This window comes from Lepidochelys kempii, chromosome 23 (assembly GCF_965140285.1).
Source record: "Lepidochelys kempii isolate rLepKem1 chromosome 23, rLepKem1.hap1, whole genome shotgun sequence".
In the NCBI taxonomy this organism is placed as follows: Eukaryota; Metazoa; Chordata; order Testudines; family Cheloniidae; genus Lepidochelys; species Lepidochelys kempii.
Window position 1 is genome coordinate 10,336,229 of NC_136402.1, and position 141,623 is coordinate 10,477,851.

The window sequence follows — 141,623 nt, forward strand, 5'->3', positions numbered from 1 at the left end:
AGAACCTGATTAGTTTTTAGTATCCTAAAAACCCAAGGGTCTGGTCTGTGCTCACCTTGTTTACCTATTTGGTTGGTATGTTATTCTTAAGCCTCCCCAGGAAAGGGGGTGAAGGGTTTGGGGGGATATTTTGGGGGGGATAGGGCTCCAAGTGGCCCCTCCCTGAATGTTTGTTTAAATCACTTGGTGGTGGCAGCAATACCATCCAAGGACAAGGAATTTGTGCCTTGAGGAAGTTTTTAACCTAAACTGGTGGAGTATAAGCTTAGGGGGTCTTTCATGCGGGTCCCCACATCTGTACCCCAGAGTTCAGAGTGGGGAGGAAACCCTGACAGGTCCCATTTTACAATACCCCACCCCTAATGACATTACAATAATCTCAGTTTTGCCTTTTTATCCGATTTGGCAAATCTCTTCATGTCTGGCCCCTTTGGAGATTGGTCCAACTTTGGAAAAGAGCCTGTTCTGAGTTGTTTTCCCATCAGGAGTTGTGCAGGACTATATCCAGCAGCTGCTATCAGCGTTGATCTGTAACTCGGAAGAACAAAGAATGGGACTTCCTGCTGTAGGATTTTCTTGGCTGTCTGTACAGCTCTTTCAGCTTCTCTGTTCACTTGGGGTAATGTGGGAGGCTCACAATAAGATCAAAATCATATTTAGTTTGGAATGACAAATTCTGCTGCTCTGAATTGTGGTCTGTTGTCTCTCACTAGTTGCTCTGGATTACCAAAGTGAGCAAAAGTGCACTTCGGTTTCTCCATAACACTATGATATGTCTTTCAAGTACATTATCTCTATATACCTGGGAAAATAGTACATGATGACTGGGTAATGACAGCCTCCGAATTTCCATAAATCTGCAGCTAGTCTCTTCAAGAGTAGAAATGTTTGTACACTGTACAGTTCAGCACTGTCTCTTAAATTGATCTGTACTGGATCTCCTTTCAAAACCTCAGTATCATAAGAATATAAGAATGGCCATACTAGATCACAGCAGTGGTCCATCTAGCCCAGTATCTTGTCTTCCAACAGTGGCCAATGCCAGGTGCCCCAGAGGGAATGAACAGAACAGGTAATCATCAAGTGATCCATCCCCTGTCACCCATTCCCAGCTTCTGACAAAAAGAGGCTATGGATACCATGCCTGCCCCTCCTGGCTAATAGTCTTTGGTGGACCTATCCTCCATGAGCTTCACTAACTTTTGAACCATGTTATAGTTTGGGCCTTCACAACATCTGCCCACAAAGCGTTCCACAGGTTGATTTTGTGTTATATCATCAAATCCTCCAGTGAGTTCTTCCACCTTTCTCACTAGGCCCATGGTGGTTGATAGGCTGCTGCTGAGAAGGTTGATGTTCTGTGGTTCTTTGATCACATGCACTCTGAATGCAAAGCTTTTGTCTTAGTAAGCCATTTCTGTGGTGAACTGGCCCATGCATTTAAGAGTACCTCCAGGGCTAGTCACAGCCCTCAGGTGACTTCAGCTATGGGAGGATGTGACAGGGTGCACTTACCCCAAACTGGATGGGGAAGGGTTAATTCCTCACTGTGGGTAGAAGAGGCCACACCCCCATGTCCCTACCAGGCATGCACCAAGGGTAGTGCTTCTATAAAAGGGAGCAGCACAGCTCAGTGAGTGCAGACTGCTGGAGACGAAGGACTCACGCCCCAGGCTCCAGCCCGGGAGCTGTCGAAGCCCCAGACTGTGCAAGCCAGAGGTGCCAAGACTCAGGCACATGCCCAGGTACCTGAGGACACCACTCAGAGGTTGGAGCCACCGGGAGCAGCACAGCCTAGGGAGACTGGAGACCCAGAAGATGTCTAGACCAAGACTACAGGAGTCACAGTAGGAAGTAGCCCAGGGAAGGACTAGCCATTGTCCCTACAGCAGTCAGCATGTATCAAGCAGATCCCCACTGATGAACATCATCCGTGTTTGTGGGGAGGAAGCTGTCCAGTCCCAGCTTCACTCCAGCTGTAGGAATTATGATACCTTTGGGCAGATATCAAGGGACATGATGGAAAGGGGCCATGACCAGGACGCTCTGCAGTGTAGGGTTAAAGTGAAGGAGCTGCGGAATGCCTACCACAAAGCCCGCAAGGCAAACAGCCGCTCCGGTGCTGGTCCTGCAACCTGCCATGTCTACAAAGAGCTGCACATGATACTTGGGGGCGACCCCACCTCCACTCCGAGTACCACCATGGACACCTCAGAGCACAGTCCAACAAGGCAGGAGGAGGAGGAGGAGGAGCAAAGCAGGAGCGAGGGTGCACAGGAGGAGGAAGACACCCCGGCATCCCTAGATGCTTGCAGCCAGGAGCTGTTCTGAAGCCAGGAGGAAGGTAGCCAGGAGCGGCAGACGGTGCTTGGGGAAGGACAAACACCAGAGGAGGTTCCCGGTAAGCGGCTTTTATTTTGGGAAGGAAGTTATTCAGTGCGGGCTCTTGGGGCAAGGAGGGTTAGGACTGCATGCATGCCTAGATACGGAATACGGCATTGATGTGCTCTCTCACATCGTGGTAATCGGCTTCAGTGATCTCTTCAAAGGTCTCATCCAGAACTTGGGCAATGCACTTAAGCAGGTTTCATGGGAGAGTCACTGTGGTCCTTGTCCCAGTCAGGCTAACATGTCTGCGTCACTGTGCCATGAGGGGCGGGAGGGCCATTGCTGCACACAGGCAAGCTGCTTATGGGCCAGGGCAGAAGCTGGATTGCAGTAGAAGACCCTCCCTTGCTTCCCAAGTCACCCTCAGCAACGAGATATCTTTTAGGACGAACTCCTGTGGAAAATGTGAGGACAGTGTTCAGCATAGGTGCCCCCTGCAGCTGTTGGCTCTCCCCAAGACACAGAAACGCAGAGGACAGAACAGCCATGAAAGAATCAGTCTCCCTTGAGTAGAAGCGAAGAGGACATGCTGCATGAAGTCATGCAGCACTCCCTTAATGAAAATCAAAAAGTGCAGGAGCAGCGGGAGAGTGAAAGGAGGGTTCTCCAGCAGAATGCGGCTCACCGGCACCAAAGCGCAGAGCAGCTGAGAAGCATCATGGAGCACCAAGAAGACTCAATCCAGGTGCTTGTAGCCATGCAGGTGGAGCACTTCTGCGCCCCCCCCACGGCAGCCCTTGTCCCAAAACTCTTTCCCCTGTGCCCCCATGTCACCTCCAACCCACTTTCCCCAACATCCGAGTTCATATTTGCAATCAGCTGCCTCCAACACCTGTAGCTTCACCACCCAGCCCTGAAAACTAGGACCCTGACCCACTGCACTCAACCCCCAGCACCATGCAGTCGAGCCATCCTGAAGTGCAGCACTCATTGCACAGCACTCCAGACAGGAAGGCTGAGTATGAGAACAGGACATACGCAAACCTGTGACTGAACCATTCACCACCCCACCCCTTTGCCCTTTGTGTTTCCCAAGCAGTTGTGTTTCTTTTCAATAAATACATTTTCTTTTCATTAAATGGATTTTTTTGCTTTGAAAACATTCTTTATTATTGCATAACATAAAAGATACCTTAGCCCAGGAAAGCAACAGGCACTGCAAGTCAGTGTATCATACGTAGCAAACACAGATTCCTACTAACACTGGAACCACTGCACTTCACTCCCGTGCAGGGCACCAGACATTACTGGTGGCATTCAGCCTCAAATTGCTTCCTCGAGGCATCCCTAATCCTTCCAGCCCCACGCTGGGCCCCTTTAATAGCCCTGCTCTCTGGCTGTTCAAATTCAGCCTCCAGGTGTTGAACCTCCGAGTTCCATGCCTGAGTGAATCTTTCACCCTTCCCTTCACAAATGTTATGGAGGGTACAGCACTGTTCCGTGGTGGTGAGCATGTCCATGAATACCACAAGCAATCTCGTGTTGTATGCATTACTCACATCAATATCATTGTCGGAGTCCTCACTGTCACTTGGATCTTAAGGAGTAACTTGACTACCAAACGTGATGTGCTGGCGAGACTCGTCAGCATATTCCTCAGCAGTTCGGGCTCCATTCCCACAGACCAAAAGGGAAGGCAGAGCGTGCAGTACAAAAACCATTGAAAGATGGCGTCAATTGTGGATGGAAGCAGAGGGATTGCTGGGATGTGAACCAATGCATCACGGGGCATTGGGACAGGACCCAGAATGCCCTGCACCCCCCGCCTCCTTCCCACAAGCCACAGCACCAGAATGGGAAGAGGTGCTCTGTGGGATAGCTGCCCACAATGCACTGCTCCCAATGCCACTGCAAGTGCCACAAAAGTGGACACGCCAGTGCGCTTGCAGCTGTCAGTGTGGACAGACTGCAGCACTTTCCCTACTGCACTCTACGAAGGCTGGTTTAACTCAAAGTGCTCTACATTTGCAAGTGTAGCCATGGCCTAAGGGCTTGGCTACACTTGCAAGTTGGAGTGCATTAAAGCAGCCCCAGGCGCCCTAACTCCCGACCCGTCCACACTGGCAAGGCACTTAGAGCGCCTGGACTCTGCAGCTGGAGCGCTCCTGGTAATCCACCTCCACGAGAAGTATAACGCTGGTTGTGCCTCCGCTGAAACACCCCAGCATCATTGTGAACGAGGTGTTGCTTTACTGCGCTGCGATCGGCCTCCCGAAACATCCCATAATCCCCTTAAGTCAAGTGGCCACTCTTGCCATTGTTTTGGAATTGGCTGTAGGAATGCGGATATGCCCTTTCAAAGCTCCGTTTCTGACAGCCGGCTGCTTATCTGTTCCGGGACAAAGCAACAGTTAGTGTGGAATGTTGCTTGCTGTGAATGTGTGAGAGAGAGGTGGTGGGGAGGGGCGTCTGAACTAACAAGACAGCACGCTGACACACTCTCAGCACCCCAAAAACCCACTCTCTCTCCCCCCACATACACACAGCACACTCTCTGTCACACTCCACTCCACCCCCCCGCATTTGAAAAGCATGTTGCAGCCACTTGAACGCTGGGATATCTACCGCAATGCACTGCTCTTTGTGGCGTTGCAAGAGATGTTAATGTGGCCACGCCAGTGCGCTTCCAGCTGAGAGTGTAAACACTCGGCAGCGTTTTCCCTGCTGCGGTTCCCGACGGCTGGTTTGACTCTCAGCCCTCTACATCTGCAAGTGTAGCCATGCCCTAAGCTGACAGAAGAGCTCTCCAGTTGGCTTCACTACTCCAGCTCCATGAGTGGCAGTAGCTATGTTGGTAGGACAGCTTCTTCTGCCCACATAGCGCTGTCCATATTGGTGCTTAGGTCGGTGTAACTTACATTGCTCAGGGGGTGGCTTTTTCACATTTCTGAGTGACATAAGTTATACCACAGCAAGTGCTAGTGTAGACATAGCCTAAGCTAAACCATAGCTAGTTTCAGGTTTCTCAATTTGCTCCTGCCTTTTGTTCTGTTGTTTGACTAATTCAGACTGGTTTGCTATTTGAATAGCTGTGGCTAGAGTTAAATCTCTCCTCAGTTGTAGCTGCTGTGAATTTTTTTTATCTGTTAGCACACAGAGGCTGATTATTGGGTTATTTTCAACCTTTGCATTCCCAAAATCACAGTTTTCTCCCAATATATGTGGAGCTCTTATAAAACATTCCAAACTTTCCCCTGGTTCTTGAGTTCTCTGGTGGAAAGAAGCTTTTTCATAAGCTACATTTCTCTGAGATATAATGTATGCATCAAACAGAGCCAGATCCCTTTCATTGTCACCTTTGTGACTGTCTTCAGTAAAGTCAAAGGATTTAAAGATATGCTCTGCCTCCTTCCCATAGCCTACATTAAAGACGATACCTGCATATCTCCAGTTTCCTTGCAACTTGGCAGCAATGTGAAATCTTGTTTCCAGTCTATCCATGGTGAAGTTTGTGAAAGCTAAAGTTCTCTAGGGCACTAAAGAGTGGCATGGTGTTGAGATCCTGCAACCTGTGTAGCTTTGTTCCTTCTGTTTATGTTCTTATGTTACTCCACACACTATGTCATGTTCTTCTGTACCAGACATGGACTGATCACAGAGCTTGCTTTTACATACCATGATCCTTTAATGCTCTGCCAGGAATGGCTGAGATCAGCTTAAAATAAGGTATTTTACACACATCACCATCTAGTGGCTGAACAGTATAATACACTTTTGCATTCCATTACAAGGTGTGTGGAGTTTCACTCCAGGGTCAGGGGATACTAGCCCCAGTAAGGCCTAGGGGGAGCAGGGTGTGTGGGACCTTCAGTGATGCAGGCAGTTTGAAAGCAGGTGGCTCGGTTTGGAAGGGCGGGTGCAGTGTCACTGGTTCTGATTTCAGAGTAACAGCCTTGTTAGTCTGTATTCGCAAAAAGAAAAGGAGTACTTGTGGCACCTTAGAGACTAACCAATTTATTTGAGCATGAGCTTTCGCTGTAGCTCACGAAAGCTCATGCTCAAATAAATTGGTTAGTCTCTAAGGTGCCACAAGTACTCCTTTTCTTTTTGGTTCTGATGTCGCTCACCACATCTTGTATTTTGTCTGCTACTTAGGGCTCCTCTGCACTGGAAACATTACAGCGTAGATGCTACCAACGCTGACAGAAGAGGTTCTCCCATCAGTGTAGGCAATCCACCTCCCTGAGAGTCAGTAGCTAGGGTCACTGAAATATAACATGCAGCTGAGACCTTTTCTCTCAGTGCATCAACAGATGGCAGGGAAGAGCTTACTCGGGCCACTACTTATATCAGCCAGTGTTTGGAGATCCCTGAAATGTCCAATCATGGAGACAGAGACTTACCTCATCCCTTTGCTTTCTTTCAGCTTCCATGACAGGATTCCCCTTGGCAGGTAAATACGAACATAGGCAGAGGGTGCGGGGTGTATGTGGGGTGCATGCTGCAAGGTGCAGCTCTTTGTGCAGCTGGCTTATAAATCGGGGTGGGGAAGGGCAGAGTTAAGATGATTTAATCTAGTGGTTCAAATGTAGAACTGGAGACCTGGGTTCAAATCCTGCCTCTGCCAGACTCACCCTGTGGACTCAGCCTATCACTGCCTCGCTACGTGCCTCAGTTTCCCCACCAGTGAATTGTTAACAAGGTGGACTGTGTGGCAGAGTGAAGGGCATCCTGGCTATTGGGTCCCTGTGGAAATACTCAGGCCACCCAGCATCTCGAGAACTCAGCCTTGCCTAGCAAGTCCAAGTTACATTTGGGCTGTGGCAGCGCCTGGCTGAGCCGCTTAAGTCTGGGGTGGCCCAGATTTCCCCTGGAATAGGATCTGCCCCAAGAGATATTTTTGCCTTTAGTTATTGTTAGAGCCATTTTAGCTCAGCTCTGGCTGTAGCTGGTGCATGGCCCCAATCCCTGCACTGGGGGAGTGGAGGTGCCGTGAGTGACACCAGCTGGGGCCTGCAGGAGGCGGCGGTGGTGTGCCAGGAGCTGGGCTGCTGTGACACCCTCAGCACCAGGACAGTGCTCAGTTCAGCACGGGGCTGGCCCTGTCTATGTGGATACCGTGGAATATAGAGGAGCTGAGTCAACCCCAGTGGAGGCTTTCGGGGAGCAGAACTACAGCCCCGTGAGGCTGCTGCTGTTGGCTCTGGTAGACGGGGGCGTCGGGGCGCAGACGGGGAGGGGGCTCGGGCAGGTGCAAAGGGCAGTTCAGTCTCCTGACCAGTTACGCCCTTTGCCCCTCGGCTGGGAGTCGCTCGGACTGAGGGCTGGGCTGGGCTGCACACACCTGTCCTGTCATGGAGGGGAATTAACCCCAGCAGCTCATTTCACATTTTGGGCATCAGAGAGCTGCAATGGCTGCAACTTCCACTCACTACCAGCTTGGACCCAGGGCCCCAAGACGTGAAAGTGCAGTGCCTGTTCCCCCCAAGCCAGCCACAGCCCCTGCCTGAGCTGGGGCCAAACGGGAACCAGTGCCCTCCAGGGGAAAAGCTTCAGGTCTCCTTCCCCCAATGTACTGTGTCACCTCATCCTCCTCGCACAGACTGTACTGGAGCCAGAGTCCCCTGGGGGAAAGACCCTGTGTCCCATCCCCCATCCCACGAGTCAGCCATTCCACCGTGCCTGGGGCTGGATCAGAGCTGGTGACCTCCAGAGAGGAACCCCCCAGTGTCCCATTCTCAGCCCTCCGGAGCAAGCCAGTCTGCCACACTGAGACTGAATGGGAGCCAGAGCAAATGATAGGGAACAAGCCCCATATTCCTTTCCTTTAGCCCATCCCTGAGTGTTTATCCCCTTGGGGTGTTTGCAGACTCTGGCATTTCAGAAGTGGCTCAGCTCCGACTGGTGAATGGCCCGAGTCGCTGTGCTGGGAGAGTCGAGGTGCTTCACGACGAGCAGTGGGGAACCGTGTGTGATGACGGCTGGGATTTAACTGAGGCCAGAGTCGTGTGCAGGCAGCTGGGCTGTGGGATAGCATTATCAGCCCCATGCATGTCTCGGTTTGGACAGGGACCTGACCGTATCTGGCTGGATGAGGTTAACTGCACAGGGACAGAAGCTGCCCTCTCCGAATGCAAGGCTAGGCCTTGGGGAGAGCATAACTGTAACCACGTGGAAGATGCCAGTGTTGTGTGCTCAGGTAAGCCTCATCTCTTCTGTCACGGTGGGTGCTGCAGGGAGTGGATTAGGAAGCTTTCAGCCCAGCCCCTGGTTCCCCATCTGAGTTCCCGTGCCCCAGCGCAGCGCGATGGGCCTGTACTGAAGGGAGCAGACTGGGAACACAGGAGGGGGTGCTCTCCCCTAGCAGTCTGGGATGACCCCAGTCCTCCCGCTGGCTAACAAAAGGTCTGTGCTGCAGGGTATGGGGCTCTCGCCTCACAGTCAGCGACGCTCACGGTTCCCCAGAGCGGCGCTAGGTGCGTGAGCTGCAGAGGGTGGAGTGTGGGGCACAGTGAGAGGCCCTCTCCCTGCTCTGATTGCTCTGATCCCCCGCCCTCCCTGGCACAATGGGGCGCTGGGTAAGCATGGATCCCAGCTGTGGGACTTGGTGTCAAACAGAGCTTGCAGTCGCTCCTGGGGACTAGAAACCCAGGGTCACTTTGACAAGAGTTGGGCTCCTAACTCAGCCATGCTGGACAATTTGCACCACAAACAATTAGCCCTGAACCTGTAACGTCCCCCGCAGCTCTGATTGGACAAACATTTCCCCCAACTTCCTGTCTGCACAGTCACCATATTTCTGTGCCCTGACTCTCAGCTGCCCTGTCCCACCCCGAAGTGGCAGCATGTCAGCAGTGGGGACTGAGCCCCTGGCATGGAGTGGCTGTGTGAGGAGGCCAGTCACACCCATCCGTGGTAGGCGATACAGTCATCAGCATCACTTGTGATCAGATGCACAGGAATCTCCTTGAGTATTTATTGCATTTGCAGACTCGGTCATTCCAGACCCAGGTCCTCTCCAACTGGTGAATGGCCCCAATCGCTGCGCTGGGAGAGTCGAGGTGCTTCACAACCATCAGTGGGGAACCGTGTGTGATGACGGCTGGGACTTAACTGATGCTGGAGTCGTGTGCAGGCAGCTGGGCTGTGGGAAAGCGTTATCAGCCCCAGGGCGGGCTCACTTTGAGAGAGGATATGACCGTATCTGGCTGGGTGAGGTTAACTGCACAGGGACAGAAGCTGCCCTCACCGAATGCAGGGCTAGTTCTTGGGGAAAGAGTAACTGTCACCACGGAGAAGATGCCAGTGTTGTGTGCTCAGGTAACCCTCCTCTGTCACGTCACTGGGGGTGCTGCCTGGAACAGGCTGGGAAGCTTTCAGCACAGTCCCTGCTTTCCTGTCTGAGCCAGTGCTGACCCCAGTGTCTCAGAGAGGTGCTGGGGGGCTGTGCTGCAGGGAGGTGTGTATGTGTCCCTCTGAGAAACCTTCCCCCGTCTCTGCTTGCTCCAGTTCCATTCCAAGCTATGGCACAATCTGGCACTCCGTCGCCATTGTTCCTTCCAGTCAGATTCAGTGTCAGCTGGAGCCTATAGCTGTTCACTGGGACTGGGAACCCTACATCACTTTGCTGAGCATCATGCTCCTGACTCCATTGTCCCGGGAAATTGGCAACTTAACTAATGTTATCCTTGGGCAGACGGGATTGGACACTGTCAGGTCCAGTAACAAGGTGGTGTTGCCTAGTGGCCAGAGCCAGGATGGCATCAGGATCACGGCTGGACGTCACACAAAAGGTAAAAGCCAGAAACAGAGTCCGAAGCCTTGCCCAAGGTCAAGCTGCAGTCAGAATTGGTCCCTGGAGTTAGGGTGAGGAAGCAGGAAAAAGGGGCAGTAATGGGAGCAAGGAGCAGGCACAGGGCCAGGCAGCAGGAGCCAGGAACAAGGGGTGGTAACAGGAACAAGGAGGAGGAACTGGCCCGGGCCAGGCAGCAGGAGCCAGGAACTAGGAGTGGTAACGGGAACAAGGAGGAGGAACTGGCCTGGGCCAGGCAGCAGGAGCCAGGAACTAGGGGTGGTAACGGAAGCAAGGAGCAGAAATCGTGTGAGGTGGCAGGAATCTGGTCCCTGGGGTCTGGCCAGCAGCAGCCTTAGCAAGGAGTTGCTCAGACAAAGGGTAGGATGGGAACAGGGAGCTTTACAGCTGGAGGTGTCCAATCAGCAGTCTGCTTCTCTTCACCTGCTCGTGGTGGGTGGGCCTCTGCTGGTGACCCATTAGCTACAATTCCCTCATCTCCCGGTGATGTGACAGGTAAGGCTGTAGTTCAGCAAGCTCGTGGATCTGGGCTTGAGCCCTGTCGTGCATGGGAGGTGCCTAATTCTTTCCCATTTCCTGCATAAACAGCTCAGCCAACTTTGCCGAGCTTGTCTCTCAGCTGCCCTGATTCACCCCAGAAGTGGGAGCATGTCAGTGGTGGGGAGTGAGCCTGTGATGGGTATTCGCTGTGTGGACCCGTACGTGGGAAGCACTACATTCTCCAGTGTCACTAGTGATCCGATGCACAGGAAACTCCCTGTTTATCCTCTTGGGGTGTTTGCAGACTCTGGCATTCCAGAAGTGGCTCAGCTCCGACTGGTGAATGGCCCGAGTCGCTGTGCTGGGAGAGTCGAGGTGCTTCATGACGAGCAGTGGGGAACCGTGTGTGATGACGGCTGGGATTTAACTGAGGCCAGAGTCGTGTGCAGGCAGCTGGGCTGTGGGATAGCGTTATCAGCCCCACGCGGGTCTCGGTTTGGACAGGGAACTGACCGTATCTGGCTGGATGAGGTTAACTGCACAGGGACAGAAGCTGCCCTCTCCGAATGCAAGGCTAGGCCTTGGGGAGAGCATAACTGTAACCACGTGGAAGATGCCAGTGTTGTGTGCTCAGGTAAGCCTCATCTCTTCTGTCACGGTGGGTGCTGCAGGGAGTGGATTAGGAAGCTTTCAGCCCAGCCCCTGGTTCCCCATCTGAGTTCCCGTGCCCCAGCGCAGCGCTATGGGCCTGTACTGAAGGGAGCAGACTGGGAACACAGGAGGGGGTGCTCTCCCCTAGCAGTCTGGGATGACCCCAGTCCTCCCGCTGGCTAACAAAAGGTCTGTGCTGCAGGGTATGGGGCTCTCACCTCACAGTCAGCGACGCTCACAGTTCCCCAGAGCGGCGCTAGGTGCGTGAGCTGCAGAGGGTGGAGTGTGGGGCACAGTGAGAGGCCCTCTCCCTGCTCTGATTGCTCTGATCCCCCGCCCTCCCTGGCACAATGGGGCGCTGGGTAAGCATGGATCCCAGCTGTGGGACTTGGTGTCAAACAGAGCTTGCAGTTGCTCCTGGGGACTAGAAACCCAGGGTCACTTTGACAAGAGTTGGGCTCCTAACTCAGCCATGCTGGACAATTTGCACCACAAACAATTAGCCCTGAACCTGTAATGTCCCCCGCAGCTCTGACTGGACAAACATTTCCCCCAACTTCCTGTCTGCACAGTCACCATATTTCTGTGCCCTGACTCTCAGCTGCCCTGTCCCACCCCGAAGTGGCAGCATGTCAGCAGTGGGGACTGAGCCCCTGGCATGGAGTGGCTGTGTGAGGAGGCCAGTCACACCCATCCGTGGTAGGCGATACAGTCATCAGCATCACTTGTGATCAGATGCACAGGAATCTCCTTGAGTATTTATTGCATTTGCAGACTCGGTCATTCCAGACCTAGGTCCTCTCCAACTGGTGAATGGCCCCAATCGCTGTGCTGGGAGAGTCGAGGTGCTTCACAACCATCAGTGGGGAACCGTGTGTGATGACGGCTGGGACTTAACTGATGCTGGAGTCGTGTGCAGGCAGCTGGGCTGTGGGACGGCGTTATCAGCCCCAGGGCGGGCTCACTTTGAGAGAGGATATGACCGTATCTGGCTGGATGAGGTTAACTGCACAGGGACAGAAGCTGCCCTCACCGAATGCAGGGCTAGTTCTTGGGGAAAGAGTAACTGTCACCACGGAGAAGATGCCAGTGTTGTGTGCTCAGGTAACCCTCCTCTGTCACGTCACTGGGGGTGCTGCCTGGAACAGGCTGGGAAGCTTTCAGCACAGTCCCTGCTTTCCTGTCTGAGCCAGTGCTGACCCCAGTGTCTCAGAGAGGTGCTGGGGGGCTGTGCTGCAGGGTGTGCTGTTTCCCTGTGAGACATACACCGCTCCCTGGGCCAGGAAACAGGCGCCAGAAGCAAGGGACGGTAACAGGAGCAAGGAACAGGAACGGGGTGAGGAAGCATGAGTCAGGAACAAGGATAAGGAACTGGGGCAGGTCCCAGGGATCTGGTCAGCAGCTGCCTAGCAATGGGTTGTTCAGATAAGGGGAAAGATGGGAACAGGAATCTTTATACCTGGAGATGTCTAATCAACAGTCTGCAGCTAGTTACCTGACCATGGTAAGTCAGCAGTTGTGGCCTCTGCTGGAGGGCCATTGGCTGCAGTGATGCATTATGCTCTAGTTGGGCAATCTCATAGGCCTAATTTTCAAACCTGCAGTAACTAAGAAAGACATAATTCTTCCCCACTTCCTGCCTAAACTACTGGGCCAGCTTTCCGTAAACTCTCTCATCTGCCCTGTTCCACCCCAGAGGTGGTAGCATGTCTGTGGTGGGGAGTGAGCCCTTGATGGTCAGTCGCTGTGTGCTTATGCTGTTTAGACCCATCAGTGGGAGGCGCTGCGTTCCCTGGCATTGCTAATGTTAAGATGCACAGGAATCTTTCTGACTACACCCTTGGGATGTTTGCAGACTCAGCCCTTCCACACCTGGCTGACGTGCGACTGCTGGACAGCCCAAGTCGCTGTGCTGGGAGAGTCGAGGTGTTTCACAACCAGCAGTGGGGAACCGTGTGTGATGACAGCTGGAACATAACTGATGCCGGCGTCGTGTGCAGGCAGCTGGGCTGTGGGACGGCGTTATCAGCCCCAGGGAGGGCTCAATTTGGACAAGGATCTGGGCCAATTTGGCTGGCTGAGGTTAACTGCGCAGGATCAGAAGCTGCCCTCTCCGAATGCAGGACTAAGTCTTGGGGAGACCATAACTGTCACCACAGAGAAGATGCCAGTGTTGTGTGCTCAGGTAACCCTCCTTTGTCATGCCCCTGTAAGTGCTGCGAGAAGCAGTTCGGGGACTCACTGGGGCGCTCTCCCCTCACAGTGAGTTCTGACCCTGATGCAAAATGCTGGGCTGGGGCTCAGCGGAGGCTGCTCTCCCTGCAGGCTCCTGCGTTACCACAAAGCCCAGGTCGTGTCTAAGGGCCTTGCTGCAGGGGGCAGTTTGGGGATGACAGGAGGGGGCTGCTCTCTCTCTGAGTCAGTGCTGACCCCAATGCCCCAGCATGGTGCTAGGGCACCGTGCTGCAGGCTGAGGTGTATACATCGCTGTGAGTGTCCCTCTGCCATGTCTGCTCACTCTGATCCCCCCCACCCAACTCTAGCCCTATAGGCGCTCTGTGACCAGTGAGTTCTCGTCAGACTCACTTGCTGTCTTATTCTGATGAGACGAGAGATTTGGTTGCCTAAAGGAAGAGCCCTGATGTGCCCTGCTTAGACATCTGCCATTTTTGTATGCAGTGTAGTTGCAGCCATGTTGGTCCCAGGATACAAGAGAGACAAGGTGGGTGAGGAAATGTCTTTTGCTGGCTCAACTTCTCTTGGTGAGAGAGACAAGCTTTCGAGCCACACAGAGCCCAGACCTGAAGAGTAAGCTCCAAAGCTTGTCTCTCTCACCAACAGAAGCTGGTCCAATAAAAGACATTACCTCACTCACCTCATCTCTCTAGATCGGGGTGGGCAAACTTTTTGGCCCAAGGGCCACAGCTGGGTGGGGAAATTGCATGCATGGCCATGAATGTAGGGCTGGGGTGCGGGAGGGAGTGCAGGGTGTGGGAGGGGTGCGGTGTGCAGGAAGGGGCTCAGGGCAAGGGGTTGGGGTGGATGAGGGGTGTAAGAGGGGGCTCAGGGCAGGGGGTTGGGGTGAGGGGAGTGGTGCAGAGTATGGGAGGGGGCTCAGGGCAGGGGGTGGGGGGTTGGGGTGCAGGAGCGGTGTGGGGTGCGGCAGCAGGCTCAGGGTAGGGGGTTGGGGTGTGGGATGCAGGAGGGTTTGGGGTGTGGGCTCTGGCCCAGTGCCGCTTACCTGGAGCAGCTCCAGGGTGGCAGTGGTGCGGCACCACTAAGGCAGGCTCCCTGCCTGCCCTAGCCCTGCACCACTCTCGGGAATGGGGAACTGCAGCCAATGGGAGCTTGGGGTTTGGAACCCACAGGTGAGGGCTGTGCACGGAGTCCTCTGCCACCTTTCCCCCGACCCAGGGGCTGCAGGGACGTGGTGCTGGCTGCTTCCGGGAGCAGCGCGGCGCCCACAGCGCCACAGGGGTGGCAATCCCGCAGGCTGGATCCAAAGCCCTGAGGGGCCAGATCCGGCCCACGGGCCGTAGTTTGCCCACCCCTGCTCTAGATTCCTGTAAGGCTTTTGTCTTGGCACTGCACGAGAACGATGCAAAATCGACATTGTACATGATAAATCAATTAAAAACTGGCCAACTTCCTGGTCTCAAAATGTAATTGTGAATGGGGAATCATCATCGAGCAAATGTGTTTGACTGGGGTCCTGAGGGATCACTTCTTGGCTCTACACTATTTAACAATTTTATCAAGGGACTAGAGAAAAACATAAAAACATCACTAAGAAAGTTTGCAGATGACACAAAATTTGGGAGACTGGTAAATAGTGAAGAGGACAGGTCCCTGACACAGAGTGATCTAAATCACTAGGTAAGCTGGGTGCAAGCAAACAAGATGCCTTTTAGCATGACCGAATGTAAAATTATACATCTAGAAACACAGAATGCAGGCTGTACTTACAGGAGGGGGGACTCTCCCCTGGGAAGCCCTAACTCTGAGAAAGACTTGGGAGTGGGTGGTGGATAATCAGCTGAACAGGAGCTCCCAGTATGACTCTGTGACCAAAATGGCTAGTGCAATCCTGGGATGCACTTACAGGGGAATCTCGAGTAGCTGTATAGAGGTTATTTTACCTCTGTAGTTGGTGCTGGTGCAACCAATGCGGGAATCTTGTGTCCAGTTCTCTTGCCCACAATTCAAGAAGGATGCTGATAAATTTAAGAAGGTTCAGAGAAGAACCATGAGAATGATCAAAGGATTAGAAAACCTGTTTTGTGGTGACAGACGCAAGGAGCTCAATCTGTTTAGTTTAACAAAGAGAAGGTGAAGGGACCACTTGATCACAGTCTATAATTACCATCATGGGGAACAGAAATGTGATAATAAAGGACTCTTCAATCTTACAGGCAAGTGATTAATAAGATCCGATGGCTGGAAGTTGAAGAGAGAAATTTAGATTACAAATAAAGTATAAATTTGTAACGATGAGGATTATTAATTGTTGGAACATCTTACCAAGGGCTGTGGGGGATCCTCCCTCCCTGGTAATTTTTAAATCAAGATTGGCTGTTTCTCAAAGATCTGCCTGAGGAATTACTCCAGGGCAGGTCTCTGGCCTGTGCTACACAGGAGGTCAGACTAAGTGGTCACAGTGGGCACTTTGGGTCTTGGGATGTATGAATCCCGCTGATCAGATGGAGCCTGCAGCCATTCACAAGGAGTAGGGACCCTGGGATACTTTGTCAAGCATCAGGCTCTTAATCCCATTGCCCTGGCCAATTAGCATCTTAGCTGATGAGCCATGAACTTTTAACTTTTGGCACTATGGTGACTGGATGCAGAATTCTTCCCCATGTCCTCTCTAAATGACGGCCAGATTTCTCTCGCCTGTTTCTCAGCTGCACCCTGGTGGTGGCTGCATATCTGTGGTGAGGAGTGAGACCCTGATAGGTGGTAGCTGTGTGTGGAGGCTGTTCAGAACTGTCAGTGGGAGGCTCTACGTTCCCCAGCATCACTACTGATCAGATGCACAGGAACCTCCCTGAGTGTTTATTCCATTGGGGTGTCTGCAGACTCCGATATCTCAGAAGTGGCTCAGCTCCGACTGGTGAACGGCCCGAGTCGCTGCGCTGGGAGAGTCGAGGTGCTTCACAACCAGCAGTGGGGAACCGTGTGTGATGACAGCTGGGATTTAACTGAGGCCAGAGTCGTGTGCAGGCAGCTGGGCTGTGGGACGGCGTTATCAGCCCCAGGAAGGGCTCAATTTGGGCGAGGATCTGACCGTATATGGCTGGACGATGTTCAGTGCAAAGGGACAGAAATTGGCCTTTCCGAATGCAGAGCTCGGCCTTGGGGAGACAATAACTGTCACCACGGAGAAGATGCTGGTGTTGTTTGCACAGGTAATCCTCATTTCACAGTGCGTGTTGCAGGGAGCAGGGTGGGAAGCTCATTACAGGGCATTGTCCCCTCACAGCCATTACTAACCCCAGCATGGTGCTTGAGGCCTGTGCTTCAGGGAGTTGTATGGTGGTTCCAGTAGGGGACACTCTCCTCTCACATGCTGTGGTGACCCTAATTCCCCTCTACGGATCTATAGGCCTGTGCTGCAGGGAGCGACATGGGGCTCAGTAGGGGGTGCTCTCCCCGTGAAGTCAGTGCTGGCCCCTGTGCCCCAGTGCAGTGACAAGGGGCCTGTGCTGCAGGGAGGAGGCCTGGGTGTCAGTAGGGAGCGCTCTCCCCTTGCAGTTGTGCTTGCCCTAATGCCCCAGTGCAGTGCCATGGGCCCCTAGCATGAGGAAGCCTTGTCTGTGCCCGCTGGGGGGCAGCTCTCCAACTCACTCAGCCATAGGCCACACAAGCTGTGCCCTCTAGGCGTTGAGGCATGGCCTCTCTCCAGGTTGGCAATAGGCACACTCCAGCCTCCAGCCCTCCGAGTGTCCCCCTAAAGCTCCCAGCTCCTGTCCCACTGGGCATTCACAGCAGTCACAGATCCGCTGCTCCCAAAGGAACAGGGCCCCCAGCTGACCAGCTCCACCTCCACCTCCCATCTCTTCCCCAATCAATGCACAGCCCTAGTTCACTTCATAGTGACAAGGCCAAGTGATTTCACAGAGTGTAGAGATTCGAGGAGTAGCAAGGAGAAGGGTTGGAAAGAAATGGTTCCATGGCCAATAAAATCAAACCACCTTGACTAGTGCCTAGACTCACTGAACGAGATACTTTTCTGTCTGGTAGAGCAACGCTCACCCCACAGTCCTTCCGGGGTTTTACTCCAGGCTTGGCTGTGATCTCCTGTTCCTGAGACAAACACTGTCAGCTGCCCCCTGAGTGAAAGGGAGCTCTTGTCCCCTCTCCTCTTTCTTTGTAGGTACAGACCATTGTCTCTTCCCAGAGGAGGTCTCTCTTCGGAGACATATCCTGGGGCTCTTTGTCTTTGTAAATTCTCAGGCCCCCACTGGGTCCAGACAGTGAATATAGCCTGTCTCCATGGCTGTGCTTTGTTCTGTGTGCTGATTGGCTCAGCCGAAGGGATTGCCATGGCGCAGGTGACAAGCTTCACTTCAGCACTTCTGCAGCCTCATATTCCACATTTTACATCTCTCTTCAGCTATGTCCCATACAAACATCTTGCCCCCATTAGGGTGACGAGTGGGCTGCTGGCTCTTGGTAGAGACCTCACATGCCACCTTTGATGATCTATTGTACATATATCTCACCCAGGGGATCCCCGTATAACTCTAGGCATCCCTATGCCCTCTGCCAGTTGGCATCTAGTTATCCCTGGGCCAGACCCCCTTGCAGCACAATGGGGGGCTGGGTAACTATAGCTTCCACTGGTTGGATTTGGTGTCAATGGAGCCTGCAGCCGCTCACTCAAACTAAAAATCCAGGGCCAATTTCTCAAGAACCAATATCTATAATCACTGTGTTCCGAAGGATTTGCATCTCAGGAAATTAGCCCAGAACCTGTAACTTCCCCAACAGCTGGATATAGGACACTTCCTGTCCTACACAGCCTAAATATTTCCCTGTCCTGTTTCTCAGCTGCCTTGTCCTACCCCAGAACTGGCTGCATGTCAGTGGGGGGAGTCTTCTTCTATTGCATATTTCACAAGTCAATATCTATGTAACCCTTCTGCGAGGTGGAGTCAGCAGCGATCAGGGCTGAATTCAATATCTAGGGGTTCCTTTTCAGCAATACCACAGAACTGGCTTGAGTTCCCATCCAGTAACCTGGGACAATTACACACCACCCCCTGGGTGCTTCTATGAGGCAAAGCTTCCCCGCTCACAAGCACAGAGTCTCAGTGCAGAAAAGAAACTTTTTAATAAAAGGAGGGAAGTAACCCAGCGTTAACTTGACAAAACGCCGGAAATAGGTTTAATCATGACCAAACCACCTATCCCAGAGTACATTGGACAGTGTCTTGCCTCAGGTTCTTTAGTCCAGCAACCAAAAGTTCCTTTAACATGCCCTTCCCTTCTCTCTCCACCACACCCCACTCACAGTGGTTGTCCTTAGTTAGTGAAGATGCAGAGGTGCACCTGTGTGAGTTCAGCTCCCACCATGGGGGTGGGGAGGAGAGCGCCTGGCTCGCTCTGCTGTCTGGGTGCTTGTTCTGGTGACAGCTGCCCTGCCAGCCACTCACTACTGTGCTCGCCCTCACCTCCTGCTGCCCCCGGCCTCTCTACTGTGACCTCTGCAGGTCTAGCTCTTGAGTCTCTACCCAGCTCTCAGTGACTGTCAGCTCTTAGTGGAGAGACCTTGGTGCTGAAGCAGGCTGAGCAGAAACACTGTCTCGCAGCAGGTGATTTCAGCTCTAGTGATCATTTAAACCAAAAAGACTCCTAATAGAGCCTTAATTAGCTCTACCTTTGAAGGGGGTGGGGTAGCAGATTGAACCATGCCTAGACCTTTTAGACAGAGCCCTCAGAAGAAAAACCCATCTTCACTCCCTCTCACTCTTGATAGGGGTCTGGTGTCTGAGCCCCCTAGTTAGTGAGTTCAGTTCAGTTGTGGGTGACCCCCAGTCAGGGCAAGCCTCAGTCAGGGCAAGCTAAGCACAGTTGTGCTGCCCTTTACTCACACAATCAGGGTAACATTTCATTGCGCCTGTATTCAGTACTACAGTGATTTGTAACCCAACACCAGGCAACACAGCTCTTTCTGCTGGATACCTAGGCAGAGTGGGTGTGTCCATGTAAATACAGTCTGGTCCTGAAGCCTTTTCCTCTCCCCAGCTCATCACTAGCTGTCAGGGGATAGCTCATTCCAACCTTGCTTACCTCTAGCTAAGGGATCGGCAACCTTTGCTACGCGGCCCACCAGGGAAAGCCGCTGGCGGGCCGGGCTGGTTTGTTTACCTGCAGCGTCTGCAGGTTTGGCAGATCGCAGCTCCCACTGGCCGCGGTTTGCCGTTCCAGGCCAATGGGGGCTGCGGGAAGAGGCTGTCAGCACATCCCTCGGCCCGTGCCACTTCCTGCAGCCCCCATTGGCCTGGAACGGCGAACCGCGGCCAGTGGGAGCTGCGATCGGCCGAATCTGCAGATGCTGCAGGTAAACACACCATCCTGGCCTGCCAGCAGATTTCTCTGACGGGCCGCATGCCAAAGGTTGCCGATCCCTGCTCTAGCTTGTTCAGCCATCTGACTGTGCATCCTCAAGGTCCAGTCTTCTAACGGGGCTCTCCTCCATCACGTGTGACCATCTGTATTGCTGCCCCACCTCTTAGAATCATAGAATCATAGAATATCAGGGTTGGAAGGGACCCCAGAAGGTCATCTAGTCCAACCCCCTGCTCAAAGCAGGACCAATTCCCAGTTAAATCATCCCAGCCAGGGCTTTGTCAAGCCTGACCTTAAAAACCTCTAAGGAAGGAGATTCTACCACCTCCCTAGGTAACGCATTCCAGTGTTTCACCACCCTCTTAGTGAAAAAGTTTTTCCTAATATCCAATCTAAACCTCCCCCACTGCAACTTGAGTTTCTTTGTTTCTTTGTTCTTGTTTCATTAACCTTTGCTCTCTCTCGTCCTCCCACTCTGTTCCCTGGTCACTCCTTACCGTTCTTTTTACAGCTTCTGCCACTATTAAAAAAAGCTGCCTATCACTTACCAGAACAATTTACCTTTCCCCTGCTCTATGCAAACCTTAATTTTAAAACAACACCTTTATGAAATGGTGGGTAGCTATTATCCATGCTTAACAGAAGAAGGAACCCAAACACAGAGGATTGCCCCAGATCACTTTGTGAGCCCATGGAACAGCCTGGGCTAGAACCCAGGCACTTCTACTTGTTGTATTATTATTTCTAATTTGAATTCCAGTCGCTCTTTGAAGATGTAACGGCTGCTTGAGAAGATCAGGCTAAGCCAAAACTCTGCATTGCAGCAGTCCCTCTGGCCAGTCCTGTCAGGGGCCCGTGAAGCCTAGTCCAGGATATGTGTCCCAGGTTGCAAATAGGAAGATAGAAGTTAGGGCTTCTGAAATTCATCAGCAAGCCAGTCTCTGTATCCCAGAGTTGCCGCCCCTCTGTGAGGACACAGCTTCTCAGCCCAGCTCTGCCGTCATTCATCTGAGACTGGTCCTGGGCTGGCAGCACTAGACATGAGTGCAGCAATAGCTGCCACAAAACGATGTTGCCAAGTCAGTCGTGGCAAGTCAGGAGGAATCACGGGGCAGGTGTTTCCTTCAGGAGGGGGCCGATCTGCTTGGAGGAAGTGTGCATTGCCTCTGCACTGGGTGCAACCCTTGTCAGCCTGGAGCGCAGCAGGTTGCTGCCAGCCGTCACTGCGCTCCAGTCAGTTCTCACGGGGGATCATAGAATCATAGAATATCAGGGTTGGAAGGGACCTCAGGAGGTATCTAGTCCAACCCCCTGCTCAAAGCAGGACCAATCCTCAACCAAATCATCCCAGCCAGGGCTTTGTCAAGCCTGACCTTAAAAACTTCTAAGGAAGGAGATTCCACCACCTCCCTAGGTAACGCATTCCAGTGTTTCACCACCCTCCTAGTGAAAAAGTTTTTCCTAATATCTAACCTAGACCTCCCCCACTGCAACTTGAGACCATTCTTTCTCATTCTGTCATCTGCTACCACTGAGAACAGTCTAGATCCATCCTCTTTGGAACCCCAAATGGCTCTGCAATCACATCCGCAAACTCCTTTAGCATTCTTGGATGCAGCACATCTGGCCCCATGGACTTGTGCTTGTCCAGCTTTTCTAAATAGTCCTGAACCACTTCTTTCTCCACAGAGGGCTGGTCACCTCCTCCCCATGCTGTGCTGCCCAGTGCAGTAATCTGGGAGCTGACCTTGTTCGTGAAGACAGAGGGAAAAAAAGCATTGAGTACATTAGCTTTTTCCACATTCTCTGCCTCCCCCGTTCAGTAAGGGACCCACACTTTCCCAGATCTTCTTGTTGCTAACATACCTATGGAAACCCTTCTTGTTACTCTTAACATCTCTTACTAGCTGCAACTCCAATTGTGATTTGGCCTTCCTGATTTCACTCCTGCATGCCTGAGCAATATTTTTGTACTCCTCCCTGGTCATTTGTCCAATCTTCCCCTTCTTGTAAGCTTCTTTTTTGTGTTTAAGATCAGCAAGGATTTCACTGTTAAGCCAAGCAGGTCGCCTGCCATATTTAATGTTCTTTCTACACATTGGGATGGTTTGTTCCTGGACTCTGGGTGACGTTTTCAGGGAGCTATGGAGCCAACACATGTAAATTCGATGCTGATGTCAGGCTAAGGCAGCCACTAATGACACGGGTGACTGTGTTCATCTCCCAATCACCAAGGTGCTTATGACAGCATCTGCCCTGCAGCACTGCACAGTATCCCACTGGAGGGAATATCAGCACCAGGAGTGAGGGTGTAAATCTGCTCCCCGGGAGGTTCCTGCCACTAGTGTGGGAGGTGATCTTTTTCATTAAGTGCTCTAGTGGGAGCAGTAGGTCAGACTGCAGTCCAGTCTGCCTAACTAGGTGACAGCTGGCTGGGAGGGGAGTGGACAAACTTCAACATTGCCCAAGTGATTAGCCTGGTCAGTGGTGGGGAGCCCTTGACAGGCAGTGGTTGTGTGCAGAGACCGGTCAGATCCATTGGCAGGAGGCACTACGTTCCCCAGCGACACGAGAGATCAGATGCCCAGGAACCTCCCTGAGTGTTTATTCCCTTGGGTGTTTGCAGACTCTGGCATCTCAGAAGTGGCTCAGCTGCGATTGGTGAATGGTTCGAGTCGCTGCGCTGGGAGAGTCGAGGTGTTTCATAACAAGAAGTGGGGAACCGTGTGTAATGACAGCTGGGACCTACAGGATGCTGGAGTTGTGTGCAGGCAGCTGGGCTGTGGGACGGCGTTATCAGCCCCCACCGGGGCTCACTTTGGGCAAGGATCTAATCATATCTGGCTGGGTAATGTCAGCTGCACAGGGACAGAAGCTGCCCTCTCCCAATGCAGGACTACGCCTTGGGGAGACAGTAACTGTACCCACGAAGAAGATGCCAGTGTTGTGTGCTCAGGTAACCCTCCTCCATCACTTCACTGTGGGTGGTGCAGGGATTGGGTTGGGAAGCTTTCAGCACAGACCCAGCTCTCCTGTCTGAGTCAGCGCTGACCCCAGTGCCCCAGCATGGTGCTAAGGGCCTGTATTGCAGGGAGCCTGTTGAGGGTCACAGTAAATGTCGTTCTTCCAATGTTGTCAGCACTGACCCCATTTTCCCCACACAGTTCTACATGCCTGCGCTCCAGGGAGCGGGATGGCGGCTCAGTAGGGGGCGCTCTGCCCTCGCAGTCAGTGCTGAGCCCAGTGTCCCAGCACAGCACTTAGGGCCTTCACTGCAGGGAGCAGTACGTGCGCCTCAGAGAGAGACCCTCCCCGTCGCTGATCGCTCTGATCCACCTGCCCCATTACAGCACAATGGGGCGCTCGGTAACTGTGGATCCCATTTGCAGGATTTGGTGTCCAATGGCGCCTGCAGCCACGCAGGGTCCCCTTTTTAAAGTGTAGGGTTCCTACCACCATCACTCCGGGTGATTTCCGTCTCAACTAATTTGCCTGAACCTGCAACGCCCCACACAGCTGTGACTGGAGACTGGGTTCTTCCTCACTTCCTCTCCTACACAGCCCAGGAGTTTCTGTGCTCTGTCTCTCAGCAGCCTTGTTGCACCCCAGCGGTGGCTGCATATCAGAGGTGGGGAGTGAGTCCTTGAAAGGCAGGTGCTCTGTTTAGAGGCTGTTCAGACCTGTCAGTGGGAGGCCCTAAGTTCCACAGCATTACTAGCAATAAGATGCACAGGAACCTACCTGAGTGTTTATTCCTTTGGGGCATTTGCAGACTCAGACATTTCAGAGCAGACTTCGCTCCGACTGGTGAACGGCCCAAATCGCTGCACTGGGAGAGTCGAGGTGCTTCACAACCAGCAGTGGGGAACTGTGTGTGATGATGACTGGAACCTACAGAATGCCAGAGTCGTGTGCAGGCAGCTGGGCTGTGGGACGGCGTTATCAGCCCCAGGCAGTGCTCACTATGGGCGAGGCTCTGACCCCATCTGGCTGGATGACGTTCACTGCACAGGGACAGAAGCTGCCCTCACCGAATGCAGGGCTCGGCCTTGGGGAGACAATAACTGTCACCACAGAGAAGATGCCGGTGTTGTGTGCTCAGGTAACGCTGCAGGGAGTGGGGTAAGAGCTCAATACGGGGCAGTCAGTTCAGATCCCAATGTAACAGCACTGTGCCAGGGGCCCGTGCTGTAGGGAAAGCGTGCGGGTTCCTGAGAGACTGCTTTGCCCTCGCAGTCAGTGTTGGCCCCCATGTGGGTGAAGGTACTGTGCTGTAGGGAGCTGTTTGGGGACCACACAAGGGGGCCTTTCCCTCTGGAGTTTGTGCTGACCCCAGTGTCCCAGGGTGCTGACGGCTGTTGTGCTGTAGGAGGCAGGGTGGCGATTTCAAGAATAACGTCCTCCCATTGCAGGCAGTGCTGACCCAGTGCCCCAGCACAGCTCTTAGGGCCTGTACTGCAGGGAGCGGGGTGGGGGCTCAGTAGGGGGCGCTCTCCCCTCGCAGTCAGTGCTGAGCCCAGTGCCGCAGCACAGCACTTAGGGCTTGCGCTGCAGGGAGCAGTACGTGTGCCTCAGTGAGAGACCCTCCCCGTCACTGATCGCTCTGATCCCCCTGGCCCATGACAGCACAATGGGGCGCTGGGTAACCATAGATCCCATTTGTGGGATTTGGGGGTGAATGGAGCCTGCAGCTGCTCAGAGGCAGTAGAAACCTGGGATCCCTTTATGAAGAGTGGGGCTCCTTCCCCTGTCACTCCGGGTGGTTTCCATCTCAGCTAATTACCCTTGAACCTGTTATATCCCCCACTGCTGTGACTGGAGACAGGGTTCTTCCTCACTCCCTCTCCTACATAGCCCATGAGTTTCTGTGCCTGGTCTCTCAGCAGTCCTGTCCCACTCCAGAGGTGGCTGAATGTCAGTGGTGGGGAATGAAGCCCTGACAGGCAGTTGCAGAGGTGGTTCACAGCTGTCAGTGGGAGGTGCTACTTTCCCCAGGGTCACTAGTGATCAGATGCACAGCAACTTACTTGAGTGTTTATTCCCTTGGGGTGTTTGCAGACTCAGACATTTCAGAGCAGACTCAGCTCCGACTCGTGAATGGCCCGAGTCGCTGCGCTGGGAGAGTCGAGGTGTTTCACAACCAACAGTGGGGAACCGTGTGTGATGACAGCTGGGATTTAACTGAGGCCAGAGTCGTGTGCTGGCAGCTGGGCTGTGGGACGGCGTTATCAGCCCCAGGCAGGTCTCAATTTGGGCGAGGCTCTGATCCCATCTGGCTGGATAACGTTCACTGCACAGGGACAGAAGCTGCCCTCTCCGAATGCAGGGCTCGGCCTTGGGGAATCCATAACTGTCACCACGGAGAAGATGCCAGTGTTGTGTGCTCAGGTAACTCTCATCCATCACGGTGGGTGTTGTGGGGAGCGGGATGGGGGCTCAGTAGGGGGCGCTCTTCCCTCACAGTCAGTGCTGAGCCCCGTGTCCCAGCACAGCACTTAGGGCCTGCACTGCAGGGAGCAGTACGTGCGCCTCAGTGAGAGACCCTCCCCGTCGCTGATCACTCTGATCCCCTGCCCCATGACAGCACAATGGGGCGCTGGGTAACCATAGATCCCATTTGTGGGATTTGGGGTCGAATGGAGCCTCCAGGCACTCAGGGGCAGTAGAAACCCTGGGTCCCTTTATAAAGTGTGGGGCTCCTACCCCCATCATAGTGATTTCAATCTCAGCTAATTACCCCTCAATCTGTAACATCTCCCACTGGTGTGACTGGAGACAGGGTTCTTCCTCACTCCCTCTCCTATATAGCCCATGAGTTTTCATGGCCTGTCTCTCAGCTGCCTGTTCCTACCCCAGAGGTGGCTGTGTATTAGTAGGGCAGAATGAGCCCCTGCCAGGTAATTGGTATGTGTAGAGACTGATCAGATCCGAGGCGCTACGTTCCCCAATGTCACTAGTGATCAGAGGCAAAGGAATCTCCCTGAGTGTTTATTCCCTTGGCGCATTTGCAGATTCAGCCATTCCAGAGCAGGCTCCAATCCGACTGGTTGATGGTTCTAGTCGCTGTGCTGGGAGAGTCGAGGTGTTTCACAACCAGCAGTGGGGAACCGTGTGTGATGACAACTGGGACATAACAGATGCCGGAGTCGTGTGCAGGCAGCTGGGCTGTGGGACGGCGTTATCAGCCCCTGGAAGAGCTCAGTTTGGACGAGGATCTGACCGTATCTGGCTGGATGACGTTCACTGCACAGGAACAGAAGCTGCCCTCTCCGAATGCAGGGCTCGGCCTTGGGGAGACAATAACTGTCACCATGGAGAAGATGCTGGTGTCAAGTGCTCAGGTAACCCTCATCCATCACGTCACTGTCTGTGCTGCAGGGATCAGGCTGGGAAGCTTTCAGCACAGACCCAGCTCTCCTGTCTGAGTCAGCACTGACCCCAGTGCCCCAGCATGGTGCTAAGGGCCTGTACTGCAGGGACCCGGTTCGGGGTCACAGTAAGTGTCGCTTTTCCCATGGTGTCAGTGCTGACCCCATTTCCCCCGCACAAGTCTATGTGCCTGCACTGCAGGGAGCGGGGTGGGGGCTCAGTAGGGGGCGCTCTCCCCTCACAGTCAGTGCTGAGCCAGTGCCCCAGCACAGCATTTAGGGCCTGCGCTGCAGGGAGCGGTACGTATGCTTCAGTGAGAGACCCTGTCCCGGCACTGATCACTCTGATCCCCCTGCCCCATGACAGTACAATGGGGCGCTGGGTAACCGTAGATCCCATTTGTGTGATGTGGGGTTGAATGGAGCCTGCAGCCGCTCAGGGGCAGTAGAAACCTGGGATCCCTTTATGAAGTGTGGGGTTCCTCCCCTCATCACTCGGGGTGATTTCCATCTCAGCTAATTACTCCTGGACCTGTAACATCCCCTAAAGCTGTGACTGGAGACACGGTTCTTCCTCACTTCCTCTCCTACACAGCCCATGAGTTTCTGTGCCTGGTCTCTCAGCTGCCCTGTTTCATCCTAGCGGTGGCTGCATGTCAGATTTGGGGAGTGAGTCCTTGATAGGCAGGCGCTGTGTATAGAGGCTGTTCAGACCGGTCAGCGGAAGGCGCTAAGTTCCCGAGCATCACTAGAGATCAGATGCACAGGAATCTCTCTGAGTCATTATACCCTTGGGGTTTTTACAGGTTCAGTCAGTCTAGGCTTTGCTCCATTCCAACTGGTGAATGGCCCAAATCCCTGTGCTGGGAGAGTTGAGGTGCCTCACAATCAGCAGTGGGGACCGTGTGTGACGACAACTCGCAGTTATGTGAAGCTGCCATCATGTGGAGGCAGCTGGGCTGTGGGACGGCGCTATCAGCCCCAGGCAGGGCTTGATTTGGGCTAGGGTCTGATCCCATCTGGCTGGATGATTTTCACTGCACAGGATCAGAAGCTTCCCTCAGTGAATGCATGGCTAAGCCTTGGGGAAATCATAACTTTCACCACAGAAAAGATGCCAGTGTTATGTGCTCAGGTAACCCACGTCAATCACCATGATGCAGGGAGGGGGATGGGAACTCAGTAGGGGCACTCTGCCCTCACAGTCAGTGCTGACCCCAATACTCCAGTGTGGTGCTGAGCTCCTGTGCTGCAGAGAGCAGCTCAGGGACCACCATGCGAGCTGGATGTCAGTGGTGGTGATTCAGCCCGGGACAGGCAGTCACTGTGTGCGGAGGCCATTCAGACCCCTCAGCGCTACGTTCCCCAGCATCTCTAGCAATCAGAGGGACAGGAATCTCTCAGTGTTTATTCCCTTGGGTGTTTGAAGGCTCAGGCATCTCAGAAATGTCTGCTCCAGCTAGCGAATGGCCACAGTCGCTGGGCTGGGAGAGTCAAGATGTTTCATAACCAGCAGTGGGAAACTGGGTGTGATGGCAACTGGGACTTACATGATGCTTGAGTTGTGTGCTGGGCTGTGGGACAGCGTTATCAGTGCCACATGGGGCTCGGTTTGGACATGGATCTGACTGTCCCTGGCTGAATGATGTTAACTGCACGGGGTCAGAAGCTGCCATCTCCGAATGCAGGGCTAGGCCTTGGGGAGATCATAACTTCAATTATGCAGAAGATGCCAGTGTTGTGTGCTCAGGTAACTCTCACCTTCCTTTGCCCTGTTGATGCTGCAGAGAGCCTGTTGGGAAGCTCAATAGAGCATGCTTTCCTGTCTGAGTTAGTGCTGACCCCAGCACCCCACCACTGTGCGGTGAGCCTCTACCGCAGAGAGGGGTGTGTGTGCTGTGTGGAGAGGCCTTCATCCCCATTTGATTGTTCTAGTTAGTAGAAAATTGATAAGGGAAGCAAAGGGGCAGAATAAGACATCTGTGGCCAGCAGAGTTAATGGCAATAAGAAAATATATTAAGAACCAAAAGAATAAATATATTTTTAAATATATTTTTAAAATAAATATATATTTAAATATATTTTTAAAATATATTAAGAACCAAAAGAATCCTGACAATGATATCGGTCCATGCTTAGATGGAAATGAGAGAAATATCAATAACAATGCAGAAAGAGCAGAAGTGTTCAATAAATATTTTCATTCTGTATTTGGGAAAAAGAGATCGTATAGTCTCACCATATGGTGATGATAATACTCTGTCCATTCCACTGATCTGTCAGGAGGATGTTAAACAGAAGCCACAAAAGGTAGATAGTTTAAAATCAGCAGGTCCAGATCATTTGCATCCAAGGGTTTTAAAACAGCCAAGTAAGGAGCTGGACTGTTGTTATTGATTTTCAATAAGTCTTGGAGCACTAGGAAAGCTCCAGCAGCCAGGAAGAAAGCTAATGTTGTGCCAATTTTTAAAAAGAGTAAAAGGGATAACTCGGCTAATTAAAGGCCTGTCAGCCTAACGTCAATCCCAGGGAAGATAATGAAGTGGCTGATATGGGAGTCAAACAATAAAGAATTAAAGGAGGGTAATGTAATTGATGGAAATGAACATGGGTTTATGGAAAATAGATCTTGTCAGACTAACTTGATTTTTTTTTTTTTTTTGGATGAGATTACCAGTTTGGTTGACAAAGGTAATAGTGTGGATGAAATAGACTTAGACTTCTGTAAGGTACCGCAAAATATTTTGATTAAAAAACTTAGAACAGTATAAAATTAACATGGCAGGGAGTGGTTCTTGGACCTATGATATTTAACATTTTTATCAATGACTGAGAAGAAAATATAAAATCATAGGCATTAAAATTTGCAGACGATACAAATTGGGGGAGTGGTAAATAATGAAGTGCATAGGTTACTGATTCAGCCTGATCTGGATTGCTTGGTAAACTAGGTGCAAGCAAACAATATACATTTAAATGTAAATTTCTATATCTACGAACAAAGAATGCAGATCATGTTTACACGATGGGGGATTATATCCTGGGAAACAGTGACTCAGAAAAAGATTTCCAGGTCGAGGTGGACAATCAGCTGGGCATGAGCTCCCACTGAAACTCTGTGGTCAAAAGGGCTAATGCAATCCTGGGATGTATTAAGAGAGGAATCATGAGCAGGAGTAGAGAGGATATTTTACCTGTATATTTGGCACTGCTGTGGCCATTGCAGGAATACTGTATTCAGTTCTGGTGCCCACAATCCAGGAAGGATGTTGATAAATTGGAGAGAGTCATAGAAGAGCCACAAGAATGATTAAAGGATAAGAGCCTTACAGTGATAGGCACAAGGAGCTCAATCTATTAACAAAGAGAAGGGTAAGAGGTGACTTGATCACAGTCTACAAGAATCTACCTGGGGAATAAATATTTAATAAAGAAAAGGAGTACTTGTGGCACCTTAGAGACTAACAAATTTATTTGAGCATGAGCTTTCATGAGCTACAGCTCACTTCATCAGATGCATTCGATGAAGTGAGCTGTAGCTCACGAAAGCTTATGCTCAAATAAATTGGTTAGTCTCTAAGGTGCCACAAGTACTCCTTTTCTTTTTGCGAATACAGACTAACACGGCTGCTACTCTGAAACCTATTTAATAAAGGGCTCTTCCATCTAGCAGAGAAAGGTAGAACAGGATCCAATGGCTGGAAGTTGAAGCTAGACAAATTCAGAGTGGAAATGAGGTATACATTTAGAATGGTGAGGGTAATTAACCACTGGCACAAATTACCACAGGTTGTGGTGGATTCTTCATTGCTGACAATTGTTAAGGCAAGAATGGATGTTTCTGTAAAAGCTCTGCTCTAGGATCAGACTAGATGCTCAAAAAGGTACATTTGTAGCCTTGGAGTCGATGAATCTATGACCCCCTGCCCTGCTATGGCACAATGGGGCACTGTGTAATCACAGACCCCACTGGTTGGGTATGGTGTCAAATTGAGCCCGTAGCCAATTACATGGACTAGAAATGAGAGTCACTTTGTCAAGAGTAGGTCTTGGATCCCCATTCTTGTGGCCAATTTGCATCTTAGTTAATTAATCCTGAACCTGTAATGTTCTTCGGGAGCTATGATTGGACTCAGGCTGCTTCCCCACTTCCTGTTCTAAACAGCTGGGCCATATTTCCCTGTCCTGTTTCTCAGCTGCCTGGCCCTACCCAAGAGGTGGCTTCATTTCAGTGGCGAGGAGAGATCCTGTTCTCCCATTCTCATGCAGTCTCGGTGGGTGGAGCCTGTTCAGACTAACAGAGTTTAAGGCTGGAGGGGAGCGTTTTGAGCATTGAGTCAGGCCATCAGCAAAACAAGGCTAGAGAGAATCTCTCTTGAGCCAAGGCCACAACTTCTGTTTGAGTTGTAACAGATTTTTAAGAAAGACGCCCAGTCTTCTTCTTCCTGTATAGACTTAAAGTGCCAGAGGATCTCACATGTCCCTAGATACATTGTTTCAGGAATTAATTAACCTCACTGGTATCAATGCCCTGATATTTCTGAATATATCTAGCTTCAGTCACTGGATCTCATTCTGTTTTTGCCTGCTGGATTCAAGAGCCCTCTGTGTCCTTCAATAGGTACTGATAGAGTGTAATCAAGTCATCTGTTAACTTTCTCTTAATTAAACTAAATAGGATGAATGAACTGTAAGGTGGATAGAAAGATCGTCGGGCTCAACGAGTAGCGATCAACAGCTCAACGTCTAGTTGGCCGCTGGTATGAAGAGGACAACAAGGCGTCCAGTGGCAACTTAAAGACTAACAGATTTATTTAGGCATAAACTTTTGTGGGTAAAAAAACCCACTTCTTCAGATCCATGGAGTGAAAATTAGAGATGCAGGGATTATATACTGACACATGAAGAGAAGGGAGTTACCTCACAAGTGGAGAACCAGTGTTGACAGGGCCAATTCGATCAGGGTGGATGTAGTCCACTCCCAATAATTGATAAGGAGGTGTCAATTCCAGGAGAGGGAAAGCTGCTTTTGTAGTGAGCCAGCCACTCCCAGTTCCTATTCAAGCCCTAATTAATGGTGTTAAATTTGCAAATGAAGAAGAAGACATCAGGACATCAGGAATGGTAACATACAAAAGCCAGTAGGAGAACACTTCAGTCTTCCTGGACATTCTATAACAGATTTAAAAGTAGCCATACTTGAACAAAAAAACTTCAGAAACAGACTTCAAAAAGAAACTGCAGAACTAAAATTCATTTGCAAATTTAACACTATTTCACTAGAAGGGTGGTGAAACACTGGAATGCGTTACCTAGGCAGGTGGTGGAATCTCCATCCTTAGAGGTTTTTAAGGCCTGGCTTGACAAAGCCATGGCTGGGATTATTTAGTTGGGGTTGGTCCTTCTTTGAGCAGGGGATTGGACTAGATGACCTCCTGAGGTCTCTTCCAACCCTGATATTCTGTGATTCTATGACAGAGCTTCCTACGTTTTTTTCATTGTGATGCAGGTTTTCTAGAACTCAGACCCTACTTGGCGCTCTTTTCTAAACCCTTTCCAATTGGTCATCATCCCGTTTGAAGAGTGGACACCAGAGCTGGATACAATATCTAGTAATGGTCTCGCTAATGCCGTTTATGGAGGTGATACCACTTCCCTGATCCCACTCAACATCATTCTCCAATTTATACATCCTGGGATTGCAGTGGCCCTCCTAGCTACAGCACCGAGCAGAGAGCTCATGTTCAGTTGGTTTCTACTACAACCACTACATTCTTTGTGGAGTCATTCCTTTCCACATTACAGTCCCCTGTACTGTACACGTGACCTATGTTATTTGGCCTATATCCCAAAAGGGACTCAGGCAGCCACATCCCAGTGCAGTCAATGGGACTTAGGCACCTAAATACCCTTGAAGACGTGGGCCTTTGTTCCTAGGTGTGTGACCTCACACTTGTCTGTGTTTAAATACATGTTGTCCAAATGAGTCCATCTTACAAAGTGACCCAGTTCGCTGTGTAGAAAGGACCTGGCCTCATCATTATTTACTGCTCCACTAGTCTTTGTGTCTCCTGCAGACTTTACCAACAAGGAATTGATATACTCTTCTAGAGTAGATAAAGATATTGAATAGCACTGGATCAAGACCAGATCCCTGTGAGACCCCACCAGAAACAATCCCACCCACCCCCCACGCCCCACGTATTATGTTGGTTCTGTATAGTGTTAATGTTTCTTATCAGAATATCTAACTCCTTACAGAGTCTAAGTATGGGCAACCTTCTGGCAGGTGGAGCTGGCAGCAAGGGTCAGGGTCCATACAAAACAGAAGAAACACAATACAAAACAAAGCAAAACAGAACCGACTCAAGCCCCCACCCACTGATCTGGGAAAATTAAACACCACCTCGGGCGCCTTGCAAAGGCAATACTTGCCAACTTGCAAGCACTGACTCTGCGTATAGCAAAGATAATATCTAATGAAAAGGCAAAAGGAACCCGCATTAGTTTGGGAAAACACCACAACCACCATTCAAAAGCATATGACCATGAGCAAATACCCACCCCAGAGTATGTTGGGCAAGTGTCCTTTCCCTCATTCAGATCGTGCTTACATATAGTACATAAATACTGTTATATTTATCAACCGAACCTGTAATCCTGCTTCTTCCCAAAGGCAAAACAGAAATACTGATCTCCCATGTCTGCCTTTTCTGCATCCTTATTGACAGTTTTACCATCCCTGCCATGCATCGGATCTAGGCCATTCCTAGGATTTCTGTTTGTTCCTGATACATTGCAAACACTACTTTTTACTGTAGTTACTCCTTTTTGATCGGAGCAGTTAGCTAATTTTCAGGATCAAGTGGGTTGTTTCTGATAGAAGGGGAGATTGAAGATGCTGTAGCTAAGCGGGCAAACATGATCCTGCGATGTGTAAGTGGAGGAATATCAAGTAAGAGGAGGGAGACAGTTATTAACATTGCTGGATTTCTGCAACGCAGTCCTGGTTATGTACAAAGCATGTACAAAGTCCCGTCTCGCTGAACACAGCAGAAATCAAACTAAGGGGGAGAATTTCGTTGCTCACAGTTCAAAGTCTCTCTCAGCTCACCCTGACCCCAAGGCTCTTAGCAGGTTTCAGAAGGTCACATGATCAGCGATTCTCTGGCTGTGTCTGGGCTTCTTTGCTCCTTCTCTGCGTCATTCTCTGTAACTTAAGACTCAGATAAAGATCCAGCATCAGCCCCATCTGTTGGTATTGGTGCTGTCTGCACTGATCACTAGAGCTTTCCCCTCCCCACTGCCAGTTAAATGAGAATTTAAAACAATAACTCCTAGGAACCCAGGTACTCTGCCATCCACACAGGTTTCCTTGTCACCCTGCCTGCTCGAGTCCTGTATTCGCTCATGGAGATATCAGTCATAGCTGGACGTAGATTATCAGTGAGTTCAGGGCTCATGCCCTCTCGGTGAGTGAGGCCTATCTGTGGTGGACAGGCTGTCTGTAGAAGATGGCAGTGTGCTGAGGTAAGTTGCATCATTTCGGTATCAGCAAGGATAAATTGTTCAGCTTTTAATGACCATGTAAAATCCCCTCCAAAAAGGAGTACGTTTGGGATTGTTTTCCAGGAGGCTTTTTCCAGGCGTGTAGCCGCTGCTGCACCTTCTGTCCTTCCTGCACAGGCATTCCATTCTCCTCTCTCCTGGCATCTCGTGTCTGCCACGCTCCCTTCCGGCTCCTCTTTTCCTCCACCTACTGGAATGCTGTCCACAGGCCACTGAGACAAGGCCAGGGTTACACTACACAATTACTTCGGTATAACTACGTTGCTCAGGGCTGTGAAAAATCCGCACCCCTGAGTGACGTAGGTACACAGACCTCAGCTCCCCATGTTGAAAGTGCTATGTTGGCAGGAGAGCATCTCCCGTGGACATACCTACTGCCTCTCACGGAGATGGAGTTAGTAAGCCAACTGGAGAGCTCTCCCCTCGACTGAGAGCAGTGGCTTTCAATCTGTGGTGACAAAAGGTTGTCGTTACCATAGAACCGTGGTTTTCAGCCTGTGGTCCATGAACCCTTGGGGGACCACAGACTATTTCTGAGATTTCCAAAGGGGTCCCCTCCTCCATTCGAAATATTTCAAGGTTCGCAAATGAAAAAAGGTTGAAACCCCCTGACTTAGAGCACCTTCATCAGAAGCGCTACAGCTGTGCAGCTACAATGAGTTGGTAGTGTCGACCTGCCCTAAGACTCCACCGTATCTCTGACCTGTGTAGGTGCAGGGGGCCTAGCCAGTTCTTGCTGCTGAACATCAAGTCCCTGAGAAGCCCGGGTTTTCAGGGTCCACAAATTATCTCAGAAGCAGAGTAAGGCATAGTTGATTGATGGCTGTGCTAAGATAACAAATGATATCTTCATTTCCCAATCTTGTTGGTCTTCATCAACTCAGGCTGTAAGAATGGAACCAGTGGTGTGGTTTACTCTCTCCACTGCCCCTTTACTCACAGGATAGGCAACACGGGTACTCACCTTGGTTATCTGGAGTTCTCAGCAAATCTCGTGCAGTAACCGTGATACAAATTCCTTCTCCTCATAACTGCAGATGCAGCCTGGTGGGATGAACTGCAACCCTATCTGTTTCATCAGTGCAGTCATAGCTGTTTCAGTCCTTTCACCCTTCAGTCACTGCAGCACCACATGCTTTGGGAAAGTGTCGTACATGGTCAGTGACTATTTCCAATTTCCAAGCAGTGTTTCTGGCAGTGGGCTTTTCAAGTCCATCTGTGTGACCATTAGTAGGTTGGGGCAGGGCATGACTCCCAAAGGACTTTTGCCTCTCCCTGCTGACAGATAAGACAGGAAAGTATCAGATCCTTAATATCTGCAGAGAGGAGCAGCAAGAACATGTGTTGGATACATAACTCAGGTTATTGGGTCTGACGAAAAAGGGAGACAAGCTTCTTGCAGCATACATGGGAACTGGGGAATACTGCAGTGTGTCAATTTGCCAAGGATGTTGAGCTCTGTGATAGGGTGAACCCAGGGGGATGGAAGGATGACTTAGCCAATTGGAGGGGAGATGAGAGGAGGACACCTCTGCCAAAGGGAGGGTGAGCGATCTCCTGCCTCGCCTTGCTTAGGGAGTGTGAGTAATCTCCTGCCTCACTGTGTCCGAGGCAGTGTGAGAGATCTCCTGCCTCACCCTGCCCAAGGGAGTTTGAGCGATCTATTGCCTTGCTGTGCCTGAGGTAGTGTGAATGATCTCCTGCCTTACTGTGCCAGAGGAGGAATCTCCTGCCTGGCCTGCTGAGGGAGCGTGAGCGATTTCCCTCCTCTCCCTGCCTAGCAAGTGTGAGTGATCTCCTGCCTCACCCTGCTCCGGGTGTGTGACACTATGGGCAATAGATCTATTGTGATCCTGGGATGCATAAATAGGGGAATCTCAAATGGGAGCAGAGAGGTAATTTTATCTCTGTACTTGGCACTGGTGTGACTGCTTCTGGAATCCTGTGTCCAGTTCTGGTGTCCAGAATTAAAGAAGGATGTTGATCAATTGGAGAGGGTCCAGCGAAGAGCCACGAGAATGATTAAAGCATTAAAAAACATGCTTTGTAATGGTAGGCTCAAGGAGCTCAATCTGTTTAACAAAGAGAAGGTTAAAGGGTGATGTGGGGAGGTGCACTCACCCCATACTGGAAGGGGAAGTGTTAACTCCCTGCTGTGAGCTGAGGAAGTCATATCCCCACGTCCCTACTGGGCATGCTCCAGGTGCAGCCCTAGTATAAAAGGGAGCAGCTAGGCTCAGTTTGGGCTGACTACTGAGCAGGAAAGATGTTCCTTGCTGGCTCCTGCCCAGGAACAGCTGGAACCCCTGACTGTGGATGCCGGAGGCACCGAGACCAGAGATATGCCCAAGTGCATGCTGACACCCGAGAGGGATCAGAGTCACTGAGAACCGCATGCACGAGAAGCCTGGTGATCTCGACGGCAGCTCCAAGAGACATGGTAGGAAGTGGCCCGGGGGGGACTAGCTATAGTCCTGTGGGAAGTTGGTGTATTTTGGTTGGAGCTCCGCTGACTCAGTGGCGGAGCGCTTCGACACTGGTAGGGCCCTGGGCTGGGACCCAGTGGAGCAGGGTGGGCCTGGGTCCTCTTACCCTGGCTGCCACACACACCCCCCAGCTGGTGGCCCATTGGCACTGACTGCAAGACCTTATCGCCCTGCAGATTAGGGCGACTCTACTGATTCTGGCCACAAGGCCTTACTGCCCTGCGAGTGAGGGCAACTCTGCTGACTCTGGCCATTGGGCCACACAGCCCTGAGACACGGGCAGTCCTATTGGCTCTGGCCTTTGGGCCATCCAGCCCTGAGGGAGAGGGCATCTGTATCAACCTTTACCATTAGGTTTTCTACCCCTGAGGACAAGGGGAGAAGAATTGACTCTGACCACTCAGCCATACCATCCCAGAGGCAATTATATCGACCGTAGCCATTGGACTCATGGCGCTGAGGCAGAGGGCAGCTCAGAGTAGGGGGTGCACTCGCCCGCATTCATTGTGGTTCTCTCACCCCGTCACACATGGTGCAGAACGTGGGCACCGATCGAAGCCTCCTGATAGGCTTACGCTAGGAAACCTGACAGAGGGACGGGTTTTCCATGTGTGTGTTGTAGTGCATTAGCACTGGCAGAATATTAGGGTTAGAAGTGGAGTCTGATAAAGTCTTGCAGTGGTTACCTGAGAGCCAGCGACCACAAGCAACAGCAGCACCAGGCGCAGCTGTTGCAACCGATTGTTAACTAGCAACAGCTACTGATGGGTGAACAGCCTGTGCAGCCACAGGGCCAGCAGCAAAGGCTAGTTCAGCAGATGGCAATGTTACTCTGGCCTAGGGGGACTTTGACTGTCACCCCGACAGAGTCCAATCCAGGGTCCATGCTGCCTGGCCTCCCACTGCAACTTGCCAAGATGGGGCCTGGGGATGACCCCAAGGCTTTCCCAGTGACTTTTAAAGGGTGACCATGGCCGCTCAGTGACCTCCAGAACACTGGGCTACCCTTCTAGCCCCATACCTGGGGCCAGCCCAGCTGTCTTTCCAAAACTTGGATCACCAGGATGCCTTGGATTATGTCAAGGTGAAGGTGGCCATCCTTGACCAGACTGGTACCAGCAGTGATCCCATCGTGAGCGGTTCCCCACCGGGGCTAGACCGAGGTGCAGGAGCCCAATGCCTCAGAGATTATGCCTGGAGGTGGCTGGAGTCCAACAAGAGGTCTGGAGCCCAGGAGGCAGAGGCTGTAAACCTTGAGTAGTTCACCCAAATGCTCCTGGCAGGAGGGAAGAAAAGGGTATAGTGACACCAGCCTGTGACACTTGTGGATGCCATTGTACTGCTGGAAGCTTACTTAGCAGCCGAAAGTGTAGAGCAATCTCACACGACTGGTGAGTCGGGGGGAAGAGGTAAGCCATTGGGGAAAGTACACACCAGACTAAACCTGGAGGGCCATGACATTCATCTGGGTGCCTGGGCATTACCTCAGACCTGATCCGGAGATTGATGGCCACCCGAGTCTCAACTCGGCAAGAAGAAGACCCCTGAGCAGAGACTGGCTTGGTAAAAGCATACCCATCAGCTGAGGAAGCCCGGGACTGTTCTTGTGTGTGTGGCCAACAGGGATATTTCCTCTGGGATTGTCACTATATGGATAGTAACTGTTTGGGTATCCCCAGCCCACGCACTTGAAAGAGGACCCCGAGGATGCTCGGAGTCCCTGTGCTTGTAAATGGGACACCCGTGGTGGCGCTGATTGTCTCTGGATGTAGCCAGACCCTTTTCCAGGGTGAACTGATCCCAGATCCTGAGCCGAACAAGACCCAAATACCATTACAATGCATCCACAGAGATGTGCGCTCTTATCCAACTACCTGGGCAATGCTAGACATCTCCCACCGTAGTGCAGCCCTTCAAGTTGGTGTGGCCCCTAAACTGCACTATCCAGTGATCTTGGGGTGGGACTCGCTGTGGTTTTGGAAACTCTTGCAAGGATGCACCCATTACTCGCTAATAGCGGATAATGATGGGACAACACTGAGGGAGCTCCTCAGTCACAGCCTAGAAGACCCTCTCAGCTTGTGAGGATCCCTGATCTTGTCTCTCACTCAGGCAGACACACCCATAGAAGATTCACATGCAGAACTTGAAAGTGATGGTGATTTCGTCCGCAAACAACAAGAGGACCTGACTCTTAGTCGAGCCTGGGAACAGGACACACTTAGGGACCAGGAGGAAGACGGTATGCCCCAGACCTCTTGGGGCCCTACTTCAAGATGGGACTGCCTCTATAGGGTAGTGGAGGAACCCCAGACGTAAGAAATGCTCTGACAGCTGTTGGTTATTTGAAAATTGTACCGGGGCCTCTTACATGTGGCCCACTCAGAGAAAAAACCCTCCAGAGGGTATCACGGAGGTTCTTCTGGCCTGGCATCCATCGAGAGGGTGAAGGGAGTGGCTCATCATGTGTTGCAGTTGCAGGAACGATTCCTGATGCTGGGGACCTTTGCAAGAGAAAATTTAACACAGGCCCAGAGGACCCAGGCTCAGCAATATAACAGAGGGGCCCACTTACCGAGTTTCAAACCGGGTTCTACTCCTGTTACCTTCGATGGAATCCAAACTCCTGGCTAAGTGGCAAGGTCCCTTCAAGGTCACTCGGCGGGTCAGACCAGTAGATTATGAGATCTAGCTACCAGTGTGATGTCATGCAATGCGCATGTATCATGTTAATCTGCTGAAGGCATGGAAAGCTAGGGAGGCCCTCCTTATCAACCCCTATTCCTCCAAACCAGAGCTTGGTCCGCTAGTTGACGGCCCTCTTGAGGATGGACCGCACAGCTCTGAGGTGCAGGGGAAGTCCTATTGACTCTGGCCATTGGGCCACACAGCCCTGAGGGATAAAGGATATCAACCCTTACCATCAGGTTTTCTAACCCCTGAGGACAAGGGCAGCCGAATTGACTCTGATCACTAGGCTATACAGTACTGGAGGCAGAGGCAATTGTATTGACTCTAGCCATTTGGCCTCACCGACCTGAGGCAGCTCAGAGGATGGGGTGCACTCACCCCACACTGGACAGGGTTCCCCCACCCCGTCACAGGTGATTTGATCACAGTCTATAAGTCCCTACATAGGGAACAAACAGTCTAGCCGAGAAGGGTATAGTACAATCCAGTGGCTGGAAGATGAAGCTGGACAAATTCTGGAAATAAAGCATACATTTGTACCAGTGACAGTAATTAAGCATTGGAACAATTTTCCAAGGGTTGTGGTGGATTCTCCATTGCTGGTAATTTTTTAATCAAGATTGGACGTTTTTCTAAACCATCTGCTCTAGGAATTGTTTCTGGACAGTTCTCTGGCCTGTGTTATACCGGAGGTGAGAATAGATGATCACGGTGGTCCCTTCTGGCTTTAGAACCTACAAAACTGTGACACCAGTTCCAACAGATGATTCCCTAACGAAGTAGGATCAAGGGGTCCCAGCACATCCCAGTGCTGCTCCCTTTTCTCGAGAATCTTCCACCCCAATGTGATCACTGGGATTTGGTGTTCCCAAGGATTTGACTCTGTGGCCCCTGTCAAAGTCCCTCTTCTGCTAAGTTTTCTATTCATCTTCCTTCTCCTGAACTCTCTGGAACTCAGACCAGCAACGGTCTAGTTGGGTACATTTTGGGGTCATTCTGATAGTTGGCTGACCCTCAGCCCTACCATGAGCCTGTCTCTGATACATTCTTCACTCACCTCCCAATAGCCACAGTGTTCGACTAGGTGCTCCTGGGCTCTTATAACTCATTCACTGGCTCCCCCTTCTCTGGCTTACATAAGTGAAATTGTTCCTGCTCAGACACCACCGTGCAGCGTGGCATGAAATGCTCATCCAGTTCTTCTTTCACTGTCTTGAACGGTTTCATCTGAGCAGCTGTGAGGCTTCTGGGAGGGACAATGACTCTGCTGTAGGCCCATTGTACAGTGCACGGCACTCCCTTGTTTCTCCTCTGATTGCTGAGCTCAGAAAGACTTACACCTGAGGCAACTTCTGCAATCTGCCTACCCAGAGTGGCCAACCCGCAGGGTGCTGTCAATCACATTCTGCAGGGGTGGAGTTTGGAAACAGCTGGGTCAGATGGAGCTGTTTCTGCTGTTTTTACCAGACTGTAGACCCTTCCCCTTTTTCTGTGCTGCCTTTGTGTAGCCTAGGGTGATGTGGTCCAGTAAGGAAGCATTTGTTGACAGATATTGCTCTGGGTCTCATCTAGGGTTGCCAACAGTCCCATATTACAAGGGATGTCGCTTATTTAAACAGAAAATTGCCTGTCCCGTACTGAGTCAGCATGGGACACCTTTTATCCTGTATTCCAACAGCAGGGGCCAGTACTCACAGGTGCATCTTTCTACTCCCCTCCCGACCCTGAGCGCAGCCATATCTGCTTTCTCTGGCTGCGCTCAGGGTCGGGAGGGGAGTAGAAAGATGCGCCTGTGAATACTGGACCCCTGCTGGACAGGGCCCCTGCTGACTCCAGCCCTTGAGCACGGCCCCGGTGCAGGCTCCGTCTAAGAGGGCGAGTGAACGGGGCTGGGTCCCTGGAGCTGTGCTGAAGGGCCATGGTCAGGAAGGGGCTCTGTCTGGCAGGGGGGATCAGTACTCCAGGGTGTAGCCCCCTGCTCGCAGAGTCTTGCCAACGTCCCCCGTAGGGTTCACAGCCCTGCAGCAGGCAAAGACCAGCAACTGCAGCCTCCAACTCGGCACCTGGCGCCCACGCAGAACCTGAAGAGGAGTTGCAGCAGCTGCTGACCCAGCACCTGAGGCCCTGGGATCTCTCCAGCTCCAGATGCTGCAGAGAGACAAGCCCTAGGAAGTCGGGGGTGGGGGGAAGGGACTTGCCACTAGGGGTTCAAGTCAAGACTGGGGACATCTGAGGTCTGGCCTGTATTTTTAAATACAATGTTGGCAACCCTCATCTTAGCTTCTGCATCCCTTACTCACCCACCCTCATTCCCTGCTGCAGCCTGGACTCACCACAGCCCGTCTCTTTGGGCCCTCTGTGCATTTAGGCCTCTTCTCCATCTGCTCGGTTGTTAGCTCTGCAACTTTTGGCTGTTCTGGCCTTGCTGGAGAGCCAACTGGTGTGTTTTCCTTTCCCCCTTTCCCCTTTCTGAGGGGGTGCACTGTGATCTCTTGGGCTTTTCTTCGATCCCACCCCTCATACCCTGTAGAGATGACAGATACCAGGGCTGCCTTCAGTTCCTGTTTACACACAGAGACTCTTACCTATTTGCTCTGTGCCCCTAGTGATCGCTCTGAATGATCCCAACTAACCCTGCAATCCCCACCAGCCCCAGTATAACTGTACTGAAGTGTACTGGCCATAGATTATATACACTGATACTTTAGGTTCCCTTATCAACTGTCTGCATCTCCTTACTGCTAATTTATAGCCTTTGCTTTGAGCTTCCCTCATTTTCTGTTTGTTAGATATTGTTTTTAATTACTAATCATCATTATTATTTGTTGCTGCATTACTTCCCTTCTTAACCAGGATATTTTTTTAACCAACTAATCCATCTTCTGTGATTGTGGAGTTGACAGCTGGGGTTGGGGGGGGGGGGGTTGCAGTGTTAGTTGGGATCATTCAGAGCAATCACTAGGGCATCCTAAACATTTTCCAATTATCATTCACAGTTTGGATTTAAACCTTTCTTTTCAAACAATTTTGCTCATAATTGTTTTCAGCTTTGGGAAACTGGCCCACCAGCCCTCCCTGTCCCAGCTTCACCAGAACGGGCCTCTAGAAGGAGCCAGCCCTTTTCATCTGCCCTGCTGGGCCCTGATCTCTCTCTGCTCCCCATGCTTCCAGGTGCTGAGGGACCAACTCTCGCTGATTCTGCCTGCAGCTGATCGTGGGAGACCTCTCAAGGCTTCCCCTGGCGATCTGAACTCGCTGCTCTTCCCTTCCAGCAGGGCAGGGTGTGCCAAAGTGGTGGGGTGTCCAGCAGAGGGCAGCAAACATCTAGTACACCCCATCACCACTGTCAGGGCAGTTTTGTGTTTGCACATAGCCAGTGTAATCAGGTCTGGATCACTTGCACCTCTGCACCTTCCCATTTGTAATTCTGTGATAAATTCTCCTTTATCCATCAGTCTCCTGTAGGGCCAGCCCAAGTCAGGGGCCATACTTGTTGTGTTAGAAAATTATCACTGATCATTCTTAGAAACTCCAGGGATGTTTTTCTCGTGGCAGCACAAGATCCCTGCAGGCTCCCATACACTGATTCCCCAGAGCAACACAGAGTGTCTTTCAACACATTGCAGCAGGCGTTCAAAGTGCTGTTCACCCTAGTCTTTGATTTGTGGGGCGTTGCAGATCCCAGTGGTACCCCCTCTTGCCATGTCTCAATGGGAACAGTGTTCCCTATGCTTTCCATGTCCAGCACTGTTGAGTGCTCACTAACTGTAAAGCAAGTCAGGATGCCACCCCTCACTGCCATGTGCCCCCTCTGCTCTTCCTAAATGAGGAGTGTTGCCCATTTGTTGCATTATCCATAGTGGGGCCTTGACAGGTGTTTCTGGGCAGAGGAGAAATTGATTACACAAGTCAAGTGTTTCTTTTGTGCAGTCTGGTTTATTTACAAAGTCCTGTTTCCCTGAACACAGTAAAAAACAAAAAGCAGATGGCATTTTCCTTGCTCTCAATTTCCAGAGTCTGCCTCTCCAGCCAGTCCTGTGTCTCAAGACACTACGTTCCCTGTGTCACTACAGATCAGATACACAGGAACCTCCCTAAGTCTTTATTCCCTTGGGTGTTTGCAGGCTCAGGCATTTCAGAAGTGGCTTCGCTCAGACTGGTGAACGGCCCAAGTCGCTGCGCTGGGAGAGTGGAGGTGCTTCATAACCAGCAGTGGGGAACAGTGTGTGATGACACCTGGGGCTTGTCTGAGGCTGAAGTCGTGTGCAGGCAACTGGGCTGTGGGACAGCATTATCAGCACCACATGGGGCTCACTTTGGACAAGGATCTGACCATGTGTGGCTGGATGAGGTTCAGTGCACAGGGACAGAAGCTGCCCTCACCGAATGCAAGGCTAGGCCTTGGGGAGAGCATGGCTGTAACCCCGGAGAAGATGCCAGTGTTGTGTGCTCAGGTAACAAACAGGGTGGTAGGAGCCTGTGCTGCTGATAGTGGGGTGGGGGCTCTGAAGAGGGTGCTAACCCCTGAGAGTCAGCCTAGGTGTGGTGGTGTGTGTGTGTTTTGGGGTTTGTGTGTGATTGTCTCTGTACCTGTTTGTGGCAGCATCTGTGTGTGTGTGTGTATGAAAGGGTGTGCACAGGACAGTCTATGAATACTTGCATACATGTGTGGCAGTTAGGGTTGCCAACCCTCCCAGACTGCCCTGGAGTCTCCCGGAATTGGCCTTGATCTCTCAGAGGCTACTGAAACCAATCCAGGAGATTTTAGGAGCTAAAGTCCAGCAGCGCAACAGGGCTAAGGCAGGCTCCCTACCTGCCCTGGCTCCGCATGGCTCCCAGAAGCAAGCACCACGTCCCTCTGACTCCTAGGCACAGGGGTGGCCAGGCAGTCTCTAGGCGCTGCCTGATCCTGAGTGCTGACTCCGCAGCTCCCATTGGCTGCAGCTCCCATCCCCCTTCTGCACCCCAACTGCCTGCCCCAGCCCTAAGCCCCCTCCCGCACCCAAACTCCCTCCCAAAGCCTGCACCCCACACCACCTCCTGCACCCTAACTGCCTGCCCCAACCAGATGAAAGTGGGTGGGGGATAGCGAGCGACCGAGGAAGGGAGGATGGAGTGAGTGGGGGCAGAACCTCGGAGAAGGGGGCAGGGCAAGAGTGTTTGGGTTTGTGCGATTAGACAGTTGGCAACCCTAATGGCAGTCTGTGTGTGTTTGAGGCAATGTGTGGGGGTGCATAGGGACGTATGGGGGTTGTGCATGGGATTCTGTGTGTGTCTGCTTGTGTGGCATTGCATGTGGGGGTGTGCGTGTGTGTCTGTGAGTGCGTGTGCGCACACAGGTGGGGTGATATAGAAATGCTCCTCTCTGCTCTGTGCAGACCCCCCCCCCCCCGCGTGTGGTGCCGGGTATTCGGGCGTCTGGCAGCAGGGAACAGCCTCTTGTGCCCTGTGCTTTGTGTTTCAGATCAGGGCCAGCTGAGGCTGCGGCTGACAAGTGGCCCAAGCTCCTGCTCCGGGCGAGTGGAGGTGCTGATTAACGACACCTGGGGTGCCGTGTGTGACGCCGGCTGGGGCCTGCCGGAGGCGGGGGTGGTGTGCAAGCAGCTGGGCTGCGGCACGGCGCTGTCAGCCCCAGGCGTTGCTCAGTTCGGTCACGGGGCCGGCGACGTCTGGCTGGAGGGCGTGAGCTGCTTGGGCCAGGAGTCTCTCATCACTGAGTGCCAGCTGAGCCGGCTGGGTCCCGGGCTGTGTGGCCGTGGCTCCGAGGCCAGCGTGGTGTGTGCTGGGCAGGCCGGTGAGTGACCAGCGCTGTGCGCCGTAGCCATGCCCATGTTCCTGCAGACATGGGGTGGGCGAGAGTGACACCCTGGCCATGCCAGGGGGTGGCCGGGCTCCAGGGGGGCAGCGCCAGGGCTCCTGCTCACCACACCGAGGATACTGGCTGTCCCAGCGGTTCCGACAGCCCTGCTCAGCCTGGGGCACCACTCCTGGGTCTCTGAGCAGCCTCCTCTGCCACGGGGCTCCCTCTCCTGCCAGCCCTGGCTCCGGTGCTGGAGGCTGCAACCCCTGCAGGCAAACCCAGAGCACAGATCTGCGGGGCAGAGAGCCTGTGGGGCCTGGGGAGGAGTCTGGGGGGCAGGGCCTGGGGAGGAGTCTGAGGGACAGGGCCTGTGAGAGCAGCTGGGAAGAGGCCTCTGGGAGCTAGTGCCCCCAACCCTCTCTCTAACGCATCCCCCTCCCCCAGACTCCTTGGGCTGGGAGTGTTCCCTGGGGGCAGCCCAGCCCTGAGCCCCTTCCCGCACCCAAACTCCCTCCCAGAGCCCATACCCCCTCCCGCACCCAACCCCCTGCCTCAGCCTGGTGAAAGTGAGTGAGGGTGGGGGAGAGCGAGCAACGGAGGGAGGGGGGAACGGAGTGAGAAGGGGTGAGGCCTTGGGGAAGGGGCAGGGGCGGGGCAAGGGTGTTTAGGTTTGTGTGATTGACAGTTGACAACCCCTTAGCCATCCCCCGCGCAGGGCCCTGCACTGCCCCACACTTCGCCCTCCTCCTCAGGGCCTGTGGCAGAGGGCAGGGGCTTGGCAGCCAAGGTTCTGAGGGCAAGAAACTCAATCCCAGGTCGGGCTGCGGGGTGGGGCAGGGAGGTGGCCTCAGGATGGGGGCTGTGGAGGGCAGAACAGAATCAGCTCCATAGGGACTGTGGGGCAGGGGAGGGAGTCAGCCGTGGGGGGGGGGGGGGGTGGCTGTGGGGTAGGGACAGTCGGGCCATAGGGGGTTATAGGTGAGGGGATGGAGTCAGCCTTGGCAGGGGGCTGTGGGAGGGGAGAGAGTCAGTCTCAGGGGCTGTGGGGCAGAGGCAGGGATCAGCCCCATGGTTGTGGCAGGTCCGTGGAGGGGGGCACAGCTCACTGCCTGGCTCTCTCCCCAGGCTCTGGGCTGCTCTGGTCCGTGCTCCTCAGCCTGGGTGCTGTCGTGGTGCTGATCTGCGGGGCCCTGCTCTGCTGGAGGAGGCGTCGGGGCAGAGCTGCTAGGAACCCCCTGGGTAAGAGGCCTGGACCCCGAGCACAGCGCTGCAAGGAAGCGGGGCTAGGATGAGGGTTGCCATCCTAACCCAGGAGTACAGCACCAGCTGGAACCCAGTGCCCTGTCCATGCCCTGTGCTGCCTCCCTGCATGGGGACCTGCTGCTCTCACAGCTACTGGGGACCCTGCTCTAACTGCCACACACAGGCCCACGGTCCCGGCCTGCGGGTGCCCCATCCCTACAGCCCTGCCCTGGCAGTGGGGTTGGGTTGCCAGGCATCCAGTTTTCAACCAGAACGCCTGGTCAAAAAATGACCATGGCAGCTCCGGTCAGTGCCACAGCCCCAGGCCCCCGCTAAGCCAGTCTCCGCACGCTGCCCCTCCCCAAGTGCTTGCTCCACAGCGCCCATTGGACGGGAACTGCAACCATGGGAGCTGTGGGGGCAGTGCATGAAGACAGTGCATAGACCCTCCCTGGTCGCTCAGGCACCTAGGGGCCACAAGGACCTGGTGGCTGCTTCCTGGGAGCCGCGGTAAGTGGTGTCAGGACCTCGCACCTCTAACCCCCTCCTGGACCCCCACCCCCTGCTCCAGCCTGGAGTCCCCTCACTCAAACTCCCTCCTGAAGCGCGTACCACCCGCACCCCCCGCCCCATACATCCCAACCTCCTGCCCCAGCCCCCTCCTGCTCTCCAAACCCCTCATCCCCATCCCTGCCCCAGAGCCCACAGTCCCAGCTGGAGCCCACACCCCCTTCTGCACCCCAACCCCCTGCTCCAGCCAAGTGAAAGTGTGTGAGGGTGGGGGAGAGTGAGCAATGGAGGGAGGGGGCATAGCCTTGGAGAAGGGGAGGGGCAGGGGTGTTCAGCTTTGTGCAATTCAAAAGTTGGCAACCCTACGGTGAGGTTCTATTTAAAAGGCGCCCTGGCACCTGGGTGAGGTGGTGCCAGGGGCAAAGGTCATTGGCCCGGGTGCTTCATCCTGTCCTCTTGCTTGCAGGTCATGTGCATTTGGAGGAGCTGGGGGCTCCAGATACCCCACCCCAGACCCAGGAAGTGGCAAATCCAGAAACCCCCGAAGAGCCCGACAACGAGATGACCTGGCTGGTGAGGGAAGACATGGTGCTGTGAGAGCCGCATGCAAGCCAGGCTGAGCTGGGCTCCGCCTGCAGTGAGAGACGAGCCAGTGGGATCCTGCACAGAGCAGTCCCAGGGCTGCCAGCTGCCTGGGTTGTGGGGACGCTGATGGGGCTCCTCTGGGGGCTGGGAGTCTCCGCTCCCCCTGTGGAGCCCCTGGCTCCATTGTCCCCTGCAGCTCACCTGGAAGATCCCCTGCTCCACCCCACCCCCAGCTTTCCCTGGTGTAGCTCCCAGCAGCTCCCATGCCCATCCCTGAGTAGCCTGTGCCCAGTCATGCAGACAGCATGTGGTGCGCCATGCAGAACCATTGTCAGGGGCACAGGACAGCCGGTTCCGTCCCCACACAATGACCATCCCAACATTTAAATGAGCTATGGGGAGAGACTGACTATGGGTGTCTGCCTGTGCCCAATGCGCCAGACCCTGGTAAAGCCTGGTGTTCTTGTCTGTCTGTACCCAATGCCCCCTGAACTCGGGGCACCAGGCTCCATCTGTCTGTCTGTGCCAAATACACCCTGAGCTCAGGGCACCAGGCCATGTCTGTCTGTGCAGCAGCCAGCCTGGGCCCCCAGTAAATGATGATTACAGTTTCTAGTGTGTAGATAAGGTGCAGAACTGAGTGCAGCTGCAGGATGGTGCCTTGCTTAATGGAAAGGAATGGGTTAGGTTACAGATACAGAGAGCTTCCCTCTAACCTTCCCAAATTCACTCCCCGCTCTGTCCTGGCCCCTCAGTCCTTCCCCGTCCCCTCCTTGTGCTGTATAAACACCCTGCAGTAATACTACACAGTTGCATTCATACACGAGCCCCATTGCACATTTCACAGGGGATGATGTTCGGGAACAACCACATTATTCCCCCTTCTCTTTGTGTGAGTAGCATGTTGACAGCTGAAACATTTCTGATTTCTTGTAATTCCCAAAAGCTTCCACAAGGTGTCAATGGCTCCCCACTCCTCAAAATGCCCCACTCTCACACCTTCTGTAGTAGGATGACCATACACCCTGTTTTGGCAGGGACAGTCCCCTTTTTCAGCTCTGTTCTGGCCATCCCTACTTTTTCACTAAAACTGGACATTTGCCCTGATTTGTGAAGGCAGCGCTGCCTTCACAAAGAGCTGCCCCCCTGGGCAGCAGTCCCTGCTCTCCGCTGGACACTACAGGCAGTTGTTATGGCTAGGTCAACCTAGGACAGCTCTTCACTGCTTGCATTACAGGATAGTGAGGAGTTTACTTAAAAGGATTGAACCTCAGCGATGTATAATCCCTTCCCAAGGAGCCTGGTGTTCTGGTAAAATGAGTGTGCTGCACACATTAAAATGGTGCACTCCTCCCTGAGCTCAGTGACTGCAGTCATGACTGGTCTTTGGGTAGGACACACGAAGCGTAGGGTGACAGAGTGGAGAGCAGAGAGCTGTGGCTGCTGCCAGGGGGATCAACTCTGAAGGCAGCGATGCCCACCAGCAGCAGCAGAGAAATTTGCTGCTGTCAGGCAGTGCTAATTTCAGACCAGGCCCCCAGGGAAGCATCCCCACTTGCTGGCTGCAGGGCAGAGCAGAGAAGTAAGGGTGACATGGTATTGCCACCCTTACTTCTGCGCTGCCTCAGAGTCTGAGCCTTCCTTACTGTGAGGCTCACTCCAGAATGTTTTGAGCAACTTAACCGGAGGCTGTATAGAAGCACTAAATTAATTTTCTTATCAGCTCAGTGCAAGGTCAGCCCCAAGAAAGTAGGAACTGATGGGCACGGATCATGGCTACATGGATTGTCAGCATCCGCAGGGTTGAAGGGTGCCGCATGCGGGTCATCCGATGGGGGTTAGTGGCAGTGCTCCAATTCGTAAACGCTGATTTTTACTGGTTGGCTGAGTTGCAGCCGCAGGCTGAAAGCAGCGAGATGGTCTCTTCCCAGCTCCAGTGTTTGCCTCGCTTGGGAGCCGGAGTGTTGAGACAGTGTGAAATAGGAAGGGCTTTTAATTGCACATTTCGTGGTAGCTAAGAGTCCCCCTGAGCCAAACAGGCTGCCTGCCATATAGGCAGAGTGCTGTGTTCAGCTGTTGGGCTGGGCCAGTGTTCTGAGAAAGCCCTGTGAAGGAACACTTGCAAATCAATTCTACCCTGGTGTTTCAGTAGCAGATTTACCAGGCCATGAAGATCTCTGGTGTAAACCCTTTGACTTGGAGATTAACTTGGCCCATAGCAAGAAATTGGTTCAGCAAAACAGGGGCTAGCAGGAGCTGGGTCCCAGCCAGAGGCAGACTGACATTAGGGGCAGCGAGTTATATACACTCGTGGTGCCTGAGCTCCAGAAATATATAGGGCCTGGCTCCACCAACGTTTGGGGCCAGGTCTCTTCCCCAGCCCTGCCAACCGCCCTTCTGCACCTCCCCCAAATGTCCCCCAGCCCCCACTTGCTGCCCCCGCGCACCTGCCCCGGCCTCTGAGCCTGCAGCTCACATGGACTCTGCTCTGCGGGCTCCCCGCATCAACTGCTGCTGCCACCTTTCATTAATGGCAGGGCAGGCTGCCCTTACCCTGCCCTTCCGCCCTAGCCTTGAGCCTCTCCAATGTCCCAAACCCCTCAACGCCAGCCCCAGACAGAGCCCTCATCCCCCCCACACCCTAATCCTCTGTCCCAGCCCTGAGCCCCTCCCACACCCCAAACCCCTCATCCCTCCGCACCCTAATCCTCTGCCCCAGCCCTGAGCCTCTCCCATTCCCCAAACCTCTCATCCTCGGCCCCACAGCCCTCACCCCTGAACCTGCTCCTATCCCCAAACTCCCTCCCAGAGCCTGCACCCCTCCCCCTTCCCACACACCTCCTCTGTCCCCCAAATGCCATCCCAGGGCCTGCAGCCCTCCTGCATGCTAATCCCCAGCCCAGGGCCTGCACCCCAGACCTCCTCCCCCCACCCAAACTCCCTCCCAGAGCCTTAGGCGGGAGGGGGGAATGCAGGTTCTGGGCACCAGCAAAATTTCTACAAACCTGCCACCCGTCTGACATCATGTATCCAAAACATCCCTACAAGGAGCACACACAGTTCATTCACACATATGATCTCCTTTGTCAAGGGCTGGTTGTGTTACAAGTAAGGGTGGCAATACCACCATGCTACTCTTATTTCTGTGCTGCTGCTGGGGGGGCACTGTCTTCGGAGCCAGGCATGCCAGCAAGCAGCCGATGCTCTCCATTGCCCAGCTGTGAAGGCAGTGCTGCCACCAGTCACATGATGTTGCAGTCACATGATGTTGCTAGGTGATGCTTTTATTCTTTTTGCGGGTGGGGTGGGGGGGGGAAGGACTTGTGCATACCTGTGTCCTTAGAAGAATCAATAGTTTGTGTGTGGTCATTTTTTGCTATAAAAATGTCTAGGAAACATCTGTGCAATTGTAATGAAGACCTCCAAAAACAGTTCAGGTTTTTAAAAAAAGACAGGTTTCAGAGACACTTCAACATTAGACAACAGCAAAGTTGTATGTGAAACATGAAGAGCACATCTCCATTGCTAACGGTGGTCAAAATGACATTACCCAGCACTTTCAAAGCAAGAAACACACTTATGCTGGTAAAAGTAAGTGTTTAACACCAAGTGTTTCAGAATTTTTTCTGAGGCAAGACACAGAAACTAAAAGTTTTGGCCAGTGAGGGAGTGTTTGCTTACCACTCTGCAGCACGGACACAGTTTCCTTTCTAGTGGCTGGTTTCAGAGTAGCAGCCGTGTCAGTCGGTATCCGCAAAAAGAAAAGGAGGACTTGTGGCACCTTAGAGACTAACCAATTTATTTGAGCATAAGCTTTCGTGAGCTACAGCTCACTTCATCCGATGCTTCATCATTCAAGCTTATGCTCAAATAAATTTGTCAGTCTCTCAGGTGCCACAAGTACTCCTTTTCTTTTTTCTAGTGACTGTACATCACAGTTAATTAGGAAACTATGCTAATCTAAGGGCATGATGACACTTGCAGATGTAGAGGGCTGGGAGTTAAACCAGCCTTCGGAGACCACAGCAGGGAAAACGCTGCCGAGTGTTTACACTCTCAGCTGGAAGCGCACTGGCATGGCCACATTAGCAGCTCTTGCAACGCCACAAAGAGCAGTGCACTGCGGTAGCTATCCCAGCGTTCAAGGGGTTGCAACATGCTTTTCAAAATGTGGAGGGTGGGGTGGAGTGTGTATGTGGGGGGAGAGAGTGGGTTTTTGGGGTGCTGAGAGTGTGTCAGCGTGCTGTCTTCTAAGTTCAGACCCCCCTCCCCCCGCCTCTCTCACACCCTCACAGCAAACAACATTCCACACTAACGGTTGCTTTGTCCCGGGGCAGATAAGCAGCCGGCTGTCAGAAACGGAGCTTTGAAAGGGGATAGCCGCATTCCTCCAGCCGACTCCAAAACACTGACTAAAGTAGTCACTTGACTTAAGGGGATTATGGGGTGTTTCGGGAGGCCGATCGCAGCGCAGTAATGCAACACCTCGTCCACGCGGACGCCGGGGCATTTCAGCCGAGGCACAACCAGCGTTCTGCTCCTTGGGGAGGTGGATTACCAGGAGCGCTCCAGCTGCAGAGTTCAGGAGCTCTAAGTGCCTTGCCAGTGTGGACGGGTCGGGAGTTAGGGCGCCTGGGGCTGCTTTAATGCACTCTAACTTGCAAGTGTAGCCAAGCCCTAAGTTTTCATCTGCTTGTACAAAATCTGAGGCAATCGTTTGCAACGTCTTAGCCCCTTTATCCATTGAAAACGCGCAGCTTGAGTTGGACAAGCGTTCCTTTGTTACTCTTGCCCACTCCTGTCCTACATGCTTCCCAAGATACACAAACAGGGGAACCCAGGCAGACCCATCATAGCTGGCAATGGCGGACCCATCATAGCTGGCTATGGCACTCTTACTGAAGGAACATCGGGATTCATAGAAACCATCCTTAAAGTGCTCACCACACAAAATAAATGTAAGAGCAGTAGGACAATGGAACAGACGCCTAGGAAGGTTGTGGAAACTCCTTCACTGGAGGTTTTCAGAAGGACACTGGAGCCATCTGGCTGCATGGGCGATGGGTAGAGCCCCCCCTTTGGGGAGGCTAGCCCCGGCTCTGCCACTTCCACCCCCCTCCCATGGCTGGAGCCCCGAGACCTCCTCCCCACCCCGCAGCAAGCATAGTGCGAGAAACTGCTACCTGTAGGAATTTGCTACATCTGATAGCATTTTTTTTACAATCCCTTACATATGAGTAACTGCTACAGGTAGCAAATTCCTAGAGCTAGTTTCTCGCACTACACCGGGACCCCCAGACCGCTCCCCCAGAGGAGCCCTGAGACACCCCTCTCGGCCAGAGGAGTCCCCCCAGCTCCGGAGGAGCCTGGGGCCAGCCAAAGCCCCGATCCCCTCTGTGACATTCTATACCTTGGGGGACCATCCTAGAACCCCCATATTCATATAATCGTGATCTTACATATAAAGCATGTCTTGTAAGGTATCAGGGGAAAGGTTATGACCTGCTGAGAGCCATTTCTTTATCCATATATGTATATCATTAATACATATGAAGTTAAGAGAATTGTGTTGTATGATTGTCACTAAAACATGCTGTAAGTTCAGGAATCCGCCAGATATTAGCTCCCCGGAGGCAACAAGGAAAGTAACCAACGCCTGGGCAGGTGTCAAACAACCATCAACAGCCACTGTCCAGCAAGGGAGCTGCAATTCAATGACTCACCAGCATAAGGCCACACCAGGGGAATTGCTCAACTTTACCTGGGGACTCAGCAATGCCCCAGACATTCCTGGACTTGTGTTTTCCAAGCACATGGACTGAGGGCATAAAACAGACACAGAAGCCATGTTCTGGGCCCTTCTCCTGCCCCCACCTATGCTGCAAGCACCTAAGACATTGAGAAGAAAACAAGACTCCAACAGAGGAGACTGGCCCAGATTTAAGGAACAAACCTCTATATTAAGGACTGCAGTATCCAGTGGGGTGAGAAAAACTGCTTAATCTAGATGTTGTCCAGTCTAATAGGGTTGAGAGTTTAGACTGTGTACTTATATTTTATTTCCTTTGGTAACTAACTCTGACTTTTTGCCTACCACTTAATATCACTTAAAATCCATCGTTTATAGTCAATAAATTCGTTTAATTGTTTATCTTTACCAGTGAGTTTGTATGAAGCGTGGGGTAAATCTGCTCAGGTTTAACAAAGGCTGGTGTATGTCCACTTTCCATTATTGAAGTGGTGAACCAATTAATAAATTTGCACTGCCCATCTTGAGCAGTGCAAAATGGTATATTCTTGAGGTACAGTGCCAGGAGCTGGGGGGATTTGACTGGTGCCTTTCTCTGTGTGATTCATGAGTGGCTCTGGGAGCATTCATGCAATCTAGCTGGGTGTGGGGTTCCACATGCGGTTGTGCTGAGTGATCACAGTGCCTGGAGGGGTTTGCTACTGGTCACTAGCAAGACACTGTGAGAGACAGCCCAGGCTGGAGAGAGTTAAGGGGGCACAGCAGTCCCACAGGCCCAGGCTGCACCCCAGGAGGGGATCCCATCACCTCCCAACCTGCTCAGAGGAGTCCAGGGTCAGCTGCAGCCACATCGTGCTGTGCCTTCTCTCCCCAGACCCCGAAGAAAAGCACCTCCCAGACTTTCCTCCAGAAGAAGCTTTTGATGAGCCTCATGCAGGTTCTGGGGTGGCTAAGGAGGTGGTATGTGCTGAAGCTGAATAGCACATACCGCCTCCTCAGCCACCCTGGAACCTGCATGGGGCATAATAAATCAAAAACTTCCCCCCCCCCAAAACCCAGCAACTGGGGGTTTGGCGGCCGCAGCAGCACCAGGGAATGTTGTTATTATTATATTATACCCACCACCCATGGCTGGCCGTCTTTCTGATTCCCTTAGTAACATTACTACAGAATTCCTCAATATCTTCACTGATGCATTGCTCATTCACATATTCCTCACTTTTGCTTCTAAAGAATTTCCAAATTGCCTATTTAGTGGGGATATTATCCTTGCCTTCAGTATTTCCTTGATCTATAGTTAATGTCAGGAAGTGGTCACTACCCAGTCCTTCCTCTCTGTACATTTCCCTGCTGCATTCACTTGCTATGGTGCTAGAAGTTCTTCCCAGTTCCAGACATGAGAAATTTCTGTCTGCCGTATTCAACCTGGTAGGTACTCCATCTTTTAATGTCACAAAGTTATTCTCTTCAAGGAATTTCTGTAAATATTTTCCACTGTTATCCTTTTCCTTACTTCCCCACAATCTGCTGTGACTACTCAGATCAGCACACATAGTGAAAGGGCATGTGATATCTGCAATCAATTCTTTCAGGTCCATAGCCTAGTTTCCTGCATAGGCTATTGTGTCACCCACAGGGTACAACCTGGACTGTGGGACCACGATGTCCCCTTTTACTTTCTGGATCAGGGTTCCTCTCATACTGCTCTGCTAGTGACAAGCAACCCCTTCAGGCTTCATTCTCACACAACCATTAGCCTGCGAAGGCATACCCACAGTTACATGCAGGCTCTCACAGCCCCTCATGAACTATACACAGGAAGACACCAACAAATCCCCCCAGCCACAGCCTTGCACCCTAGAAATGTACTATCTTACATTGCTCAAGACCTTTCCATAAACAATGCACAGTAATTAGTTTGCCACTTCATCAAAGGCTAGTGGACATGCACCAGCCTTTGCAATATGAGCAGATTCCCCAAGCACTTTAGACAAACTCGCTGGTAAGGATAAAACATAAAAATAAGTTTATTAACTGCAGAAAGATAGATTTTAAGTGATTATAAGGGTTAGGCATAAAGGTCAGAGATAGTTACCTTAAGAACATAAAAAGTAAGCATGGTTTCTAAATCCTAAACTTTTAGCCTAAGCAAGAGTTGAATTGAACAGCTTTTCTCACCCTGACAGATGGTACAAGCAGTTCCTCAATACACAGACCGGATTCCCTTTCCAACCTGGGACCACTCTTCCCCAGTTCAAAGGCTTTATCTGACAGACAGTCTTCCAGGTGTTGATTTGGGAGGGAGAAAAGCCAAGTGATGATGTCACTTCCACTCTGTGGCACAGGACCAGAAAGGGTTACACAACTAGCAAACTAATTGACCCAAACTCAGCCTTTAGAGACATGTTAGAGAAGTATATAAATGGTAATTAGGGCTATTCCTTATAAATAGTTAACATAGCCATGTTAAATGAACTAAGGCTTTGAAGTGCAAATCTGTATTGTTAGAGAATTAGAGGTAATACTAATTGTATGTATTTACTTATGGCTTATTAATGTTAACCATGTAAACAGTCAACTGACAACCAAGTGTAACAGTGCCACCAGCCAGTCCCCAGCAATCACTAACCAACAACCAACCACTGACCGCCCCAGTGGCCAGTCCCCAACAATCAGCAACCGACAACTAACCGACAACAGTCCCCAGCAATCAGCAACTGACAACCAACCGTAACAGCCCCAACAGCCAGTCCCCAACAATCAGGAACCCATCACCAACCACTAACAACCCCAACGGCCAATCCCCAGCAATCAGTAACCAATCACCAACCACTAACAACCCCTGTCAGTAACCGATCCTTTATAGGTTTCAGAGTAACAGCTGTGTTAGTCTGTATTCGCAAAAAGAAAAGGAGTACTTGTGGCACCTTAGAGACTAACCAATTTATTTGAGCATGAGCTTTCGTGAGCTACAGCTCACTTTATGCATCCGATGAAGTGAGCTGTAGCTCACAAAAGCTTATGCTCAAATAAATTGGTTAGTCTCTAAGGTTCTACAAGTACTCCTTTTCTTTTTGCGATCCTTTATAGGTCACCAATAATCTGCTCTACTTTACTGCAATCAGCCATCCGTAGTAATCAGTAATCAATTCGAGCCATCAGTAATCAACCCCCCTCGCAGCTATTGATAATAGCCATCAATAACCAATCAGTCATCAAGAATCAGCCACCATCAAAGCAACCAGCAATCGACAGCAATCAATAATTAACTAGAGTAATCAGTGATGTGCCCCATCACACCACTTAGCGACTGATAATAGTAACTATTATTAGAGTCAGGAGTAATCAATCATCCATCAATAATCAGCAATAGTAATAATCAATTACAATAATTAGTATTACATCACAGCAATCAGCAAGCAATCATCTTAATAATCCATTATAATAATCACTAATCAGTGTCCAGCTTATTAGTGAATAAGCAATAATTGATCATTACTAGGTTATAATAGCAGTGATCAATATAAATAATCAGCAATCAGTAACAAAAAATCAGTAATCGTTTAATTACTTATCAAAATAATTGTTAGTAAACAATCAAAAAGCAATTAGCATAGGAATCTATAACTGAATAGCAATAATAGTTAGCTGTAAGATATCAGTATTAATAATAACTGATCAGAATTGGTAGTAAGTAAACAGTAATTCATAGTAACCAATAACTAGGAATGAAGAATATTCTTCAGTATTTGGCAGCAATAGCCAATCTTAGTAAAGGAGACTGATAATCAATGTGCGCTGGATTCACAAAGGGACGTAGGCACCTAATTGCCACTTCAGGCAGCTAAATCCCAGAATCAGATCACACTGAGAGTCACCAAACCTCTGCTCAGCTGCTCGTGAACCCTGAAGTTGCCTTAACTCACCTGGCGCCTGAATTTTTGCAGTGAAAATTCCTTAGGTACCTATGTTCCTGCTTCTGAGCCCGCGCACTGCAGCTCCACGCCAGGCATCTGGATGCCTAAGTCCCAGAGCCATGCATAAACCGGGAAAATAGGAGTTCTTCCACTTAACTAGCCTGGGGCTTGATCTGGTCAGCATACTCAGAGCTTGCCTACTGGATCAGGCCCCTATAGCCAAGCTAACACAAAACAACTACAGGGAGGGGGGCAGAGGCCCTTGCTTGTGACTTTTAGCCCAGTGGTTAGGGTACTCACCTAAGGCATGGGAGATCCCCAGTTCAACTCCCCTTTCCATCTGAGAGAGGGGAGGAGAATTAGGATCTGCCACCCTCCACATGGGTGTTGTAACCACTGGGCTTGAGGATACCCTTATCTGGGGAAAAGCCCCCAGTCACTCTTACTGAAGCTGTGCCACTGTGGAGAAATAATTTAAAAAGTCATCGGAGCAGAGTGTCTGGATCCCAGGTTTCCCACCTCTCCGATGAGTGTACCAAGCACTCGACTGCTCAGTCATTCTTATGCTTGTTTTCCCTCTAGCCCCATGAGTTTTCCATTGTTTATCCACACTGGAACAGCTTCAATATGAGAGAGTGAAGGAATCCCCTTCCTGAGCAATGCCACACCGAAATTCATTTGTGAATCTGTTAGGGGGCTTATTCCTTCACCCGCTTACTTCCCTGGTCCTTCTCACATGAACAGAGAGCAACAATACCCGAAGTCCAAAGGTGCAAATAATTCGATGTTTATTGGAGTGAACTTCCAGCAAGCAATGATTCCAATTTTGTCCCCCTTCCCAGCTCTGACACCACAGAGCCTTACACCTGTGTCCCTGTTCCCATTTCCCCCTTTAGCAAAACATGATTCCAATTCCCCCCCGCACTTCCTGATTGACTGCAGACTATATAGTAAAACTTGAGTTCTGCTTTGTTATACCTTAACCAATCATTTTCCTGAAATTTAACTAACCAATCCTAACATATTGTAACCAATTATATCCCACCACCTTAATTAGTTTACACCCAGCAAAATTAATTATACAGCAGACAGGAACAATCACAGAACCAGACAGAGATTATACAGATAAACAATACCAAAGTGGGAACTATAATGACAAAACAATACAGAAGTGAGGATTTCACATCCCAGCTATTGATAAGTGAGTTCTTGCCAGACAGGATACTATCAAACTAAGTTTCCTTTTACATTTTCTAGGCACTTCCCTTTCTCTGGAGGCGACAGGATTGTATTCCTAACAACCCAATAGCACCTTATTTCAATGTGACTAGTTTGGAATGTGAGGATGTGACCGTTCGCTTCCCAGCTTATGGCTGCCTCTGGTGCTTAGCCAAAGGCCTTAGCCTAAGAACAGGGCCTCAGACTGTCACAGTAAGAGAAGGCCCTTATACCAGCAGACAGTGATTTTGATCCTTTCTTTCTTTTATATCTCTATAACTAGCCAAGTGATAAGAATACACCTAAATTCTTCGAGTACAGGCCTTTATATCTATATCCTAACAGAATCTATCCCCAAATATAATTGATCAGCAGAAAATAAGTGTTTATCTTAGTATGAATGATAATTGGATTTGTGTGACAGTCTGTACCTCAAAGTAGCAGCCTTGAACCTCCATATTCACCATGGTGATATGATTACGATATGTTTTCTACAAAGTAAACCTTGTAAGGTATCATTTTAAAAGTCTTGATCTGTTGAACATTAATATCCCGTTGGACTGTATGAACTAGCATGGTTTGTGAAGTTATGAAGTATTTCTATATGTGTGTTACTGAAATAGGTTGTGAAGTTGGGAACACCCACAATCAGCCTTTCAGTTACAACAAAGGAGTAGCCATCAATAGCCAGACAGCGTTAATGGCTCATCAACACCCCTCAAAAAAAGAATCCGCTATCCCAGAGACCCCTTAGAGAAGGCACATATGCAATGGAGACTGCTTGACCAATGGGGACTGCCTGATCCCCACTTCACAGTGAAGATCTTTCCAGCAAGCTGAAGAAGTATAAAAGAGGGTGTGACTGGGGTCCAGGGGGGGGTCACCCTGAGATTGCTTAATTGCAAATTGCAAAGAATGTGGCAGAGAATCCCCAGAACTGATGGTTATTGCCAGCAACAAAAACAGCTTCCCCAATGCTTTACTGGTTACCCAGCAGGCAAAAATACAGTTCCTTTAAAGCAACCCAGCCCTGGGCGTCCACCCACACAGCCAAGTCAGATATGATGAGGATTATTGAAAATCTGGTTCATCATATAAAAAGCTGTGCCAAGGCTAAAGGCTGGGACACCTTACCTCCCAGGTCAGTGACTATTTCAGCTCTTGCCCTAGCGCCCGCAGCCAACCCCCGTGAACTAAACGACGATGGATGACAAAGACTCGGGAGAGAGCACTGCTTAAAAGACCAGGGTCCAGGCAGGCTTGACTAGAGACCCGAGCTCAGCTCCCCAGCAGCGATGCTGCGCTTCAGGGCTGCCCTGCGTCCCTTTCAGGATGAGTCCCTCCGCTCATAAGGCCCCAGTGCCCCAATATTCCGCCTCGGGGCGGTCCCGAGGGGGCAGGAGGCCGCGACCCCCCGAAGCTTTTGATCTGGCGACTGGGAGCGGCGGCCGTTTGCCGGCACCAGACAGACACCGGCGATCGCTGAGCCGCGGCGCAGGCGCAGGGGGCTCGGGGCCCTCGGCCCTCGACGGGGCGGTCACTGCGCATGTGCACAGCCGGCCCCCAGCGAGTCTAGCTCCGAGCAAAAGCGGGGCCGAAGCTCCGGCCGCCTCCTTGGCGCCGGAAGTGGGGCTGCCCCTAGTCACGTGGGCTCGGGTGCTGCCGCTCGGAAGTGTTGCTGGGGGGAAGGGCTGGTTGAGCGGTCGGCGGAGCGGGGGAGTCGTTTTGCTGAAACACCGGCCGGATGTGAAGGGTAGAAGGGAGCGAGCTGGTGGTGGCCCGGTGAGTTCCCTGACCGCCCGCCCGGGGATAAACACCCCTCCCCGGGAGAGAATGTGATCGTCCGCGCCTCATACACAGAGCGGGGCGGACGAGACCATCTATGCGCCCGGGGAGGATCGGGGAGACCAGGGGGAGGATGGACTTGCGGATGGGGGAGACCATTATGTGGGGAGGATTATGATGTGTTGAGAGTGATTGGGGCGGGGAGTGGATGGAGACGGGGGATACTATTGTGTGCACCCTGAGGGGGGAGGGGATGTGGTTGCACATGGGGGGGAGACCATTGTGCGAGGGGGGGGAGGCAGGAAGGGGATGGGGGGAGACCATCTTGTGCACCTGGTGGGGATGGGGTAGCAGATGAGGGATACTAATGTGGGGGGGCAGGGAGGAGATGGGGGAGACCATTGTATGAACCCTGTGGAGTGGGTGTGGATGGGGCAGGAAGACCACTCTGTGCGTGCCCTGTGGGGAGTCCTAGATCCCGAGGTAGAAGGGACCCTTCCCGTAAGCTAGCACGGCCCAGAGAACTGCCCCACACTGATCCCCGGGGCAGAGCTCTTACGAAAACATCCTGTCCGGGTTCAGAAATGGCAAGTGATGGAGAATCCGCCACGACTCCAGGCACCTTCTTCCAATGATTCGTCACCTTCCCCATTGTACAATTATGCCTTATTGCCAGACTGAATTTGTCTGGCTTCAGCTTCCAGCCGTTGGGTCATGTTCGAGCTTTCTCCCCTAGACTGAAGAGCATGTTGTTAAATATTTGTTCCCCATGTCGGTTCCCATTTTAAAACAAAACAAAAGTCCTTGAGCCCACTCTTCTCTCAATTCCTTTCCTCCAGTTCCATCCGAGACCCTCTCCAATCTGGCTTCCACTCCCAACGCTACATTGGCGCAGCTGTCACCAAAATCTCCAGTGACCTGTCCCTAGCCAAATCTCAGAGTCACTGCTCCATCCTCATCCTTCTCCAGCCAGCCACCAACCTTTGATGCAGTTGACCATGCTATTTTTCTTGCAGTCTAGTCCTCCTTGGGCTTCTGTGACTCTGTCCTCTCCTGGTTCTCCTCCTACCTCTCTAATCACTCCTTCACCATGTCCTTCGGAGAATCCTCCTCATTCCCCCTCCAACTTCTGTAGGGTGTGACAAATGTGGGAATTTTGCTAATATCTGTATGATTTGTATGTGTGCCTCAGTTTCTCTCCGTGTTTTGCATTGCTGTGGATGGAATGTAAAGGGTTAAAAAGCTGCTTTAGGGACAGAGCAGGAGACATGACATAAGACATTGGGTCAGGTAACTATTCATAGAATCACAGAATGTCAGGGTTGGCAGGGACCTCAGGAGGTCATCTAGTCCAACCCCATGCTCAAAGCAGGACCAATCACCAACTAAATAATCCCAGCCAGGGCTTTGTCAAGCTTGACCTTAAAAACGTCAAAGGAAGGAGATTCCACCACCTTCCTAGGTAACGCATTCCAGTGCTTCACCAGCCTCCTAGTGAAAAAGTTTTTCCTAATATCCAACTTAAACCTCCCCCACTGCAACTTGAGACCATTACTCCCTGTTCTGTCATCTGCTACCACTGAGAACAGTCTAGAGCCATCCTCTTTGGAACCCCCTTTCAGGTAGTTGAAAGCAGCTATCAAATCCCCCCTCATTCTTCTCTTCTGCAGACTAAACAATCCCAGTTCCCTCAGCCTCTCCTCATAAGTCATGTGTTCCAGTCCCCTAATCATTTTTGTTGCCCTCCGCTGGACTCTCTCCAATTTATCCACATCCTTCTTGCAGTGTGGGGCCCAAAACTGGACACAGTACTCCAGATGAGGCCTCACCAATGCCGAATAGAGGGGAAAGATCACCTCCCGCGATCTGCTGGCAATGCCCCAACTTATACAGCCCAAAATGCCGTTAGCCTTCTTGGCAACAAGGGCACACTGTAGACTCATATCCAGCTTCTCATCCACTGTAACCCCTAGGTCTTTTTCTGCAGAACTGCTGCTGAGCCATTCGGTCCTTAGTCTGTAGCAGTACCTGGGATTCTTCCATCCTAAGTGCAGGACTCTGCACTTGTCCTTGTTGAATCTCATCAGATTTCTTTGGCCCAATCCTCTAATTTGTCTAGGTCCCTCTGTATCCTGACCCTACCCTCCAGTGTATGTACCACTCCTCCCAGTTTAGTGTCATCTGCAAACTTGCTGAGGGTGCAATCCACACCATCCTCCAGATCATTTATGAAGATATTGAACAAAACTGGCCCCAGAACTGACCCTTGGGGCACTCCACTTGATACCGGCTGCCAACTAGACATGGAGCCATTGATCACTACCTGTTGAGCCCGATGACTAGCCAGCTTTCTATCCACCTTATAGTCCATTCATCCAGCCCATACTTCTTTAACTTGCTGGCAAGAATACTGTGGGAGACTGTATCACAGGCTTTGCTAAAATCAAGGAATAACACGTCCACCGCTTTTCCCCTCATCCACAGAGCCAGTTATCTCATCATAGAAGGCAATTAGATTAGTCAGGCATGACTTGCCCTTGGTGAATCCATGCTGACTGTTCCTGATCACTTTCCTCTCCTCTAAGTGCTTCAGAATTGATTTCTTGAGGAGCTGCTCCGTGATTTTTCCAGGGACTGAGGTGAGGCTGACTGGCCTGTAGTTCCCCAGATCCTCCTCCTTCCCTTTTTTAAAGAACGGCACTACATTAGCCTTTTTCCTGTCATCCGGGACCTCCCCCGATCGCCATGAGTTTTCAAAGATAATGGCCAATGGCTCTGCAATCACATTGGCCAACTCCTTTAGCACTCTCTGATGCAGCACGTCCGGCCCCATGGACTTGTGCTCGTCCAGCTTTTCTAAATAGTCCCGAACCACTTCTTTCTCCACAGAGGGCTGGTCACCTCCTCCCCATGCTGTGCTGCCCAGTGCAGCAGTCTGGGAGCTGACCTGGTTCGTGAAGCCAGAGGCAAAAAAAGCATTGAGTACTTTAGCATTTTCCACATCCTCTGTCACTAGGTTGCCTCCCTCATTCAGTAAGGGGCCCACACTTTCCTTGACTTTCTTCTTGTTGCTAACATACCTGAAGAAACCCTTCTTGTTATTCTTAACATTTCTTGCTAGCTGCAACTCCAAGTGTGATTTGGCCTTCCTGATTTCACTCCTGCATGCCCGAGCAATATTTTTATACTCCTCCCTGGTCATTTGTCCAATCTTCCCCTTCTTGTAAGCTTCTTTTTTGTGTTTAAGATCAGCAAGGATTTCACTGTTAAGCCAAGCTGTCGCCTCCCATATTTACTATCCTTTCTACACATCAGGATGGTTTGTTCCTGTAACCTCAATAAAGATTCTTTAAAATACAGCCAGCTCTCGTGGACTCCTTTCCCCCTCATGTTATTCTCCCAGGGGATCCTGCTTACCAGTTTCCTGAGGGAGTCAAAGTCTGCTTTTCTGAAGTCCAGGGTCCGTATTCTTCTTCTTTTTCCGAGTCAGGATCCTGAGCTCGACCATCTCATGGTCACTACCTCCCAGGTTCCCCTCCACTTTTGCTTCCCCTACTAATTGCCTGGGATGGTATCTATGGGTTGTTAAAGGACTAGCTGAAACCAACCCAGACCAATGGAGCATCCTGAAAAACAATGGAAACCCGAATGGCAGGGACTTTCATGCCTAGCAACCAACAGCCAAAAGGAAGGAAGCAGACCAAAGAAAGACCCTGAGCTGGAGAACAAAGGGGGAGGTATAAGGTGGCTATGTTAAGAGCTGGTCTTTGGAAAGAAACAGATGCTGTCACCTGAGACAGACGGACAAAGAGACAGCCAAAATGGATTCTAGCAGCTTGACTGGGTGGAGCCCTGGCCTTGGCCAGTCTGAACTCTGTCTTCGCCTTTGCTTCTCTGTGCTAACCTAAGGACTGCCCTGCTGTGTTCCAGTTGGCTAATAAACCCTGCTCTGTTTTGAAAGGTGTCAGTGGAAATCCTTGATGAGGTGCATTGATCCCTGAAGAGGGCAGAAAGTCTCTGAACAGGAGTCTGTCTCAGTGAGACTTGTTGGGCAGAGCTCACAGGGTGAAGCAGGAGGGCTGGAGCCCAGAGTCTGAGGCTTTGAGGCATTGAAGCCGTGTGGCCTACCCTTAAGGATGAGTGAGACCCCTTGGGGGTCTGGCACACTGATGGTGTTCCTGCAAGGGGCTGTTCAGAATCTGGGGTATAGCACAGATCCCACAGGCCTGGGACGCTTGGTGGGAGCCGTAGGATACTGAATGCACCAATAATTTTTTGCAGTAAGTGACTTGCAGCAATAAAAACAAGATTAGTCAAAAGAAAAGGCAAGACAGTGGTGTATATCTACCTCCCTTAGAAGAGCTGTGTAGGGAAAGAGAGTTAAATGTTGGGAGGTTAAACAAGGCCCAGCTCATTGCCTGTCTGGAGAAGAGTGATCGAGCCAGGGTCCAGGCCCAGGTGGAGTCCTGAGAGAGTCTGAGGGCAACAGAGGCAGTAGCAGGGTGTCTTTACGACCTGACTCCCCATCGCCAGAGTTGGAACAGTGCAAGTTGGAGCTGGAAGTGAGAAAGCTTCAGCTAAAGGAACAGACACTAAAGGACCATGAAAAGGAGTGAGCTGATTGATAGAAACAGTACAAACATGAGAAGGAACAGCTCCAACATGAACTGGCTAGGGAGAAGTGAAGGAGCACAAGGTCCCATACGAGGGTAGGTGGGGAGAGACCATGGGAAGCCAGTTCCGCAAGGAGTCTAGGTACCAAATTGCTCCAGTTTATTGGGAGGTGGGATATAGATACCATTGAAAAGGCTTGCAATTTGAACTTGGTTGACTCTGTGGACTGGCTTCACTGCCTCACCCTGTTACCTGGTCCCAAAGCTATAAGAGGCATATAGCCAGATGGGTGGAGTTGACACTGGGGGCTTTGTTGCTTACATTTGAATCGACACCTGGAGCTTCTAGGAAAAGGTTTCAGTGTGCACAAAAGACCCAGGGTGTGACGTATTTGGAAGCCACTACCCTGATGGGAGAATCTCTCTACAAATGGGGTAAAAAGGTGCAGGTATCAAAAAAGATATTAGAATTGGAAAAAGTGCAGAGAAGGGCATCAAAAATGATGAGGGGTTTGAAACAACTTCCATATGAGGAGAGATTAAAAAGACAAACTGTTCAGCTTAGAACACAGACAACTACTGGGGGTAATGACAGAGGTCTCTAAAATCACGACTGGTGTGAAGGAAGTGTTATTTCCCCCTTCACGTAACACAAGAAGCAGGGGTCTCCTGATGAAATTAATAGGCAGGAGGTTTAAAACAAACATAAGGAAGAACTTCTTCACACAGTGCACAGTAAGTCTGTGCAACTCGTCGCCAAGGGATGTTCTGAAGGCCAAAAATATAACTGGGTTTGAAAAAGAATTAGAGAAATTGATGGAGGATAGGTCTATCAATGGCTGTTAGCCAAGGTGGTCAGAGACACAACTCCATCCTCTGGGTGTCCCTAAACCTCTCACTTCCAGAAGCTGGGACTGGATGACAAAGGGCAAATTAATCAATAATTGTCCTGTTCTGTTCATTCCCTCTAAAGCCTCTGGCAGTGGGCATTGTCAGAAAAAAGGATACTGGGCTAGACAGACCATTGATCTGACCCAGTTTGGTTGTTCTTACATCACTACGCTGGAGGATTTATATAACCTATAGGGTTGAAACAACTCTGTGGGATCTGTCCCCATGAGCTTAAAATGTGGTCAGTGAACATTGTAGCGCAGTCCAACTGGGTGATGAGTTTGTGGATGGTAGGGCCCAGTGGTGAGGAGAACACTAAGGCCCAGGTTGGGTACCTAGAAGGGGGGGTCATCACACAGTTGACCCAGAAGTGGGATTTGAGTTAACCCAAACCAAGGGAGACCGCCAATGTGGGTTGAGCATCTCCAAGAGATCCCAAAGACCTGTGGTATGATATCTATGGATATTGCCCAAGGCTTGATGAAATGAGGTTTAAACAGAACTCTTGAAAGGTTAACTTGGTGAAAGCCAACCTTCCCAAGCCTGTGTGTACACCCAATGGGGGAGACCTGTGTGTGTGTTCGCATGCTCTATGGCACGGGGATGGGGGAGACCATTGTGTATGAATGCACCCTATTGGGGAAACCTGTGTGTGTGTGCTCTATGGTGTGGGGATGGGGGAGACCATTGTATGAATGCACCAGATGGGGGAGACCATTGTGTGTGTGCGCTCTATGGGATGGAGATGGGGGAGACCATTGTCTGTGAATATACCCTATGGGGGAGACCAGTGTGTGTGTGTCCTATGTGGGGGCATGGGATGGGGATAGGGGAGACCATAGTGTGCACCCTTTGAGAAGGAAGAAACCACTGTGTGCACCCTATAGGGGGTGGATCAGCCTTCTGTGCATTGGGGCAGAGTCCGTGTAGACCTGTGAATTGCTTCAGGCACCTCATGTCACTGTTCTTGATGTCACTGCTGCATGTCGGTTGCCTGCCCATCAGGGTGACCACCTGTGCCCCTCAGCTCAGCGAGGATAGCTAGCTGGCACATAGAGGTTCTTTTCTGGCTACAACCATGATCCTGGCTTGCAGGGGACTGGCCCAAACCAAACTGTGGGGGTGACTTGTGTCCAGTAGGGGCATCCATGGGGCCTTAGGCACCAGTTTAACTGAACCGGTTTGCAGTGGTAGTGCTGATGTGCAGAAGTATGCAGTTCAGACAGACACGTCCCTTACTTGAGGATTTATTAGAGGATACTCTCTATTCCAGTAGAGAGGTGAGGATAGAAGTTGATAAATACAGGTATGAACCAAAGAGAAACAGTCAAACAAAAGAGTCCTATTCAATTACTATATGTAATTTTATATATTACTATATATAAAAACTATATGTATACCCCAAATAATAGTTTAAAGAGAACAGTAAGAGGACCAAAAAATGCCACCATGGCTAAACAACAGAGTAAAAGAGAGAGTTAGAGGCAACAAAGATGTCTTTTTAAAAATTGGAAGTCAAATCCTACTGAGGAAAATATAAAGGAGTATAAATTCTGGCAAGTTGAGTGTAAAAGTATAATGAGGCAGGCCAAAAAATAATTTGAAGAGCAGCTAACAAAAGACAGCAACTAACAGCAAAAAGGAAATTGTAAGTACATCAGAAGCAGGAAGCCTGTCAAATAATCATTGGGGCTTCTGGATGATCAAGGTGCTAAAGGAGTATTCAAGGAAATAGAGGTTGTTGTGGAGAAGCTAAATTAATTCTTTGCATCAGTCTTCACTGCAGAGGATGTGAGGGAGATTCCCACACCTGAATCATTCTTTTTAGGTGAGAAATCTGAAGAACTGTCCCAGATTGAGGTGTCGATAGAGGAGGTTTTGGAACAAATTGATAAATTACCATCTCCTCCTGAGAATTTCTTATTGTTTATTCAACCAAGAGTTCTGAAAGAACTCAAATATGAAATTGCAGAAATACTAACCGTGGTATGTAACCTATCGCTTAAATCAGCCTACCAGCTGACTAGAGGATAGCCAATGTAATGCTAATTTTTAAAAAAGGCTCCAGAGGCGATCCTGGCAATTATAGGCTGGTAAGCCTGACTCCAGTACCAGATATATTGGTTGAAATTATAGTAAAAAACAGAATTATCAGATTCCTAGTTTGGGAACTGTCACCAAAGCTTTTTAGAATTCTTTGAGGGAGTTAACAAATGTGCACATGGGTGATCCAGTGGATATTGTGTACTTGGACTTTCAGAAAGCCTTTGACAAGGTCCCTCACCAAAGGCTCTTAAGCAAAGTAAGCAGTTTTGGGATAAGCGGGAAGGTCCTCTCATGGATCAGTAACTGGTTAAAAGATGGGAAACAAAGGGTAGGAATAAATGGTCAGTTTTCACAGTGGAGAGAGGAAAATAGCAGCGAGAGGAAAATAGCAGATCTGTATTGGGACCAGTGCTGTTCAACATATTCATAAATGATCTGGAAAAAGGGATAAACAGTGAGGTGGTAAAGATTCCAGATGATACAAAATTACTCAAGATAGTTAAGTCCAAAGCTGACTCTGAAGAGTTACAGAGGGATCTCACAAAATGAGGTGACCGGGCAACAAAATGGCAGATGAAATTCAGTGTTGATAAATGCAAAGTAATACACATTGTAAAACTTAATCCTGACAATACATACAAAATGATGGGGTCTAAATTAGCTGTTACCACTCAAGAAAGAGATCTCTGAAAACATCCACTCAGTGTATAGCAGCAGTCAAAAAAGCTGACAGTGTTATGAATCATTAGGCAAGGATAGGTAATAAGACAGAAAATACCATAATGCCTCTGTATAAATCCATGGTATGCCCACACCTTGAATACTGCATGCGGTTCTGATTGCCCCATCTCAAAAAAAGCTATTTTAGAATTGGAAGAGATACAGAGAAGGGTAACACAAAGATTGCACGTATGTAACCGCTTCCTTTTAGGGGAGATTAAAAAAACTGGAAATGGTCAGCTTAGAAACGAGATAACGAAGGGGAGATGCAATAGACGTTTGTAAAATCATGACTGGTGTGGAGAAAGTGAATGGGCAAGTGTTATTTACCCCTTCACATAACACAAGAACTAGGGGTCACCCAATGTAATGAATGTTTAAAACAATCATAGGGAAGTACTTTTCATGCAATGCACAGTCAGCCTCTGGAACTCATTGCCAGGGGATGTTATGAATGCCAAAAGTATAACTGGGTTCAAAAATAAATTAGAGAAACTTGATGGAGGATAGGTCCATCAATGGCTATTATCCAACATGGGCAGGGATGCAACCCCATGCTCAGAGTGTCCCTAAACCTCTGACTGCCATAAACTGGGAGTGGATTACCGGGGATGGATCACTCAAGAATTGCCCTGTTCTGTTCATTCCCTCTGGGGCACCTGGCACTGTCCACTGTCGGAAGGCAGGACACTGGGCTAGATGGACCTTTGGTCGGACCCAGCATGGCCGTTCTTATGGTTGAACAGGCACAACTCTGCGTAGAGACAGGCCCTTGTTGTCCTGGTGCTGCTGAGGAGACCGCAGAGGGGATGGTTGGGACATGGGTGACGCAGATCCATACTGTCATGCTTGGTGTCATGTGAACTGAGCCTGGCCCTGAAATGCTTTAACAGGATCCTTCCCTGCTCTTGTGGGACCTTTCCGGGGGTGCGGGTGACCCCAGATAGAGGGATGCAGGCCCCCAAGCTCCTGAGCCAGTGGGTGCAGGAGGAGTGGGGTCGGATCCTGCCCTGCACAGGGCTTCGGGTATCTTTTGCCTTTCCCTCAGCGTGGTGCCATGTGAACTTCCTGGCCTCTGCTGGTGAGAGCCAGCCCCTCTGCACTAGCTGGATGTAGTCATGGCAGGACCTTGCCCCTCCCCCACCCCTTTTTCCGCTCCCCTCCCCCTCGAATGCAGAAGCTCACTCTTTCTCTGGCAGCCTTGGGTGTGGGCCCCGCAGGCTCCCGATGTGCTGCCTTGGGCCGCAGGCTCAGCCATATGGCAGGGGGTGATCGTGCTGGGTAAGCTCATTGGGTCCTGCCTGGTCCATGCAGCAGGAGCCAGTGCAGGACAACTCCCTGCTCCCCTGGGCCTGCCCCCCACCCTCAAGAGAGTTGCTGAGGCTGATTGGTCCCACCAGAATGAGCTGGACCCAGACTGCCCCCATGGCCGAGGCCTTCAGTCATTCAGGGCAGAGTGCTAGACCCTGGTGCAGTGACCCTGTCCTGAGAGCCCTGTCCTGGATACTTCCTCTAGGGGACCACGGGGTGGGGACATCCACACACACAGAGGAGGAGTGGGGGCAAGGGAACCTGGAAACCCCTGGGGAGGGAGAGCATCCTGGAGGGAGCATTATATGGATGTGGGCCACACATCATCCTGACCATGCTCTGCATCCCCTCCTGTCCCGCTCCTTGTTCTCTACTCCCATCCCTGTCTGTGTGCTTTCCCAGCTCTCACCCACCTAGCTTTGGTTTTCACCCTCCCGCCCCTGGAACGGTTGTGCCCATGTCTGACCTACTCCATCGCACCCAAGGGGGTGGTAGAACATCATGTGTGGAAAAGGCATAGACCAGGGTAATGGCCGATTTGGGATTGGGGGGAAGGGCCATGCTCTGCACACTCTCCTCCCCAAATCATTCACCATGCACCTCCCTCCCCTCCACGTGTCCAGCTGGTGCAGGTGCTGCCCCGTTCCCTCTCTGCCTCTGGTGAGCTGATTAGCATGGTAACTGCTGCAGGTGAGCCATGGAAAACCCCTTTCTTACTGGGATAGGAGCCTGGAGATTGGGCAGAGAGCTGGGCAGAGGGGGAGGCAGGCCTGCAGGGGTACCGCTAGGGCAGGAGTAGTGGGCCTTGCCAGGGTGAAGGTGGCCGTGCCAGGCTCTTAACTCTCCATCCTGGTCTCTTGCAGAGGAACCTGCCTGGGACGGGGGCTGGCACAGTCATGGAGGATGATCCGGCTTCTTCTGCCAGCAAGGCCCCGTCCCCGCTGAGCTGTATCCGGATGGTCCAGGCGGGCTGGTTGGAGAAGGAGGATGCGGCCTGGGAGCAGAGCAGAAGCGTGCAGGATCCAACGATGATGGGGAGCTCCCCGGGGCAACCCAGGAGTTCTCCCTCTCCTTGCCCACCCAGCCAGTACCAAGGGAGGCATAGCACTGCAACCTGCCGGGACACTGATGGGACAGGCCAGAACCAGAATGGGGGAGAAGAGGAGGTGGTGTCCCCTCTGTGCCGGGAGCCACAGCCCCGCAGGCCGTTCCGGCGGAAGCACCGGCTGTACATGAAGCTGGCCCCTGGCCAGGTCACTGTGTCCCCAAGCCAGGACCGCAGGCAGCCAACGACTGCCGAGGAGCCAGGGCCCTCCCAGGGCAAAAGGCTGCGGCTGCTGCGAGGCCAAGCCAGCAACTTCCGGAGGAAGAAAAGACCCTTGGAGAATGGCCAGGAGGCAGGGCCTGGTGACGTGGGGCCCTCCCTCCCACTCCCCCAGTGCAGTGGGGAGGAGGGGCAGGACCCTGCACCGGAGGGGGAGGAGGAGGGACAGGGCTTGGCATTGAAGCGGGAGGAGGAGGAGGGGCAGGGCCTGGCATTGAAGCGGGAGGAGGAGCAAGAGCAGGGCCTGGCATTGGAGTGGGGGGAGGAGGAGAAGAAGTTTGGCTCCCCCAGGCTGGCTGGGCCTGGCACCGCCCGCCCCAAGCCGGACTTCGTGCAGCTGATAGACGAGCACGGGATCTATTCCACTGCCAAGCTGGTGCTGGGTGGCGCGGCGGGCGAGCTGGACGAGGGGGTGGTGCTGCCACCACACCTGAGGCGGGCAGGCCCCCAGCTGGAGATCCGGGAGGTGATCGTGGACGACAAGCCCTTTGCGTGCGGCGTGTGCGAGAAGACCTTCAAGCGGGCCTGGGAGCTGTTCAGCCACGAGGTGGTGCACAACGAGGAGCGGCCCTTCCACTGCGACCTCTGCGAGGCCTCCTTCAAGCGCCACTCGGACTTCAAGAGCCACCGCCTGGTGCACACCGAGGAGCGGCCTTTCCACTGCGAGATGTGCGGCAAGAAGTTCAAGCGCTCGTCCAACCTCCAGGAGCACCGGCGCATTCACACCGGCGAGCGCCCCTACCAGTGCGCCTGCTGCGACAAGAGCTTCAAGACGCCCTACGAGCTGCAGCGCCACATGCTTACCCACTGCACTGAGAAGCCCTTCAAATGCGGCGACTGCGGGAAGGACTTCCCCACCTCCAACTCGCTGCTGCTGCACCAGCGCCAGCACTGCGACGACAAGCCCCACGTCTGCGGCGTCTGCGGCAAGAAGTTCACCTACGGCCACAGCCTCAAGGTGCACGAGCGGGTACACACCGGTGACCGGCCCTTCGTCTGCCCCATCTGCGGCAAGGGCTTCAAGCAGTCCAACGCCCTCTCCTCGCACGAGCGGGTGCACACCGGCGAGCGCCCCTTCGTCTGCAAGACCTGCGGCAAGGCCTTCAAGCAGTCGTCCTACCTGGTGATCCACGAGCGCTCGCACACGGGCGAGCGGCCCTACAAGTGCGAGGTGTGCCAGAAGGCCTTCGCCCGGCCCTCCCTGCTGCTGCAGCACCACCGGGTGCACAGCGAGGAGCGCCCCTACAAGTGCAGCTTCTGTGACAAGTTCTTCAAGGACCTGGCCTATCTGACGGTGCATGAGAAAGTGCACACGGGCGAGACCCCCTACAAGTGCAGCGTCTGCGACAAGGGCTTCGCCCACCCCTCCAACTTGCTGCAGCACCAGCGTGTGCACCGTGACGGCTGACCCGACTCTTGCTCCAACGTGCCCCGCCAGGGAGTGCAGCCCAGGCTACGTGCAGCTCCCAGTGGGTGCCGCCCTGGCTGGGCCCTCATGGGAGACAGCTGCCAGCGGGCACTGTGCCAGCCAGGGGGCCCATGGAGACTACATCTCCCAGTGTGCACTGCAGTCCCTCGTGTGTCAGGGTGAAGCAGTGCATGCTGGGAGGAGCATTTCAGCTAGCCACACCCCCTCACGATAAGGGGCGATGAAAGCTCCTATGTGCGCATCGGGTATGGGCTATAGGTCTGCGGAGGGCTGGGTTGCCCTGGCCTGAGTCACTGCTTTGCTCCAGGGCCTGGTGACCCTTCTCTGGGCATTCCCTGGAGCTCGGGGAAAGGGAAGAATGGTTGGCTCCTCAGCGTCATGTCCCCTGGGAGGGGTTTGCTTCATGCCTGTCATGGGGGCTGGGCTGGAGAGGGAGAAGTCAGGTCGGACAGCAGGGAAAAGCCCCCTGAGCTCTACCCGTCTGCTCAGCAGGGCAACGCTAGATCCAGCTGGGGGGAGCTCCCCCTCCCCACAGGGAGCTGCAGTTTGGTGAATACTGAGCAGGGGACCAGACTGTCTCCTCTGTGCTCCCTGGCTAGGAAGGGGTTTGTGAGCCCCACCTCTGTGCCATCGCCCCATGGCAGCCTCCCGAGAGGGTCAACAAACAGACTGGGCACAGCCAGGGCGGCCCCTCGCCAGGCCCCTTGGGAATGCTCCATCAGCATCCCTGTGGCCCAGGATTCCTCTCCTTGGATAGCATGGTCCCTGCCAGGGGGTTGTGAGCTGGCAACTCCCCGAGTAGCTGGGAGGGGCTCTCTGGGCTCCTGGATGAGCCCTAGGGGAATGGGAAAACAGGCTCCTTCTCGGTCAGCAACAGAGCTCCCAGCTGCCTCCAGCTGAGCGGAGCTTATGCTCGCTGCACACCTCCGACTCATTCCCCCACTGCAATGGGGAGTCCCATCCACCCGGTTTAGGATGCTGGGTTGCTTTCTTGTGGGAACTGAACCCACAGGGCAAGGGCTGGGTCGCAGCCCCTCCTCTCGTCTGGCACCTGCAGCCCGTAGGCGCTGGGATGTGCATGTGACCAAGTCGCACCCATCGCTCCACAGACAGAAGGGGAGGTAACGGGATCAGCTCAAACCTTTTCCCCCCTCTTGGTGTCACAATAAGAAAACAAGTTACACTAGATCCAGAGCGGGCTCTCTCAGCCTGCACTAAGTGTGAACGCGCCAGAATGGCGTACAATGTGAATTGCAGCCCAGAGCCACTTGCTGCTAGCTGGTGCGAGGACCACCCCGATGTGTTGTCTGCTCTGCTGGGCTGGAGGGCTCCCTTGGGGACTGGTGAGTTGGCACGGGGGAGTTCTCAGCTCTGAGTGCCCCTTTGGAGACACAAGAAGGTACAAAGAGGGGTTGAATGAGGCCCCCCTTGCCGGGCTGGTTCCTGGCCCCTCTGTCCTGGGAAGGCAGGAGTTAAAGATGCCAGTTGTGCCAGACTGCAGAGCTGTGGAGCCGGCGGGAGTTTAGGGGGCCGTGCTAGCTGAGCTAGAGCCTGGCCTCTGGGTGACCCACATGAGCTGAGGGGCGGCTGGCATCGGGCCGTGCCTGCCCAGCACAGCAGCTTGTTCTCATAGGATCCTGCACTGCCTTTTGTTACGGAGCGGCCGGGCCGCCCGTGGACAGTACCTCACCCTGGGGAGGGGCTTTCCTGCGTTGGCACCAGTCCCAGGGAGTGTCACCCTGCTGGAGCTCTGGTCACAGGTGTTCCCATCTGTGCTGAGTTACACCGGGCATGGTGTCAGTCACCTCGGCCCTCCAGCCCCCTTCGTGGCAGGACCTGGCTAGTGAGGACGAGGTTCAGTTGCAGCTGTTGGGTGCTGTTGGCCCCTGAGGGTGGACCCAGAGCCAGCAGGCCTGGCTGTGTGGGGAGTAGGCAGCAGAATGTGTCCCCACCACCTCTGTGCTAGTCCTGAGGGAATGTAGACGGGGCTGTGGGGTCCTTGCCCTTGTGTCACACAGCCCTGTTCTCGGGGATTAGGAGATGTGGAGCCAGTTCCTCAAATGGCCAGTCCTCCTACAGGGACAGCACAGATGGGCCCCCTTTCCTGCACCCATTTAACTCATGCCAACAGATCGCTGGGAGGGGAGTCCCCTGGTTAATGCCTTAGCAGCCTTGTCCCATTTGGGGCTGAGAGAGCTCCTGATCCATCTGCCTCTCCAAGCCTTCTGAGGAGACCCTCAGGGAACCCAGCTCAGGCCCTTTCCTGCCCTTAGCTCTCCCCAGGGCACACAGTGTGTCCCTCACCCCCTGTGAAGTTCCCTTTTAGAACAGGATCAATGAGGCAGGTGCCCCCCCTGCAGTACCCCCTTCTCTGCTCAAATTGGGTGCGTTCCTGTAGCTAAGGCTGCTCAGAGGGACCCTCAAGCAGAGAAAGGGCAAGAATGTGTGAGATGGGACCAGCGGAGCCACGTGTGTAGTAGCAGAAGGGTTTACAGCCTCCCACTCCAGGGGAGCAGGGTGTGGGGTGAGCCAGGTTCTCCTGGGGCTGCTGATTGCGCCCATCAGCCAGCAGTTCTCTCCAGGGCTGCGTTTTGGGGCTGAGTGGGGGGAGGGTTACTGCTAACGTGGGAAGAGCCTGGGGGGCAGTCCAGAACAGGTCACTCCCCAATTCAAAGGGCTGTAGCTGAGGTGAAGACTTGCTCAGACACACAGCTCCTGCAGGGCGGGTGGGAGTCGTGCCAGCCGGTGCTGTGCCTGCGAGGAGATGCCTGCTGGCTCTGGCCACCCAGCAGCAGGGCACCTTGCTGCCCATGGGTCGTGCCATGCAGCAGGGAGCTCGGCGGAGCAGAGGCAGGATCACGTTCGTTACAGTGGTGCCTAGGGCTCTGTCGTGCTGGGCGCTGTATGAACTAAGGGGCAGTCCGGATGTGTCCTGCCGGCCTGCTGCAAGATACCCTGCAAGAGCCCAGTTGCTGGGGTGAGGGGCAGGGAGCTGAGGCAGGTGCAGCTGGCTGGTGGGGTTGTTCCCCCGCAAGGGGCACTGTCCCCATGGGGTTGGCACCACTTAATGGGCGGCCCAGGGATGGATGGATGCTAGGGACAGGTCGGTGAGCTGGGCCCACCTAGAACCTGCTGCGGGGAGGAGTAACTTGCCCTGTTGCTGGCGATGGGATGTTCTCCTGTCGCGCACACACCCCTCCAGCCTCTGTGGGGTGCATACGGGATGTGACCTGGCAGGGGAAGTGGCAGCACTGGGCTCTGCCCCAGGGAGCAGCGGGTAGAGCAAGTCACCCACGCCGTGTCCAGGGAGTTCACCTGACAGCTGCAGCCTGTCGCTGTGTGCTGCATCCCCGTGCTGTGGTGGCCGTGCCCTGCTCCGTGTGGCCTGGTGGGTTGGCACTTGGCAGTGTGCGGCCCATGGTCTGAGGGCACTGTGTTCACGCTGTAGTGGGCATGTTTGGTTCAGCATGTGCCACACCCAATGCGTATAGATTCCAAACACTAATCCCCACCCCTCCGCAGGGGCCGGGCCTGGCTGTTGGGTGCCCAGGCCTTGCCGGGGCTGCCCATCCACAGCTGGTTGGCATCTGCAGGGCCTGGCTGAGGACACTATCCCAGCATGCCCGGGGCCCATGCCTTCCTTCAGGAAGTTGGGGGCAGGGCAGCCAGTGGGCACAGATAATTATTTAAGTGGTCATGGGACATTTCAAGTTCCTGGGCAGGTCCTGCATCGCCTGCAGCCAGGAAGGAGTGTGGGGTGGAGGGAATGGGCCCTGCCTGTGCCAGAAACTCATCCAGTCTCGGGGAGAGTCAGGTGCCTCGTCACTACACCGCTGGGCCTGCCTGCTTCACGGGGCAACTGCCGGGCAGCGTCTCTGGGCTCCGGCTGCTGCTAAGCTCCGCTCTGGTTCCTGTGGACTTACTGCTGTGCCTGCCCATCAGCAGGGGGAGGATGGGGAAGGACCTTTCCCGGAGAAGGTCACACTGGGGGCTAGCAATCCCCTGCACCCAGACTCACCCTGCATCTGTGCTGGCCTGGAGGTGCCTGGCTCCACACTAAACTCCCCAGCACCGTAGCCATGGGACTCTGTGCGTGGACTCTCATTGTCCTGGGTCCCCCTTTTGTATTACTACTGTAGGGAAGGGTGGGGGATCCCCGCTCAGCTCCTCGACACTAATTACAGGACAGTTATTTAACTGTGTCTCTGTGTCATCTCTGCTCTGTGGGCCAGGCCTGATCACAGCTCGCCAGTCGCTCCTGCTATTCCAGGGGGATCTACTGCCACCTGCCCCAGAGCCACTGGTTTTAAATGTGGGCCCAGTTTGGTGCTTGTGGAAGAGGGGCTTGTGGAAGAGGGCAGGGACAGGGGGAGAACGGGCAGGTGTTACCTAATCCACCTCCCAGAGTAATGCTGGTGTCCCAACCCTCAACCCCTGCCTTCCCAGCCCTGAGGTGCCCCTCAATCCTATCCCAGCCCTGGGTCCGTCCCTCCCCAGCTTTGCTGGTGCCCCTCAATCCTGACCCATAGCTCCCTGCTGTCCTAGCCCTCGGCTCCCCTCCCTCCCCCGCCTAGCTCTGCTGGTGCCCCTCAATCCTGACCCATAGCCATCCTCCTCTCCCTCCTGCAGTGCTAGGCCACTCCTGAAAAGCAGGGTGCTGTACAGTGGCTTTGTGACATGCACAAGTGGGCTCCAGCATAAAATGACCCACTTTTATGGCCAAATGCAGAGAGTGGAGCCAGGTCTTGTTTCACAGAAGCGGTGCAAGCTGGAGTGCATCTTTTTGCTCTGTGGGTGGTTGATCTTCTTTGTGTCACAGGTTTCCATGGGGCTCGGCCGAAGGCAGGCCCCCTTATGGCCTGGCTACTGCTTGGAATGGCAACGGTTCTAACCCAAAAGATGCCAACTGTTCCCAACCTTGCCTCTCCGACATCAGTGGAACTGCAGCCTCCCCCCACGGGCATGGGGGGTGGGGTGAGTCTAGGAGCCAGGTTGGTGCTCAGCCTAGTACAACCCTAACGGATATATGTGGCCTAAATCCATCGGACTGGATTATGATCTCAGTTCCTCCAGGGTCAAGCCGGAGTCACCCATTCGCTGCAGGTCTATAGCAGTGCTGGGTTGTATAGGGCCCTCTGCACTAGCCAGTAGACCACATAGAAATGAGCCAGCTGCCCAGATTTTGAGCCTGTTTGCAAGCCATGGTCGGGTGTAAGTAAGTGAGAGCTTCCCCCATCCCAACACCAGGGGGCCATTGGAACTGATGGTCTCACACAGGGCAAAGAAACCCCCCAAGCCTGCACTGAGCATTGCCAGCCCCAGGACTTCAAAAGTCATGATTTGGGTCCCTGAAATAATGGGATTGGCTTAAAAATCATGCAGTTAAAAAACCTGGAATTCTTTTTATTTGCTGTGTCTTCTGAGCCTTTAGTGGTCACATTTTGAAGCTTTTCTTTGCAACCAGGAGGACTACAAACCATTTTTTAAAAATAAAAGCTGGAATTCTGGCTTATGCTCATGGTGCCAGGGGCTCAGGCTTTCAGAAATACACAGAATCCTGCCAGACTCACAATGAGATCCTGAGCGTTGCCAGCACTGACGTGAGTGTGCCCTGATACAGTGATGGTGCCTGAGTCTGCAGCCAGCCTGGCTTTCCAGAGGGGTGTGAACCAGCCCCATTCATCTCAATGGGGTGTTGATTCTGAAGTGTAAGGATGGCAATGCAAGTTGTCAGCGCTGTTCATTGGGGTCCCAGCTGTTCACGTTAGAGGCAGCATACAGCTATTCACTGCTCGAGACAGGTTGCTCTTGGGGGCGGGGGTGCTGAGAAGGGCTGTTGTGCTGCTGGTGGGAAGGGGGATCATGGTGCCCCAGAGGCTTGTACCTGGTGTTTTGTGCCTCAAGTCTGAGCCCGTTTCTGCAGCTGATTGCCCTTGGCGCAGCACGTTCACCAGGGGCCTGTGAGCTGCGGAATTGCTGCCATTATGTGGAGTAGGTCTCTGGCCAGTGCCAAACAGGAACTCAGGCTAGATGATCACAGTGGTCCCTTCTGGCCTTGGGCTATAGGAATTCACTGCCCCCCAAATAATGCTATGGGGGACCCTCAGATGGTGACTCTCCTTAGCTCCATTGAGGGCAAACAGCCCAATTCCTCTCAGCCTTTGGGGTGTGCTGGGAGCCCCTTCCCCATCCATGAAATGCCAGCAAACCAGCTTCCTGAGCTGACAGCAGGGGGCACTCTGGGTTCAAATAACCAACATGCTCTCACAGCTCAGTGTGGCTCAGGGCCCTAGAAGCTGCCTTTAGCCCCTGGCTCTCAGTGGAGACCCCAGGCTGGCTGGCGCTGAGCTGTTTGGGGTAACTCACTTGGAGCACTGACTGAAAAGCTCCTAGCTTGGGACCATTTCTAGACACATCCCCAGACCCTGTGCTGTGCCCCAGAGCTGCCCGTCCAGTTGGGGTGATGCTCATTTTGCTCCTTCTTTCTAAGACAGTATTTTTGCCACCAATTCAGATCCTTATTGGGGTTTCACACCAGCCCCGCCGTGCCCCTCTCTTGGTTACCAATGTGCCATAGAAATAGCACAGGCTGCATCCTCCTCTGGCATGCTGTAGGCATGCTGGGACTTGCAGTTACCTCTCGCACCTGATCAGCCTTGCGTGCCTGTGGGACTATGTTTTGAATTTGGCCCTCTCCAGCGCTGGAGAAAGGCACAGACCCCTGTGCCCAGGGCTCATCTCCTGAAACCATGGGATGACAATTGGATGACATTTTTCAGGCCTTTTGAGTTGGGGAGAAAGGCTTGGAAATGTGACCTGCCTGAGTGTGCAGGGAGCCTGTGACAATAGCTCCCAGAGGTGTGCTCTGTGACACTCGCCGTTCTGGTTGGGCACCAGCAACACCTCCCCAGCAGAGGGCCCGTTGTTCACTGCTGCCTTCCTGTTGTGGCTCTGCTGGGATGGCTCGCAAAGCCCCACCACCCCTCCAGCCCCCAGAGCTCTCTGCTTAGGCATGCAGGGCCTGAACCACACAGGAGGTGTGGCAATTCCCTGACGAACCCAGTGGGGGGACCCTGGCAATTGCCAAGCAATGAGCGGCAGGGCCATGTCCTAGGGGCAGGCCTGTGGGGTGTGCCTAGGGCTCTGTCGCCCCTGCTGGTGTCCTGTGAGCTGGTGCGGATGTGTAGGTTTCATCCCCCCTGCCAATTCAGCCAAGAAGTCTGGAGGTTTAGAGTCAGGCTGGGGGCTCTTGTGCACCAACAACCCCTAGGGAAGCCAGTCCCAGGATATTAGAGGCGTCACTCCCCCCCCCCCCCCCCCCGCCATCATGGTACCTCACACTGTGTGTGTCCCCAGCCAGAGCACCTGGCCTGCAGCTCCAAGCCTCCCGCACCCTCCCGTGCAGCAGCATAACCAAGGACCCAGTGGGCAGCTGTGTGTGGCAGGATCTCATTCCCATGTGGGGGCTCTTTCCCATCTGTATTGTTTTACTGCTCAAAAAGAGCAGCTCCAGGACTCTCCCACAGCGCCAGACGATAGCCCCTGGAGGCTGGAACATGCCCTGCTCCCTTCATTACACAGCACAAGTAGTCACAAACACAACCTGGCTAATACCCTTCGGCCCTGTCCCATGCCTAGCCCCACGCCGACCTCTCACTCAGTGCTAGAAATGTACTGAGGGACCGTTCTGTTTAACCCAGGGCGGTTTGAGTCTTCTCCATTTGAAAAAAAATAAAACCTGCCTCTGTTTGTCAAGAAAAGCACAAAAGCAAAGGGAAAAAACTGCAAAACATTTTAATGAGCATCATCATCATCAAAGGAATGCAGATGTGCAATCTCTCTTGATTTAGGCTTTTCACTTCTGTTTCAATTTCTTTTATTGACGTGGGAAAAGCCCAGCCTAGGATCATAAGATTTTAATTTTTTACAACATACAGACAAAATAGCCATTACTAAATACACACACCCTAGCAAATCTCTCTTCGTTTCCATTAATTTTTTGATCAATATTGTGCCTTATAACCTAACAAGCCCCTGCTCTAGTTTTGAGGAGTCTGTCAAACCACTGCACTGCCACTAATTAAACCTTTTTTTATCAGAATCATTTTCCCACCAAAAAATGGGATTTAGTCAAAAATATTTTTGTAGGAAAATGTTCTTTTCAAACTATTATTTGGGATAAAGGTGACAGGATTTTGGACAGCTGAGGAGCGAGCATAACTGGCAGCAATTGGAAATAAAAAAAATAGATTAAAATGCAACATATGCAGACAAACAAAGGGAGCGGGGGGGGGGGGGAATCTTCATTAAAAGTTGTAGGTGAAAAATGACCAAACTCAAATAGAAAAGGAGTACTTGTGGCACCTTAGAGACTAACCAATTTATTTGAGCATAAGCTTTTGTGAGTTACAGCTCACTTCCACAAGTACTCCTTTTCTTTTTGCGAATACAGACTAACACGGCTGTTACTCTCAAACTCAAACAGTTTGCAAATCTCAGAGTTTGTTCATGAGAAGTTCCCAACCAGACAAAAAGGAGGGAACTTCTTAGGGGAAAAGCAGCCTGAATTCTGCAGCATGTTCAAAGGGATTCAAAAGTTGGGGGACATTTCCTGCTCATCTGAAATGCACCATGGGCCAGTTCAATCATTTGCGGGGATTTATTGCTTAGGTTTCTGAAATAAGGATTTTGGCTCATTAGATGCTAGAGAGTAGGCGGGAGGGGAATCAATTTCTTCAATCAGTATCTTAAAAACAGCTTTGCTGTGGTTGGACATGGTGCCAGAAATTTTAAACTGCCCTAGCTTAACAACAAGAGCTGTTGAATTTCTGCCAAGTTTCTCACTTACGCATGTTCCTTTTGAACCCCATGCTGTATTTCTTCGTACTTTAACTTCAGCACATTTTCCCTGAAGTTCTTTTTGCCTTCAAAGATTTCCAGACCGTAGTCAAGTTTGTTCAGGTTGTTGTCGAAGGGGTTGGAAAACATGGCGATAAATGAGAACTTGTCTGACTCATAGGTGAAGATTCCTGCAATCCCCCAAGTGCTGAAGTTCCTTTTCACAAGCACACAGGTCTCCTTGCTTTGGGGGCTGATAGGTGGTGGGACAGGACTGAAGGTGTGACTGCTGTAACAGAAAACGCTGTGGGGAGATAGGTTTCAGAGTAACAGCCGTGTTAGTCTGTATTCGCAAAAAGAAAAGGAGTACTTGTGGCACCTTAGAGACTAACCAATTTATTTGAGCATAAGCTTTCGTGAGCTACAGCTCACTTCATCGGATGCATACTGTGGAAAGTGTGGAAGATCTTTTATACACACAAAGCATGAAAAAATACCTCCCCCCACCCCACTCTCCTGCTGGCAATAGCTTACCTAAAGTGATCACTCTCCTTACAATGTGTATGATAATCAAGTTGGAGCATTTCCAGCACAAATCCAGGTTTTCTCACCCCCTCCCCACAAACACAAACCCTATTACCAGCAGGAGAGTGGGGTGGGGGGAAGTATTTTTTCATGCTTTGTGTGTATAAAAGATCTTCTACACTTTCCACAGTATGCATCCGATGAAGTGAGCTGTAGCTCACGAAAGCTTATGCTCAAATAAATTGGTTAGTCTCTAAGGTGCCACAAGTACTCCTTTTCTTTTTGTGGGGAGATAGGAAATTGACTTGTTATGTTGCACCCTCAGCAGTGGATTACTATAATCACTAGCTGTTAGCAAAGCAGACATGACGTTTGATCGCAGAATGAACAGGCTGATTGTACTCCATGCATGGAGCAGGAAGTTCCATCTCCTTGGGTTAACCCACTTTGGGGCTGCAGCTATGCAGTTCCCCAGCTGTCTTTCCCTGAACAAGAAGTCAGCTTCTAGTGTCTGCGTTTAGCCAGGAATGTCTCACCAGGTCTGGCTGATATTTGTAGATTCAAAGATCTTTTCCCTTAAAAAGTCATTCCCTGTGGACTTTCACTTGAAGACCTTTGCCCTGACACTATCTGGCATTTGCTATGGTAGCACCTGCCCAATATCTTTATTTACACATACCAAAATAGTAAGTAGCAAATATCAAAGTGGCACAATGCATCCTTAACTCTGCTCCTGGTGGAGATGCACAATGCCCTTGACTCTTCTTTATCCTTCCTTTTTTATTGAATCATCTGTTTTCAGGCCCCTGCTGGACGAAGGCCTTCCCTATTTAAGCACCACTTTCTTCAATCTTGCGCCCTTCCCATCCAAGCAGCTCCCCGTCCCACCTACTTTAGAGACACATGGTGGGAGAGGTGAGAGAGGTGATAGAGACAAGCTTTTGAGCTACACAAAATAAAGAGGCTTTGTGAAAAGAAACTAGATGGGAGCTGACGTTTGGGGAAGCTACTGAGAGAAATATACACTGCTCTAGATGTACAGAGAGAGCATCTGGAAATAAGTATTCTGTCAGGTACGGAAATCATAAGTTCACCCCATTTGAGACCCCAGATATGTAAGTAAATCAGAAAATGTCTAGAAAGATGTGATTAGATTTATCTCTGTTTATTTCTTACTGGCTTGTGGACTCCTCTGTGCTAACCCCAAATACTTTTGCTTGTAACCTTTAAGCTGGACCTCAAGAAGGTTAATCTTGATGTTTAATTTTTGTAAGTGGGTTTTTAAAATCTAGCAAAAGCCTAAGTTCCAGATGTATTTTCTTTCTTTTTGTTTTTAATAAAATTTACCTTTTTTAAGAACAGGATTGGGTTTTTGTGTCCTCAGAGGTTTGTGCATATCTTGTTTGATTAGCTGCTGGCAACAGCTGATTTCCTTTGTTTTCTTTCTCAGCTCTTCCCCAGAGGGGTGTGTGAAAGGCTTGAGGGTACCCCACAGGGAGGAATTCCCAAGTCCTTCCTTGGTCCAAAGGGGTTTTTTTCACTTGGGTGGTGGCAGCATCTACCCATCCAAGGTCAGAGAGACGTTTACTACAAGCCTGGAGTGGCTAGTATTAATTCAAAGTGCCAGAGTGGGGAATCTGCCTTGGCAGCTCTCACAGGTTCTGCCTTCACTGCACAGATAATCCTGCCTCTTACCCAGGTTTTAGCCCAAACCCCCACCATCTACACAGAGACCCTCTGACAGGGGGCTGGAACTAGGAGTGCTGGGGCTGTGACAGCACCCCTCAGCTTGAAGTGGTTTCCATCATAGACAGGGTTTACAGTTTGGTTCAATGGCTCTCAGCACCCCCACTATACACATTGTTCCAGTGCCACTGCCCTCTGACCAGGGTTCGCAGGGGCTTTAAGCCCATGCTAGCTGACCCAGGTCAGGAGGGGAGGGGGTTTAGAGCCTGTTTCCAGACTGAACAGTGCCCCGGGGCTGGGCTCCAGACCCAAAACAGCCAGGGGCCAGGTGGAACCGGTGACCTAGGGAGGCTGTGGGATCCCCATCAATGGAGGTTTTTAAGGACAGGTTGGACAAACCCCTGCCAGGGATGGTCTAGACTTATAGGGTCCTGCCTCAGCGTGGAGGATGGGCTAGATGACCTCTCGAGATCCCTTCCAACCCTACATTTCTCTGACATCTGTGACTTGTCTTCACCACCAATTGTTCCGAATAGTTCAGCCAGAAATCTCTGTGGATGCCAAGGAAAGGTAAAGCCCCCTTTGGAATAGTAATAAGCAGCATCAACATTTAGAAGTGAGCATCTGGGGCAAATGCCTGGGGGAGTCGGGGCGGGGGAAGAGGAAAAAGGGGAAAAACCAGACCCAAAACAGCCAGGGGCCAGGCCGAACAGCGCCCTGGGCCGGGCTCCAGACTGAACAGTGCCATTATTGCTGAAATTTGTACTTCCATTTTCCATATTGATATTAACGCCAACAAAAAATCCATTTAGTGAAAGTTGTAGCAGGCACTCAACCAAACCGTACTGGCAGGACACAAGGCATGTGCCTTCCTTTCCACGTCCTTACCGTCATGCTATATGCTGGATCCAACATACCGTCATGCTGGATCCAGACAACCACAGACCTTGTTGAGCAAGTGAGTGCCAAGCTCCCTCCTTCAGGCTCAGCAGAAGAAGTAATAAAGCCCCTTTAGGTACTAGAGACAACTGCAAACAGGGGGCTATGAGTAGGGATGGGGACGTTTCCCCAGTTGCAAATGCGAGGGCTGGGATATTGGGTGCAGGCTGTGGGGACTGGAGCCAGGAAGCCAGGAGGAGAACAGAGAAACCAAGTTACCGGGACATGGGTGGTTGTGCCTACTGGTTAGAACAGGAGTCAGTAGCCAGTGTAAGCGGGGGAATGGTCCTGTTACTGTGGGGAAATTTGGATAATGAAAGGATCTGAGTCCTCGCTCCCACTCTCTTCACCCAGAGGCCTGCCTGACCTCGAGGGCTCCCCTTACACTCTCTTGTGTGGCAGAGTCCTCATAACCCCAACAAGGCTGGGCCCAGGATTCCTGGGGGGCTTGACCCTGGTTCACCAAAGAGTGTTGTGTTAGGTATTAAAGGAAGGCTGATGTCACAATGGTTGTGAATATCATCGTAAAATATATGTGCAGCTACTATGTAAGGAGTTATGTCTATATACCGGAATTATCTTCTGAGCATTTGTATCAAGAAGGGATTGAGCCCCAGCAGAGATGAAAAGTTAGTTTCCTGCCAGACCAGAGACGTTTATCCGTCTGGTGCAATATAAATTGGGTGTTGTCTCGTTCACAGTCACCAGCAACAGTCTGCACCAAATGCAGATGAAGGATTGTGAGATTTAACAGGAAGGGAAGAACAGCAGGGGGGAAGGAGTTGTATCTGGGGGTGCACTGCAAAGGTTTCCTGGACTGTAACTGGGGGACACAGAAAGGGCCCTGTTATCCTGCCTGATAGCAGTAGATGGCAGCACATTCACGAAAACGGGATCACAACCAGATCTGGCCACCTGGCTGTCAGCCGCTCTGGGCAGTGCGAAGAGTGGGCGTGTTTATGCAAAACCAGTCTGTTCCCAAAGGATTCCCCCAGCGCATCACTAGATAGCAGGGGAGAGCTCACTCAGACCCTGCTGACACAGATTGCAATGAAGTGATAGATTTTCAAGGATGACAAAACATTTTCCCAGCAGCATAATTGGATTCTCGTAACTGTGGCAAACCTATTTCACTTTCATTTTATTCTCTCTTGGACACAGAGGCTGCTTTGCTCAGATCAGGGATGCCCCTATAAATGATTCCCATGGTATGCACATGTATGGTGTGAGCCAGGGAGATCCCAATCACCACCAACCCCTATGGAGCCACCCCTGCTTCAGCCACTGGGCCCCACACATCAGCCCGCTGAGTCCACAGTACTCTTAGCCCCCTCTGGGTAGCAGAGTAAGCTGGATGGGTCCATCCTGAGTGGCACTGAAACCTCCATGTGCCAGGTCACAATGCCACTTGGTTTGGGGGGGCTCCTCAGACAAGGATCTGAGGCAAACTGCACTGTGCTTAAAATGTGCACACAGCTGCAAGCAGTGTGGCTCACATGTGCAATGCACCGTGGAGACTGAAACCAGAGGCCTGAATACATCTGGGCATGCTGGGTGTTGCTGCGAGGAAACAGCTGTTGGACATTCTGCCTGTCAGAACACAGGGCTGGGGTCACCTGCACTTCTGCACCATGGGGGCTGCACTGCACAGGGGTAACCCAGAGCTCAGCAGCTGCAGTACCCACCATGCCCTGGTCCAGTGTAGCAGGGAGGGGAAGATCCCCGAGAAGCCGGAAAGCTGGCGTGGGTGGTGCTGCAGGGTCTCGGGGTCAGGGGCACCAGAACAGGGGTGGCCAGGGGCCTTGCACTTTTTATTGGCCATAAGGGTCCGGGGTGGGGGAGGGGTTGGAGAGGAATGAGTGGAGGATGGTGTGACGGGTTGGGTCACAGAGACCCCGTTGGGACTGCCACCTGATGTCCTGAGACTATCTCTGAGCCCTTTTTTTTTTTGTCAGTTTGGGCCTCCAGAAGCCTGCCTTGTTGAGCCAGTCACGCTAGCCTGCTGCAAACACAGATCCAGGTCTGAACCACATCATAGAATCATAGAATCATAGAATATCAGGGTTGGAAGGGACCCCAGAAGGTCATCTAGTCCAACCCCCTTCTCGAAGCAGGACCAATTCCCAGTTAAATCATCCCAGCCAGGGCTTTGTCAAGCCTGACCTTAAAAACCTCTAAGGAAGGAGATTCTACCACCTCCCTAGGTAACGCATTCCACTGTTTCACCACCCTCTTAGTGAAAAAGTTTTTCCTAATATCCAATCTAAACCTCCCCCACTGCAACTTGAGACCATTACTCCTCGTTCTGTCATCTGCTACCATTGAGAACAGTCTAGAGCCATCCTCTTTGGAACCCCCTTTCAGGTAGTTGAAAGCAGCTATCAAATCCCCCCTCATTCTTCTCTTCTGCAGGCTAAACAATCCCAGCTCCCTCAGCCTCTCCTCATAAGTCATGTGTTCTAGACCCCTAATCATTTTTGTTGCCCTTCGCTGGACTCTCTCCAATTTATCCACATCCTTCTTGAAGTGTGGGGCCCAAAACTGGACACAGTACTCCAGATGAGGCCTCACCAATGTCGAATAGCTGCAATAGCACCTATGTCGAATAGCATCCCGCAAAAGCTGCAGACTTAACTGAAAACAGCTTAGCAAGTGCTCCTGTCTCTAGCACCCGGACACCCAGCTCCCAATGGGATCCAAACCCCAAATAAATCCGTTTTACTCTGTATAAAGCTTATACAGGTAAACTCATAAAGTGTCCACCATCTATAATATTGATAGAGAGATATGCACAGCTGTTTGCTCCCCCAGGAATTAATTACTTGCTCCGGGTTAATTAATAAGTAAAAGTGATTTTATTAAATATAAAAAGTAGGATTTAAGTGGTTCCAAGTAATAACAAACAAAACAAAGTAAATTAGGAAGCAAAATAAAACAAAAACATGTAAGTCTAAGCCTAATACAGTAAGAAACTGATTACAGATAAATCTCACCCTCAGTGATGTTCCAATAAGCTTTCACAGACTCGACTCCTCTCTAATCTTGGCCCAATCCTTTCCCCTGGTACAGTCCTTGTTCCAGCTCAGGTGGTAGCTAGGGGATTTCTCATGACTGCAGCCCCCTTTGTTCTGTTCCACTGCCTTATATGCCTTTGGCACAAGGCAGGAATCTTTTGTCTCTTTGGGTCCCTACCCCTCCTTCTAAATGGAAAAGCATCAGGTTTAAGATGGATTCCAGTACCAGGTGACATGGTCACATGTTCTGTGAGACCCCAAGCCTTCATTCTTCCCGGCCTGACTCAGGAAGACTTAAAAGTAAACAGAGCCATCTACAGTCAATTGTCCTAGTTGATAGGAGTCATCAAGATTCTAAACCACAATTAATGGCCCACACTTTGCATAACTATAATAGGACCTCAGAGTTCTATTTTATATTCCTAGTTTCAGATACAAGAATGATACATTCATACAAATAGGATGAACACACGCAGTAGATTATAAACTTTGTAATGATATGTCACAAGAGAGCTTTTGCATGAAGCATATTCCAGTTACATTATATTCACACTCATTAGCATATTTTCATAAAATCATATGGAGTGCAATGTCACAGACGGGCCTCATGGTAAGGGATAGTGCGAGGGTGGGGAATCAGGGGGAAGGGGCAGCATAAAGGCAGGGCCTCTGAGAGAAGGAGTAGCACAAGGGTGGGGCATCAGGTGAAGGGGTGGTGTGGGGAAGGGAGCTTAGGGAGAAGGGGCGGCACAGGGGTTTGGGGTGCTGCTTTTAGGGACCTTCTGCCGTTCCTGCTCGGGGTCACCACATATCCCACATCATTGCGGAGTCTCATCTTAGCCATGCTTTGGTCTGTCACTATCACAACTCTGTCCCCTCCCCAGGCAGTGTGGGAGCTCTCGGTTCAGATACACTCAGCTCCACCTCCTACCCTTCCTTTGGCTCCGTGTTACACTTCCTCTCAACAGTGGCTCTCTGGAGCATGTCTATAGGGATCCAGCCACCTCCTGCTGCCTCTCCCACACCAGGCACACTGTGAGATGTCAGCCCAGGGCTCAGTTCAACCTGGCTGTGAGGTTACATACCAGGTCCTTTCCCCAGACAAAACTAAACACACTGACCCTGTAAACCTCGTAACACCATGGCAGTGTAACCCCAAAAACCCCTTTATGCCAACTGGCAAAGGGCACAGACTCTGCTTACACTAGACAAACACGAGAAGAACAACAGCAGATGTGTACTAACCTATCCACAGGGTTGTGGGTTCGCCTTAAGGTGAAATAGGCATTAAAGTTGTCATCGTCCTACCATTCTGAGGTTGCCCCAGAAGCTGAGGTTTGTTTCCTTTTTATGCCCCTATTCCTTACACCCACCTATTTCTGAGACCATATTCAATTAAGTCTTGGCCTCTAAACCACATGCATCATTCCTACTGCCTATATGGGGTTACAGTTATTCTTGTATGCAGTTGCACAGACAGCTAGTTTTCTGTACAATGTGGTTGATGAAGGCTGACTAAATAAAGCCTCTGTGGTCTAGACCAGGGGTAGTCAATAGGATTACTGCGGGGCAAATCTGGACCACCAGACACTTTTGAATGGACCCCAAAATCTTTTTATTTTCTTATTATCATTATTATTATTTTTGTATTTTCCCTGGAGACTGGACCTTGACTATACCTTGACCAAGAAATGTGGACCTTGACAAAAAATAATTGATCACCCCGGTCTAGACAGTCTATCACAAGTTATGTATTGTTAAATCATCTGCTAAACCAAGGTTACTTACTAAACTTGGCATAATATGGCCTTGTGCTAGCTATTACTACTGCTAGCTACATACTAGCCATCAGGCCCGCTGTAAAACCTTATTTTAAAACAATTGTTATGTTTCTTCGCTGACTCCTGCTAGCGTTTATTGCTTTAATTTCATTTACGCTCATTGAGCAAACATCTTGACACTTTCTAAGATATAAATGGCCACCTGAGCTCAGGTCAGGGGACAAAGGTTAACACAACACAATAGGTTGTCTTGGGCAAGTTGTGTTCACCACCAAATACAAAAGGGAGTTTGTCATTGGATACAGATACAGCCCACTCTGCCACAAGCGGCATTTGGAGATGTGTCAGCTTCCCAGTGGAACATCTTGCTGCTGGGGGTATAAGATTTCTGTGAGCTTATTACCTTAAGCCTCTGCCATAAAGAGGAGATGGTAGAAAAGTCAGTAGCCTTCCCAGTGTGCATTGCTCTTCGTGTGTTTGAGTAGAGCTGGGCTGAAGTGAGAGTTCAGCTGCAGGTGAGAAACTCAGACAGTCCATGGAGTCCGCGGCAATAGGCTTGGGCTGATCTCTGGGCCAGACCTCCAACTGACGTAAATTGGCCCATTGACTCCAATGGAGCAGGACCAGTTTACTGCAGCTGGGGATCTGGCCCTTTGACTACAATGGAGCTATGGCCAATTGATATCAGTGGTGACCTGGACCCTCTGTATTTATGAGAACAAAACAATTAATTCTGGTCTTTGTTTAGATGTGACTCTCCTCAGGACAGTTTTTAGTATTATGAAGTTTTATTAGATTTCACAGCACCCAGAATGTACGTGCCTTTGTCTGGGACAGGCACAAGGGTACAGTCCATGCACCCAGGGACTTAGCGTCTTCCTGTAGACATGAGAGGTGATGTGGGGAGAAAGAGCAGGGGCCAACCAACATTACTACAGAAAGCAGAAATAGCAACCTTTGCCCTTCTTTAACCCCATCACTGCTGCTATTTCCAATGTGGTTCTGTCCGTCTAGCTGGTGTAGGTCTCAGGCTATCTGGATGATGCATTGCAGGGGTTTAGCTGGTGCCTATCTTAGGCTGTCCGTATGGTGCCTTGTGGGGCGTTAGCTGATGTAGGTCTCAGGCTGTGGGGATGGTGCATTGAGGGGGTTTAGCTGGTGCAGGTCTCAGGCTGTGGGGATGGTGCGTTGAGGGGGTTTAGCTGATGTAAGTCTCAGGCTGCGTGGATGGTGCCTTGCAGGTTTAAAACAAACAAAGGAAGTCTTTTTTCACACAACGCTGAAGTAATGGATCACATGACGATTCCCTGTTCTGTTCATTCCCTCTGGAGCACCTGGCATTGGCCACTGTCAGGAGAGAGGATACTGCTCTAGATGGACTTTTCGTCTTACCCAGTATAACCGTTCTTATGTTCCACATCAGCTCCAGAACAGGGCTGCGTAGTCCCAGATCCAGGGCTGTCAACTGGTGCTACAAAACCCTCCCACAGGCCTTCCTGACCCCTCCTATATTGACATATGCAAACGCATGGCTCCAGCTCCTGGGAATAGGACACTTGGAGCAGCTGTGGGGAATAGGAATTTTCCTGCATGTGTCTATGACCAGACTGCCGACAACGGGGCTCGGCTCTGGCCCCTTGACTCAACCTCAGCAGCACCTTGCTATGCAAGGGCCCCCATTGGGACTCACTTGCAGAGCGTGGCCAGAATGACCAGAGAAGCCCAGAACCCACAGTCAGGGCCAGTTTGTGAGAACAGCTGGGAGCATGTTGGATGCTGAGCGCATTTGGAAATCTAGCTCCATCTGTGGGTGCTGGGCCCCTGGAATTGTGATGCTGAGGATCTAGTCACTCAACAGGTGAAGCCCACTCCTCAGAGGCCAAAATACCACATAGGTTATATTTCATAGAATCATAGAATCTCAGGGTTGGAAGAGACCTCAGGAGGTCATCTAGTCCAACCCCTGCTCAAAGCAGGACCAACCCCAACTAAATCAAATTTTGAAAGCTTCGGTGGGGTTCATGGGACTAATATTGACTCTGTGCAAAGGGGAATTTCATTTAATGTGGCTAAGAGTGGTCAGATCAGGCCCAAATGCAAAATCAGGCCCTCTTGTCTTCCCACCAGTCATCTTTACTACTTGTCAGCTGGCTTTGGAATGGTTCTGCTGCTGAGCTTTGTTATTACTCAGGTTCTTGGCACATGGGACCGAGCAGTGATTATTTCCCATGGGTTCTCTGATGAGCTTCTTTCTGTGGTCCCGAGCCCATTATTTGCTTTGTTCAGGAACAGCTATACAGGTTGATTTTTTTCCCCTGGACAAAATAAAATAATAATCTGAAGAGAAAAGACGGGGGGGAGCGGGGGGGGATCCACTGAAAATTTGCCCTCTGCAGGTCCTAGATTCTGCATGAAGAGCATTCCAAGGCAGGGTGGTGTCTCCCTCTCATTTGGGATTTCTGAGACAGGAACACCATTTTCAGGCATGTTACTTGGTCAGCTTCTGAGAGAAGCGGGGGAACAGAGAAGATGGCTGCTGGGAGCAAGGTGGCAGTGGAGTGTAGCAGGGAGGAGAACCTCTCTCTTCAATTAATAATCTAAGGGCAGCTTTGCTGTGATTGGACATAGTGGCAGAAATCTGAAAGCTATGTAAGGTAACAACAAGGGCAGCTGTGTTTCTCCCAAGTTGTTCCTTTTGATAGGTGCTGGACAGAGGCCTGTGGCCACGCATGCTGTGGTGCAGACTCTCCAATTCCCTGCAGCTCATTCTGCCCTCACGGATTTCCAGTGCATACTGGAGGCGGTTCAGGTTGTTGTCAAAGGGGTTCAAGAACATGACGATAAATGAGAACCTGTCCCACTCATACGCGAGAACCCCTGCAACTCCCCAGGCACTGAAGTTCCTCTTCACAAACACACAGGTCTCCTTGCAGCCAGGGCTGATGGCTGGTGCAGGGGGGATGAAGGTGTGACCGCTGTAACAGAAAAAGCTGTAGGGAGACAAGAATTCTGTTTGTGACAGTCCTCAGCAGGGGGTTATTAGAATCAACCATGAGTTAACAAAGCAGAAACGGCGTTTAGTCACCTGACTGCAGCATTGATAGTGTTGCCAGCTCTCACAATTTTATCATCAGGTTTGTGAATCTGGGTGTTTCTCTTAACGCTCAGTGGCAGGAATCTCAGCTTTCATTTGTTTACAAATGTGGCACTCACTGTGTTTGGTGTTTTAGAAGTCACCCAAAACTAGTCAGAGCAGTAGTTTGTGAGTAGCTGGGCCTGTAAAGCTGGCTAACAGAGTTGCAAAACAGAGTTATCAAGGACTCAGCTGCTCTGTGATTTCTTTGTATTTTTATTATTGGGCAAGGCACATAGACACAGCACTAGCCCCTAGGATGGAAACAAAAGCTGGGAAACATGACCAAAAAGCCAAAGAAAAAGCCCCCAACAGTCATTCTTTCAGTGTTTCCACGTCTGGCAATTCCCTAGCAGCAAGGTGGGTTTGGCCCCTGTGGGCACCCATCTGATGATGATGTGAAACGCTCATGCTATTCTATTCCATTCTGTTCTAAATAGGTTCTTATATATAGGTTCCCCGGAGTGTCTGGCTCAGGGGACATTGCCTCTGATTGGCTCCCTACCACACTGCTCTGCCTCCTGGAGAAGGGCAGCCAATCAGGATTGCTGCCAATGTCCGTCCACCCCTCAGGAGCTGAGAGGCGTTTTTGGGTGGGGGGATGGGCGGATGGACACATTGCTCATGGCAGGGGAGGAGGGAATGGAAAGAGCTCAGCAGATCAGGGCAACTCTGCTCCCCTTCCCCTGCTATAAGCAATGGGCCAGTCTGCCCAACCCCTCTCCTCTCCCTCCCGGCAGCATCGAGCCTGGGAAAGGGGACAGGAGGGTTAAGACTCACTGGAACTCCCAGAAGTCAAAACTGATGTGGGGGTTGGTGGAGGGAGGGCATGATGAACTGCTGGCTTGGGGGAAAGGGCTGCTGTGGGGCTGGGAGCACCGGGTTCGGGATCCACCCGAAAGGGCAGTTGGAAAAAGCTGTTGGAGAAGGAGAATAATTGAGATAGTGAGCTAGCCGATGAACCAGAACTGGAATAGGTGGGAAGGTGACAAAATAAAAGAACAGGAGAATAGAAGGCAGGGACAGGGAAGTGAGGAGGAGGAAAGAAGGTAAATAGGAAAGGTCTTAGGTCAGGAAAAGCAAGGGGAAACGGTCTTAGGTCAGGAGAAGGGGGGGGAAACGGTCTTAGGTACGTGAGCAGGTTCTATTAGAGGAGGGAAGTAGAGGGAAATAAAATCTATAGACGTACCAGAGAGTGAGTATCAAGGGGAAAAACACTGAAAGGAAATTAATTCATGGAAAAGGGAATTGATGAAAAAGTTGTGTGAGATTAAACCAGATCCTAAAAACAGTAAATGAGAGGCCCACCCCACAAAGGCCATAAAGCAGTGGTTCTCAACCAAGGGTACGTGTATCCCTAGGGGTATGCAGAGGTCTTCCAGGGGGTACATTTAGCTAGTTACCTAGTTTTACAACAGGCTACATAAAAAACACTAGTGAAGTCAGTACAAACTAAAATTTCATACTGACAATGATTTGTTTATACTGCTGTATACACTATACACTGAAATGTAAGTACAATATTTATATTCCAAATTGATTTATTTTATAATTATATGGTAAAAAGGAGAAAATCAGCAATGTTTCAGTAATAGTGTGCTGGGACACTTTTGTATTTTCATGTCTGATTTTGCAAGCAAGTCGTTTTTAAGTAGGGTGACCATCCATCCCGTTTTTAACAGGACAGTCCCTTATTTAAGCCCTTTTGCAAATGTCCCGCCTTTTTTAAAAAAAAAAAAACAGGCAAATTGTCCCGTCTTTTCTGCTCCCCCTACTGGTTAGTCAGCAGTCCGCACAGCCCAGCCGCCTCCTGTTTGCGGTTGGCTGGCGGGTGAGTGTGGGCATGCAGTGAGCACGTGGTGTCTTCAGGCCGGGTGCAGAGGCGGGAAGACACAACGCCAGGCAGGAGGAGAGGCATCCCTGTGTGATAGAGGGGGAAGGATGTGTGTGTATGTGCGTGGGTAGGGGTGTGTATCACCCCTCCCTGTGTGAAACCTAAAGAAGGGTTTCTCAACGGGGGTCCGCCAGCCCTTTCAAGCCGTGAGGTAGAAGCCCCAACCCCTGGAGTCCCTTCCCCCTCGTGGGGCTGAAGCCCTGAACACTGGTGACCCCCACAGGACGGAAGCCGGAAGCCATGGAGCTGAAGCCCTGATCCCCGGCGCCTGCCGCAGGGCTGAAGCCTTGGTGCCCCCCGGTTGAAGCCCCTTCCCGGGTGCCACCCCCTGCTGAAGCTCTGCCCTTGCCCCCCCAGGTGAAGCCCTGACACTCCCCCAGGACGAAGCCCTAATCCCGGCACCTGCTGCGGGACAGAAGCCGGGAGCCGCGGGACAGAAGCCCTGATCTCCAGCGCCTGCCACGGGGCTGAAGCCCCGGTGTCCACCACCTGAAGCCCCTTCCCTGGTGCCACCCCCTGCTGAAGCCCTGTCCTCCCCACCCCAGCTGAAACCCTTTCCCTAGTGCCCCCCACAACACACACACACCCGCTGAAACCCTGGCACCCCCTTCCCCAGGCTGAAGCCTCCATCCCTGGCGCCCGCCACAGGGCTGAAGGCAGGAGCAACGGGGCTGAAGACCTGCTGCCCCTTCTCTCCACCTGGGCTGAATCCCCATCCCCAATACTGCCCCCATCGCCCCCCGGCTGAAGCCCTGGCATCCCCTCCCCAAAGCGTGGATCCTGGAGCTGAAGTCAGGTGCCACGGGACTGAAAGCCCGATCCCTGGTGCCCCCCCAAGCCACGAGTGGTAGGACTGAAGCTGAGAGCCCGGGTGTTCCCCCTGTGGGAGATGCCTCCTGAGCCCATGGGCAGAGTTGAGTGGGTACCGGGAGTGTTGTCCCCCCAAACTGCAGTGCAAGTGCAGAGCAGTCCAGGGGACAGTTCCACACCTACCACGGCTCCTTCCCTCTCCCACCCAAAGTCGGAGGCAGGAAGCTGGATCCAGGCTGTGTGCAGGGCAGCTGCTCCTCTGGCTAGTGCCATGAAGCAGGCAGCCGTGGTGTTCTCTACTCTGCTGCTGGTGCAGGTGGTTGAAGCTGCTCCACAGCTCCCAGCCCACTTTGCTTACGCAGCTGGTAAGAGCTGCAGGGGTGGGGGACCCAGCTCCATGGCTGGCAGAGCCCTGAGGGAACATAGAATATCAAGGTTTGAAGGGACCTCAGGACGTATCTAGTCCAATCCCCTGCTCAAAGCAGGACCAATCCCCAACTAAATCATCCCAGCCAGGGCTTTGTCAAGCCTGACCTTAAAAACCTCTAAGGAAGGAGATTCCACCATCTTCCTAGGTTACGCATTCCAGTGCTTTACCACCCTCCTGGTGAAAAAGTTTTTCCTAATATCCAACCTAAACCTCCCCCACTGCAACTTGAGACCATTACGCCTTGTTCTGTCATCTGCTACCCCTGAGAACAGTCTAGATCCATCCTTTTTGGAACCCCCTTTCAGGTAGTTGAAAGCAGCTATCAAATCCCCCCTCCCCCCCCCCGTTCTTCTCTTCTGCAGACTAAACAATCCCAGTTCCCTCAGCCTCTCCTCATAAGTCATATGTTCCAGCCCCCTAATCATTTTTGTTGCCCTCCGCTGGATGCTTTCCAATTTTTCCACATCCTAGTTGTAGTGTGGGGCCCAAAACTGGACATAGTACTCCAGATAAGGCCTCACCAATGTCGAATAGAGGGAAACGATCATGACCCTCAATCTGCTGGCAATGCCCCTACTTATACAGCCCAAAATGCCGTTAACCTTCTTGGCAACAAGGGCACACTGTTGACTCATATCCAGCTTCTCATCCACTGTAACCCCTAGGTCCTTTTCTGCAGGACTCAGTCCCTAGTCTGTAGCGGTGCATGGGATTCTTCTGTCCTAAGTGCAGGACTCTGGATTTGTCTTTGTTGAACCTCATCAGATTTCTCTTGGCCCAATCCTCCACTTTGTCTAGCTCCCTCTGTATCCTAACCCTACCCTCCAGCACATCTACCACTCCTCCCAGTTTTGTATCATCTGCGAACTTGCTGAGGGTGCAGTCCACACCATCCTCCAGATCATTAATGAAGATATTGAACAAAACCGGCCTTGGGGCACTCTGCTTGATACTGGCTGCCAACTCGACATGGAGCCATTAATCACTACCCGTTGAGCCCGACGATCTAGCCAGCTTTCTATTGACCTTATAGTTCAGGGATGTCAGGGAAGCTCTCCTGGCACACAGCCCCTAGGTACCCCTCCCCCTGCACCCTGACTTACCCCCTTCCCACGCACAGCCCCAGCTACACTCTCCCTACCCCCTGCCCGTGCACAGCCCCTAGCTACCCCCTCCCTTCACCTTGAGCTGTTTTCAAACTTTTCAAGCGGACCCCTCCACCTTTGAGTTACAATTTTTGGTTGCGCCTCCCCCTTGCAACCAAGACGGGCTGGGTGGCCTGCTGAGGTGAATCGGGGGGGGAGATGGCACTGCCTCCCCAGATCCTGACATGTGGAGCTGGCTTGAGCCCTGCAAGCCCCTACCCCCCAAAATAAAAATCAGAGTAGTAACCCCAGATTAGTAACCCCTCTAGTAATTGTAAGTATATAGTTTTAATTTTGACCAATTATTAATGTTATAATAATGCAGTATTTCTTTTTTACAGACGCTCACTCAACTTAATGTTATTTTGAACATTCGTACTGCATAATTCTGATTGATTGGTTGCCATTGAACTCACTTGAATACGAGCAATTTTACCAGGTGTCCCATATTCAGCATAGGGAAATATAGTCACTATTTTTAAGTGAGGTGAAACTTGGGGGTACACAAGACACAGCAGACTCCTGAAATGGGTACAGCAGCCTGGAAAGTCTGAGTGCCACTGCCCTAAAGTACATGAACAGAGAGAATGACTGTCTGAACATCTATTGACAGAATACAGGTCAAAGGGGCCTAATGGACAAGTGAGGGTCCACTAGGTGAGGGATCAACTAGCTTGTGGATAAACTTGGTGAGAAGAGGTACAGCCCAGGAACATCGAAAGTCAGGAGCACTTTGAGCTAAAGAGAAGCAAAGAACAGGACAGCAAGCGTGGAGCTGGATTTTTACAGCAAGGAGAGGACAAGCTGATTCTTCTCTGAAGTGACACAGTATATTATTCAGTAATCTCTTTTGTTCTTGTTAATAACAATGCATTTGGTACTAACTGCACAGTGTGTACAAGCTCACAAAGTGAAGTGAGCTGTAGCTCACAAAAGCTCATGCTCAAATAAATTGGTTAGTCTCTAAGGTGCCACAAGTCCTCCTTTTCTTTTTGCGAATACAGACTGACACGGCTGTTACTCTGAAACCTGTCACAAAGGTTAGTGAGTTGGTAACCTATTATAAATAGTAAGTCTTTGGACATGTTCTGTATTATTTATACTCCTGGTACAATTTTGGGGTTTTCCCTTATAAGGTTCTAAAAAGATAAAATGATCCCCTTGATCTAGATTTAGCTCTGCCTCCCCTCACAGTTAGCAAAGCCTCGCCAGGCCGGGTCACCACACCTGTCCCCCAGCCTCCTCGTTGCCTGACTGCTTGGAAGAATCTAGAGACACTTGGACTGGAGAGCGCTTTTCTCCTCAGCATTCAGGGCATCCCAGCATTTGCTCTCATTTACTCTGCTCTGGGCGAGGGAAAGGCACGGAGGGTCCTGCTAACAGAGCTGTCCCACCAGTGCATGGGCCCAGAGAGATTCCCAGCTTGAAGCTCAGTATTCAGCATTGGGTAGAACGCACCCCATGAAAATGAGGTTGAAATGAAAGCAAAGGGGGGACTGCAGTCATGAGAGTGGGTGCCCAGTGCAGCGGGTACAGAAGGGGAACTCAATTCTCTCTTCATTTATATTGAAAGCATCTGAAAGAGCCCGTTAGAAACAGGTGTAATGGACAAACTCCAAACCTGGGGGAGCGGAGGTTCACTGCAGTTTTGTTGGTTATCTCAACACCCACACATCTGGAATGCGTCACACCTCTAAGAATCTCTTCGATGTCTTTGCCCCTTCCCATCTCGGAAGATTGCAGTGGCTCTGAGGGAAAAAAATTATCGAGCAGATCATCAGTGAGCACTGGCTGAGCCTCTCCCAAAGCACGTCTGAGCGGACCAGAGTCATGAATGCCCACATACCGGTGCTAATTAGAGGTACAGGACAGCCCTGTGCAATGACATCTCCATTCGGTATCCTGCTCCCGTCCATTCCTGCTGTGGAGAGCCCCATTTGGCCAGGAATCTAGCACACAGTCAGAGCTCCTCAGCTTTCACAAGGTGTGAAACGTGTTCCGGTGAAGCATATTAGCACAGGGGTTTAATAGGCTAGCTGAACTGTACAAGAATAGGGTGAGCACTGCCCTGGCATTCACTGTGTATCCAGAACCCAACCGGAGCAGCAGCGTGTATGTGACAGGCGTGGCCTGTTGCATATAATTAGTAAACCCAGTTACTTGGGACCTACCATACCTGTGTCATTCCCTTGCACTAAAGAGCAAAAGACACGAGAATTGATGAGGATGGGATCCCAACCCAGGAACACAGGGCAAGTACATACGCCTCTGGGAGTGAAACTACAGCCTGCAGCCCCTGGACTCTGAGAGACCTGCTCAGCTAGGGGAAAACAAGGCTGTTTGGGGAAAATGAGCTCATCTCCGAGCTCAGCAGAGACCAGGCCCACCCAACTAGAGAGGCTAGAAGTGTGTAGAATGGCTCATGAGATCTGTCAGAGTTCTCTCCCCACTCTGAACTCTAGGGTACAGATGTGGGGACCCACATGAAAGACCCCTTAACTTATTTTTACCAGCTTAAGTTAAAAACTTTCCCAAGGCACAAATTTCACCTTGTCCTTGAACAGTATGCTGCCACCACCAAGTGATTTAACAAACAAACAAACAAACAATCAGGGAAAGGACTACTTGGAGTTCCTATTTCCCCAAAATATCCCCCCAAGCCCTTACACCCCCTTTCCTGGGGAGGCTTGAGAACAAACAAGATGAGCACAAACCAGCCTTGGATTTTTAAGACCCCCCAAACCCCAATCAGATTCTTAAAAAACAGAACTTTATTAGAAGAACAAAAAAAGATAAGAGAACAACTCTGTAAAATCAGAATGGAAGATAATCTTACAGGCAGTCAGATTCAAAACAGAATCCCTCCAGGCTAAACCTTAAGTTACAAAAAGACACAAAAACAGGAATACACATTTCCTCCAGCACAGCTAATTTCACAAGCCAAAACAAAGAAAACCTAATGCATTTTCTAGCTAGATTACTTACTAACCTTACAGAAGTTGGAGGGCTTGCATCCTTGATCTGTTCCCAGCAAAGGTATCACACAGACAGAAAAAACCTTCCCCTCCCCCTCCAGATTTGAAAGTATCTTGTCCCCTCATTGTTCATTTTGGGTCAGGTGCCAGCCAGGTTACCTGAGCTTCTTAACTCTTTACAGGTAAAAGGATTTTGCCTCTGGCCAGGAGGGATTTTATAGCACTGTATACAGAAAGGTGGTTACCCTTCCCTTGATATTTATGACAGGATCAGTGATGAGAACATGGTGGTTGTTATACTGAGCAAAACAGGATTAAAAGCTCAAACCTGCTGCATAGACTGATAGCCCCCCATTGAACCAGCAGACAAAACATTCATTGAAATTCTGGAAATTCTCTCAAGTCACATCTGCCCAAAACCACTGGGAGTTGCAGAGAATTTCCGCTTTTATACATGGCATCAAAAAGAAAATGAAATCATTCCTGAATTTATAGCTGGGCCAAGGAAATTAACAGAGCATTGCAAGTGTGGAGAAGGTTTAAGTGATGCATTAAGAGACCGTAGGGTTGCCAATTTTGACTGGACGTATTTCTGGAGCTTTCATCACATGACATAATCTTTAATTAATGATTAATCTTTAACTCCTGTCAGACTCCAGGACAATCCTAAAGAAAATGAAGCAACCCAAGAATGATTATTGACTGAGGCGGATTTGACCCTAAAATGTGCTCTGGAAATTGATGTATCAATAGAGGCAGCGACTAAAGATGCCAGGAAGCAGCAACAGCATCATCATGTACAACAAATAAAGAAGGGGCTTAAGAAGAAAGCACAACATGGCGAACACTCAGAGACAGTGCCTCCCGTGTATCAAACAGTCTCACAATGCAAACGACTGTTGGTTCAAGGTCACAAGCTGTGGAAACTGCAACTAATTGGGGCAGACCCTAAAAACGTGGAGGATAGTGCACAATGCACAACCCCTGTCTCATGAGGGCACTCGGCAGAGGATTTTAGATTGATCAGTGTCGTCCACACAGAATGCTGTAGCATCTACAGCTGGCTGGGGAGTTTATGTCAAACCAGTGTTCTCTCAGAAAGTGCCAAAGTAAATTGCCTCTAAGCAAATTCCAACTATTTCTCAAGCAGCATTTTTCTTCATCTGCCTAGCAGTAAATGTTGATTATTATTGAGGGAAATATTGTTTCGTCGGTTTACGTGTGCACACACTGAAAACATTTGTTGACATTCCCTGATTAAAATCTCACCCTTCCAAGCCTGCACAAAGACAGCAGCTGTGGACTCACTTGGAAAGCATTGCTGAGGGGCAATGGGAACCTACTTACCTGGAACTGTAGCTGATCAACAGCCTCCTTCTTGTGAGTTACTTGGGGGTTTCCAGATTCTCTCTGTGCCTCAGAGGTTGTGGCTCTTGCTTTTTTTATTAGGAGGCAGAGTGAGAGAAAGAGGAAGAACCCTCCCTCCCAAAAAAGAAATTAAAATGAAGTAAAACTTTATTTTCATTTTCCTCACCTCATGAGCACTGCTGTACATATAGAAAGAAGGAAAGAGTTTAGGCTTAGAAACAAAGTCAACATTTTGTTGCTTAGAAATTATAGTATAAGATTGACATTTGGATTTTTCAAGGTTAAAATAATTAGCTTTACTGAACTTGTTTACAATAAAGTTTTTTTAACTTTAGCATTTTGGTAATTCCTCTTGGGCTTTTTTTTTTTTTTGGTCAGTTTCTTCCTTGTTGAGATTAATTTGATTTGTAAGATTTTAAAAGTGAGTCTTGCAGCAGGGTTTTTTTTCTTCCTGCACCTGCTTTTTATATATTGTGTTTTTTACCACTGTGACTTGCTAGTACAGCAGACGATTTACACTTAAAGGATAAAAAGAAAAGGAGTACTTGTGGCATCTTAGAGACTAACCAATTTATTTGGGCATAAGCTTTCGTGAGCTACAGTTCACTTCATCGGATGCATACTGTGGAAACTGCAGAAGATGTTTGTTTTTATACACACAAATCATGAAAAAATGGGTGTTTATCACTACAAAAGGTTTTCTCTCCCCCCACCCCACTCTCCTGCTGGTAATAGCGTATGTAAAGTGACCACTCTCCTTACAGTGTATAGGATAAGCAAGGTGCGGGGGGGGGGGGGCAGGAGAAAACCTGGATTTGTGCTAGAAATGGCCCACCTTGCTTATCATACACATTGTAAGGAGAGTGATCACTTTACATAAGCTATTACCAGCAGGAGAGTGGGGTGGGGGGAGAGAAAACCTTTTGTAGTGATAAACACCTATTTTTTCATGATTTGTGTGTATAAAAACAAACATCTTCTGTATTTTTCACAGTATGCATCCGATGAAGTGAGCTGTAGCTCACGAAAGCTTATGCTCAAATAAATTGGTTAGTCTCTAAGGTGCCACAAGTACTCCTTTTTGCGAATACAGACTAACATGGCTGTTACTCTGAAACTTAAAGGATAGTTTCCGTCACCGTCCTCCCTCTTTTGCACATTTGGTTTTGTAAAAGAATTGACTTTTTTTTAAGACCAAAGGAAGGGGTACAGAAAAAGGAACATTTAGATAGAGATTGTTATGAATAAAACACATTTACACATGAAATATAGATAGTGTGACAAAATTCCTCCTTTGCCTTGGTGGGTCCTGCGCTTTTTGGTGGATTTGCTCACCTCAGAGGTTCACGGCAGCCCTCAGTTTGGCTACTTCTGCTAGAGCTCAAACCTGCCATTCACTCAGCTAACCTCATCACTGGCCAGCATTGGGGATACGGAGAACAATCTCTGCAGTTTCTGTTATCCCACCTAGTGGGTTAGGGACAGGCCAGATCCCTTTCCAAATTAGACCTTCCCTTCTGGTGTTGCTCACAGAACCAGGTCAACCCCTCCTCCTCCTCAGGGGTTGGGGAGGATGGGGGGAACCCAGGCGCACCTCTACACCAGGTTCCAGCCCAGGGCCCTGTGGATAGCAGCTGTCTACCATGTCTCCTGTATCAGCTGCGTGACAGCTACAGCGACAACTCCCTGGGCTACTTCCCCATGCCTGCCCCCAGCACCTTCTTTGTCCTCACCGCAGGATCTTCCTCCTGAAGCCTGTTCACACTTGTACTCCTCAGTCCTCCAGCAGCATTTGTATCTCACTCCTTGCACACCCCCCACTAACTGATGGGAGGTCCTTTTTAAACCAGGTGTCCTGATTAGCTGCCTGCCATAATTGATTCTAGTAAATTCTTAATTGGCTCCAGGTGTCTTAATTAGCTTGCCTGCCTTAATTGGTTCTAGCAGGTTCCTGGTTGCTTGAGGGCAGCTCCTGCTCTGGTCAGTCAGGGAACAGAAAACTATTCATCCAGTGGCCAGTATATTTGCCTTTGACTAGACCCTTTGACCGCACTCCCGTCCCTGTTTTTCATTAGTTGTCCCCCGTAATTAGTTGGCTCTCCAGGCCCTGTGGATCTCCCCCTTAGGCTGGGGGGGGCTCCTTTCGTAGTGGACGAGCTCCGCCCGCCCACTTCCTGGATCCCAATAGGACTAGACCCTTTGACCGCACTCCCGTCCCTGTTTTTCATTAGTTGTCCCCCGTAATTAGTTGGCTCTCCAGGCCCTGTGGATCTCCCCCTTAGGCTGGGGGGGGCTCCTTTCGTAGTGGACGAGCTCCGCCCGCCCACTTCCTGGATCCCAATAGGACTAGACCCTTTGACCGCACTCCCGTCCCTGTTTTTCATTAGTTGTCCCCCGTAATTAGTTGGTTCTCCAGGCCCTGTGGATCTCCCCCTTAGGCTGTGGGGGGATCCTTTTGTAGTGGACGAGCTCTGCCCGCCCACGTCCTGGATTCCCAATAGGACTAGACCCTTTGACCGCACTCCCGTCCCTGTTTTTCATTAGTTGTCCCCCGTAATTAGTTGGCTCTCCAGGCCCTGTGGATCTCCCCCTTAGGCTGGGGGGGGCTCCTTTCGTAGTGGACGAGCTCCGCCCGCCCACTTCCTGGATCCCAATAGGACTAGACCCTTTGACCGCACTCCCGTCCCTGTTTTTCATTAGTTGTCCCCCGTAATTAGTTGGCTCTCCAGGCCCTGTGGATCTCCCCCTTAGGCTGGGGGGGGCTCCTTTCGTAGTGGACGAGCTCCGCCCGCCCACTTCCTGGATCCCAATAGGACTAGACCCTTTGACCGCACTCCCGTCCCTGTTTTTCATTAGTTGTCCCCCGTAATTAGTTGGCTCTCCAGGCCCTGTGGATCTCCCCCTTAGGCTGGGGGGGGCTCCTTTCGTAGTGGACGAGCTCCGCCCGCCCACTTCCTGGATCCCAATAGGACTAGACTCCCGTACCCCACTGGTCTGGGTCTGTCTCAATAGCCAAAGTAACAGTTAGTTTAGTCTTTGAAGTGACAAATTATTTAACATGGTATAAAGTTACATAAAAAATCCCTTTTTCATATCAGGCGGTGATTTTCACCCAGAGAGACATTTCTACTACATGAACTGAGTGCGTAACACGCAGAGAGTAGATTTAGCATAATCGTTAGTTTTAAGTTGCATGTAAATTTAAACAACAGAACAAGGTTAACCATTACATAATACATTTGCACAGAGGTTTAACACCACACAGTACAATTCCACATTTTGAAAAATACACCAGTTCCTTTTAGAAAACAGCAGAATAGTTTTAGTAGCTGGTAATTGCTAAATTAGTCTTAATACACAAAAATCCAAAATTACAGTGGTCTCTAAGTAAAAATAAATCACTGAATTTAGACACAATGAGGTGTTAGATCGAAATCCTATTACTTAGTCCAATGATACATTTTAGGAAAAAAGTTTTTGCTTATGTCTGCTTTGCATATGCAGAATTAAAGAAAAGAAAACAAGCAAGTACCTATTAAGAAAATGTCAGAAAAGAAGGAATTCATAAAAATAGAAAGAGAAAAAGCAAAGCATTTTAATACACTAGATACAGCAGCACGATATTTCAGTTGTTTTCATAAGAGGTTACCTGTCCACGTTTTGCATAATTTGTGGAAGCTTCCTGCTTTACCACAGCTATTTGTTTCATAACTGTCTCGACCTCTCTTTGACCTTCTAACATTCTACTGGGTTTTCTGAGTATGCTGTAGCTGAAATTTTTACTGATCTTATCTCTTGCTTTTTATAAACTTTGCAAGAGAGGAAGCTTTTTCTGTTTCTAGAACCATCAGCCAGCTGCTTGAACGCTTTTCTTTTCTTTTCCTGTTTACTTTTGTCCTCTTCCTCTGAGTTATACAAAGAACAAGCATAACCCATAACCCAAGCAAGTTAAAGAAGTATGGGCTGGATGAATGGACTAGATGGATAGAAAGCTGGCTAGATTGTCGGGCTCAACGGATAGTTGACTGCTTCTAAGAGCAACTAATCCTGGATGCCACAAGGAGAGAGACAATTCTTGATTTAGTGCTAAGTAGAGCACAGGATCTGGCCCAACAGGTCACTATATCACTCAGTAATAGCAATCATAATATATTTAAATTTAACATCCGTGTGGGGTGGGAAATATGAAAGGATCCACAGCAGTAGCATTTAACTTCAGAAAGGGGAACGACACAAAAATGAGGAAACTAGTTAAATGGAAATTAAAAGGAACAGTCACAAGTGATAAATGCCTGCAAACTGCATGTAGACTATTTTAAAATGCTATAATAGAGGCTCAACAAAGTGTATACTCCAAATAAAAAAAATACAACAAGAGGACCAAAAAAATGCCACCAGGAATAAACAACAATGTACAAGAAATGGTTAGAGGCAAAAAGGCATCCTTTAGAAAGCTGAAGTCAAATCCTACTGAGAAAAATAGAAAGGAGCATCAACTCTGGCAAGTCAAGTGTAAAAGTATAATAAGGCAGTCCAAAAAAAGAATGTGTAGGGCAACCAGCTAAAGACACAAAAACTAAGAGCAAATGTTTTGTTAATTACATCAGAAGCGGGAAGCCTGCCAAACAATTAGTGGAGCCACTGGATGGTTGAGGTGCTAAATGAGCACTCAAGGAAGAAAAAGTCCATTGCGGTGAAGCTAAATGATTTTTTTTCTCATTGGTCTTCACTGCAGAGAATGTGAGGGAGATTCCAACCCTTCAGCCATTCTTTTTAGGTGACAGATCTCAGGAACTGTCCCAGAATGCTGAAGGAACTCAAATATGAAATTCCAGAATTACTAACTGTGGTATGTAACCTACCCCTTACATCAGGCTCTGTCCAGATGACTAGAGGGTAGCTAATGTAACACCTATCTTTTAAAATGGTTCCAGAGGTGATCCTGGCAATAACAGGCCAGTAAGCCTAACTTGAGTACCAGGCAATGTGGTTGGAAACTATAGTAAAGAACAAAATTGTCACACGCAGAGATAAACACAATATGTTGAGGAAGAATCAACAAAACTTTTTAAAGGGCAATGGTACCTCACCAATCTATTAGAATTCTTTGAGGGGGTCAACAAACAGGTAGACAAGGGTGATCCAATGGATGTAATATACTTGGACTGTTAGAAAGCCTTTGACAAGATCCTTCAACAAAAGCTCTTAAACAAAGTAATGGAAATGTCCTCTCATGGGCTGGTAACTGGTTAACAGACAGGAAACAAAGGGTAAAAATCAATGGTCAGTTTTCACATAGAAGAGAGGTAAATATCAGGGTCCCACAAGGATCTGTACTTGGACCACTGCCATTCAACCATAAATTATCTAGACCAGTGGTTCTCAAACTGTGGGTCAGGACCAGACATGCCAAACCTGCAGAAAAAACCTCTGAAATTGGGCTTGTTTTTGGCTTAATTGGTTTGTGAGTTGCTTGTTGGCTAGTTTTTGGCTTGTAGCTTGTTGCTTGTTTGGCTTGTAGCTTGTTGCTTCTTTTTTTTGATCAACTCCCGGCAAGCAGGGGAAAGGAGGGGCAAGCAGGGGCAAGAGGCAAGCAGGGGCTGGGTGGGAGAGAGTCAGGGGTGCACAGTGGGCCGACCACAGCTCCTGACTGCACGCCGCGGGGATCTAGTCACAAGAGTGGTGGGGTTCTTAGGGATTGGCTTGTTTTGACCTTGTTTTGAAATGGGATTAGCTTGATTTTTGGTTTATTATGAAAGTCAGTGTCTATTTATCATATGAAAGTTGGCAACTGTGGTCAGGACCCCAAAGTGGGTCACGTCCCTGTTTTATTGGGGTCGCCAGAGCTGGTTTTAGACTTGCTGGGGCCTGGGGCCGAAGCTGAAGCCCGAGCCCCACTGCCCAGGCCTGAAGCCCGAGAACTTCAGCCCTGCATGGCGGGGCTCAGGTTATAAACCCCCCTGCCTGGGGCTAAAGCCCTTTGGCTTCGGCCCCTCCATGTGGGGCAATGGGCTCAGTCTTGGCTTTGGGCCTGCCTCCAACCTGGGCAGCGGGGCTTGGGCTTTGGCCTCCCACCAGGAGTGGCAGGGCTCAGACGAGTTCAGGCTTTGGTCACCCTCCTGGGGTCATGTAGTAATTTTTGTTGTCAGAAGGGGGTACGGTGAAATGAAGTTTGAGAACCCCTGACCTAGAGAAAGGGGTAAAAGTGAGATGGCAAAGATTGCAGATGATACTAAATTACTCAAGAGAGAAAAGATTACTCTTTGAAAAGAGTTACAAAGGAATCTCACAAAACTGGGTGACTAGGCAACAAAATGGCAAACATAATTCAGTGTTGATAAGTGAAAAGTAATGCACATTGGAAAGCATAATCCCACATATACAAAAAAAAAAAAACAGATGGGGTGTAAATTAGCTGTTACCACTCAAAAAAGAGATCTTGGAGTCCTCCTGGATGGTTCTCTGAAAACATCTGCTCAGTGTGCTGCAGCCTTCAAAAAAGTGAACAGAATGTTGGGAATCATTAGGAAAGGGACAGATAATAAGACAGAAAATATCATGTTGCCTCTATATAAATCCATGCTAAGCCCATATCTTGAATACTGTGTGCGGATGTGGTCATCCCATCTCGGAAAACATATGTTGGAAATGGAAAAGGTTCAGAAAAGGGCAACAAAAATGATTAGGGATAAGGAACAGCTTCAGTGCAAGGAAAGATTAAAAAGAAAAGAGACAACTAAGGGGGGATTGTGACATACCCAGGCTACGCTCTGGACTGATGAACTGCTGTGTCCCCTCACCTCTCTAACCTGCGGTGCCTTTTACACTGCTATTGTGTGAGTGCTGCAGCCAGCCGCTCATGAATTACACTGCAGAGGGACACCAGGAAACTCCCAGTCCCAGACTTTCCTCAGATATGTGCGTCTTCTACTGCCCTGCACCCTCCTGGACAATACAAGCTCATAGGAAGTCCGGCATTTATTAAAAGAAAATGATATGCACAAATCCTGTTATCCCAAATGGAGTTTCCCCAAACCCTTCAATGCAAACATACTGGTTTAGAAAAAAAAACAATAAAACAAGTTTATTAACTACAAAAGGATAGGCTTTAAGTGAACACAAGTAATGGGACACAAGTCAGAATTGGTTAAAAGAAAAATAAGAGTAAAATACACCTAATGCCTAACTTAACAAACTCGAATGAATTCAAAGCAAGCTCTCTGTCACCACATGTTCCAGCAGTTCTACTGGCTGAACTTTCAGTCAAGATCCCTCCCCTGCTCCCATGCTGCTCCCTTTGTTCTCCAGGTGTCACGGATGTCATGGGCAGAGAGAAAGGGAAGAATGATTTGGGGCATCTGCCCTTCCTTCTTATTGTCCTTTCCCTACTTTGAGAAGCATCTCCAGCTGAGGTTCAGGAGATAAAGAGGCTGTGTGGATGGAAACGCCAAGATATTTCTTTTTAAGATGTAGATTTTTTTGGCTGACCCCAGACTTGGAATATTTCTTACTAACACCATGCAATGGAATCTTATAACTTTACATGCAATGTTGCTACACACATTTTATCAGGACAATCATGGGCGGCAGGTATCATAGGCAGGGGAAGGCTGTGCCTCCCCAAACAGGCTGGCGTGGCCTCGCCCATGCTTCACTCCCAAGCTGCCTCCTGCCTGCTGTTCCCTTCTGTGGCAGGCTGGGTGCCACGATGCACACAACACCCCCAGGCTGAGGCCTTGCCGCACCATGCCACCCATCTTCCCGGCGCTGGGACCGGACTGCCCGCCCAGCACTCCAGGGCTGGAGGTGCTCCGGTCACACTGCCTGCCCGCCCAGCACTGGGGCTGGGGATGCTCCAGCCAAGCCGCCTGCCTGGCGCACTGGGGCTGGGGTTGCATGGGAGGGTTGGGGGGGTGTGCTCCAGGCTCCAGCGGAGGAGGGGGGCAGAAGGGTGGGGCCTTGGGCAGAGTGGGAGGGGCTGGGGGCTAGCCTCCCCCAACAGCATGTTCACCCTTGAGGACAATATTGACCAGCGAGTTATGAGTTTTCAAATTTTGTACAAAGATTATTACAACAGTGTGAAAGTGGTGAATACAAGGTACAGACCACCACTGGGGTATGACAGAGGTCTATAAAATCATGAATGGTGCAGAGAAAGCAAATAGGGAAGTGTTATTTATCAACTAGGGAAAGGTTATCTTTTTACTAACACAAGAACTAGGGGGTCACCCAATGAAATTAATAGGCAGCAGGTTTAAAATAAAGAAAAGGAAATACTTCTTCACACAACATACACACAACCTGCGAAACTCGTTGGCAGGCGATGTTGTGAAGGACAAAATTATAATGGGGTTAAAGAAAGAAATACATAAGTTCATGGAGGATAAATGGCTAGTGTGGCATTACACCCCCTATTCTTAGTAGTAATATTGTTATGATATGATTATGGCATAACTATAATGTATTTTATGCAAGATAGGTCCTGTAAGATGTAATTGGAAAAGTTATAGTTCACTGAATATGATTATCCTATTTGTATGCATGTATCATTGTGGTATCTAACGTTAGGAATATTGTCTATACATCTATTACAAATATGTTTACAACTGGGAAATGCCCACTAGACAGAATGCAATCAATCTAGATGGCTGGCTGGAAAGGGCTATTAGCAAGAAGAGGTCTTAAAAGAAGCTAATCTCTCACTGGGAGCCTTCCTCAGGATGCTACAAACAGCCTCTGACTCATGGCTGCTTTGACACAACAAGGTCACCTGGTACTGGACTCCATCCATACCAGTGTTTTTCCACTGACTGGCATGTGAACAAAACTGGGAGACAAAGGGTTCCCACGATATGCAAAAGCTATTTAAGATGGAGGAATGACATTATCGTGGTTCTTCATTGACTCCCTGCCCAAAGGAGATGCTTGAAAACACCTGAGAAACAAGGACTGAACTGCGGGAGAACTGTTGGACACAGGCTAGAGACATTTCTGGCCTGTGAGAGAAATACCTGTGGTTTTAAGCTGCAAACAAGTGCAGCTTGCCCTCAAGAATCTCTACAAACTGCCTAAATCAACAGTTAGGGTGAGAATTTGCTACTCATATCCCATCTCCTTAGTATATTAAGCTTAGACTGTATTTTTGTGTATTTGCTAGGTAATCTGCTTTGATCTCTTTGCTATCCCTTATAATAACTTAAAATCTATCTTTTATAGTTAATATACTTGTTTTGTTTTGTCTAAAACCAGCGTGTGGAAATCATAACCAGGTGGCAGAAAGCTGTGTATATTCCTCTCCACATTGAAGGAGGGACGAATTTCATGAGCGTACGCTGTACAGGTCCCTGTGCAGCGCAAGCTGGTATAATGTTGGGGGGTCAATGGCCAATGGCATTTTGGGATGTATAAGTAGGGGCATAGCGAGCAGATCAAGGGACGTGATCGTTCCCCTCTATTCGACATTGGTGAGGCCTCATCTGGAGTACTGTGTCCAGTTTTGGGCCCCACACTACAAGAAGGATGTGGATAAATTGGAGAGAGTCCAGCGAAGGGCAACAAAAATGATTAGGGGTCTAGAACACATGACTTATGAGGAGAGGCTGAGGGAGCTGGGATTGTTTAGCCTGCAGAAGAGAAGAATGAGGGGGGATTTGATAGCTGCTTTCAACTACCTGAAAGGGGGTTCCAAAGAGGATGGCTCTAGACTGTTCTCAATGGTAGCAGATGACAGAACGAGGAGTAATGGTCTCAAGTTGCAGTGGGGGAGGTTTAGGTTGGATATTAGGAAAAACTTTTTCACTAAGAGGGTGGTGAAACACTGGAATGCATTACCTAGGGAGGTGGTAGAATCTCCTTCCTTAGAGGTTTTTAAGGTCAGGCTTGACAAAGCCCTGGCTGGGATGATTTAACTGGGAATTGGTCCTGCTTCGAGCAGGGGGTTGGACTAGATGACCTTCAGGGGTCCCTTCCAACCCTGATATTCTGTGATTCTGTGATTCTGTGGTGTTCACTTGAGTGCTGGGCAGTTCCTTAGCTGAAGCCTTCCCATTCAGGGCTGATCTCAGCGTTTGTATGTTGCTGCAGCAGAGTGTGTCCCTACCTGTATGTGTGCTGGACGGGGCCTGAGGGCCTGTCTCGGCAGGACAGTGTACGGGAGCCCAGGCTTGTGAGTCAGGCGGGTTCAGTGGTACCCCAGTTCCAGGTTGCACCCTGGGGGGAACACATCACAGCTACTAGTCAAGATGGTCAAGGACACAACCCCATGCTCCGGGTATCCCTAAACCTCTGACTGCCAGAAGCTGGGACTGGACAACAGGGGACGGATCACTCGAAATTGCCCTGTTCTGTTCATTCCCTCTGAAGCATCTTGCACTGGGCTAGATGGACCATTGGGCAGATCCAATATGGCCATTCTTATATTCTTATGTTATGATCTTATCTACTTATCCCTTTCTTTTGTTTTCCATTACAATTTATAACTTTTATTTTAAGTTGCTGAGCCAATTATATTTTACCTAGCAAGCACACATGCAATTAAAAACAACCTTATACAGCTATACCAAAAGGTCATGCTCTTAAACATATTTCCACTTACAAGAAGTTTAGCTCTTATTTGCTAATAATTCTATGTTATCTTTTTTAGCATTACTTTTTGCAAAGCTTTCTGGGAGTTTTATCACCAGGATAAATGCTGAAGCTTCAGGTCTTCATAGGCCAACACCTGTTATTTCTGAGGTTAAAAAATAAGCAAGAAACAAAAGTTTTTTTTATGAAAGGATGACAAAACCCTGGATGCCTGGATACCGCCCAGCCTGGGTAGACAGACATGCACGAGTGCACTAAAAATAGCAGTGTGGACACTGTGGCATGGGGGTCAGGGACCCAGGTGCGAGTGCACTTGGGTGTCGAGCTCCTCCCACCACGCACGCCGCTCTGGCCATTCATTGTGCACCAACTCGAGCAGAGGTAGCACATCGCTGCCTACTCAGGCTGGGAGAAAGAGAGTCACTGTTTCCCACCGGCAGCCTCCTGGTCAGTCACACTGGGGATTTCCTTGGGCCACCTGGGTTGGCTGACTAGGGTGGGCAGGGATCATTTTGCTCAATCTGCACTTTAATGATGGACTTATCCTGGCTGGACATGGTGGCCTTCACCTGCATCTCCTCATTGGTCACCTCCAGCTGGCCATCCTGGACCTCGAGCTTCACTTTCCTGTAGGACTTGCACTTATAGGGAGGGCCGTCGCTGAACATATAGTGGTAGAGGCGCTCCATGCTGTGGAATTGCTTCCTGCCAGCGAAGAGCTCAATGGCAAACTCAGAGCTGTAGAGGAAGCGGTCGAAGAGGTTGGAGAACACGATGGCCAGGGTGAAGGCAGCGGACTCATAGCTCAGCACCCCAACGCTCCCGCGGGCCATGTAGCTTGTTTTCACAAACACGCAGCTCCCCGAAGAGCTGGGGGGGATGCGGGACTCAGGGTCTATCATGGCATGGCTGCTGAAACAGTAAGTCGCAGAGGAAAACACCACGAGGTTCCTTCACTACACAACATCCCTAACAATAATTAATAACTGCGTCCCAGCAGCGGGGGAATCCTGACCCGAGGGGCTGGGGACGATCACAGCCCACCCACTCTTCTGCAGAGGGGACACACAGGTTGCTGGACAAGAGAGCACAGCCCCACCTTGGCCAGCCCCCAGGGCTGGAGGGTCTTTCCTGCATGATCAAGGCATAAGGTAATGGAGATAGATAAGTGGGGCCAGACTGGTGGGGCCACCCTCTGCCTCCCCCACTGCCGTGCTCCCTGCTCACACAGCTGCAGCCTGCCTGGTGGGAGTGCCTGCTGCAGAGCCTGGCCTGAGCTGCTGGAGCCCAGCAGCATCCTGCAGGCTCCGGGATTGGGCAAGGAGGAGCCCTCTGGCCTCGGGGATAGCAGCAGCCAGGCTGGATCTAAGGCAGGGGGAGGAGCCAGAGCTGCCCCCCTGGGGCTGCACATGACAGGGCTGGGCGAGGGGGGCGGTCTAGGTGGCAGGGTGTTTCTTGGGGGGCTCTGGGTTTTTACTGGGTGGCAGGAAGCTCTGGGCATCAGGTTGTTTACTTGGGGGGCAAAAAGGTGGAGTCTGGGTGACAGAGCTTATATTGCAGTTCTGGGTTTCCCTAGGATGTAGGGGACTTTGGGTGGAAGGATTTTAGTGGGGGTCACTGGCTGTCACGGTTTTTGTAGGAGGTCTCATCTGGGCTGGGTGTGTAGCGATCTGACTGTCAACAGGAATTTAATATGTTTGAGGTGGGGGCCAGCTGGCGGAGTGACCTTCCTGTCAACATTCCCCTTGGGGTTTTGATTTTGAATGTGATTGTTTTCTCACAGCTTTGTTGCTAATCTGGATGAACGCCAGCTGGGGCTTGTAGCTTTTTTTAAAAAAAATTAAATCTGTACTGGGTATCTAACGAAAGCTGTCCTTTGTTATTTGATGTACAGACCAATGGGTTAATAAATAAATAAATAAACACCTTTGTTTCAATAAATGTATTGGGCTACTTTGGGGCTAGTATTTAAATAACTTTGGGCTATTAATGCAGTAGAAATCTGGCAACCCTGAAAGCGTTACATGGTCCTGCACATTATGTTATTAACTAAAGCATTCAGGGCCACACACGGACAGACACACACATCATACGGCTGTATATGAGTGTTTGAGTACACGTGTATGTGTGGGTGTATACGTGTGAGTGTACATGACAGACACATACATACATGTATATGGAGGTGGTATCAATGTGAAATAAATACACTGAACACCTTTACAATACATCACAGGCTTATCACCATGTCATCTGCCCCCAGTCCATCTCCCAGGGACTTACTCAGACTTTCCAACCTCCCAAGAGGCTTCCAGCAGCTGTTTTCTCTCAAATCCCTTTCCCCCTCACAAAAGTGTGATTTCCCTCCAAACTCTCCCAACCCTAGTCCTGGACACATTACATAAAATGTCCTGGCTCGAAGGTCCATTACAATCTTGTGCCTCCGCAGGGCTAGAAACAGAAAATTCAGCCCAGAGGGCAGCGGGATTTGCAGTGACCCAAAATGACATATATCACTCACCCAATATGTAGGGGAGACAGAGAGGAGGTGTATGGGGATAGATAGATAGATAGATAGATAGATAGATAGATAGATAGATAGATAGATAGATAGATAGATAGATAGATAGATGGGGTGTATGGGGACGGATAGACAGACAGACAGATATTCAGTGGCAGACATATACCGTATACCATGGACTTGGGAAGCCGCGTGGACGGGGCTATGGGAACCTGCTTACCTGGGGTTCTTGAGGGTCACACCTCTGGTGTTGTTGGTTATCTGGATACCCACACACCGGCCTGCAGCCGTCTCCTGTACCAGCTTTTCAACATAAGCCAACTCGCAGCAATGAGGGATTGTTCAGCAGCAGCTCCCGCGGAGCACCACCAGCCCCGCTCTGGGCAGAGCCAACTCACTGCCTTCCCAGGCCTCAGCCAAGCATTCAGGACCAGCACCAGCTGCGTGTGCTTCCTGCTAGCTGAGGTGCAGCCCAGTCTTTGCCTGTGGGGCAGGGTCTATAAACGACAGTGGCAGGATGTGAAGATCTCTAGTCATCAGCGTTTTTGCAAAAGGAAGTCCTGTCTAACCTGTCTAAGGTGGGGAACTGTCAAGAAATAGACACTATTTTCTGGCAATCCACTTCTCCTGCTCCTACACTACCCGTACAGTGCAGGGTGGGAGCCCGGGCATCTCTGCAGGCAGCTCAATCGGCAGGCAAAAAGCAAACCTGGTCCTGGATGGACATGGGGAATGGGATGGTGAATATGTTCATGCTGTTATCAAAATCAATGGTGCAGCTACACCTGGGTCCTGTGTGCAGAAAAGGACAGGAATGATGCAGGAAATGGAAAAACTCACGTACAAAGAGAGCTTGGAAAGACAGGTGTAGTCCTTGCTGGAGCTGTAGGCATAACTAGCAGTGTGAACCAGAGGCTGTGAACCACAGTAGGCCTGGCCTTGGCAGAATAGCAACACCCCAAGTATTAGCTAACCTAGTAAGCATGTTCCTGACTGAGAAGTATGGTACAGGAACACCCAGAGTTCTCAGGTAACTAGATACATGAACAACATCTCCTTCAGAGGAACGCACCCACCTCTCATAAGATAAGGATGAGATGACAGGACAATGGATGAAGCCTCTGTCTTCACTAACAAGGTCAGCTCCCAGACTGCTGCACTGGGCATCACAACATGGGGAAGAGATGGCCAGCCCTCTGTGGAGAAAGAGGTGGTTAGAGACTATTTAGAAAAGCTGGACGTGCACAAGTCCATGGGGCCAAACGAGTTGCATCCGAGAGTGCTAAAGGAATTGGCGGCTGTGATTGCAGAGCCATTGGCCATTATCTTTGAAAACTCGTGGCGAACGGGGGAAGTCCCGGATGACTGGAAAAAGGCTAATGTAGTGCCAATCTTTAAAAAAGGGAAGAAGGAGGATCCTGGGAACTACAGGCCAGTCAGCCTCACCTCAGTCCCCGGAAAAATCATGGAGCAGGTCCTCAAAGAATCAATCCTGAAGCACTTACATGAGAGGAAAGTGATCAGGAACAGTCAGCATGGATTCACCAAGGGCAAGTCATGCCTGACTAATCTAATCGCCTTCTATGATGAGATTTCTGGTTCTGTGGATGAAGGGAAAGCAGTGGATGTATTGTTTCTTGACTTTAGCAAAGCTTTTGACACAGTCTCCCACAGTATTCTTGTCAGCAAGTTAAGGAAGTATGGGCTGGATGGATGCACTATAAGGTGGGTAGAAAGTTGGCTAGATTGTCGGGCTCAGCGTTAGTGCTCAATGGCTCCATGTCTAGTTGGCAGCCGGGGTCAAGTGGAGTGCCCCAGGGGTCGGTCCTGGGGCCGGTTTTGTTCAATATCTTCATAAATGATCTGGAGGATGGTGTGGATTGCACTCTCAGCAAATTTGCGGATGATACTAAACTGGTAGGAGTGGTAGATACGCTGGAGGGCAGGGATAGGATACAGAGGGACCTAGACAAATTGGAGGATTGGGCCAAAAGAAATCTGATGAGGTTCAATAAGGATAAGTGCAGGGTCCTGCACTTAGGACGGAAGAACCCAATGCACAGCTACAGAATAGGGACCGAATGGCTAGGCAGCAGTTCTGCGGAAAGGGACCTAGGGGTGACAGTGGACGAGAAGCTGGATATGAGTCAGCAGTGTGCCCTTGTTGCCAAGAAGGCCAATGGCATTTTGGGATGTATAAGTAGGGGCATAGCGAGCAGATCGAGGGACGTGATCGTTCCCCTCTATTCGACATTGGTGAGGCCTCATCTGGAGTACTGTGTCCAGTTTTGGACCCCACACTACAAGAAGGATGTGGATAAATTGGAAAGAGTCCAGCAAAGGGCAACAAAAATGATTAGGGGTCTGGAACACATGAGTTATGAGGAGAGGCTGAGGGAACTGGGATTGTTTAGTCTGCAGAAGAGAAGAATGAGGGGGGATTTGATAGCTGCTTTCAACTACCTGAGAGGTGGTTCCAGAGAGGATGGTTCTAGACTATTCTCAGTGGTAGAAGAGGACAGGACAAGGAGTAATGGTCTCAAGTTGCAGTGGGGGAGGTTTAGATTGGATATTAGGAAAAACTTTTTCACTAGGAGGGTGGTGAAACACTGGAATGCGTTACCTAGGGAGGTGGCAGAATCTCCTTCCTTAGAAGTTTTTAAGGTCAGGCTTGACAAAGCCCTGGCTGGGATGATTTAATTGGGGATTGGTCCTGCTTTGAGCAGGGGGTTGGACTAGATGACCTCCTGAGGTCCCTTCCAACCCTGATATTCTATGATTCTATGATTCTATGACGTTTTGTTTGAACTTTCAGGTACAAGGTGTAGGGCTGGTAACTAGCCATGTCTGGCGTGGAACACTTAACTCGTTGGTATCAGTGTAGAAAAGAAGAAGTCATAGGAGGGGCAACTTTGGCCAGCTGAGGGGCAGCATAGTGGGGCATGGGTCACCTGCAGGTTTAAACTAGTGTAAATGGTGGATTCTCTGTAACCTGAAGTCTTTAATTCATGATCTGAGGACTTCAGTAACTCAGCCAGAGGTTAGGGGTCTGGTATAGGAGTGGGTGAGGTTCTGTGGCCTGAGATGTGCAGGAGGTCAGACTAGATGATCATGATGGTCCCCTCTGGCCTTAAAGCCTATGAGTCTATGAGACCGAGCTGGTACCAGTGTTGGGGGCATACAGGTGTTAGGGTACCTGTAACCATGGAGCGAGGGCGCTAGGACCGTGCTTCATCGACAGTAAACCTTTGCCACCAAACTGAGCCTGTGGTCTCTCTTAACAAGTCCCATCGAGGTCTGCTGACTTAGCGGCTGCTCTCTGCTCGTGCAGCTGACACCAGAGCTCCAAGAACAGCAGCACGGAGCAGCTGTAAGAGCTTGGCAGCCTGGACTGTGTTGGGGCAGCAACAACAGTCCTCAGCACTTACCAGCAGGGGACCAGCGCCCGGGCTCCGCGGTTACCGGTGCACTGACACGCGTATGCCCCTGACCATGGTACCAGCTCAGTCAGGGCACCAGGACGCTGCCCCCTCGGCTGGGCAAAGACGCCCCTCCTATGACTCCTCTTTTTAAACATTGATACCAACAAGGTACGTGTTCCACGCCAGACATGGCTAGTTACCAACCCTACACCTTGTACCCGCAAGTTCAAACGAAACATCCCCATCCACAGGCACCAGCTTCCAGCTTTCCCTGGGGTGCACAACCCCTGCTCAGCCCCAGGTCCCACCCCCACTCGACCCCTTCCCCCAAACCCCCACCCCGCTTCTTCCTGCCCGCCCTCCTCCCCAGGCCCCTACCCTACTCCACCCCTTCCCCCAAGGCCCCACCCCATCCCACCTCTTCCTGCCCAGTTCCACCCCCTCCCCCGAGCATGCCCCGTCAATGCACCTCCCCCTCCCTCCCAGCACCTCCTGTACACTGTGGAACAGCTGATCCAGGTGGGCGGGAGGTGCTGGGAGGGTGGGGAAGCAGCTGATCAGCGGGGCTGCCAGCAGGCAGGAGGTGCTGCGGGGGAGAGAGGGGAGCTTGGCTGCCGGTAGGTGTTAAGCACACGCTAATATAAATAACGGAGGGTCTGCAGAAAGAGGTGATCAGGAGCTTCTGTTCTCCCTGTCTCATCACACATGAAGGGGGCACTAAAAGACAGGAAATTCAGAGCTGAGAAAGGGAAATCCTGTATTGCATAATGTGCAATGTGCCTGGGGAAGGGGAACACACTAGCGCAGGAAGCCACTGAGGCCAAGCACTTAGCAAGCCTCGAAACACGGCGAGAGGAGGTGTCACCATGTGGGTAGAGTGCAGGATGGGAACTCAGGCAGAGGCAGCATGTAACTCTTGGGCGTGGGTTTAAACAACCAAAACAAAGTTTCCTTTTCCAGGCCCCTCTAAAGCACTGGATCTACTTGTACTGGGAACTGGGTTCTCACAGTGCAGTGTCCATTACCAGCATGAATTCATCTAAAGAAGATGCCACCAAGAAATTAATCACCATATAGTGATCTTATATCAGCTTAAGCAGCTGCCAGCTGTATCTTTTAAAGGCACCTAAAGTGCTTATTTAGGCACACAGCTGTAGATCAGCAGTTCTCAACCTGCAGCATGTGGGCTACATGCAGCCCAATTAGCACACAGCTGCGGCCTAGTTCAGCTGTGTGTTAAAGTGGGCTCGCAGCCTGGGGTCCTGGCAGCCGCGCGGCAGGCTTGGGGTCTGAGGTCCCAGTGCCACCTGACCCCAGACAGCAGGGTCAGGATCCAGGCTGTGGGCTCTGGGCTGCCACCCAGCCCCACACAGGGGCAGGGTCTGGGCAGCTGACTGCCACCCGGCCCCACACAGTGGTAGGGTTGGGGTTGGGGTCCGGGGTCCCAGCTGCCGCCCGGACCCACACACCGGCAGGGTCAGGGTCCGGGGGTGGGGGTCCCTGCCACCCACCCTCCACCCAGCCCTCTGCCCCTGGTGCCACTCTGTGGAGGGGTCTCTGGGAGGAGGGCATTGGGCATAGGGGTTTGGGGGGGGATTAGGTGGGGGGGCAATGTGGTTCTCAACCAGCAGCCCAGGAAACACTTTGTGGGCCACATATGCAGCCCACAATGATAAACAGATTGAGAACCACGGCTGTAAATTATTGAAAGACAAAGCATTGCTCGGGCTATTTCATTGTGCCTGACAGCTAAGATGAATGTGCAGGGTAACCATGGCATACCTTTCACACCCTCCCCACACCCACTCCAAGCTGGCACCACCTTGTCTCCACTTCCCTCACAGCTCCTCCCCCACTCACTTCTCCCATCGCCTCCCGCTGCGGACTTGACCCAGGCCTGCGCGCGCTCCGGCATCAGACACCTACTGGCGAGGGCACTGTGGCTGCCGTCAAGGAAGAGACGGGACTCAGCGGGCTTCCTGCACCCTGTCTGGTGGAGCTGTGCTGCCAGCCATAGAATCATAGAAGATCAGGGTTGGAAGGGACCTCAGGAGGTATCTAGTCCAACCCCCTGCTCCAAGCAGGACCGATCCCCAACTAAATCCCAGCCAGGGCTCTGTCAAGCCGGGCCTTAAAAACCTCAAAGGAAGGAAGCCCCGTCTCTTTTCCCTGCTCAGTGGGAGCGCAAGGTGCTGGTGCCTTTCCCAGGCATGTACCCCTCAGCCACGCTCAGCCTGACTCCCGCCCTGCCCAGCCTCTTTCGGCCAAGGCCACCCCACGGCTGGCCAGCGTCAGCCCCCTCCCGTGGCCCCGGCCGGGGCGGGAGGTGAGAGCTCGGTCAGGGCCACGGGGTGGGGGATGAGAGCTAGCTCTCAGCCTTCGCCGGGACCGCGGCAGAGCTCTTGGCCCTGGCAGGAGCCCCTCCCCCATTCCACCCCTATCACCTGCGGCCCCATCCATGGCCCCACCCCATTCTGCCCCTTCCCTCATGGCCCCTGTCATAAATATAAAGGGAAGGGTAAACCCCTTTAAAATCCCTCCTGGCCAGAGGAAAAATCCTCTTACCTGTAAAGGGTTAAGAAGCTAAAGGTAACCTCGCTGGCACCTGACCAAAATGACCAATGAGGAGACAAGATACTTTCGAAAGCTGGGAGGAGGGAGAGAAACAAAGGGTCTGTGTCTGTCTATATGCTGCTTTTGCCGGGGACAGAATGGGAATGGAGTCTTAAAACTTTTAGTAAGTAATCTAGCTAGGTATGTGTTAGATTATGATTTCTTTAAATGGCTGAGAAAAGAGCTGTGCTGAATAGAATGAATATTCCTGTCTGTGTGTCTTTTTTGTAACTTAAGGTTTTGCCTAGAGGGATTCTCTATGTTTTGAATCTAATTACCCTGTAAGGTATCTACCATCCTGATTTTACAGAGGTGATTCCTTTACTTCTATTAAAAGTCTTCTTGTAAGAAAACTGAATGCTTTTTCATTGTTCTAAGATCCAAGGGTTTGGGTCTGTGGTCACCTATGCAAATTGGTGAGGATTTTTACCAAACCTTCCCCAGGAAGTGGGGTGCAAAGGTTGGGAGGATTTTGGGGGGAAAGACGTGTCCAAACTCCGTTTTTTTCAGGAACCCAGATAAAGTTTGGTGGTGGCAGTGGAAATCCAAGGGCAAAGGGTAAAATTAATTTGTACCTTGGGGAAGTTTTAACCTAAGCTGGTAAAAGTAAGCTTAGGAGGTTTTCATGCAGGTCCCCACATCTGTACCCTAGAGTTCAGAGTGGAAAAGGAACCTTGACAGTCTCGCTCCTCACTCACTACATCCCCCCCTCCCGGGTTGCCAGCTTTCTAATTGCTGAAACCTGAACACCCTTGTCTCCCCTGCTCTGCCTCTTCCCCTGAGGCCCTGCCCCCCAGTCACTCCTCACCCCCGCCTCACTGATGCCCCCTCTCCCTGGACTCACCTGCTGCCTGCAGAGCCAGGCTGGGAGGAGCAATCGGGGCACAGCGAGGGTCAGTCCCCGGAACCAGGGGCATGGGTGGGGAGGGGTCGGTCCCGGTGGTGAGGGACCAGGGCCGGGGCAATCAGGGCACAGCGGGGCAGAAGGGGGGTGGACAGGATCCCCCCCCGGGTGGCGGCACCTACTTCTTGGAGCAAGGTGTGCAAGCCAGCCAGTGTTCGCCTGCCGCGAGCTGCTCCTCCATGTGGCTCCAGCCACAGCTGCTGCTCTTCCCACCCCCAGTGGCGGTGGCCGGTTACTGCGGCCAACCGGACTTTTAGCGTCAGGTCAGCTATGCTGACTGAATGCTGCCAGGCTCCCTTTTCAAAGGGACGTTCCAGTCAAAAACTGGACACCTGGCAACCCCCCTGCACCCCAAGCACCCCGAGACCAGAAAAGCTGGGGCTGCAGCAGGGATCAAGAACTCCACTAGCCCTGGGGCCATGGCAGGGTGAAGATTTTTCCGGGGGCCCCAAATCCGCCACTGTGCCCCCTCCTCCTGGCAGCGTGAGGTTTGGGGAGGCTTAGCCATCCATGGTTTGTAGCCACATTTACATGCTGATGCAAAGTGCAGCAGTCAGGGAAGCTGGATGCAATCAAGGAGGCTGAACAGCCGTTCCCTCTGCAATTCACGTGGGTGCGACACAGCTGTTGTGATTATTAGAGAGCCAGGGGTGGCAGGTGCTTGGGGAGCGTCCTGAGGAGAACAGGAGGAGAGGGCAGCAAAGGGGGAGACAGAGAGGGGAGGGAAGGGGGTATGTAGAGGCTGAGTGTCTGGAGACAGGGCTGGAGATCTCATACCCCTGGCTGTGTGGGTGGCATGCTGCCCGCACAAGCTGGTCAAGCTTTTCTGATGAATAACAGGGACTTTTACTGGTTTCGAGGAATCAGAAAATAAGTAACAACAAGAATGACTGGAGCCTGTGGGAGGGGGGTGTAGGCTGTGGGAGTTTACAATTGCTGGAGCTGGGTCTCACAGCCATGCTAACACATCTATACTGTACTATGCAGACCTACTGCCTTGGGTCTGTGGCTTGACCTGTATCCACACTGTGACACAACAGGGCTTGGACAGGACTCAGGCTCTGACCCATTCCCCAGCAGGGTCCTGGGACCCAGGTCCTGAATCTTTGCTGATGTGATTTGTGTGTGGACAGAAGGGGGGCTTGGGATCAAACCTGAGTCAGAATCAGGGCTCAGTGTGCAGTGAGAGGCTCCCAGCACACAAGGGCTCACCCAGGCTGTGGGCCAACCTGCTCCATGGTGGGCACTGAGGGGCACTCCTCCTCCCGCTCATGCCAGGCCTGACCCTGCCAAGTGACACAATGGGAGATCAGTGTTTGGGGAGGGCACATGGGCCCAGTGTTTTCCCCAGGAATGGAATCTAGGGGGGTATTTGAATTTACTGGGGGAGAGGGGGAGGGCCAATGAAGGGTGAGCCCATGAGGCCACCGGTGGGCTGTATAGCACCATAGTAAAAACTGAAAGGTGTTTCATGGCCATTTTATTGGATTTAACTCATGTTTTAAAATCATCACACAAATTAAAGTTGGCTGTTCAAGCCTTCTGTGAAGCACTATATCTACATCCTTCTTGGTTTCTTGTTATAATTTTGCACAATTCTGTGAATGAACTTCTCAAATTCAGTGCATTCATCTTTGGTGGCTTCTCATGTATCTGGTACTTCCACTCCTTCAATTCATATGCTCATTAGTTCATTCACATGATCAGGCAGAAGGCAACTTCTTTCAGAACACAGATTTCAGTGATAGAAAAGCCCACGCAGCTGTAGTTGTTGTGATTGGGAGTAACAAGAGAGGAATTCCTACGTCTTTCATCCCAGGAAACGTAGCACAAAGGTCACGTTGAGCCTCCAGGGATGAGAAAAAAGAAGTTGAAGTCAAATCTTCATTCATTCATCATATGATATTCCAGTCAAATGTTCAAATTCTTTATTCTGTCCTGATCGCATGGCAGGCCCATTGCTGGAGGGTGTCAGTGTTTTCAGAGAATTATAGAATCATAGAAGATTAAGGTTTGTCAAGCCGGGCCTTAAAAACCTCTAAGGATGGAGCTTCCACCACCTCCCTGGGTAACCCATTCCAGTGCTTCATCACCCTCCTAGTGAAATAGTGTTTTCTAATATCCAACCTAGACCTCCCCCACTGCAACATGAGCCCATTGCTCCTTGTTCTGTCATCTGCCACCACTGAGAACAGTCTAGATCCATCCTCTTTGGAACCCCCCTTCAGGTAGCTGAAAGCAGCTATCAAATCCCTTCTCACTCTTCTCTTCTGCAGACTAAACAAGCTCAGTTCCCTCAGCCTCTCCTTGTAAGTCATGTGTCCCAGCCCCCTGATAATTTTCGTTGCCTTCCACTGGACTCTCTCCAATTTGTTCACATCTTTTCTGTAGTGGGGAGACCAAAACTGGACGCAATACTCCAGATGTGGCCTCACCAGTGCCGAATACAGGGGAATAATCACTTCCCTCAAAATGCTGGCATTGCTCCTACTTATACAGCCCAATATGCTGTTAGCCTTCTTGGCAACAAGGGCACACTGTTGACTCATATCCAGCTTCTCATCCACTGTAATCCCCAGGTCCTTTTCTGCAGAACTGCTTCTTAGCCAGTCCGTCCCCAGCCTGTAGCAGTGCATGGGATTCTTCCTTCCTAAGTGCAGGACTCTGCACTTGTCCTTGTTGAACCTCATCAGATTTCTTTTGGCCCAATCCTCCAATTTGTCTAGGACACTCTTAATTCTATCCCTACCCTCCAGTGTATCTACCTCTCCCCCACAGCTTAGTGTCATCCACAGACTTGCTGAGGGTGCAATCTATCCCATCATCCAGATCATTAATAAAGATGTTGAACAAAACCGGCCCCAGGACTGACCCCTGGGACACTCCACTTGATACTGGCTGCCAACTAGACATCAAGCCATCGATCACTACCTGTTGAGCCCAACAATCTAACCAGCTTTCTAAACACTTTATCCAAGCCATACTTCTTTAACTTGCTGGCAAGAATACTGTGGGAGACCGTATCAAAAGCTTTGCTAAAGTCAAGATATATAACGTCCACTGCTTTCCCCATATCCACAGAGCCAGTTATCTCATCATAGAAGGCAATCAGGTTCGTCGGGCATGACTTGCCCTTAGTGAATTCCTGTTGACTGTTCCTGATCACCTTCCTCTCCTCCAAGTGCTTTAAAACGGTTTCCTTGAGGACCTGCTCCATGATTTTTCCATGGACTGAGGTGAGGTTGACCAGTCTGTAGTTCCCCAGGTTCTCCTTCTTCTCTTTCTTAAAGATGGGCACTATATTTGCCTTTTTTCCACTCATCCAGGACCTTTCTTAATCACCATTAGTTTTCAAAGATAATGGCCAATGGCTCTGCAATCACATCAGCCAATTCCCTCTGCACCCTCGGATGCATTAGATCTGGACCCATGCACTTGTGCATATCCAGCTTTTCTAAATAGTCCTTAACCTGTTCTTTCACCACTGAGGGCTGCTCACCTCCTCCCCATACTATGTTGCCCAGGACAGCAGTCTGGGAGCTGACCTTGTCTGTGAAGACAGAGGCAAAAAAAGCATTGAGTACTTCAGCTTTTTCCACATCATCTGTCACTAGGTTGCCTCCCCCATTCATTAAGGGCCCCACACTTTCCCTGACCTTTTTCTCATTGCTAACATACCTGTAGAAACCCTTCTTGTTACCCTTCACAACCCTTGCTAGTTGCACCTCCAATTGTGCTTTGGCCTTCCTGATTACACCCCTGCATGCAGGGAAGAAATTTGTTCTTAAATATAACATAAAAGCAAATGTATTTTGTAAATTGGAAAAAAAAACTCCCTTAACTAAGGAATCCGGGGGGGGAGGATATAAAACATATTACAAGGGAAGGTAAATCTTCACCAGGAAGTAATGGAATTCCATATGGATTATGGAAAAACAAAACCAAATGTCAAAGCTCAGTAAAAAAAATGGAGCATTGGTCATATGTAATAATGAACTAATGAAAATAAAGGAGAATATGAAGCTTGTATCCAAATGAAGTTGTTGGGTAGTGTAAAAGTTATTAATAAACATATTAAAGTAAAAGTACAGGCAATAGTAATGAAAAAGGATTAGGATTCACAGAACCCTGCGAAATGTGCAGTTCTACAAGAAGGCCCTGTTAGTGGTCTCACAGCTTCGTCCATACCAGGGATATTAATCAGCTGAGTACAATTGATTCATATCCCTGTTGTATTAAGTTTATCTAATTGGTAAATGAATGAATTTAGTATCGTAAGAATAGTAAGCGTGCATCTTTCTTTTCAGTACTTCTCACAGATAAGATTACTGCTCATCAACAATGAGTACAGACTATTACCAGTTTAGGTATTAAGATTCAAACCAACCTTTGTGTTTCTGGAAGAAAAGGAGGAATTAATCCTTTTTTGAAGTTTTAAACACTATCACAGGTTTATTTAGTACAAAAGTGCTAATTTGAAATAAGGTTCATGTTAAAAGAATCAAAAGGCATATCAGTTATGTGATTCAGGACAAAGCTAACTCAAGTCATGGACCCCACGTTAAAGGGAATTTATAGTGTAGCAACTGAGCAATGATACACAGTGTGTGATATGCATGAAATAACCAAATTGTTTAATGAAACTCAGAAGAAGATTAATCAATTGATAAAATATAATGATCAGGAAAAAAATCATTAACTTGGAAAAGAAATTATTTGTTCATTATATGATGACTATGTAATAGACACTATTGATCATACCTGACAATTCTTGGAACAAAGAGAAAAGTACCCAAATTAATCAAAGATCAACAAATTTTGAATTGGCATTTTCCACATTGTATTCAAAAACACGGAGGAGAGAATGTCAAATGCCAAACCAAATAAAAAAAATACTATTTGGTTCAATTAGAAACTTGGGATCCGTGACACCACCTCCAAATCATGATACATTATTTAATCAAAACCTGTGATATTTTACAATCCTTATGTATCTCGGTCACATTATCATTACTCGTCCACACAAATAAGGATGTGTTTAATCAATTAGCTGTCCATTCCATAGGCCACCCATCTATAAGGAATGTATGCAAATCCCTCTGCTGGTGCATCACCAAAATGCCCAACCATGGAAAGTCCCACAGATTCCTTGTTGCTCTCAAAAGGGGTATCAATGGATCTGTAGGTATAATGTGTTTGAGGTAAAGACCCCACTGTGTGGCCAGCTGGAAAGGTACCCACAGTTACTGGGCACATGACAATATCTCCAGTACCTTTTTGAAAATGAAACTGTTATTCTTAGCAACCCAGATTATCAGAATCTGATTAGACAAAGTACACCAGTGCTTCATGCATATCACCATTAACTTTACAGCTAAAACAATTGTAAAGATAAAAGATTCACATTTAATTAAAAATAGGAATGACATAAATAAGGCAAACCAAGCACTGTCTGAAATTTTGGACAGTAGCAGTTCACATAAAGTATTCACTGCACCAAGAGGGATGAAAATTGAATGAAAGGAGTGAATTATTGTACATAGTATCCTCACTATGTGTACAATTGTATTAATCATTGCTGTATACTGTCATGTAATATGTATATGACAGGAATCCTATTATCTAATTATCATTTTGATAGTGAGATAACACACCCTGTCAAGGGGGGGAAGATGTAGCCAATGATTGTAGTTTATTGTTCATTTATAGTGTGATGTTATAATTAACTAACATGTTATGTTATAAATAATCATTGTATGCTAAATAGAGTTAAGTTGTAGGAGTAGAGAAATACAAGACTGATCAGTATGTAGAGGGAATAATCATGTATTAGGTATCTAATTAAGTAGAGTTGAAATGCAAGGCCTGTAGGCTGAGGACTGCAAGATTTTAGCTTAGCTATTTTAGGCCTTGGAGCTAAGAAATGCTGACATAAGTAAGTGACCGAAGACTAACCCGATGCCCTAAGGTTATGGGAAAAGAGGTACCAAGTGGTAATATTGCAAAAAAAATATCCAGAAGTTTAATTTTAAATCATAACAATACCGTAAAGTCACAGCTGTTTCCAACATGTGTCTAAACCATATGATACAGGTTGTGCGTCAGTGTTGATGAGAATAAAGAGAGTCTACGAGAAATTGGGCTCCCTTAAATTTCTAGGGGACATCAGACTAATAAGGAAAAAGAGGGCTGACACTTTTTTGGACATGTGCCGAATGTAGGTATAGACAGAATCACATTATAAAAGAGGATGCCGAGAACAGAAAAATTGAGCCTCCTATGGGAAACTCCAGCAGGAACCATCACTCCACTGATGATCAATCCATGAGAGACCCACCAGACCCTAACACTGTTGTTAAGGGTGTGTGTATAACTATATTTGTGACTTGTGCATAGGTCTGTATAGACGGTTGGGTAATCATAACTTTAATTGTAACTTTAATAAATCTTGTAAAACAGACAAGACCTTGTACGTGCGAATGTCTGTGCGGTCACTACCCTGGTCTTTATGTGTTCCTGGAGACTCTAAATCTGAAGCAAGTAGCAGTGGTGACTTTTACTCTGTTAAGCTTGAAACTGTAGACGTCAGAGCCGAACCCATGGGGGTGTAATACCACATTACAAAATTCACTTTAAATCAAATAAAAGGCTACCGGTTGGCAAAGGTAACAGTGTTGATGTAATATACTTAGACTTCTGTAAGATGTTTGACTTATTACAGGCCAACATTTTTATTAAAACATTAGAATGATATTAAATGATATAAAATTAACATCTCAAATGGTCCCTAGAATATGTGTAAAATATTTATGCTAAACAACCTGTTCCACCTTTTATTTAGCTGTGACTCTCTGAGTACATTTCCAAGACCTGAAGAAGAGGTCAGTGCAAACTCGAAAGCTTGTCTCTCTCACCAACAGAAGTTGGTCCGCTAACAGATATTACCTCACCCACCTTGTCTCTCTAATATCCCGGGACCAACATGGCTACAACAATACTGCATAAAATTAACATGAAACACATTAAATGGATTAAATACTGGCTAACTAATAGGTCTCAAAATGTAACTATAAACAGGGAACCACATGTTTCCAGTGGGCTCCTGCAAGCAAGTTTAACGTTTTTATCAATGACCTGGAAGAAAACTTAAAATCATCACTGATAAAGTTTGCAAATGACACAAAAATTGGGGGAATGGTAAATAGTGAAGAGGACAGAGTCATCTGGATTGACTGGTAAAGTGGGCACAAGCAAACAATATGTGTTTTAACATGGCAAAATGTAAATATACATCTAGGAACAAAGAATGCAGGCCAAATTTACAGGTTGGGAGACTCTGCTGGGAAGCAGTGACTCTGAAAAAGGTTTGGGGGTTGTGGGGGACAATCAGCTGGACATGTGCTGCCAGCGCAACACTGCGGTCAGAAGGGCGAACGTGACTCTGGGGTGTATAAACAAGGGAATCTCGCATAGGAGCGGAGAGGTTATTTTACGTCTGTATTGGGCATTAATGTGACTGCTGCTGGAATATCGTGTCCAGTTCTGGGGTCCACAATTCAAGAAGGATGTTGATACATTGGAGAGGGGTCAGAGAAGAGCCACAAGAATGATTAAAAGATTGGAAAACCTGCCTTATAATGATAGACCCAAGGAGCTCAATCTAGTTGGTTTACAAAAGAGAAGGTTAGGGGTGACTTGATCACAGTCTCTAAATATGTACGTGGGGAACACATATTTAATAATGGGCTCTTCAATTTAGCAAAGAAGGGTATAACATGATTCAATGGAAATTTTAGCAAGACAAATTCAGACTGGAAATAAGAAGGGATGTTGATTAATCGCAGTTAACTCATGCAATTAACTCAAAAAAATTAATCACAATTAAAAAAATTAACCACAGTTTTTATCGCACTGTTAAACAATCGAATACCAATTGAAATTTATTAAATATTTGTGAATGTTTTTCTACATTTTCAAATATATTGATTTTAATTACGAGACAGAATACAAAGTATACAGTGCTCACTTTATATTATCATTTTTATTACCAATATTTTCACTGTAAAATGATGAACAAAAGAAATAGTTTTCAGTTCACCTCATACAAGTACTGTAGTGCAATCTTTTTACCATGAAAATGCAATTTACAAATGTAGATTTTTTTGGGTACATAACTGCACTCAAAAACAAAACAGTGTAAAACTTTAGAGACTACACGTCCACTCAGTCCTACTTCTTGCTAAGACAAACAAGTTTGTTTACATGTATGGGAGATAATGCTGCTTGCTTCTTGTTTTCAGTGTAACCTGAAAGTGAGAACAGCCATTCACATGGCACTTCTGTAGCTGGCATTGCAAGGTATTTACATGTCAGATATGCTAAACATTCATATGCCCCTTCAGGCTTTGGCCACCATTCCCGAGGACATGCTTCTATGCTGATGATGCTTGTTAAAAAAATAATGCATTAATTAAATTTGTGACTGAACTCCTCGGGGGGGAATTCATGACTCCTGCTCTGTTTTACTGACATTCTGCCCTATATTTCATGTTATAGCAGTCTCAGATGATGACCCAGCACAATTTGTTTTAAGAACACTTTCACTGCAGATTTGACAAAACACAAAGAAAGTATCAATGTGAGATTTCTAAAGATAATGACAGCACTTGACCCTAGGTTTAAAAATCTGAAGTGCCTTCCAAAATCTGAGAGGGATGAGGTGTGGAGCATGCTTTCAGAACATTTGTAAGTTCAGCTTTCATGATTAAGAGATTATACTACAGTACTTGTGAATTGAAAAATACTATTTCTTTTAGTTTTTACAGTGCAAATATTTGTAATAAAAATAAATATAAAGTGAGTGCTGTACACTTTGTAATTGAAATCAATATATTTGAAAATGTAGAAAAACATCCAAAAAATTTAAATAAATTGTATTCTCTTATTGTTTAACATCGTGATTAATCGTGATTCATTTTTTTAATCACTTGACAGCCCTAGAAATAAGGTGTACATTTTTAACTGTGAGGGTATTTAACCACTAGAATAATTTACCAAGGGCCATGGTGGATTCTCCATTCTCTGACGATTTTTAAATCAAGAATGGATGTTTTTCTATGTAATCAGGGTCTGAATGAGCTAGTGAAGAGCTGGGAAAGAGGACTTCAGAAGCTGATCTTGTTTGCATGGGCACACCCACCCTGCCTAGGTGCTCGGCATGAGGGGACTGCTGTGCCCAAATGATCACTTTTGGCTGGTGTTGGATCACCACTCTCCTTGTTATTGGGTCCAGGGGTACTAAAGCGTGGTTATCCTTGTTGTGTGAATCCAGGGCAGTGGAACTGTGCTTGGCATACCCTGATTGAGGGACTCACCCTCAACTAAACTTCATTTGCTAGGCGGGGCCCATGGGTGCCAAAGCCCAGTGAGTTGAGAGTGGGGGTGACTGGGACAGTCACAGGACTCCCATACCTGGTGGTGTAGGCCTTGTTTAAGGGTCCTAGGCATCATCTGGCCCTTTCTCTTTCCAGTGTGTAATAACAGAGCTAATTTAGACCCAGTGGAAAGTCTTGTTATGCACTGCAGAGCCCAAATTGCTGATAGCCAAATCTAGGCATTAGACCTGCTTTGGGGTAGTGTCTCTGGTGTAAGTGGCTGCCCAGTCTGCATTAGCGGTGAGGTTGCCCCACAAACAGCTGAAATCCCTGAGAGCTGTGTTAATTGGCGGGACCTGAAGACATCCCAATGAAGGGGAGGGTGGCTGGTGGATCAGTGAGTAAGCACCTGGATGGGGAATGAGCAAGGTACCTTCTTGCTGTGCACCCCAGCCACGGTGTGAGGTGAAGTCTGCAGGTGCACTTCTGAACTCTGGGTCTGCGCTGACCAAGGACAACAACTGTGAGTGGGGTGCGGAGAAGGGAGGGACGCGTTAAAGCAGGGGTCTCCAACCTGGTGCCTGTGGGTGCCATGGTGCCCGCCAGGGCATTTTTGTCCGCCCGCAGGACACCCCACCGCCGAAATGCCACCGAGAAGCAGCATTTCGGTGGTGGGGTGTCTGGCGCCCGCCACAGTCTTCTTCATATTGCTATTCCCACAAGAAAGGTTGGGGACCACTGCGTTAAAGGAACTTTCGGTTGCTGGAGTTAAGAGCCTGAGGCAAAAGGGCACTGCCCAACAAATGCTGGGGTGAGTCTTTTCCTCATGGTTTCCTGTTTATGAATCCTGCTTGTGGTGTTTTCCCAAGTTAATGCCGGGTGGCTTCCCTCCTTTTATTAAAAGATTATTTTCTGCACTCTGTGCTTGCAAGAGGGGAAGTTTTGCCTCTTAGAGACACCCAGGGGGTGTTATGTAATTGTCCCAGGTTACTGGGTGGGGGCTCGAGCTGGTTTTGTGTTGCATTGTTGAAAAGGAACCCCTAGATATTGAATCTGGCCCTTGCTGTTTCTGACTCAGACTGGAAGAAGGGTCACATCTAGGAGGTCTGCTCTAGGGATTATTTGGGGCACTTCTCTGGCTCACACCAGGCCTCTGATACATGGGCTTATGTTTCAGGTCCTCTTCCTACTACAGATATATTTTAAGTGGTTAAAGGGATAGCAAACAGAACAAAACAGATTACCTTAGTAAATAAACAAAAGCCGCAAACTGAGTTTAACACACTAGCTAGGTAGGATACAAATTAGCAAATTCTCATCCTGAGTGATAAACAGGCTGGCAGATTCTTAAGGCACAAGTTGCCTTGGGTTTCCCAAGGGTCAAACAGTTCCCATTGTGTCAAGCTATCTCTGAGAGGTTTCTATTGCACACAGTTCCTGGGGTAATCCTTATGCTTGTGTGCATTTCTTCAATAAACCACTAACATTGTTTGGCCTTATCCAACGCAGCACATTTGAAATACAGAAACATGGTCAATATTCCCAGCTTCAGATACAAAAATGATACATGCATACAAACTGGATAAACACATTCAGTAAATCATAGCCTTTCCAATGATACCTTACAAGACCCATCTTACATAAAGTATATCTTAGTTATATCATATTCATATCATAACCATATTTCTATAAAGAATATGGGGTGTATTGTTACATTTGTCACATTCAAACATTCTATTTTCCCTTTTGGCACAAACAGCACCCCGAGCCCAGTGCCCCTCAAGCCCAGCACCCCAGGGTCATCTGCCTGGGTCATCTGCCCCTAAATCTGGCCTCAGGGGGGAAAGGAGTGAGCCCCGGCTGCTTTGCAGGCAGCTCCTATTGCAGCCCTGGGACCTGTCTACGTTCTATAGCCACGTGATGATGCCCTCACCCCACCTGGATCCGTACAGCTGCTGCTGCTTCACAGGGCCATGGCCTGCTCCACCTCAGGGTCCCACAGTGAGTTACAGACTCACAGCACCCGGTGAGAGAGGGGCCAATTTACCCTCCCCACCGCCCACATGGAGAGCTGAGCTACTGTGCCATGTTAGAGTGATGGACTCTAGATGGATCAATATGGAGAAGGGTGGGCAGATGGGTAGAGAGGTGTATACAGGGATGGACAAAGGGATAGTTTCACCATTGCACAGTTGGGGAAACTGAGGAACATAGCAGCAAAGTGACTCTCCCAAGGTCACCCAGCAGACCAGTGGCAGAGCCAGGAGCACAGCCTAGGACTCCTGAGTTCCCATCCAATGTGCTAGCCATTGAGTGACACTTCCTCTAATCTCATTTTGAATTTTGCTAAATTCTTGGCCTCAATGACTTCCTGTGGCAGTGAGTTCCACTGGCAAATTGCATGTCATGTGATAAAAAATTTCCTTTTCTCGGTTTTGAATTTCCCATCTTTTAGAGGCATTGAGAGTCCCCTTCCTCTGTGATGAGACAGGGAGACCAGAAGCTCCCAATCATCTCTCTGCTGACCCTTCATTATTTATGGATCTTCTTTTCCTGTCCTCTCCCCTCCATCCCATCTAAGGTAACAATCCCGGCTTTCCAAGCTGTCTCTGTACGAGAGCTCTTCCAGCTCCTGGATCATTCTTGTCCTTTTCTGCACACAGTATGCTGGTGCAGCCATCCCGTTCCCTATGCGCCTCCAGCACCGGTTTTCTTTGTGTGCCCACGACTGCCCATTGAGCTACCAGCAGATGTGCCCTGGGCCCCCGTCCTGCACTGGTACAGGTCATGTCAATCCCTGTAAGGAGCAGGACAAACTGATTGTCGAGAACTGTCAAGTAATCCACACTGGTAGCAGTGAGCCTCCCCAACCATTGTGTTGGCTCTCCCCAATATTGATTAGCCAGGATTTCCTTTTGCAGATTAGCCCCTGCCCACACTTCCTGCCCCGTCACATCCTGCCTGTCCACAGCCCTGCCCCACAGGCAAAGCCTGGGCTCCACCTCAGCTAGCAGGAAGCACACGCAGCCAGCGCTGGACCTGGTGCTAGGCCAGGGGCTGGGAGGGCAGGGAGTCGGTTCTGCCCAGGGAGGGGCTGGTGGTGCTCCGCGGGAGCTATTGCTGAACAATCCCTCATTGCTGCGAGATGGCTTATGTTGAAAAGCTGGTACAGGAGACGGCTGCAGGCCGGTGTGTGGGCATCCAGATAATCAACAACACCAGAGACATGACCCTCGAGAACCCCAGGTAAGCAGGTTCCCATAGCCCCGTCCACGCGGCTTCCCAAGTCAGCCTGTGGTTGGTGTCTAGACAGATGTGCCACGGTGCGGGGTATGTGTCTGCTACTGAATATCTGTCTGTCTGTCTATCCATCCCCATACACTCCATCTATCTATCCATCCATTCCTGTATATTACGTCAGTGCTGTATGTCCCATTGGATCACCACAAATCCCCCTGCCCTCTGGGTTATATTTAAAGTTTCTATCCCTGCAGGGGCACAAGATTGTATTCGACCTTCGAGCCAGGATATTTTGTGTGTCCAGGACTGAGGGTATTTTAGGGGGGAAAACACATTTTTTCAGGGTGGGGAGAAACATTTCCCTGGGCAGTTGATTTGAGAGGAAACGGCTGTTGGAAGCCACCTGGGAGTTTGGAGAGTAAGTCCCAGGGAGATGGACTGGGGGCAGATGACATGGCAATAGGCCTGTGATTAATTGTAAAGGTGTTCAGTGTATTTAGTTCACCACCTCCACATACACACATGTACATTACCCACATGCTTACCTACACAGGTACATGTGTACTTACACACTCATATGCAGCTGTATGAGATGTCCGTCTGATTGTGTGTGGCCTCTACTCTGTAGTTAAGAACAATGTGCATGACCACGTAACATTTTATCAGCTAGGAACCAGTACCACCTTGTGCATTGGTCATGCAGAAAGACCCATCTGCCCTGGGGGCTGGCCCAGGTGGGGTTGCACTCCCTTGTCCGGTGACTTGCATGTCCCCTCTGCAGAAGAGCGGGCAGGCTGTGACCCACCCCAGGCCCTAGGTCAGAATTCCCCTGCTGGGGGATGCAGTTATTAATTATTGTTAGGGATGTTGTGTAATGAAGGAACCCCGTGGTGTTTTCCTCCAGGACTTACTGTTTCAGCGGCAGTGCCATGATAGACCCTGTGCCCCAGATCCCCCCCAGCTCCTCGGAGAGCTTCCTGTTTGTGAAAACAAGCTACACGGCCCGCGGGAGCGTCGGGGTGCTGAGCTACGAGTCCGCTGCCTTCACCCTGGCCATCATGTTCTCCAACCCCTTCGACCGCTTCCTCTACAGCATTGAGTTTGCCATTGAGCTCTTCGCTGGCAGGAAACACTTCCACAGCATGGAGCGCCTCTACCACTATATGTACAGCCACAACCCTCCTTATAAGTGCGAGTCCTTCCAGAAAACGAGGCTCACCGATGACCAGGACGGCCAGCTGGAGGTGACCAATGAGGAGATCCAGGTGAAGGCCACCATGTCCAACAAGAAGAAGTCCATCATTAAAGTGCAGATCGAGCAGGGAGACCGCTGCCCATCCGATGCTGCCCACTCAGCCGGCCTGGAGAGCACACGGAATTGACCTAGTGTGACAGACGAGGGGGGCGTGGCTGGGAACGCCAGGAAACAGTGACTTTCTTTCCCAGCCCACGTGCGCAGACACGGGCTCGCTCTGCTGGCGCTCGCCCCAGTGTGGCCACAGAGGCCTGTGCTGCAGGAGGAGCCAGCCACCCCGGGTGTGTGGCCTGAGCCGCTGCCCCGGACTCAGGGGCTGCACTGCTGCGTTTCACATGCTAGCGCGTGTCTGTCTACCCGGGCTGGGAGGCATCCTTCCCCTGCCTGGGGACGTACCCGCAGGATAGCTCAGGTGAGCGTGGCTTTGTGGCCGTGGCCCTGGCCCTGTCTGTAGGGTGAGGCGGCCCCAAACAGAGATCCCTAGTCACCCGTTCTGGCTGCCTTCGCCCAGCCAGATCACTAAATTGTGAGGCCCAAAGGCCTATTGTGACCATCCGGTCCGACCTGGGACCAGCACCGGGCGCTCCCTGCCCCGAGCCCAACAGCTGGGGACTGAAGATGAGAGGCAGCCCATCTCTGTGTAGAGCCGGTCACCCTTCTTTTGGTTGTGGCCCAGAATGCTCCTTTGCCGTGAGCCCTTGGGGCAAAACAAGGCTTCCAGAAGACCCAAAGAGAAATATCTGCTGCCTATTTAAAGTTGGGTTAAAAATAAAGGGAATATTTTCACTTCCTTCTGCAAGGGTCATTCCTCCAGGAGCCTATCAAGGTTTTGTTGCTATGGTTATAAAGGGGTGGGGGGATTCCTTCCTTATTTTTTAACCTTAGGAATAACAGGGGTCTCAAGACTTGTCTGTCCTGCTGTTGCTGGAGAGTGGGCTGGGAGAGTCCGAGGAGGGGACCGTGAGCTGACTCGGCCCATACTTGTGAGGCAGGGCGCTGAGTCTTTAACGAAGAGATCGTGTCTCCCAGCTGTTTGCAGGGTGGCAGAGTCAAATAGGCACCAGTAAGACCAACAAGTTCTAAAGAATCCAGTAACACCTATGCCCCTCTCCCTGGCCTGGTGGCACTTCCAAGCTGGCTGTGGTGGGGGGACCCTGCCAGCCCTGCAGCTTGTCAGGCATGTAGACAGGTAGAAAAGTCCTGCCCTCGTGTGAAAAACTAGCTGAAGGAAAGAGACTCCTTTAAACATCAACAAAACTGCCAGGCCTCTGTGCCCAGCACCCCAAAGGGGGCACAACCGCACTGTATCTCTCTCTGTGGGGCTCCTTTAATGGCTGTAGCTGCTTCTCTGCCTGGCTGGGTTATTTGTGGCAGGAGCTATCAGTGGCCTGCTGAGAGGAGCGGCTCTGACAAGGCATCTGCCCACCCAAGGGCACGGCAAGATGGCTGAGCACTGGGGAAAGTGGTTGGGAATGCCCTGCACCTCAGCAACCGGGCTGTCACAAAGGGGGAAGGGCCTGATCCGTCAGCGACAGAATGCAGTGCAGCTTTGCTGGCAGACACGCACTTATGGGGTCCGGTGGAGGCAGGTCTCTTGAGTGAAGGGCAGCCTGGCTCCATGCCTTGACCCTCAGTGACTCTGCACTTGGGAAAGGCACAAAGGGATGGGGGCTCTAAGCCAGTGTCTCAGTCTTTCCAGACTACTGTACCCCTTTCAGGAGTCACATTTGTCTTGTGTACCTCCAAGTTTCATCTCACTGAAAAACTACTTGCTTACAAAATGAGACACAGAAATACAAAAATGTCCCAGCACACAATTACTGAAAAATGGCTCCCTTTCTCATTTTTACCATATAATTATAAAATCAATCTAGTGGAATATAAATATTGTACTTACATTTCAGTGTATAGTCTACAGAGCAGTATAAACCAGTCATTGTCTGTATGAAATTTTAATTTGCACTGACTTTGCTAGTGCTTTTTCTGTAGCCTGTTGTAAAACTAGGCAAACGTCTAGATAAGTTGATATATTCCCTGGAAGACCGAGTACCCCCAGGGGTACACGTATCCCTGGTTGAGAACCATTGCTCTAAGCCACCTTTGTGCTCCCTTGCCTGGTCCCTGGAGAGCAACCTTGGGTGTGTCAAATATCAAGGGAAGGGTAACCACCTTTCTGTATACAGTGCTATAAAATCCCTCCTGGCCAGAGGCAAAGTCCTTTCACCTATAAAGGGTTAAGAAGCTCAGGTAACCTGGCTGGCACCTGACCCAAAACGACTAATGAGGGGACAAGATACTTTCAAATCTGGAGGGGGGGGGAAAAAGGCTTTTGTCTGTCTGTGTGATACCTTTGCCGGGAACAGATCAAGGATGCAAGCCCTCCAACTCGTGTAAAGTTAGTAAGTAATCTAGCTAGAAAATGCATTAGGTTTCCTTTGTTTTGGCTTGTGAAATTTGCTGTGCTGGAGGAAATGTGTATTCCTGTTTCTGTGTCTTTTTGTAACTTAAGGTTTTGCCTAGAGGGATTCTCTATGTTTTGAATCTGACTGCCTGTAAGATTATCTTCCATTCTGATCTTACAGAGTTGTTCTCTTATCCTTTTTTGTTCTTCTAATAAAGTCCTGTTTTTTAGAATCTGATTGGGTTTTTTGGGTCTTAAAAATCCAAGGCTGGTTTGTGCTCATCTTGTTTATTCTCAAGCCTCACCAGGAAAGGGGGTGTAAGGGCTTGGGGGGATATTTTAGGGAAATAGGAATTCCAAGTGGTCCTTTTCCTGATTGTTTGTTAAATCACTTGGTGGTGGTGGCAGCATTTAATCCAAGGTCAACGACTTTGTGCCTTGGGGAAGTTTTAACTTCAGGTGGTAGAAATAAGCTTAGGGGGTCTTTTCATGCAGGTCCCCCCACCTGTACCCTAGAGTTCAGAGTGGGGAAGGAACCCTGACTGGGTGGCTCTAACTCACACTCTGCTCCCCCTGTGGCTGCTGGGGAGCAGAGAACAGCCACTACGCAATGTATTCTGGCTATACCCCTGTGCTGCCCCACAGCCAGGGGCTGGGCACACTCCTCATGCCAGGCTGGCTTCACCAAGGCTCCTGCACTGAGCTGTCTGAGGTGTGAAAGGCCAGCTCAGCCCCTGTTTACGAAAGGCAGCCAGGTGGAGGGTGGCAGACGGTCTGGTTTGTGTCCCTGAGAAGAGCTGAGATCAGTGTCCTGGCTGGCATGGCAACGTGCCCAGAGATTCTGGAAAAGGGATTCAAAAGTCACCAAAATGTGCCTGATCAGTTTGTGCCAACAGGATGGGGCAGCCGCCCACAGCCAGCCGGTGTGTACCTTTGGGGAGGTGGGAGAGGAGGGTACGCGTCACACTGGAGTGCAGGGACGGGGCAACAGACTGGAAGGAGCAAGCTTCACCATCATGGCTGCTGCCCCCACTGTCTTGTGGGATCCCTCATGACGCTGTTGGGCCTTTGAGATCCTGAAAGGGGACCTGACCGGACTCGGAGGGAGGGAGGGCAGAGCATAGCTTAGCCAAGGGGCACTGCACTAGGCCCCTCCCTGCAGCCTGGACACAGGCATTGAATGCAGTGAAATGGTCAGGGCTTAGCTCACACCCCTCCCATCAGCATCTCCCTGTAGCTGGTGTAGGCAGGGAGCCGCTCCAGGTGCTGGCTTTGGGGATCCCATTCCCAGCTGCCATCTCTCCCCACACATCACACAGGGAGCACAAGTGCCAAGCTAGCCTTTGGGAATTGCAGTGTGTGCTTGTGATTTTCTAGGCGCCTAAAAGGCAGGCATTGCAACCCTCACCGTCACAGTGCCTAAGTCCCTCCGTAGATCCTAGCATACGTGACTCACTATCCCCAGCAGCAGGGGCTCTGTAGGCTGGAGGAGTGTATTCCTCCCTGCTTACAACCTGAGGGCTTGCCTACACTACAGAGCCTTGGATGGTGTAGCTATGCCGGCAACTCACGCCAGCGGAGCTGCAGCGTGAGCTGACAGAGGGCATTCCTCTGCCGACACAGCTACACCCCCGCCCCTTCCAGCATTAGCGACGCTGCAGAGTTTTGCAGAGCTGAGTCTAGGGCGGGGAGTGCAGCGCAGAGCAGGCCTGAGCAATGCTGCTCTATTGCATGCTCTGTGGTTTGCTGCTCCGGGCTGAACAGACTCTCGGTGAAGTCCTTGCTTTTCGGGCACCTCCCCTGGCTTCCCGCACAGCTGCCAACAGCAGAATTAAACAACAACAAGGCTGTTTCAAGACCCCACCCGCTGCACTTCCTGGAGGGTTTCACACAGAAACTTGCTTCCTCTGCACAACACTGGGACGATCCGGGCTGGACACTGCACCTTTAGGTGCCTGGTGAAACAACTTTTCAGCCCCTCTCCCTTGCCAAGTTCGTCCCTGGCCGCGCTGGGGGCCGAGCCATGGCGCTGGTGCTCGTTTCCTCACTGTAAGAAGCGTGACTTTTGGCAGTGGCTTCTGACGATGGTCAGACTCCGGCTGCAGGGAGAGCAGAGGCTGCCCATCAGAGCTGCGGCGTCACCAGCCTTTCACTAAGTGTCTCCAGGGGCCGGTTCTCCCAAGGAGCCGGGCGGTGGGATGGGATGGAACCTGGGGAATGGCCATCCTCCAGCCACAGCCGCTAGCTTGTCCCTGGGGCTCCCGGACAGGTCCCTGGGCACGGCCAGCCAAGTTTGCTGGGGGGAGGGAGCAGAACTGGCGAGAGACCCGGATCTCCAGAACGGCTCAGCACCCACAGGTATGGCTTTAAACACAGGGCTCCTTCCGTGCTGAGCCCTTCTGGAGATCCTGGCCCTCGCAGCCAGAGGTGGATGATGTTCCCCTGGGGCCCTAGGCCAGAGCAAGTGGGGGCCCCTCCCGACCCCTTCTGCCTGCAGCCCAGCCCAAGTTCAGCCCCTTCCGCCTGCGGTCCTACCCATGCCCCACCCTTTTCTGCCCCTTCCTCAGGCCCGCCCCTGTTCCACCCTGGGTCCTCCCCAACGCCGCACAGGCGCTCAGGGCTGTGATGGGGAGAGATGCCTTCCCCCCCACCCCCAGACCTGCCACGGCGGGAAGATCTGCCCTTCACCCGGCCCCAACCCAGACCTGCCGTGGCAGGGAGAGGTGCCTCTCCCACCCCAGCCCAGGTGCTGCTGAGGCAAGAGAGAGCTGAGGGGAATCCTGTCTCCCCACTGCAGCCCTGGGGAATCCTATGGCCCTAAACCCCTCATCCTTGGCCCCACTCTAGAGACCACACCTCCCAGCTGGAGCCCTCACCCCCCATACACACACACACACCCCAACCCTTTGCCCCAGCCCTGAGCCCCCTCCCACACACCGGACCCCTCTGCCCCAGCCCTGCCACATGAATTTTGTTATGTGCACCGATATGGAGGTGGTGTGCACATAACAATATTCATTCCGCACGTGTGGGAAAAAGCAGAGGGACACACTGGTCCCCGTTCCGCCCCACCCCCAACTGCAGCCTTGCAAACCCGTTTTGCTCCTTTCTGCCCCACGCCCTCCACTGTGGCCCCAAGACCAGAGAAGCTCTGACCCTGCAACACGGCCCAGGGCCGCAGCAGGGAGTGAGAGCTCCTCCAGTCCCAGGGCCGCAGTGGGGGTCCGGGTGCTGGGGCTTCCGCCGCTGCCCCCTGCGCTTTCCGCAGGGGACCAGGGTCGGGGACTGGAACTTCTCCCACTTCGCCTGCTTGGCGTTTTTGCCGGAGAGCGTGTTGGGCAGGGGGCTTGCCCTGCCACCCTCCGGCTTCTGCTGGGGATGGGTGAGGGGACAAAACAGGGGGGGCTTCCTCTATCCCATGGCTTCTGCTGGGGATGGGGGCCGCTGGGGGCTTCCCCCACCCTGGTCTGCTACTGCAAATCATTTTTTCCAGGGAGTCCCCCAGTTGGCCAGGGCCCCTAGGGCCAGGCCCGGGCCCCAGCAGTCCATTGGCTAATCCATCACTGCTCACAGCCAGGGCTCCCCTTTTTCTCTGCCTCCTCCAGGCTTGGAGGATCCTTCATGCTCAGGCACAGGCCGGAGATCCTGAACCCACCCTTTGAGCAAGGCTCATGTATTGTTTAATACTTATCTGCCAGTAGCCCTAGCAGCTGTGTGCCCATGGTGCCAGGTGCTGGACATGTACACACACCCCGACACGTGGCCCAGGCCCTACACAAACAAAGCAAAGCACCTTGGGCCTGATTTTTAGGCGCCTGAAGACACAGAGCAGTGCCCGGTTGTACCAAGGTGCTTTTGAAAATATCACAAGGCACCTATCTGCATCTCTGGCCATCAAAATACCCTTGAAAATCCAGCCCTTAGCCCCGCTCACCCTGCCCTATGGCTGCAGACAGCTGTCCCGACACCGGCAGCGAACCCCCACGAGGGAAGCTGAGGTGGAGGCATGGTGTAGACGAGAGTGGGGCAGAGGTGTCTGGGCCCAGCCTGGCCTCACTGCTCTCCGGCTTGGCATTGCCACCTGCCTGTGCCATAGCCGGTTTGTCCCTGCCTCTGCAGCCTCCCCTGCTTCTCCCAGAGCCACCCCAGCCGGGGAGCAAGTGACCGCTTCCTAATTTAGCGCCCGACACCCAGAGCGGCTTCTTGGTGACACTCAGTGCCTCTGGCAGCATAAAGGGGCCTGAGAGAGGGGGAGTCAGCCCCCGGAATGGGGCCAGCTGTGGCGATACAGGGGTGTCCCCAGGGCCAATGATACCGTGGTAACTAATCCTTGGTCGCTCACTCTTACAACAACCCCCCATTCAGTGTGGTCTGGGATGTCCTGCCCAGTCCCCTGAGAAGAATCACCATTGAAACCCCTTTCAACCTTTTATGGCGCACACAGACAACGCTCTGTGCCCATCTTCTCCCGGCCCTTCCTGCTGGCTCCAAAGGGGAACGGCAGCCGCAACAGCCACAGCCCCTCCTGTCTAGGTTAGTCTGTCTCTTGCCCTCTCTCTCTGACTGCGTCCATACCCTCCATCTTCTCCCTCCCCCCCACCCCCATCCACCTTCTCCCATTCTCGCCCCCTGCCCGCACACCCACCCCCTCAGCTGGTTTCTGTGGGCAGGCT

General features: G+C 50.6%; 4 protein-coding genes across 4 annotated transcripts; 3 read left to right on the forward strand and 1 right to left on the reverse strand.

Annotated features, from left to right (window-relative positions):
- Positions 1-6,759: 6,759 nt before the first annotated feature.
- On the forward strand, positions 6,760-54,875 carry LOC140902093 (scavenger receptor cysteine-rich domain-containing protein DMBT1). The gene is made up of 15 exons (XM_078850356.1): positions 6,760-6,781; positions 8,198-8,527; positions 9,319-9,648; positions 10,926-11,255; positions 12,047-12,376; positions 13,128-13,457; positions 16,351-16,680; positions 22,473-22,802; positions 23,619-23,948; positions 24,905-25,234; positions 25,858-26,187; positions 43,086-43,415; positions 44,426-44,755; positions 45,887-46,000; positions 46,980-54,875. Exons 1-15 carry the CDS (start codon positions 6,760-6,762, stop codon positions 47,108-47,110), a joined length of 4,227 nt encoding a protein of 1,408 aa, XP_078706482.1. The 3' UTR covers positions 47,111-54,875.
- A 4,439-nt stretch (positions 54,876-59,314) lies between these two features.
- LOC140901839 (uncharacterized) lies at positions 59,315-76,298 on the forward strand. The gene is made up of 2 exons (XM_073321267.2): positions 59,315-59,764; positions 70,212-76,298. The coding sequence occupies exons 1-2, from the start codon at positions 59,315-59,317 to the stop codon at positions 72,078-72,080; spliced, it is 2,319 nt and encodes a 772-aa protein (XP_073177368.2). The 3' UTR covers positions 72,081-76,298.
- Positions 76,299-86,921: 10,623 nt separating this feature from the next.
- On the reverse strand, positions 86,922-114,076 carry LOC140902102 (uncharacterized). The gene is made up of 5 exons (XM_073321806.1): positions 113,962-114,076; positions 110,739-110,848; positions 107,062-107,130; positions 97,918-98,044; positions 86,922-91,874 (listed from the first exon to the last, which is right to left on the reverse strand). Exons 4-5 carry the CDS (start codon positions 98,022-98,024, stop codon positions 91,373-91,375), a joined length of 609 nt encoding a protein of 202 aa, XP_073177907.1. The 5' UTR covers positions 98,025-98,044; positions 107,062-107,130; positions 110,739-110,848; positions 113,962-114,076; the 3' UTR covers positions 86,922-91,372.
- A 19,015-nt stretch (positions 114,077-133,091) lies between these two features.
- Positions 133,092-137,162, forward strand: LOC144929698 (uncharacterized). Its single transcript, XM_078850098.1, has 2 exons — positions 133,092-133,300; positions 134,199-137,162. The coding sequence occupies exons 1-2, from the start codon at positions 133,200-133,202 to the stop codon at positions 134,674-134,676; spliced, it is 579 nt and encodes a 192-aa protein (XP_078706224.1). The 5' UTR covers positions 133,092-133,199; the 3' UTR covers positions 134,677-137,162.
- The last annotated feature ends 4,461 nt before the right edge of the window (positions 137,163-141,623 follow it).

Coding starts and splice junctions, on each gene's coding strand:
- LOC140902093 (XM_078850356.1), top strand. CDS start 6,760: ATGACAGGATTCCCCTTGGCAG. Junction 11,256..12,046: donor TGCCAGTGTTGTGTGCTCAG/GTAAGCCTCATC, acceptor TTGCATTTGCAG/ACTCGGTCATTCCAGACCTA. Junction 43,416..44,425: donor TGCCAGTGTTGTGTGCTCAG/GTAACAAACAGG, acceptor TTTGTGTTTCAG/ATCAGGGCCAGCTGAGGCTG.
- LOC140901839 (XM_073321267.2), top strand. CDS start 59,315: ATGAGTCCCTCCGCTCATAAGGCCCCAGTGCCCCAATATTCCGCCTCG. Junction 59,765..70,211: donor AGCGAGCTGGTGGTGGCCCG/GTGAGTTCCCTG, acceptor GGTCTCTTGCAG/AGGAACCTGCCTGGGACGGG.
- LOC140902102 (XM_073321806.1), bottom strand. CDS start 98,024: ATGGGAAGGGGCAAAGACATCGAAGAGATTCTTAGAGGTGTGACGCAT. Junction 91,875..97,917: donor GTGAACCTCCGCTCCCCCAG/GTTTGGAGTTTG, acceptor GTCTCCCTACAG/CTTTTTCTGTTACAGCGGTC.
- LOC144929698 (XM_078850098.1), top strand. CDS start 133,200: ATGGCTTATGTTGAAAAGCTGGTACAGGAGACGGCTGCAGGCCGGTGT. Junction 133,301..134,198: donor ATGACCCTCGAGAACCCCAG/GTAAGCAGGTTC, acceptor GTTTTCCTCCAG/GACTTACTGTTTCAGCGGCA.